Raw genomic sequence first — 144,179 nt, 5'->3', positions numbered from 1 at the left:
TGGCTGCTTTGCAGGCGGAGGGCAGCTAGCACTTTGGACAGAGCAGTGCTAGGCAGGATCAAGGGAGTGAGAGCGAGCTCCTGGCTGGAGCCCTGAGACAAGGGCAGAGAAGGTTCTGGGGCTGTGGGAAAGTGGTCCAGGGAAATAGACTGTGGAGTTGGAGGGGATGCAGCACATAGCTGCCATCTACAGGGACCCTGGGCCAGGACCTGGAGTAGTGGGTGAGCCCGGGTCCCCCCTCCTGCCCTCACTCGCCACCGAGGAAGTGGCTGGAGAGTGAACTAGGGTTCCCCTGGAAGGGGAAAGAACAGAGTGCGAAACAGCCAGAGGGCTGTGTCCTGAAGAGGACGCTGTGTTCTTTGGGACAGCTTGCTTCCTGGAGCAGAAGTGAGGCCGGCGAGACATCACCAGATGAGGGTGCACTGGCAAACTAAGCTAATTCCCAGGACAGCCAGCTGGAGATGCCACAGCGGTGAGTCGAACCCCGTCGCATAGGCGCTGTAAGAACACAGAGCGAAAAGATTGTCCCTGCTCCAAAGAATTTACAACCTAAGTATAACACAAGAGACAATAGGAGGATACAGACAGAGACAGGGCAGCACAAGGAAACGATGAGACCAACCCACTAATGTCAACAGGCCTGATTCTCTGTTGCCCTGTGCCTTGAAGTGGTCATCCATACCTAGGCAAAGTGAGCGTAAAATGCTGTCTCTCTGATTTGGCAGCTGCACCCTCACCCCTTGCACTGGTGTAAATGACTATTCTGCATGCAGGGAATCTGCCCCAGTGGGTGTAACAGATGGAGGTAGCTGAATAAGGGTATGTTTACACTACCCGCACTACAGCAGCAGCTGTGCTGCCATAGCACCATGGCATGGACACCTACTACAGCAACAGAAGAGGTTTTTCCATTGCTGTAGTAAATCCACCACCTTCACAGGCGGTAGCTAGGCTGATGGAAGAATTCTTCTCTCGACCACCTGCATCTACACTGGAGATTAGGTCAACCTAAGTACATTGCACAAGCATGAAACTTTTCACAGCCCAAAGCAATGTAGCTAAGTCAACCTAAAGTTTAGGTGTACAACAAGCCTTAGATTGCCTGTTATAATGTGCTCCTCCAGAGCATTCACAAATTGTGATATATAGTTTGTTGGAAGCAAGGAGAGAATAGAATTTTTTAAATAATATTTGGAACTGAGCACTAAGCATAACAGAGATGCTTGTTGCCTTCCCCATACAATTGAGGACACGAGGTGCCTTTTGGGTGTCTTGATTTTGCTTTCATTAACATGTTAGATCGATTTCCCAACTGGCTCAATTAAAAAGGAAAGTGATGGGAGGTTACAGTGAAATGAAAGTGCTCAAAAGCATATAGCAAACAGGTCATCATCTTTCCATTGCAAAATCAATATTGCATGCCCACTATCACTCTGTATACAATAATAAAAAGCCTTCTGTCATTATTGCCATGGAGTACATTGATTCCTTTTAAATATTTCCTGGGAACATTTTCAGCATTATGCATGTGAATCTATAATCATTGACCAGATACATGGAAAATCTCCAGGTCCCCTAGTTCTCTGAATGAGCTTTTCAGCTATCTCACTGAGATTGACACTTAGATCTGTAATGCTAGTGTGCAAAAGAAGAGGGTTGTCATTTTTATTATATTGACTTTTTGGCTTTTAGCACACCATAAAGTAACCATCTCACCTGCTCACTGTTTTTCTGCTTCTTCCTTTCATCATTTTTCCTTAGAATAAATAGATGCAGTCTATGGGGGAGGCAGAGAACCAAGACTGGGTAATTTCTGCTTTATGTACCATCTCAAACGGAACTGAGAGCAGGGTCAGAATCACAGTAACTTCATTCACTAGGGCTGCAAAGATACAGGATCATGGAAGGATGCCTGGAGCAAATGATGTTTCTGTGTCCCTTTCATCTGTGACCTGCTATAGGAGGAAGCTTGCAAACAGTATCATTTGTTGTGTTAGTCGAAGAGATGAGTCATATCCAAAGCTCAGATCTGAATGCCACTAACAATGGGAATTTGGATCAGGTTCCAAACTTCACAGCTGGCCTTTTAACAGCCAGCACAAAATTACCCAGATCTGAATGTCCTTGAACTTTGTGAAAGATCCAGATTCAGATACAAGCTTTGTAGCTCAGGCCCCTCTCTAGTTAGCAGCCTTAGACATAGGTCCCTCTTTGGATGCCTTTATACTTACTGGTGTCTGTATGTCCTTAGTCCATGGTCCTCAAGTCCATGTGGAGCCACAAGGCCACCTCCTCTCTGCCAGTGAGGACAGCAATTTGCTTGGCAGCTCCCTAGGGACACAAAGTGCCTTATCCTTGCCCCATTGAAATCAAGGGGAGTTTTTCGATTGATTTCAGTGGGCTTTGCATCAGGCCTACAGTGAGGAGAGGCTCTTTGCATGATCCCTGGCTGTATCCATCTGGGGGCTGGGCACAAACTAGCCCACTGTTAGTAGCAAGTCTCTTTTCCATAAAACCCACGAGTCTTGAAAAAGCCTTGATCCAAGCCTGACAGCACAAGTCTGTTCCAGTCATTAGTGGTCAGGGAAATAAGGGGAGTGGGATGGGGTAGAGTTACCCTCCCCAGTGGAGGGATTACAGAGCAAGAGAAACTCCTCATTTAGGGCCTGATTCTTTGTAAGATATTGAGCAACCTCAATATCCATTGGAGTCAATGGAAGACGAGATGCATCCTCAGAACCGGGAGCGATATCGAAAAATGTTTCTATCCCAACTTGGGATGAAAACTCAAAATCTCAAAAATGTTTGCAAAGAAAATGTTTTGTTTGGATCATCTCATTTGATGAAACCTTTCATTTCAATTTCAACCACTTTTTTTTTTTTTTTACAACAACTAGCTTAATCTTTTCAAAGAAACATTGTTTTGAACTGCAAAACTGGAATTTTTCATTTCAAAGATGCCAAAACAAACGGTTTAGGCCATGTTAGAAACCTTTTTCCAAATGTTTACGTAGAAAAAGTCATTGAAATCAACACTTTCCCCACAAAAAGTTTTGATAAATCAGCATTTTCTGGTGAGGGAAAAAAAGTTTTGTCAACAAATTGCCAACCAGCTCAAGTACTCAGCACCTTGCAGGATGAACTCTGCAGCTGGTATGTAAAGCAAGGGTCACCTTTTCACAGCAAGCTTCATAGAAATTAGATGACCACCCATCCATGCTACACTGCCTCATTTCATAGATTTGCCGGACCAAATTCAGAGGTGATGTATAGGGGGTGCTATGTAAACCATATGTTAGTCAGTGGGTGAGAGAAGAAGAAGAAATTGTAAGTGTCTAAGGGACTGAATACTGGATTGGAAGAAAAGGTGAGCTACATCAAATTAGGCCCCACTCCTGGATTGAGCTCTGTGCAAGTATGCTCTTTAGAATTACTTAGACTTACACCGTTCCTCATCACCTCTGAATTTGGCCCTAAGAAAGGACCTATTGGGATCTACAGTACTTGAATTTAGAGGGTCCTGTGCAGGCATATGGGTCCACAAGCATGGACAACATTGCAGGAACAGAGCCATTGACTCCCCAGACTTTCTTAAACTCACTTACATCCTCTCTGACATTGGCCAAATTCTACCACCCTGAGTAGTACCATACTTCACAAGTAGGTCCGTTGACATCAATGGAACTACTCATGGAGTAAATGAAGTGAGTAGTGGTAACCCAATCTAGCCCACTGTCATTACAAATGGAGAAGACCTGTCAGATTACCCAGCATACCTCTCTGCTAATGCAGGATTCTTCCCTTTCGTGCCAAACCTCAAGCTTTGTTTTCCTGGGGACATTTTAAAATTATATACACTTTTTGCTAATTCTTAAGTGCTGAACAGCTGCCATTTGGAAAAGCAAACTTCATCAGAGGTGTTATACTACAAATAATAATAATAATTAATAATGGAGGCAGAAGCGTTCAGTTCTCAGGGTAATATACTGCCTGTGTATCACTATACACAAGCCATTTTCTGTGGAAGAGACTTCGGATGGTCTCTAGTTCCTACAGAAGTTCCACATCCTAAGAACACCACCACCACCCCACCAGGCACTGATGGACCAGGGACACCTTTGTTGTCTGTCATAGCAGAGAGGCGCTCAGGAGGTAAATGAGCCTCCTGCCCCTGGAGATGGTTTTCTTGGTGAAAACTGAAACCTGAAAACAAAACTCTACCAAAACAAAACCCTCCACTGCCCACACAATTCTCCCCCTGGGGAGGAGATCAGAGAGAAAACAAACCACAAGTGACAGATGTTAGTCACGTCACTTAACACACTACTGGAAGGTAATCAGATAATACAGAGATCAAGGTGATATAAAAACCTTAATGAAACAGAATACAGGCACATTGGCAGGATAGTGTATAGAAGGCTGGTACTGCTGTTGCCTATGCTGTGGCTGTTCTGTGGCTAAAGAGAGGACTTCAGTCTACAAGACCATCAATTTGCCAGCAGTTTCAACATTAATGACCCAATCCTATGAGGTACTGAGCATCCTCCACTCCATCTGAAGCTCAGCACCTCATAGGATCTGGTGCTAAATTCCCTTGACTAATCTGTAATTGCATTGCAGCGAAATTGCAATGAATCTAATTTTTAAGGAGAATACATTGCCAGCTGAAGAACTGGGAACTCTGCGGAAGTTGGCAGGGTCTGTCCAGCTTTATTTTATACACTAATTAAACTAATACTGGTCCTGGAATACTGTTGTTTTTATTCATTCATAAAAAAGTCATTTTGTCTAGACTTGAGCTGCTGCAGTTTCATTCTCAAAAATACAGAGTCGATGCACAGTTTGCTTGTCAAAAACAGCTGCCCTCTTCTGTTTCCAAAGGGATATTACCAGTTTTTGAAACTATAGCATTTGTGGCATTGAAATAGAAATAAGATACCAGCACTTCGCCCACTCCACTAAAGCTAATCCATGTCAATATAACACCATCACCTCTTAACACCTCCTTTGATTTTGGAGCCTCAATATGGAGTTGGGGGTAAAATTTAAAAAAATATCTAAGTCATTTATGACCCTCAGTCTCACTGAAAGTCAATGAGACTTTGGCTCCTAAGTGATTTAGGCATTTTTGAAAATGTAGGCTTTTAAGTTACTTCGGTCCTTTTACTTTACCCTAGAAGCCTAATTTTAAGCACCTAGGTTTGAAAATTTTGATCTGTGTCTTTTACAAGTTTGAGACTGTCAGTGCTTAATGAATCCTACATAATGATAATTAGAAAGCAGAATCCAGAAATGTTTTACAGGTGTGCAAGAGAACAATTGGAGTCCACATGAGCTGCCATGTTTCTGTTGGCTAGAAACACCTGCGAATAGACAAAAGATTGTACACTATTGCAATTAATATTCTACAGTGTGCCATAGAATTCATCAATTCCAGGTCAGAAGGGACTATTGTGATCATCTAGTTCAGTGGTTCTCAAAGCTGGTCCGCCGCTTGTTCAGGGAAAGCCCCAGGCGTGCCGGTTCGCCGCTCCAGGCCAATGGGGGCTGCGGGAAGCGGCGTGGGCCAAGGGACGTGCTGGCCTCCCTTATCGCATCCCCCATTGGCCTGGAGCGGCGAACCGCGGACAGTGGGAGCCACGATCAGCCGAACCTGAGGACGCGGCAGGTAAACAAACCGGTCCGGCCCGCCGGGGGCTTTCCCTGAACAAGCAGTGGACCGGCTTTGAGAATCACTGATCTAGTTTGACCTCCTGTGTATCACAGACCACAGAACTTCCCCAGTGAGAAAGAGCAACTTGATAGCAGGCAGAGCAATGTGCTGGCTTTTTTAACAGGTTATACGTAAGGCTCTGTGTTTGTCACGGAGATCACAGATTTTGTGACTTTCCGTGACTTCTGCAGCGGCTGGTGTGCCTGGCCTGGGAGCCACCTGAGCAGCTCAGGCAGCCCCTGGGCCATTCACACCGGCTGCTGTGGGGCAGTCTCCCCCCCCGCCCCGCCAGCAGCAGGAGTTGGGGGGGGGGGTTAAGGCTGGGGGTTGGGAGATGGGGTGGTGCTTAGCTGGGGGGGGACCCCAGAAGGGCAACAGGAACTCCCCTCCCTCCGCTCCTAGCTCCACATGCTGCCTCTGCCCTCAGGCACCTGCCCCGCAGCTCCCCAGCCCATGCCCCCCCGAGCACCTGTGGCACCCCCCCAGGCCCTTTCTCCCTGAGCTGCCCCACCCCCCAAGTTTTAGTCAGGGGTATATATTACAAGTCCTGAACAGGTCACGGGCAGTAAACAAAAATTCATGGCCCGTGACCTGTCCATGACTTTTACTAAAAATGCCCGTGACTAAAACATAGCCTTAGTTATAGGACCTGATCACAGACCATTTGAGTCAATTGAAAGATTTCCCTGGGCTTCAATATGTTTTGGATCAGGCCATATTTTATTTTTAAACTGTTTTTATTGAAACTATTACAAGAATGTATGTGTGTGTAATGTTCTGTTTTCAATAACATCTTTAAATCTAGGTGAGGGCGGCACTAGATAATGTCAGCTGGATACAAATGATATGTTAGGGGTGAGTCTATATTTTTTTTATTTTGAAATAATTAATTGTTGATTCCCATTTCTTTTCAGAGTGGCCTAAGTTCTGTGCTGTTCTTGAACTCTCACTCCTTGGAACCTTTCCTACCAGGAATGCTGATTTGTTAAAAAGCTCCAGGTGATTGATTTGTGATCCTTCAAGGTGATGGTCAAATTGCTTCCCTCTCATAAAATCTATTTTAAAAAAATCAGCTTTACCAAGTAAATGTCTTTATAAGCAGTGTCAAGCATCCCTTCTCTTAACCCGAATCCTTGCACCAATAAGATTAACACTGATATTGCACCTTATGTATTCAAATTGCTGTAAATATTAACTAATCTATCTATCTGCCCATCACTCTCATTTTAGATAGGCAAGATTATTTCCATTGTACTGTCAGATAAACTGAGGCAAAGTAAAATTATTTGGCCAAGGTCAGCAAGAGACAGGGCTAGAAACAGACACTCATAGCTATTGTTCTTGCATTCATTTGTCTTGCGCAATTCACTTTCCTCCAGCTTGTAACCAGGATCAGTAATTTACTTTCACTGTCAAACACAGGTTTTATTAATGCCATAGATGGAATGATGATCATTAATGTTTTGGGGGCAGGGGACTGAGGGCCAAGTTCTATTAGCAAATTAAATTCTCAGCAAGGTTATGTCTCTTTCTGTGAGCGACATTCATTCAGACTGAAACCAAATTCTGCCAGTGTTCTCCATCCCCACTGCTGAAGGTGAACTGAGAAGGTTTTGAAAAATATTAAAAACTTGCTTGCAAGATCCCATAAGAGGATACGGGAAAGTATGTGTGTTTGAACATATTAGGTCCTCTGCAGCCTAAAGTTGACACGGCCTCTGCTACTTGCATGCACTACAGTTCTTCTCTTGTACCCAAAGTCTCAGCTTCTCTATGGTTTGTTCCTTTCCTGCTGAGTTGTTTAAAAATCTGGCCATAGGTGTCCCAATGGGAGCTGCTGGGAGCTGAACTCTTTTGAACTCCTGACCCCAATAGGGTTGCCAACTTATACTCGCACAAAACTGAATACCCTTGCTCCGCCTCTTCTCCAAGGCCCTGCCCCTGCTCACCCCATCCCTCCTCCCTCTGTCACTCACACTCCCCATCCTCACTCACTTATTTTCACCAGACTGGCTCTGGGGGTTGGGATGCAGGAGGGGGTGAGGGCTCTGGCTGAGGGTGCAGACTCCAGGCTGGGGATGAGGGGCTTAGGGTACAGAAGGGGGCTCCGGGCTGAGGTAGGGGGTTGCGGTGCGGGGATGTGAGGGCTCGAGCTGCGGGTGTGGGCTCTGGGTGAGGCTGGGGATGAAGGGTTTGGGGTGTAGGAGGGTGCTCTGGGCTGGGTTCAAGAGGTTTGTAGAGCGGGAGGGGGATCAGGGCTGGGCCAAGGAGTTGGGGTGCAGGCTCTGGGCCGCGCTTACCTCAGGCAGCTCCCGGAAGCAGCAGCATGTCCCGCCTCTGGGTCCTATGTGGAGGCACAGCCAGGAGGCTCTGCGCACTATCCCATCTGCAGGTGACATCCCTGAAGCTCCCAGTGGCCATGGGTCCCATTGTTTTGAGCTTTATATTCTGGAGATCTATGCTTTGGACTCATTGGTACAATTGTGATTTTTGTATGCCACTGACCATAAATGTTGGCTGGCATTTTATGCGACCCATGGCCAATGGGAGCTGCAAAGCGGGCGCTTGGAGCGGGGGCAGCGTGCGGAGCCCCCTGGCTGCCGCTATGCCTGAGAGCCAGAAGGGGGACATGCCACTGCTTCCGGGAGCCACGCGGAGCCAAGGCAGGCAGGGATCCTGCCTTAGCCCCACTGCACTTCTGACTGGACTTTTAACTGCCCATTCAGCGTTGTTGATCGGAGCCGCCTGGGTCCCTTTTCGACCTGATAGTGTAACACTTGCACTTTACAGCTTTCTAAGGCTTTTTCTTTCACCAAATTCTCTGTGAGGATAGAGTCATAGAAATTGAGGGCTGGAAGGGCCCTCAAGAGGTCACCAAGTCCAGCCCACTGCACTGAGGTAGGATCAAGTAAACCTAGACCATCCCTGACAGGTATTTGTCTGACCAGTCCTTTAAAAACCTCCAGTGATGGGGATTCAACCACCACCCTTGGAAGCCTATTCCAGAGCTTAACTCCCCTTACAGTTAGAAAGTTTTTTCCTAATATCTAAGCTAAATCTCCCTTGCTGCAGATAAGTCCCATTATGTCTCATCCTACCTTCAATGGACACTGAAGACAATTGATCACTGTCCTCTTTCTAACAGCCCTTAACATATTTAAAGATTGGGCATGTGTAGTCTTCAGAAACTGAGCTGCGACCTGATAACAATTTTTTTAACCTTTCCTCAGAGGTCATCGTTTTGTTGCTTGTCTTTGGACTCTCTTCAATTTATTCACATCTATCCTAAAATGTGACACCCAGAACTGGACACAGTCCTCCAGCTGAGGCCTCACCAGTGCCAAGTAGAATGGGACAATTACTTCCCATGCCTTATCTGTGACATTCCTCTTAATACTAGAATGATATTAGCCTTTTTCGCAACTGCATCAAAATTGTTGGCTCATATTCAGTTATTCAGTTTGTGATAGCTGGACTCTTTCAACATCTGTTTTGCAGTCTCAGAAATGGATTTAAACCCTTTGAGGGATGTGGAAAGGATACTACTTGGAAAGGGCCTCTTAGAGGAAAGGTAGATAAAAGGATAAACTAAGTTTAGTCCTTCAAAGGTTTGATTTCTTCAAGGAAACTGTTTACTTCAAGCATACAGCAAGTCCACAAATGAAAAAGGTAGCAGTTGTGATGCTTCTATGGTCCACTAGATGGCGCTGGTACTAGATATATTGGCCAAAGACAAGTCATTTCTAGGAAACAAGAATTGGAAGAGCCCCGGGCACCAGAAAAAGATTAAAGATTGAAGCCCAGTAGGAAAGACGTCCTGTACTTGTCTGGCAGAACTGCTGCCAGCGAGAAGAAATCTGAAGCTATAATTGTTTTATCACAAATGTCAAACATAAATGATGCCCATGTATGATACAGCCTCATAACTGGGGTAGGTCTAGAGTCTCTCCCTGGGACATGCTTCGATCAGCCACATCCCACATTCACTTAAACAGCAAGTGGGAAAGACCTTTTGAAAAGGAAGCACTGCCCCAGCTATTTACAATTTATGGCTCTGTCTTCTTTGCAAAAAAGGTATGTTTTTAGATTGAAATAGCTAATTCAATATATCTATCTTGATGTTAAATCGAAGTGGAGACAAGTGACTGCTGTTTTTATCTCTCTGTCACAAATCACGGTCAATCCCAGGTGGAGGTATAGGGTTGATATATAGGTATTGGTAAAAAAAATCACCTGTGCCCTGTCTGCACTGGAACCTTACATTGAGATAACCATCTCAAGTTAGCTATCTCACTGTAAAAACACATCTCTTTTTGCAGTGAAGTTATAGGGTAGAATTTTCAAAGGCAGCTAAGTCACTTAGAAGCCTAAGCCCCAAAGTGACTTAGGCACTTGGGGGGATTTACAAAGGTATTTAGGTGCCTAAAGATGCAGATAGGCGCCTGGTGAGATTTACAAAAGCACCTAAGCAAGCTAGGTGCCTAATTCCCATTGACTTCAAGTGTGCCATTGGCATCAAAGTGCCTAAATTAAGTCACTTTAATTAGGCTCCTTAGTCACATATCCTGTTAGATTTATAGACCTTAAGGCCAGATAGGACAATACATGATAATCTATTATGACCTCCTGCACATTACAGGCCTTAGAACTTCACCCACTCACTCCTATAATAGGCCCATAACCTCTGGCTGAGATACCGAAGTCCCCAAATCTTGATTTAAAGACTTCATATTACAGAGAATTTTACTCTAGTTCAAACCAGCAAGTGACCTATGCCCCACACTGCAGAGGAAGGTGAAAAAGCCCCAGGGTCTCTGCCAATCTGACATTTTGAAAATTTTACCCATGGTCTAGAAGAGCAATGCTGTGACATCCCTGGAGTTCAAATTGTGTTTCCTCCATTTTTATTATAAACCACACTGCCATTTTTATAATAAAGCCAGTCAAGTCCCAGCTATTTTAATATCTAGTATAGATATGTTGTTCCTGTCTGAAATGCCACTTCATACTGGACGTACCCAAATCTTGGGGAGAAAATATTTAATTGTTTGAGTTCTAATTTCCTAAACTATGCAGTGTACATTATTGTTTATATCCAAGGGAGAAATGGGGCTAGAGCAAGGCCCTGGAAATAGGAACATTTGGGCTGGATGCTCATCTCTGCCACTGACTCACACTGTAACCTTAGACAAGTCACTTGGCCTCTCTGTACCTCAGTTTACCCATGTGTAACGTGCACCATAATCATTCATACTTCAAGAGGTTAAGCTGGGTTGCTGCAGGGCTCCCTGCAGACACCATAAAATCAGTTGTTGCAAGACAACTGGGAGACTCTCCACTCTGGCATGGGGATGTGTAAGGACACAACCTCTGAAATGATCCATAAGAATCATTTCCAATTTACTTATTTTTTCCCTCCATTTTTTTTTTCTTTTTCTTTTGGCTCGGACTGAGTGAGCTTCCAGGGAGGGCACTGCAAAAAGGCTCGGGTTCATATAAAGGTGCAAGGAAACCTTTCTGAGGCTGTTGAGGAGAATGAGGCCTGTGGGTGATGGAGGAGGCTAAAGGAGGTGTCAGGTCCCTTCAAGCTGGCTCTTTTCTGTGTTAATCCTTTCCTTCTCCCACTCCTTGGTGTCTGTTTTTAGATGGTGTAAGCTTTCCAGGGTGGGGATCTGCCTTATTTTAGAAGCATGAAGCCTCTAGCACACTTTTGGGTTCAACAGAAATAATATGTTCCTGCAATGAGGCAGCAAAGCCTTTTGAGAAAAATGTATTATAGCTAAGATGTTAAAAGCAATTTAATAGAGACAGAGGGGCTAAAGAACCTGCCAATTTTACCTCTGAGACGTGTAGATTATTTTCTCTTTTAAGCGTTATGGCCTGCAATTCAGACCCAGGATCTCTCTTTGGGTCCCATTGTTTTGAGCTTTATATTCTGGAGATCTGTGCTTTGGACTCATTGGTACTATTGTGATTTTTGTATGCCACTGACAATAAATGTTGGCTGGCATTTTATGCGACCCATGGCCTCCCGTGAATTGTTTCTGTGAGCTTGGTCACTCATCCATTTCCCAGCCAGGTTGTTAAGTAGGCAGCCTGACAGCACCCTTGTAACACAGCTTCAGTTTTCAAAACAAACAGTTTGAGGACATGGTTTCCTAAATTAGGCTAAGGCCTGTGAATTTGGTGGGAGGCAGAAAACACAAAGCAAAGCTGGCTTGGTTGTTGCATTCAGAAGCTGGGGTTTGGGGCGTGCATGTGAAGTGTCAAAGGCATTACTGTATCATATATTTTTTTGCCACCTGTGCCCTGCACTCAGATTATAATGCATCTAAGGAGTTGCTGTGGTCTAACTGCATTTTAATAAGTGCCTGCCATGTACATATACATACCTGTTGCCTGATCCTGCAATGATGAGCTCCACTCAGGCAGCAGACCTCTGCCCATGTGGAGCTCAGTGCAAGATCTAAACATGTCAGATGGCTACTGGAGATATTACTGCTACAGCAAGTTAACAATGTGCCTTTAAAAGAAAAGGAGGACTAGTGGCACCTTAGAGACTAACGAATTTATTTGAGCATAAGCTTTCGTGAGCTACAGCTCACTTCATCGGATGCATTCAGTGGAAAATACAGTGGGGAGATTTATATACACAGAGAACATGAAATAATGGGTGTTACCATACACACTGTAAAGAGAGTGATCACTTAAGGTGAAAAGAAAAGGAGTACTTGTGGCACCTTAGAGACTAAGGTCTAAGACTAAGGTGAGCTATTACCAGCAGGACGGTGGGGGTTGGGGGAACCTTTTGTAGTGATAATCAAGGTGGGCCATTTCCAGCAGTTGACAAGAACGTCTGAGGAACAGTGGGGGTGGGGAATAAACAAGGGGAAATAGTTTTACTTTGTGTAATGACCCACCTACTCCCAGTCTTTATTCAAGCCTAAGTTAATTGTATCCAGTTTGCAAATTAATTCCAATTCAGCAGTCTCTCCTTGGAGTCTGTTTTTGAAGTTTTTTTGTTGAAGAATTGCCACTTTTAGGTCTGTAATCAAGTGACTAAAGAGATTGAAGTATTCTCCGACTGGTTTTTGAATGTTATAATTCTTGACATCTGATGTGTGTCCATTTATTCTTTTACGTAGAGACTGTCCAGTCTGACCAATGTACATGGCAGAGGGGCATTGCTGGCACATGATGGCATATATCACATTGGTAGATGTGCAGGTGAACGAGCCTCTGATAGTGTGGCTGATGTGATTAGGCCCTATGATGGTGTCCCTGAACAGATATGTGGACACAGTCGGCAATGGGCTTTGTTGCAAGGGTAGGTTCCTGGGTTAGTGGTTCTGTTGTGTGGTATGTGGTTGATGGTGAGTATTTGCTTCAGGTTGGGGGGCTGTCTGTAAACAAGGACTGGCCTGTCTCCCAAGATCTGTGAGGGTGGTGGGTCGTCCTTCAGGATAGGTTGTAGATCCTTGATGATGCGTTGGAGAGGTTTTAGATGGGGGCTGAAGGTGATGGCTAGTGGCGTTCTGTTATTTTCTTTGTTGAGCCTGTCCTGTAGTAGGTGACTTCTGGGTACTCTTCTGGCTCTGTCAATCTGTTTCTTCACTTCAGCAGGTGGGTATTGTAGTTGTAAGAATGCTTGATAGAGATCTTGTAGGTGTTTGTTTCTGTCTGACGGGTTGGAGCAAATGCGGTTGTATCGTAGAGCTTCGCTGTAGACAATGTGCCTTTAGAATCTCAAAATATGGGCCCAATCCTATACTCCTTGTGACACCAAAACTCCTATTGAAATCAATGGGAGTCTGGAATGTGCAAGGAATGCAGGATCAGGCCAGTTATGCTTACAGCACCCTTTCTGATAAATTATGTTTTATAGAATGTGCTGCCTTTTGCCTGCAGAGACCTTGCTGGAGGGATCCTAGTGGCAGAAAGCCCTCCCAGAGGGATAATGATGGCACAAGGACATGCTTCCTAGCCCCAGGATGCCCATTTCCAGCAGAGCAGCCCAAAAGGAGGGCAGTGCTGGCCAGTTGGAGAGTGTGCTCCAGGTAGCTGGGATATGTGCTGATTTAGCCAGGGTGGCATATATAGAACCCTGCATAGACGGTAAAGCTATCCTCTCCCACAAGAATATCATCCCCTGAACTAGATTCTCCCCTTGTCCCAGTGCAGTCATGATTTGCATTAACAGGGCAGAATCTGGTCCCTGTATAATAGACTTTTAAGAAAAGTGACTACAAAAAGGCCACATTCAGATTAATAATGTGATGGCAAGAAAATCAAAAATTAAGACTGATTTTTCAGAGTAAACTTTCAAAGTCTAGCTTGGGGATTGAGCCTTGGGATTCAAAATACCCACATAAGACTGGGTGAAACTTGCATTCTCTGTCATTTATTTATTTCTTCTCTCATTAGCTGGAACTAAGAAGGAAACAGCCTGACATCATCATCTTTTTTAAATGTTGGTCCTTCTTTCTCTCATAATTTTCAATAACATTCATTAGAAAGGATTTGTTTTTCAATGTAATAATAATCCATGTTTCTCCTAAGCAAATAGACTTTAAATCAATCAAATAAGACATTAAAACAAACATCATCAAAGCTGTCCTACTAATTACATTTAGCCGCGCGTCAGTGTGACCATTTCCAATCTTACTATAAAGCAAAAAAGAAATCCTTAGGCACAAGTAAAGTAACACCTTCAAAGGCCCATTCACGGGTTAGTCAAAGGAGCGTGTGAAGGTGAGATGCCCAGCTCCTGATGCCTAGATACCAAGGTGACAGGCATCAGATAGAATGCACAAGGGGTCAAACTCAAACCTGGCATAAATGGGTGCGGCATCATTGAGGTGAATGGTGTTGCAGCCTCTTACACTTGGACCATCATCAACCGGGGTTGATCCTGCAGGGTTCTGAGTGACATTCATTGCAACAGGAGTGGAGGGTGCTCAGCAATGTGCACTAGCACAGCTCACTTATCTTTTAGCCCCCAGCCCACCTGGAATTCAATACTTTTGCCATTTCCAAGTTACAGCCCAACATGTTGCTGACGGGATAATGAGACAGGCAATATAGATGCTTTTATTGTATAGCAACATAAAAAAAAATTGTTTTTAGGCTTTGCTGAAGTATTTGGTCCGTAAGTGTGTCGACACAGCAGAGTCAAAATGAGCCATACTCCTAATGAAATGTGTACAAGCTCTATATTATTATTATTTATTTTATTTTTATTAGCAGTGACCTCTCAGTCAGATCTAGCACCTATATATTCAAACTGTTTCAACTTCATAGTTTTTGTAGCCACCTCCAAAGACCAGCACTTAACACTTGCATTTTCATAGCAGGATGCCTGGGGATTTCGCCATGTGTCCTCCCCTGGATTCTAAATCCCTATGCATCACCTTTTCAAATCTAGGGGTAAAGACAGGCTAATGTAACATTTTTGGATACTGTTGGTCTGATTCATTTAGCTAAATCCATGGTCTGATTTGTTTACATTATTCCTGCATAAACTGATTCTGCAGAGGCAGCATGACCAGTTTATTACGCTGTCATCTTAGTTTTTCTTTAAAAAAAAAAAATCACCTTATCCAAACATCGATCTTGTTCTTCTGTTCAAAATATCCCTTTGTGAAAAATGAGACCCTGATCACGAGAAACAGAACTTAAATTAATACAGTACTCTTAGCACCCTTGTATGTACACCAAATACCTACCAAAGACAGTTTGTAGTCTCAGGTAATTTATTGGGGACAGTCCTCCCATCTCCCTTTATATTGGTGTAGGTCCATTTTAAGTAGATTTGTGCTTGCTTTACACCAGCACGGAAAGAGAATTGGGCCCAGTGGAGTTATGCTGTTGTAAAAGAGGTGTAATTCCAAGGATTAGGCCCATTGCATGATATTGTTAGAATAGTTTCATAACTACCATAAAATAGACAAGTAGCCAACCTAACACCTTGGAATAACTAAACTAATAATTTATATGAAGTGAACATAACCTAATACAGAAGCCCCTCCATAGCCTGTATTTTGCTAATCCGAAAATAAAAATTGGCAGTCTCTCTCCACTTTTCAGCTAAGATTTAATGGCAGAGACACTGCCAGGATGAGAGGTTTCAGAGTAGCAGCCGTGTTAGTTTGTAACACGAAAGCTTATGCTCAAATAAATTTGTTAGTCTCTAAGGTGCCACAAGTACTCCTGTTCTTTTTGCCGGGATGAGGTTTTACATTGCCAAGACCTCATTCTTTTTAAAACTCATGCTACAGTCCAGTTACTAAAACATTGTGAGGTAATATAAGTAATGAAAATTAAACATTTGTTAAAATAAATGAGCGTTCAATGAATTGGGAAGGGTAGCCCAGTGATTCGGGTGAAAACTTGGGAGCCATGGGTTCAGTTCCTGGCTCTGCCACAGACTTCCTATGTTAGGGGCCAATGGGAGCTTCGGGGGGCTGTGTTGCGGGTGCAGGCAGCGCACGGAGACATGCTGTCCCCATCCCCCCAGGGACCACAAAGATGTGCAAGCAGCCAGCCACTTCCGGGAGTGTCGTGGGGCCAAAGCATGCAGGCAGCCTGCCTGAGCCGTGCTGTGCCACCGGCCAGGAGCCACCTGTGGTAAGCACCTCCTGGCTAGAGCCTGCACCCCACACCCCCTCCCACACTCCAACTTCCTGTCCCAGGTCAGAATTCCCCTCCTGCACTCAAACTCCATCCCAGACCCCGCACTTCCTCCTGCACCCCAATCCCTTGCCCCAGCCCCCTCCTGCACCAATCTCTCTCCCAGGAAAAGACTTGTATACAGGAGCCCCACAAAATCTAATAGCCCCCGGCCCACAGGAGAGTTAATCCGGCCCTGATATCAGGGAATGAGGGCTTTCCACTCTTTGTAGAGCTTTGTCTTAAATGGTGCCTCGAATGAATCACGGTAGCACTTCCTGCCTCTGCTTAGGTCGCCGTAGGATTTGTGCTAACTCAATAACATAAATCTCTACTTGCAAGGTTTCATAACTTTATTAGCTTGGTAGCTTCTCTAATGAGAGGGTGATCTATGCATTAAGTCATAGCTTCCGGGCTCCAGAAGGGACAAATTGCCACAGCACCACCACAGTTCCACTGCCCACTGCAGGTGGAAAGCAGGAAGCCAAGAAGCCACTCAGGGGCATTCTGCAGTCACATGCATGCTACAGAGGTGGGCTTCATGGAAGCCCTCTTGGCAGGACCATGTGGGTTTGTTGTCAGGCCAGGGTCATGACTAATTGTTCCATACTAATCCACTGGCCACAAACCCCTTGTAAAGGAGAGGTGCACAGCAGACCGTGTCAAGTAAATTGCTCCTCATAGTCCCTGCCCCTCTTCATTGGTTCCCCATATAAAGCCCATTTACCCAAGCTTTGTTCAGAGGATGTTCATTTCACTCTTAGAATGGAAGAGTTGTATGTGAATTCTAAAGGTTATGGCCACTGGGAAATTTGTTCTTTAATATCTAGCAGTGATATGGAGACAATTGTCTGAATTAGAAGTCTTCTAGTCTAAAGACCAGATCCTGTAAAGAGCTTCCACAAAAGGCAGTGGGAGTTGAGGGCACTCAGCACCTCACAGGATCAAGTCCTTAGGCCATTAAGTGCAAAGCTTTATAAAGTGTATTGATTAAGACAGCTTGTCTCTCATTAACTGCATTATTTTTCTCCTTTTCTCAAGTGTAAGTAAAAGTAAGAGCTTCAGGACAATTTCAGAAAGGTCACTGGGAACAGGACTGAGAACAGCAACTCATATAGGCACTGAACAGCCATCATCATTTTAACAACTTAAAGGCCCCTACTCAGGCAATCTCTTAGGTCCATGCTTAAGTTTTAATAAGTGCTTTCCTGAATCAGGGCTGTAAAGTGATGTAAATGAGAGGGGAATCTGGCTCCCTGGAGTTATACCAGGGCATATTTGATAATCAGGCCTGGTATGCACCAGTCTCTTGAGCCTTTCAAAAACCTTTTATAAAGTTAAATGCCCAAATGATTTTTCACTCTACCTTTCTTCAATCTGAAGATGCAAGTGAGCTTGTGGTATCCATTCTGCAGGAAAACACAATGTGATGCAAAGCCCTTCACAGTGATTTCGGCTCCTATCCTGCAAGGTGTTGAGCATCCTCAACTCCTTGTGAAGCCAAGGAGTCTTGTGGGGAGATTCAAGACTAAAATGGACTTCATAGGAGTTGGAGGCAGTCAGCGCCGCACATGGACCCTTTACCTGTGCACTAATACATATTAGGCAGCTAGTCTCAAGCACCTGTAACTCTTCTGCTAAGCGGAAGCCTGTTTAGAGCCATGCACTCACCAGCAGGAATAAAGCCAAAACACTGAAGTTGTGGAATGGTGAGAGCAAGACGATTTATTGTAGAGTGGAGAAGAGGTTCATTTTCATCAACTCAACTATTCCCCTACAGAGTTCAATGCAATAAAAAGAGGGACAAGTGTACAAAACCAACCTGACAAGAAGGCTCTAGATGAAGTACATTCAAAGCATTTGCAAATGATGCTACCATACAGTTGCAGGATACAAATTAAATCAGTTCCTTCCAAAGTGGACTGAATCGATTCTGTATCCACATTCACGATTTTGTGTTTCGTTTCAGAAACATCCATAATCCTCCCTTTCGCTGCAGATGCCTTATTCATTTTTTATATAACTCCACTGGCCTCTCCTCATCACTGGGAAAAGGATTCCAGCTATTATTGTCTAACAATTGATTTAAAAGCAGATTTTTTTCTTACTTCCAATTTGATGCAGGTGGCAATCGATCCTGCTCCAGTGAAGTCAATGGGAGGTTTGCCATGACTTAAATGAAAGCAGGATCAGGTCCACGGTTGTTCAATCCTGCATGCTAAATTTATTCCTGGGAACACATGGACTTTGCCAGTTGTAATAATAGTTCCTTTTGGATCCATCTTGAAATTTGCTTTTCTTAAGGGGCAAAAGATTTCTTCCTCATCCAGAGCATCCTTGTGGATACAGACATAAAAACATGTACATGACAAGGCATCGGCACTACAAAGTTCCTGGAGTAGTTTAAGGCTTGATCCTGTTCCACTGAAATCAATGGGAGCTTCACTGCCAATTTCAGTGGGAGCAAGTTCATGCCCTTACAGAGCAAGAGAAATATTCTTTAAAAAGCCAAGCCAGCCTAGATTGTTGTAACAAAATCTACGATTGAGAGAACATTTAGCACCCTGCTTTGTTTTGGCATGGCCAACGCAAGTATACAGTGCAGCCATGTCATTCACTTTGTACTCAGGCAATAACCCCCCTGCTGTCAATGGGAGTCTTGCCTGAGTAATGTGATGACAGGATTTTTTGCTCATGTTATTAATAGCATATTAGTGAGCCAAAATATGAATCAATGCTTACAGATCGATTCTCTCTATAATGTTCATGTAGTAAGGAAAAAAAAATCTCCTGGACTAAATTTTGCTCTTGGTAACACTGGTGTAAATCCAGAGTAACTCCACTGAAGTTAGAAGGGTTACTTCAGATTTGCACCAGAATAACTATACACAGAACTGAGCCCCATGTTAGGTAATGATAGAACACATTTATTTGTTAATGCATAATGACATCTAATGCTTAATACAAAAAAAAAACAGTACCTCTTTCTTACTCCATATAAATTATATGGATCCCATGTATTGGTCTCATTGCCTTAAAATAAAAGCTACAGCTGGAATGAAATGCATACGTATTTAAAGTTAACATTAAGATGTGCTCAATTTACTGAGTACACCATGTAGACAAAGGTTGCAATTGTGACTTAAGAAAAAGCTGGAGGCAAATCCTGAATTTGTTTGCCTTGAAAACATAAAGGAACAGTTTTATTTTATGTGAAGAAAAAAATACATATACGTGGGGAGAGGGGGAAGAGCCACATTTTCACAAATAATAAATATCTAGTCTGATTCGAAATCAAAGTGCGCTGAAGATTTGTCTATTTAAACAAAAATAACCCATAGGATAAAGCCATAAATATTCACGAGACTGTTAGTGATCAGCATAATAAAATAAATATGAATGCAATGATTTTTTTTTATTTTTTTTTTTTAGCAGCAAAGATCATTAATCTACTGGCCAATGTGATAGCTTCACAAAAGTCCACTTCATTTTTTTTTTTCCAGTCAAGAAATAAACTATTCGGGGGGGGGGTCTCTAAAAAGGTGCCACACCTGTATTCTTACTCGGTATGGTGCCTCTCCTGCTGCCCGCCGCCGCCGCCACCCCCCCCCCCTTTCTGAATGTAGATATAGCAGAATACGTTTTCCCCAAGCATTCTGAATCCTTATGTACAGAATTACTTTAATTCGCATACAGTCAGGTTATGACCTTCTCCTCTTGCTGAAGGGCCTTTGGGGTTGGCTTTAACCCTTAAATCATAGGGGCATAGGACTGGAAGGGCTCTCCTGGGTCATTGAGTCCAGTCCCCTGCTATCGCAGCAACACTAATAAGGTCTAAGGTGTTTTTTCATACCTTCATGATTAGCCATTTTCTAGGTCAAGGAGAAACCACTGTGGGTGCTGTGATGGGAGGGGCAGTCTTTGGTTCCATTGTGCTCACATCAGGACTCCTGGACAGAGCAAGTCCCAGCATATCCCACATCCTTCTAGCCATGGATGCCTTTTCTCCTGCCTGGGAGACTTGTCACCAGGTGCTGTGGAGTCCCACTCCCTGCTTCACACCAGGGAACAGCAAGGGCAGAGGAGAGATGGAATTCTGGAGGTGACAACCCTCATCCCTGATGTTCCAACTGAGATTGGATGGCGGGGGAGATCTACCTGCCCGTTGGGCAGCCTCCCAAGAACAAACGTGGGAGCCCCATTGCTGGGGCATTTGAACTAGACACTGTTTTGTGAGGCAAAATGCCCCGTTGACTAGAACCTGAGCTAGACACTCTACGTATAACAGGGCTTTTCCCAGCTCTTGTTTTATTCAGTGTTGCACAAAACAATGGAAACACCATGCCATGGTTTATGGCAAATGGACATTTAAACATGGTGCAAAAATTGTTGTGGGGAAACACGACAGGGCAACTATCGTCCACCATCTTCCGTTCTTGCACGGGGTGTACAGCCAGGAAAACAGAGGAAAGGCCACAGTTCCACTGTGTGGAATGGGGAGCAGGTCATGCCAGAGGACTGCACTCTCTATGGCAGCACAGGGAGGTTGGGAATGGGGCAAGCCAGTGGGCATGGCCAGGGAGCCAGCCAGGGAGAGCACAGGGGAAGGGGCTTGTGTTTGTGCTCTGCAACCCAGGATTCTGTTCTCGCACCCATTCCACCCGATGAAGTTCCTCTGTGAAAAGCCTATTTACTCAGACTTTGCACAGAGGACCAGCATTAGGTGCTATAGACACTGGAGTCTGTTACCCTGCATATAAACATGGATCAGCAGGGAACATGTGATGATTGCTGTGACTTGCATTACAGTTTAACCTCATGGAGTATAGGAGTGCTATATAAAATACAGGGCAGTTGTGCAGCGCTCGCTGGAGGTGGCTGATGAGACAGATTACTCAAAGTCTGAAGAACAGTTTTTGAGCACGCAAGTGATACAAGCCTTTCTGTGGTGGACTGAGAAGATGAACAGAAACTCTGTTTTTTAAGGCTGAAAAAGGCTGGTGGAATGCAGGATACTAGGGAGCAGGGACCAGTGAAGGATGGCGAAAAACAGGGCTGTCTGCAACATGATACACACTAGGCCAAATTCATCCCTGCTGCAGCCCCACTGAAGTCACTGGGATTATACCTAGGGAAGAAGTTGACTCACTGCCTCCAGGAGGAGGGGATAAGCTACAGAGCACCTTTTCATTTCTAGTACCCTCCCACCCGAAAAACAAGGAGCTACACCAGCATAGAACCAGAACAGTAAAGCAGGCCTGGAAGGGAGATATCCACAGCACCTGCCTGGCTCTGACCCTACTTATTTTGGATATTAGAAAAAAGATAAGGATCATTAAATTCACCACAACTTGCGTGAATGATCAGAGGAGAGCACAGCAGCCCCACTGAGAGATCACCAGGGCACCAGCACGGCAGCTCAGCCCGAATATCACACACAGAGAGCGCGGCAATCTAGCCCAGAGAGAACACAAGGGAGAACACGGCAGCCCAGCCCGGAGATCACACGAGGGACAGCACAGCAGCCTCGCCTGGAGATAATACATGAGAGAACACAACAGCCCAACCTGGAGATAATGGGTGCCAGCACGGCCCTCAGCCCTAACATCACACAGGGAGAGCACGGCTGCCTCACCCAGAGATAGCACTGGGAAGAACACAGCAGCCCAGCCTGGAGATTGCACAAAAGATAGTACAGCAGCCCAGCCCAGAGATAAAAGAGGGGAGAACATGACAATCAGCCCAACCTGGAGATTACATTCACGCTCATTATCCCTTCCCTAAAACAAAAGACTGTAAAACGCTGCTGTTCAGAGGGAAGAAAGATAAAGGAAAGCTCAGTCTGAGAGTAAAGGGAAGAGAGGAAATATGCCCAACATGGGCAGCTCTTCTCCAAAGGTGAATTTCACTTTGCACATATAATGTCTGTCAGGCTTAGTGCAGCTGAATGGAGTGGAGGTTGCGGCAGTTGAAATCCAATAATCCCCAATTTCCAGGGAATTATACTACATCACAGACCCACCCCCTTTACAGTTACTACTACAGGCTGGAGAACAGCACCTGACCCCCCCCCTCAGCACCAATCTGATAGGGTGTTAGGACTCATGATTCCTCCCCAGCCCATCCTCATTGCACCATCCATGCTGTCCTATGGAGGGCCAAGGCTCAGTACAGAGCCCCCATCAGATTATATTAGCTTCTTTGCTCTCTGGGCCCTGCACAGGCCCTGCTCCCATGCTGCATAAAGATGCCTAGTGGCTCCAGTGTGGTAAAAATCCATTGCCAAGAGCAGACCAGAATCTATCCTCCTTGACAGAGGAGCATATCTGCTGATGTGGCAGATCAGCTACTCTCCTATTGCAGATGTTAGGTTGAAATCCTCCCCAGCCACTTGAAGTCCAAACACTGGTGGGTGGCCTAGATGAGGGTGAGTGAGATAGGATCCTCCCATAGGGTATGGGCACAGCCTCTGTGCCGTACCGACAGGAATGCAGGAGGCACCTACTGTAAGGTGTATTTGAGGCTATAGCCTCTTATGCTTCTGCTAGCAGGGATGCGTGGCCAACAATGCCATTCACACATCTGCTGGCTCTGTTCCCTCCTCTCCTCTAGCCTGCCCACAAAGTCCCCCTGCTGCGGAGTGATGCTGTGGAGCACAGCTCTAGGACACGCCAAAAAGGGTGATGCGTCTCCACATACCCTGCCTGCATGGCAGAACCGTGATAGTCCCCCCAGTGCTTCTTGGGCCTTGCACACTCATGCAACAGGGAGGACAGGGCTCCCCCAAAATGCAATGAAGAGCTTTAGATAATGAGCAAACAAACATTAAAACCACTTCACGTCCTGCAGAGCATATTCCTGCCAACAGTGATATAAAAAACCCCTAACCATACCATTAAGTTTGCAGGTATTACATGTATAGCTAGAGAGCATACTCCTATCAAATGGAGCACAAAGCAGGGCATGTGGCAAACAGCAGGCAAGACAAGCTGTTCTATCTGCAAACTACTACCAAGGGATAGCGTGTCATTGTACATAGCCAAGATTCTCCATCTCATTCCTATACCTCTGTTCAGACACCTTGCTTTTGTGCTGTTTGCTTTCTAAATGTTGTCGGAACTCCATCTCTTCGCTAGCCCCAGCATTGCACATGGAACAGTAGTACTGGCCACTTGGGGTGACACACATAGCGAGATCACGAGGAATTCGCTGGCGGGAGCGTGGATTGAAGTAGGGACCTGCAGAGAAAATAAAGGAGTCCATTTATCTGTAAGCAAGAGGAGCCCTGCAACGTTTCAAGCCTCACTTCACAATCACTAAGGACTATGAGTAAAATGTTCAAAAGCACCTAAGTGACTTGGAAGCCTAAATCCTACTTTCAAAAGTGACTTAAGCACAAAAGTGACTTAGGCCTAGATTTACAAAGGTATTTAGGCACCTACAGATACAGATAGACACCTCGTAGAATTTTCAAAGGCACCTAACTGGCTTTGATGCTTAACTCTCACTAAAGTCAACGGGACTTAGGTCAACTTTATTTTGTACTGCAGACTTGCCCTAAGTTATGTCGACGTACAGGCACCGCAGTAATTGAATCAATTTTGCATGGCCACACTGTGCTCCTTGTGTCGGTGGTACGCATCCTCACCAGAAGCGCTTGCTCTGATTTAACTGCCAATGTGGGGCATTGTGGGACAGTTTCTAAAAGGCAGCAACAGTCCATGTAAGCAATGCAGCATCTACACTGACACTGTGTTGCCCTAACTACATTGACTTAAGTGCTACGCCTCTTGTGGAGATGGAGTTATTAAGTTGGTGTAGTGGACACGTTACATCGACGGGACCTACATTTTACTGTTGACGCTTACAGCGTTAGGTCGATGTAAGTTGCCTAAAGCTGTATTGTACACCAGGCTTTAGGCTCCTAAGTGCCTTTTGAAAATGGGAGTTAGGCGTTTTTGAAAATTTGACCCTGTATCACTGCTCCCCCTATTTCAGAATTAGAATCAGCTTTCTGATCAGAGTAAGTTTACTGCCCGCTTAATTAAAAATAATTACGATAAGATCATATTTAATGCAATTTTAGAAGAACCGTTATATTAACTAACACCCTGCTGAAAACACAGAATTAAACTAACACTCATCAGAGGGCTGTCTGAGCTAACGAGCGCTCATTACAAGACCCGCAAAGAAAAAATAAAACCGCTGATCCAGACACTAATAAATATACTTCAAATTAAATGGTATAGAATTAAGGGCTGATTTTTCTCTCTCTTGGACAGGAAGCTGCAAATCAGGAATACCTGATGTGTGCGCTCTGTGGAGTTACACAGATATAAAATTGCAGCAAATGAGACCAAAATCAGGCCAGATTCATTCCTACACTAGGGCTAGTGCCGGCTCAGGAATAGAGAGGGAACTAACTTCACCTCTCCTCTTCTGCTGCTACTCAGGGCCAAGGCGCAAGCTGGAGCAGCCACAGGACTCCTTTTTTCTGCTGCTGTAGCCTGCTGAGTTTGTCTATACTGCAGCTAGGAGCAAGCCTGCCAGCGTGGACAGACAGACTCGCACTAGTGGTGCTTGAGCTAGTGTACTAAAAAAAGCAGAGCGGACGCTGTGGCTCATGCTGGAGCTGGGCTCTCAAACCCAGGGGGTTGGGTGGGCTTGAGAGCTCAGCTCCAGTCTGAGCCACAACATCCACATTGCTACATTTAGTGCACTAGCTCAAGCCCCACTAGCTTGAGGCTGTCTACCTGGGCTGGGAGGCTCACTCCTAGCTGCAGTGCAGACATAACCAATGGGACTGACTCCCCACTGCTGCCATCAGCCCTGAGCTCCACCCTAGCCACATCTCCTTCTGCTCCCGATCCACCTCTTCCCTCCTCCAGTCTGTCAACCTTCAACACCCTCCCCTCGTCATGTTCCAACCCACCACTCCTCCACGTCACTCTGTCCTGCCCTAGAATGCTCCCGGCTTCTGCTGAGGCAACGCATCACTGGCAGAGCTAGCCTTGCACTGGCCAGAGGCTCCTCTGAACTGGAGGAATTGTCTGGACACAGGGCTGGGCACAAGAGCAAAGTGACTGTCACTCAGGGGTGAATTTCCCCCATGCGCTTTTCTCTGCTTATTCCTAGATCAAAGTTCTTTTTAAAGGGTTTTGCAGTAAATCAAAGTGCTTTTCTCCCCCTCCCCACAGCCAAAATTAGAGAACAGAATCTGTCTTTCCCATATTGGGTTTGTTCAAAGGGTGGCAAAGTCAGAGTCTGAAACACCAGAGACACTGATTCTGGGAACAGATGGCCTTGGAAGATGGCAAACCTGCTTTATCATTCTGGCCAGCAAGAATGCGAGCATGGGTTGATGTGGTACAGTCGGAGTCAAAAGCTCAGGCCCCTTGCCAAGAAAACACCAGGAAATAGCCACCACTTAAAGCAGCAATAGAGAAAGGCAGATGGGAAATTAAGTTACGAGATGAGAAACCAACCAACCAAAAGAGGCTGACAAACTGAAGTAACTTAAACTGCTGAGAGGATCAAGACGGACAGATGGGTGGAGTCAGCGAGAGACAGACAAAGCCCTGGCACCACAAATAGCTTCTTTCTTTGCAAAGCTTCCTTTACTGAGGGGCTCACTCAGCATCTACACAGAGCTCAGGTAAACAGACTGTACGGGGACAAGGGAGTGGGGAATGGAATGCTCCCAGCTTGGGCATGGAGCACCCGTGCAACCTGCACAACCTCTGAGGTTGCAGCAATATGGGTGTGGTACCGCAGCTTGCTGTATCACTTCTAGACAGAGGCTTTGGCCAGGGGGACTGCATAATCATAGACCCACTGACTGTCTTCAAATGCCCCTTGTGAGGTAAACACACAGCCAGGGTCGGGCTGCTCACTCAGATGCCATCACTGACCACAACCCCCACCTCAGTGAAGACCTCCTGGATTACGACTGGGAGGACGGGGTGGATCCCCTGGCACTTGGTTGGTGCATGGGGCTCTCCACCCCTTGTGTCCCCCAGTGCGTACACCAGGAGGTGAGGGTAGCCTTATCGCCTGTCTCTCACGCCTTCCTCGAGCAGGCCCTGGTGGAGGGTGCTCCCTGCCCGTCCCTCACCTCTGATCCTCCAGACCTCGCCATCAGGCCCCTGCCCTGCAAGCCCCCCCTCCGCACCACCCAAGCCAGCTACATGACCTGCAATTGGTTTGTTTCTGTATCAAGCCTAGGAAGCAGCTGGACGTGTTCATATTCCATACCCTTCACTTCCTCACCCTCATGTCCCACCCCGACGCCAAGTAGCAAGACCTTCTACCACCTGTGGAGGGTGAGGAGCCCCGGTCGGCCAGTCTATATTCTACCCTGGACTCCGGCCTACCAGGGATATGAGCTGGCAACTCCTGGCATGGTTCACCCACTCCCCTTCCTGACACGTGCCATTTTTGCGGTGTCACATAGACCCTGGTACACATTTACATCGAGTGCACCAGGTTGCAGCCCCTTTTCCGGCTACTCCAGAACCTTCTCCTTTGGTTCTGGCTGTACTTTTTCTCGCACCTCCTGATCTACACTCACCCCATCTGTGGCCCCAAGAAGTGGCGAGACCTCCTCATCAGCCTCCTCCTAGCGCTGGCCAAGGCCTCATCATGCTAGGAGAAGGATGCTGGATGGGAGGCGCTCTGTGACTGTGGGGCCTATTTTCGCTCCTCCCTCCAGTCACGTATCTGGGCACAATTGCTCTGGGCTGCGTCCACTGGCTCCCTGGACACCTTTGAGGAGCAGGGGCACTGTCCAGGATTCTCTGCTGAGTGTCCCTCTCTGGCTCCCTGCTTTTACCCCTCACTCCCATCCCTACTTTTCATTCATTGTCCCCTGAATTTACCTGAGCCCTGGGCTCAGTGTCTACTCCCTTTAGGCTGGGGGAGGATCCTTTAGATGTGGGCTGGCGCAGATGTTCAACAGGTGCCCTGACTCGCCCCTCTAACAGAGTCTGCTGTGACTAAACCCTCAGGCAGGCTGCAGCAGACAATCCCTGGACAGGGCCCAGGTCAGCCTCTCCTTGGACCCCGGTTTCACAAGTAGCTTTGCCTCCCCAGATGGTGAAAATGAAGTTCATGTGACCCAATCAGTCCTCTGTCTTATCTAACCCTAGGTTTGGGAAGAAAGGGGAAGTGGTGGCGGCTGATGCTGCAGGAAGGCTGTGAGGAGCCAGAGGAGAGCACAAGGCTGGCAGAGACCTGTGGATGACTCCAGGTAGGAAGGCCAAGGAGTGCCTGCTTGGGAAAGACCAGGGAGCAACCCAAAGGAACCCAGAGGAGTGATGGAAAGGAACCTGGGAGGGGCTGAAAGCTGAGCCCAGAGGGTGAGCAGAAGAATTAGAGGACAGAAGAGAAGCCCCTTAGGAAGAAGGGGTTGGGCCTAGTTTGAGACTGGGGAAAAGGCTCTGTTTTGTTTGGCTTTAACATGGATGTGGAACTCTGTTTCCCTGGAGAGTTATACTTTTGTTAAGGGCTTAGCTGGAGGGCCAAGTCATAGCAGCAAGCCACTGCAGCAGCCAAATGAGGCTGTAGAGTTTTGAAGAGCTGTGAGAAGGGGGCAAAATGAGGCAGGCCTACTGCAGAGCCACCCCATGCCACCCTGGAGGTGGCCACCCTGTTACAGTCCCTCACGCTAGAGTCAGAACCAGTGCAGACCAGCCCGCGGAACAAGAGCTCCCTAACACACCCTTCTGTGTTAACCAGAGCTTGGACATGGAAGAGAATTGAACCCATTAAGAAATAGTCACTGTGCGACCTATGGAGCATGTAAGTGGTGACACAAGCATTCAAGTACCTGTACTGTTTTGAACCGCATACACATTTCTTCTATTCTGCATCATCTTATAGTCGTTCCCTTCTTTCCGTGCCCTCCGTTTGCCCAGTTCTGATGTATCCCTGAAGGTTAAATAAATACATACAGCTGTGTTTTAAAGCTCTCTGAGATACATTAATAGAGATTGCTGGAGTCATGGCTGCACACGTTCAGGCCAGCCTTAATGTAAAGGTTGAACAATACCTACGGGAATGAGTTGCTCTGTGCTTCTGCCAGACGTAGCCTCTTGGCATGATTCTTTCCTTGGTAGTGAGCCTGGGCCACAGCCGGGGAACTAAATGAGGCATCACAAAGCTTGCAGTAATCATTCTCTGTGGCCATGATCACTCGGCCTCCTGGTTTAGAGGCACCCATCTATCAGCAAAAGGGAGGGAAAGTTTCATATGCAAACATAGGAGACTTCATTCTTTGAAATAACTGAGCCAGGCTCAATGAAGTTGACCCCTCTCAGCAAGCTGGTGGAAGATTAGAACTTCAGGTTCATTGCACAGTGTTCCCCAAATTCTTTCCCTTGTGGGAGTAGGTTTTGCCTCTCCTTGGCTCCAGCTGGGAGTTTGGCCCCCTGAACCTGCACATCCCCTAAGATCCACACAGATCTCTGAGAATCAAATGGAGATTAAAACTATCTGTGCAGAGGCACTGTACCTCTGCATTGGCTCTGGCGCGTCCTGCTCCCACTTCCAGCTTCCTCACAGGCTTGACTCCTCTGCCTACCTCTGCCCCTGGGAGCTCCCTGAAAGGAGATTCCACAGCACTCAGAGCGGTCTGTGTCCAGACTACCTACCCCCTAACTGGATCTCCAGCCCAACAAAGAACCTTCCACGGGTTGCAGAGAAACAACTGACCCCTCCTCACACCTTGCCTATGGACAGTGGGAGTTCCATATGCAAATTTTAGAGGAATGATCCAGTCCCGAGTAAGCTCAGTCCTCAGGATTTCCCAGTGCATTATGGGGCGTGATCTTGTCTGTCTACTTAGAATGTAAGCTGATTGGGGCAGTAACTGAATCTTTTTGGTGTTTTGTACATCACCAAGGAAACAGTATTTCCCAAATAGTGTGGATAACAATGATTTACTCATTGACCTTGCCAGTGCTACACTTTCTAAGGTGCAGTTTCTTTGGCCCTCGTTTTGATACTTCATATGCTGCTAACTAGACCCTCCTCCCAAAAAAACTCTAGAATTCTGGCTTGCATCGTACAATATGAACATCTTCTACGCAGCTGGCTCAAACCTGGCTTTCTTTTTTTCTGAGAATTAGTTCCTCAAACAAGGCAGAGCAGCCACCCCAGCTGTTGGGAAGCAGCAAAGTACACTTGTAACATGCAAGGGCTTGGGGCAGGGCCTGCTCTAATGCCAACTGAAGCTAATGGAAAGACTCCCATTCACTTCAGTAAGCTTTGGATTAGGTTCTTTTTGTATGTCAACAGGTCTCCCCCAGCCTCAGTGGCTGGCCCCAGCAACCATATAACAACCTGCTACTTACTCACAGCTAAGGGATTCATTCTCCTTTAGTTTAAGTGGCAGAGGCCCATGCTTTTGGTGCTGAAGGCCCCAGCTTTGATCCCTGCTGCCCAACACGCAATGACATGCAAGTGTCAGGCGTGGAGAACATTTGATTTACCCCTTGAGCTAATGGGGCATGCCCTCTTGCTCTACATGTGCCTGCCATTGGGCAGTTCATGGGACAGCATTAATCTGGACCCCAGAGGGGGCCATTCACTCATGCTGCGATTGGAGAATGAGTGCCACAAAAGTAGCTATTTAGGGAGGGAAATGATGGCCCAGTGCAGTTGGTGCTAGAATCTAAGCACCTTTTCTACATAGGCACCGAGGTGCAGCCTCACTTCAATGCACAGGAGATGGCTAGGCAAGGGGAGGATATTCCACAAACACACACAAAGGAAGGACATGACGATGAGTGTTTTCCATGGCTTTAAACAGCCATAATCAGCACAGCATCTGATTCACACAGGTATCATAGGATTTGCCATACAGGATTAGATCAGTGGCTCAGTGAGTCAAGTCCCCTGTATCCAGGAGCGGTCAATACCTGATGCTTCAGAAGAATGTAAAGGCACACACCAGTCCAATTGCACCATGCTGGACATAGTGGGGAAGATTCCTCTGACCCCTGCAGCAATCCCACCCCAAAGCATGAGACCTAGTTACCCTTGTCATAGGGGGTACTGAACATGTAAGCAGCACAGCCTCGCTCATCTCTCCAGGCCTTACCTGAGCTGGATGGGAGACAATCTGAGGCACGGCAGGCTCCACTGAATTGCTCATTCTGGCAGGAGCTGGGCAACTATTTGCAGCATAGTAATTCCGAAGTTTCTTACTATGGTTTTTACCCTGGAAACAGAACTCAAATTAATCACTGTCCAGGTGCTAGCATGCCACCTGTATATAGCAGCTAGAGGACTCAGCTAAGAGGCTGAAATGTAAATGTAGTCATGACATTAGCAGCTCAGATACAGGCTCTGATCCTGAGAGGGGCTGAGCAATCTCAACTCCCATTGATTGCAATGGGAGATTAGAGTGCTTGAGATTCCTCATGAGATGCTCAGTACCTGGCAGGGCTGGGTCTCAGGATGAGGTGTGTACCTCCTGACACTAGCAGTGAAAGGGTGAAGGGGAGCCCAATTAGCCCATTCTGTTGCACCTGACGTGAAGACAGGTAATTGAGGATTAGACCCAGCTCTGAAGAACCAACCTGGGTGGCTTCTATAAAGAAAGGCTGCAAGGCAATATGGAGAGGAGACCTAGGAGAGAGGTAGTTGGGTGTTTCCTCTCTGGGAAAGAAAACACAGAGGGGCCTGCACCTTCAGACCATCCCTGAAGGCAGAAGGTAGCTGGGAAGGAGACTCCTGAAGCAGACCAGGGAAAAGAGAGGCTCCAGGGAGATAACATGGGACATGCTTTCCAGGCCAGCCAGCAAACCTAAGGGATGAACCTACAAAATTCTGCCTGCAAAAATTAGAAGCTGCTTTGAAAATCCATCCCAGTAATACAGAAAGACACTCAGGTCGCCCCATCTCATTAAAGCCCTTCCTGTTCAGTACACTCCTCTAGAAAAACCAAAGTGAAAATTATTGCAACGTACCCAAAGGTCAGCAAACTGGCACTCTGTTGGACTTGGGAAGGGGGAGTGAATTGAAGACTCTTAGACCACCCACCCCAAATGATCATAACTAGAAGTTGTCAGAAGTTGAGCGTCCAATATGATGGTGTTCTTACCAGGCAGAAGCACAAAGTGAGAGATGAGGAGTACTTGTGGCACCTTAGAGACTAACCAATTTATTTGAGCATAAGCTTTCGTGAGCTACAGCTTACTTCGTCGGATGCATACTGTGGAAACTGCAGAAGACGTTATATACACAGAGACCATGAAACAATACCTCCTCCCACCCCAGTCTCCTGCTGCTAATAGCTTATCTAAAGTGATTACTCTCCTTACAATGTGTATGATAATCAAGTTGGGCCATTTCCAGCACAAATCCAGGTTTTCTCACCCTCCGCCCCCCCCCCCCACAAACTCACTCTCCTGCTGGCAGTAGCTCATCCAAACTGACCACTCTCCTTACAATGTGTATGATAATCAAGGTGGGCCATTTCCAGCATAAATCCAAGTTTAACCAGAACGTCTGAGGGGGGAGGGTTAGGAAAAAACAAGGGGAAATAGGCTACCTTGCATAATGACTTAGCCACTCCCTGTCTCTATTTAAGCCTAAATTAATAGTATCCAATTTGCAAACGAATTCCAATTCAGCAGTTTCTCGCTGGAGTATGGATTTGAAGTTTTTTTGTTGTAAGATAGCGACCTTCATGTCTGTAATTGCGTGACCAGAGAGATTGAAGTGTTCTCCGACTGGTTTATGAACGTTATAATTCTTGACATCTTCTATCAAGCATTCTTACAACTACAATACCCACCTGCTGAAGTGAAGAAACAGATTGATAGAGCCAGAAGAGTTCCCAGAAGTCACCTACTACAGGACAGGCCTAACAAAGAAAATAACAGAACACCACTAGCCGTCACCTTCAGCCCCCAACTAAAACCCCTCCAACACATTATTAAGGATCTACAACCTATCCTGAAGGATGACGCAGCACTCTCACAAATCTTGGGAGACAGGCCGGTCCTTGCCTACAGACAGCCCCCAACCTGAAGCAAATACTCACCAACAACCACATACCACACAACAGAACCACTAACCCAGGAACCTATCCTTGCAACAAAGCCCGTTGCCAACTGTGCCCACATATCTATTCAGGGGACACCATCACAGGGCCTAATAACATCAGCCACACTATCAGAGGCTCGTTCACCTGCACATCTACCAATGTGATATATGCCATCATGTGCCAGCAATGCCCCTCTGCCATGTACATTGGTCAAACTGGACAGTCTCTACGCAAAAGAATAAATGGACACAAATCAGATGTCAAGAATTATAACATTCATAAACCAGTCGGAGAACACTTCAATCTCTCTGGTCATGCAATTACAGACATGAAGGTCACTATCTTACAACAAAAAAACTTCAAATCCAGACTCCAGCGAGAAACTGCTGAACTGGAATTCATTTGCAAATTGGATACTATTAATTTAGGCTTAAATAGAGACTGGGAGTGGCTAAGTCATTATGCAAGGTAGCCTATTTCCCCTTGTTTTTTCCTCCCCTCTCCCCCTCCCCCCTCAGACGTTCTGGTTAAACTTGGATTTGTGCTGGAAATGGCCCACCTTGATTATCATACACATTGTAAGGAGAGTGGTCAGTTTGGATGAGCTACTGCCAGCAGGAGAGTGAGTTTGGGGGTGGCTGAGGATGGGCTATTACCAGCAGGAGAGTGAGTTTGTTGGGGGGGGGGGGTGAGGGTGAGAAAACCTGGATTTGTGCTGGAAATGGCCCAACTTCATTATCATACACATTGTAAGGAGAGTGATCACTTTAGATAAACTATTACCAGCAGGAGAGTGGGGTGGGAGGAGGTATTGTTTCATGGTCTCTGTGTATATAATGTCTTCTGCACTTTCCACAGTATGCATCCGACGAAGTAAGCTGTAGCTCACGAAAGCTTATGCTCAAATAAATTGGTTAGTCTCTAAGGTGCCACAAGTACTCCTTTTCTTTTTGCGAATACAGACTAACACGGCTGTTACTCTGAAAAGTGAGAGATGATCTCTGGGGACCCATATCATGAATCATATCAAAAGAAATGTACATTGGGGTAGAGAAGCTGGCTACACCTCCATTTGTATAATGAAGCCCCACTCAGAGACAAGACCAGTTCAAGTGAACCATATGCATGGTGTTTGGTGTGAAGAGCAAGGTAGTGACCTCATTCTTAAAGCACCCTCTGCTGTCTGAGTTACAAAGAGCATACTCCCCAGTCTCAACAGAGCCTGTTCAATCAGTCTCCCGGGGGACATAAACCTGCTAAACTGGCATCCGCTGATAAAAGCAGCAAAGCTGGAAGAAAAGATGGGTAATCAACATTTTTAAAATATATTTTTAAATTAGAACTGGAAGGAAAATCAGAACTTTCTGTTGGCCTTAGTTGAACTGAAGAATCTGGTTAGATTCCTGCTGCCTTTCGCCCTTTATTCCCCAGATTCCCCACTTCCACTAAGGACCAAAGCGCACGGGGTTTTGCTTTCTCATTCTCCTGTGACGGGGGAGGAATGAAAAACTTTAACAAATACATTTTCCATTATTTTGGTTGAAAGGGCAACATTTTTCATTATGGAAAAAAAGTTTTGATGAAAAAATTGTGATGAGCTCCAGCCTAAAGCAAAAAGAGGACAAGCAACTCATTAGGGCCCCACTCTTAAACCCTGTATAACCTCAGTAACCCTCCTTCAGGCATGGGAGCAAAAAGAGGGGCTTCATCTGCCCACATGCCCCACCTGCCTCTGGCAGTGGGACCAGAAGGGGAGGAAGTCCTGGTACATGACTCCCTCACTTATGGCAGGTTGCGGCCCTACAATTCATAAGGCTTGCCCTACATCTCATATTGAAAGAGTGGTAGACACCTCACAGGAACAACTAATCTGAACATCTTTCTTCTTTTGCTTCTCCTTACCTGGTAATGCGCCTGGGCTTGCTGTGCTGAATTCAGAGTGACATTGCAAAGTTTACAACACAGAGGCTTACATAGTTCCTCCAGCACAGGATCCTTTGCCAGCTCCTCTTCTTGTGAGTGCTGCAAGGAAGGCCCTAGTCCAAAAGGTTTCTGTGGGGACAGTGGTGAGTTGGCTCTTGGCCTTGTGGCCACTGACATAGGAGGAGATGAAGGCTTCTCAGGACGAGGATGAGGAGGAAGTCCTGCCTGCTGCAAAAGAATCATTGGCTGGGAGGACTGCTGGCATGTTACTGTTGAAGGAGGAAGACTCTTCTTCAGCTCTGAAGCAGAAAAAAGACACAGGCTCAAATAAACAGCATCCTTTTCACAGTGTGAATGTTCAAGATTGGGGCCAACTTTGCCACTTTCACTCCAGCTGCTCTGTGTCCCTCCAACAATGCAAAGCAGCCATGAACCCAGTTTAACGAGAAGGTTAAGATGAGTTTATAGCTTCTGCTTCACTGGAGCAGGGCAAAGCTGCTGCAGTCAGCCTGTTAATCCAGCCTCAGATATTTTTTTTAGGCAAAACGACACAGATTAAAATCTGGGTTTAGCTATTAATAAAGGCAATGACATCCTCCTGGAAATTTAAGTGGACTACTAAAAACTTATAATATCTGAACAACAAACAAAATGAGAACTCACCAGGCATAAGCTTCCAGATGCAAGAAAATATCATTCTGCCATATTTGTGCTACCATGGGAGGCCCTGAGCCTACATTTGTTTGTGCAGTGACTCACTGCTGAGCTCATGCAGAGGCCCATTGAAGCATTGCTCCCAAGGGTAAACACGTGCAGTACTGGGGCCTTAGGCCCTTTCCCAAACCCAAGAAGGGGTGGGCTCTGTGCCAACGAGTTCACAATCTAAGAAATAAACTAATACCGCAATATGTGTTGTTGCTTGGTACCTTGTCAGTCATTTGGAAGTAGTTGTGTATGTTCTGAATAGTAAACCCCATACAAAGCCTTCATATATATCAACTTCAGGAAAATATGTCAAAATTGACTTTTTTCCAGTAAATAAAAACACTGAGGGAGACACCTTGTTCTAACCAGTAGACAACAGTATCAGGAGTCACTTCCTTTGGGTTCCATTCCACACTCTGCAACTGTCTTGTGGCATGACCTTGAGCAGTTTCTCCATGCCTTCACTTACTGAGTATCTGAATCCTTCTCACACTATCAAACATCGCTTAGAGCATGTATAAGACCCTGCCATCCCTGTCTGTCCTGGGCTGCTCTTTGCATGTCCTCTGTGTTAAGTCCCATAGTCGTCCCTCTCTCATGTTCAATGGAGGGATTCTTTCACTCCGCCTCTCTTGCGTGTTCCTCCAGTTGCCCAATGGTACGCCTGCCATGGCAGATGCTCTGGTTACATTCTTAATGCATCCCAGATATTTACATTGTCTTCTCTGGATAACTTTGGAGTTAAAAAGTTGTTGAACTTTGACAAATCTCCTCATTTGTTACAACTTCATTCAATTTAATACCTACCATTTTCCTGAGGCATTTGCTATTGAAAGCATTTGGATATCTGTCTCTTCTTCTGGCAGATTTTACTAAGTACAATGCAATATTAAAAACTACTTCATATTTTCTTAGGTTTGGAAGATTATCTCATATTAGCACTTATTCAGTTTATTTCTCAATCAGTTCAAGTTCTTAGGAACCCCCTTAAATTTCCAACAAGAAGCTTTGAAAGGCTTAATTAATTGATGTTTGCAAATTGTGTTGAAACCCTGTGATGAACATTGCTAGGTTAATGCAAAGTGGAAGTATTAGTGTGAATCAAGACAGAGCCACTTTCGTTAAGATTATGTTAGCTTCTCATCATAACCCCACTTACCAATAAACAGGATTTGATATCTTGGCCATTTCAAATCACATCAAGCTAAAATTGCGTTCCGGGATGCCATATTTGTACTATCTTTAAGCAAAAGTGATTTAAATACAGGGACCTACCCTTACTTTTCTAAATAGGCAGTCCTTAATTTAGATTGCAAGTAACATTTTCAGAAGTATCTTAGGTGCCTAAGACCCATTTTCAAAAGTGCCTGTGGTTCTTAGGCCCAGATCCTCAGAAGTATTTATGCCTGAGGGCCAGATTTCAAAGGTATTTAGGCACCTAAAGATGCACATAGGTGCCTACTGGGATTTCCAAAAGCACCTAACAGATTAGACACCTAACTCCCACTGAAATCAATATGAGGTTGGCATCTAACCTACTTAGGCACTTCTGAAAGTCTCATGAGGCACTTATCTACATCTTTAGATGCCTAAATACCTTTCAAATTCTGGCCTGTGAGAACCTATGTGAATGGGCCTTAGGTACTTGGACACCTCAGACACTTTTGAAAATGGGATTTAGGAGTCTAAGCCACTTAGGCACTTTTGAAAATGTTTGTGTTGTTGTTTTTGCACACACAGACCCCAGTTCTGCAATTGGCTCCTTGTAAGCAAATCCCTGGGCCTGTACAGGACAAGCTGCAGAACCGAAGCTCAAGTTCCAGTGAACAATATTGCTTTAAAGTTTTCTGAGTATTTCTAGGGTCTAAAGGGGGGAAAACCCACAAAAAATGAAGCACACATATACATGACTTTGGAAATGGGTGGACAATAAAGCCTTTCGAATGTTCTATTTCTGCAATGCACCTCCCTTGTCAAGGTGCTGTGCTCCCTACTAAAATCAATTTCTAAATATTAATTCAAATGCAATCCAAAAAACCCCCAAAGAACCTCACTAAAATTAACAACTGAAATAAATTTGAGGATGTTCAATGCAGAAGCTAAAGAGGAAAGAAGGGAATGGATGGAAAAGTTGCAATTAGAGGGAAGTGGTTGTTCTAAAAGACATCGAAGGAGGGGAGGTGTTTAATGGTGGGCTGAGAGATGGACTGCTGGGTTATATGGTGAAGTGAATTCCACACCCTAGGGCCCAGCATGACAAAGACACTAATTGCATATTCTAAGTATGTTGGTGGGGTTCCTAAAAGGATAATCATGTCATAGCAGAGATCCGCTTCAAGATGAAGTTCAAGGAAGACGTTTCAAATATAGTCAGGGAGCCTACCTTGTTGCAGCCTTTAAAAACCAACAGTACCAGCTAACAATTAGTGTCCCACTGCACGGGCAGCCAGAGCAAAGAATGCCGAGTGGACAGAATGTGAACGTGACTGTTAGACCAGTGAGAAAAGGGATGCTGGATTCCGAACAAGTGGCAAACAGTGGAGCAACTCTGCTGTTAGCCCTCACGAGAGGGAATTTCATCAGCTGAGCATATAAGACACAAAGGCAGGGTTTGCTGTTGTGAGGTTACCCTGAAATAAATCTCCTGTCCATCACCTGTGCAAACTGTGCAGTGCAAGTGCAAAAAAAGTTCCTATCACATGGAACACATGGAGGGTGGGGGTGGAACTTCCTAGAGAGGGCATGACTGACTCACTGCTTCTAATCACACCCTCTCAACTAGAATGAGCCTTCTTGTAGTAACTAACTCTATCCAGCAGCAAGACTTCATAACCAATCCTGGGAACACAGAAGTTTTAATGTGTCCAGAGAAGATAGTTCAAACAACCCTCCAGGCCAGAGACTTGAACTGTGCTGTCCACAGGGCAACAGATGTACAGCTGTGCCTACATCCCATAGTAAAGAATTATCTGGTTAAAAGAGCTCAGTATATACATGGAACAACAAGGGTGATAAAGGGACCTTTGAAGGACACAGCATTTCAAATCCCATATTATCACCATGGACTGACTCCTCTCTTCTAGGTAAGACTGCAGAGCAACTCCGGACACACTAGCTATGTTCCTTAGCTGTCAAGGCAGCAACCATGGTCACTCATATCAAAAGATGTTAAGAAATCCACCATGACCAAAATGACATGCTGATCCTGATTTAAAACCACTGGGAGATCATTCGTGAGCCTGACAAGTGTGATCTCAAATGCAAAAAATGCCAGTCGTAAAATGGGAACTATCCAGGATGCCACCAATGTCCAAGTGCTCCTGGACTGGAATAGCCACAGCCTTCTCAATCTTGTTCCCTGAAAGGGGGGGATTTGACAGCTGGCAAGCACTTCAGTGTCAAGAGATGGCTTCTTAAGGAGGGGGGTGGACATCTGCCTGTCTAAGGATAATTAACATTTTTCTCTTGTTAAGTGAAGCATTGGTGACATCTCTCAATGATGGTGGCAAAGTCACATCATTGTCAAGATGGACAGAAGTCAAAACTGCAGGCAGTATGCCACAGGGAATTCCAGAGGACAAGGAAATCAGAGATCAGGTGAGATAGTCTATTGGGAACCCATGGCTTTACCAGTCAAAAGATACAGAGACTAGAACCACATTGTCTCATCTGTGTAAAAAGGTAACTAACTCACCATTATAATCAGTTGAAGGAACTGCTAATTGAACAAGGCCATCTGAAGTAATCTGACTGCACACTATCCAAAAGAGTTCAGCTGGAATGTGCATTACAGAAGGTCTAAGCCTGAGGACAAGTAACATCTCCTAGCCTCACTGTCAGTGATTCTATATGCCTGCATAAAATCCTTTAACAGAAAAAGATCAGGCACCAGGTAATTATCCCAGTGACCTTATTGCCAACATATGCTCACCATTAAATAACCATTACATAACCGTGGTCTCCATATTTAGCAAACTGTGATGCTACAGCAAGGGGAAAGGGTGTCATGACCCAGCACCAATATGAAGGTCTCAGAAAAGCCACAGAATTCAATAGCCTCCAAGGCCATGAATCTGTAGCACTGGTATGGCGTCTGCATTGACATAGATAAGGTGATGATTGAACTACCCAACATAAAGCTGTAGTCTACCATCAGTGGGTGTTCTCTTTGACCTTCAGGGTAAAACCCACAAGGTGAAATCCTTGCCCCATTAAAGTCAAAGGCAAAACTTTCATTGATTTTAATTAGGCCAGCATTTCTCCCAGAGAGTCCTTTCACTTCCACTCAATAGAGCATTTGAAAGAAACTGACCAATTTTTTTATATTATCATATTGACACTGCAAGCCAATAATAATCAGATTATAAAGTTACAATGTGACTGGTAAAACAATAGGAGTACTTGTGGCACCTTAGAGACTAACCAATTTATTTGAGCATAAGCTTTCGTGAGCTACAGCTCACTTCATCGGACGCATACTGTGGAAAGTTTAGAAGATCTTATTATATACACACAAAGCATGAAAAAATACCTCCTCCCACCACACTCTCCTGCTGGTAATAGCTTATCTAAAGTGACCACTCTCCTTAAAATGTGTATGATAATCAAGCTGGGCCATTTCCAGCACAAATCCAGGTTTTCTCACCCACCCCCCCCACACACACACACAAACTCACTCTCCTGCTGGTAAAAGCTTATCCAAAGTGACCATTCTCCTTACATTTTTTCTTTTTGCAAGGAGAGTGGTCACTTTAGATAAGCTATTACCAGCAGGAGAGTGAGTTTGTGTGGTGGTGGTGGGGGGGGGGGGGGTGAGAAAACCTGGATTTGTGCTGGAAATGGCCCAACTTGATTATCATACACATTGTAAGGAGAGTGATCACTTTAGATAAGCTATTACGAGCAGGAGAGTGGGGTGGGAGGAGGTATTTTTTCGTATTTTTTCATGCTTTGTGTGTATATAATAAGATCTTCTAAACTTTCCACAGTATGCATCCGATGAAGTGAGTTGTAGCTCACGAAAGCTTATGCTCAAATAAATTGGTTAGTCCCTAAGGTGCCACAAGTACTCCTTTTCTTTTTGCGAATACAGACTAACTCGGCTGTTACTCTGAAACCTGGTAAAACAATGTCAGTACAAGTCTAGAACAATGCCTTAGAACAACATCAGATCATATTAAATGTCTGTAACAGCAATGACTTTAGGAAATGAAAGGAAATCATATCACTGGAAGCTAGTGAAAACCATAAATGCATCATGCTTTGAAGCCTCTGCTCAGGAATGCTTTTTCTCCAGGAATAAAGATTGCTCAAAGCTCACAGAGCTGAAGATTCATTAACATTTCTTCCCTTCTCAGCACAGTGTCTGGATTTTAATATAATTGCATCTAAAAGTCTGTTAAGAGAACAGTAAGCACTCAAAGCCGTGAAATGACATAGTTAAGGTTGCTCTCGCAGCCTTAACATTGCCCTTTGGCTTGTATCCTTTTACAGCACAATCTTTAATGACATGCTTTCGTAGTGTTTCTCAATACTATACAATTTTTCTGTATAATCTTAGGAGCAGATTGTGACCCCTTTATTCACAGTATTAAGCTGTCATTCACACGAGTAATCAATCGCATGTACAGGTGCCATTTCTTCTCATTTTTAAAATTTGTTAATACTTACTCTTTTCATTAACTCAGTGATGAGAACAATCTTTACTGTTTTAAGGTACAGTCCTGCAAAGTGTTGCACACTCTGGTTCTGATCCAGCAAAGAACTTAAGCCTGTGCTTCACTTTAAGCATGTGAGTTGTCCCATTGGGATAACGGTCCATGGGATAATGCTCTTTCACTTTTTATAAATAAATTCTCTTCTCTCTATAACTATCTTAATCATTGAGTCAACAACTATGTACTATATAATATTGTTTCTAACCACCAGTATAGTTTACCATGGGTTCAGCTCAGGACATAACTGTTAACTCTGAGACAGAGTCAGCCCCCCTTACTCACATTGAGTAGTATTGTACTCTGCAGGTAGTCCCATTAATTTCAATGGAATGACAGGTGGAACAAAGAGTTATTCATTTGTGATCATGGGTTACATAATTTGGACCTATAAAATTAATTTAGCTACACATTTAGATGACCTAGACATGCCAGCAAATTTGTATTATTACTCTATTATATATAATGAAGTGATTTTCATTTGCGGTAAAAGCAGTTTACACCGTTCCAGCAATGGAAAGTGGCCTTAAATTAGATGTAAATATAGTTTACTCTCAATTTAAGCCTACTTTACAAAGCAAGCACAGTCTAAAGTAGCTTTGGAGTAAATGAGAACCAGGCCCAATCTGCTGTATCTTGTATAAGAAGTGTCCACTATTAGTTTCATGAACTCTGGCTATCATACACAGTACAGTTCACAGCACTACAACATGTAGGGGAAAAAATTATGACATGACCTTATTTGAGAAATGGTATGTAATTAAAGACTTTTTGCAGTGGATTAAGTGGATTACGGGGCAGAATTAAGGTTACATATGCAATTTTAACATTACCATTTCCTGACTTTTGACAGGAATGTTGATTTTTCTTTAAAGGCGCAGTGCTAGGATGTTTTTAGTTGGTTGGTTTAGAGAAATATGTAAGAAAAAGAAGATCCATATCTAGAACTACTTGTCTAGGCCCTACTGTAACACCCCATCCACCTTACTAGGTCCACAATGTATTACATCTCCACACTGTAGGAAGTTAGCAGGAGAGATTCCCTCTCCCTTTAGAAGCCATGCCATTTTTAGCTTACGAGATGACCAATGACCCTGCATTATTCTCTGCCCAACTTCAGTAAAGGCTCAGTTGTGCCTTTAAGACACAACTGGAGCTGCAGTTCCCCAGGGTGAGTTCCAGGAGGCATTCTGCCACCGGAAGACAGGATGCCTCCTGGATCTCACTGTCATGCCCACTGCTACACATCGTTATGGGTTTCAGCATACTTCCTCCTGTGTGTTCCACAGGACAATGCAGAGGGATTCACCCAGGTAAGTCCACCTACTTCCTACCCCTTTAGAGTGCTGTGTGCCCTGGGAGAGTATGGAAGGAGCTGATTCTGCACTTCCCTGAACACAGAGATCACAATTGTACCTGGCCTTTGTGTGTGCCATACAAGAGGGGAGGAAGGTTCTATACGTTCACTACCCTCTGCAACCCCGAGAGAAATGTCAGGCACGATCTAGGCCCAAAAGCTTTTCACAGCACAGTTAAGTTCGTCAAGCACGTACACACGATACAGCCTTCCTTAGCGGCAGATTTTATTAATATAGTGGGAAAATTCCTTATGAAATGCACTCTACAAAGGCTGAGTGCAATTTTTTAAAAGCTCATAACTCAGTCAAATCAAATTTCTGTGCCAAGTTTTCCTGACTGTTTCCAGCTGTTTCAGTGATGGAGTTAATCAAACAGTCACTATTTATTTATTTATTTATTTATTAAATGAGAAAGTGTATTTTTTTTCTCCAGGCTTCTCGTACTCCAGAATGAATGTACTTGTTTTTACTGAAACTTTCCCAATACATTCACCCTTGGTCAGAGATCAAGCCTGACAAATTTCAGCCTGAAAGATGAAGGCTTCATACAGTACTAAGTGACTGAACACAGGGCATTAGAATGGAAACAACTTTCATGACAGTGGTCACTGACTCTAGACTTCTGTAGATGCAAAACAAGTAACACAAAGGGCAAGGAAACATTTTGTTACCTAATACATCATTATGGGACTATACATCATGATGTAAAAACTGACATTCTAGCAAATGTATTTATGCAAAATTGGAAGCTTTACAATCCCCATGACTTACATTCTAATTAAAATCGGATGCATCTGTTGTTATCTTGAAATGGTTGCAATTCAAGAGAGAATTCAAGATGCAATTTGGGAAACATACACGCAAAACATAGCATCCAAAAACTGATGCAATATGCAGACATTCAAAACATACATGCAACATAAATACCCACATGCAAAACAAACATGGAAAACCCCACAAATGAACAAGTGGAACATACACATAACACTGCTTGTGGTGAGATTTACCTCCCTATTATTGCCAATGTCCTGACTACTCTAATAAATGCATACACCCAAGTATAATGCACTTACTAGAATCCCCTGGTTCTGGGAGGAGGGACTCAGAGAAGCAATCTGCAGGCAATCCCCTGTACCTAGAGCTGGCCAGCCCTGCACATCCCCAGCTGAGATCTTCACCTCCTCCTTTCTTCCTTTTTCATGACAACTTAAGTCGGGTTGCTCCCCACTAGAGCTGAGGGGCCGGCAGTCAGAAAAGTCAGAACAACCGGACAGAGGGAAACAGCTGCAGGAAGTGACTGCAGATCAGGGGGAGGAATAGGGGAGGAGACTCGGGGAAACTGCCTCTAGTATCTCTGCCAGGGCGCATGAGCCTCGGAGCTCTGGAGAGGAGCAAATATTGCTGCTGATACTGTGTACAAAGCGATGCTGCCGCTAAACCCCCAGGCTCACTGGAAAGCCTAGGAAGGCAGATCGGTGACAGACGCTAAGGGATCGCTTCCTTGCCCTTTGCCGGGATTTGCACAGCTTGCCATGCCAGGAAAGTACTACGGATTGGAATGGAATTCGTAGGAGGGGAGTAACTAGAGAGAGGAGGGGCTGGGGAAATCATGAGTGAGAGGAGCCATCACCAAGGGGCGGGGATGAAAGGGAGGGTACGAGTGGGGAGTCACTAATGTGGGGGAGAGGACAGGGAGGGGAGGAGTCGTTAGTGCAGGGATGGAGAGAAGGAGGAGATGGAGAGGAGGGAGGTGGGTTAAGAGCCTTGAGCTGGAGGTTTCTGCCAAAATGACCAACGGTGAAATAGCAAATATATATAATATATAGCTATTTTAAATGCCACTTTCCGGTTTCAGAGTCCGCAACCCATTGAGCTGGACTGGGCCGTTTGCCTGTCTCAGAGCTATTGCTTCAGGATACCTGCGGAAGAAAACACAGACATGGTTTTCACGACATTTTAAAGCCTTCTCCACAGTCAGGGAAGACGGTATGGATTGGGGTGCACATATCATACGAGGGGTTACATTGTGCCCTACAGCCTTGTTTAATTCGTGTCATTTTATAGGATTCATTTTATTGTGTACGCCTCTTTTTTTTTCCCAAGTAAAATATAATTTTTAAAACCAAAAGAAGAAAATATGTGTTGATTTTCCAGGTGTTCACTTCTCCTCTGCAAATGGAGGATTCAAAGCATTCTTTTTCTCGTCCAGGCTGCAGTTATTATTTAACATTTTTAAGAACATACAAACAGCCATCCTGGGTCAGACCAATGGTCCAGCTAGCCCAGTATTCTGTCTTCCAGCAAGGGCCAGTGTCAGATGCCTCAGAGGGAGTGAACAGAACAGGGCAATTTATCACCTAATCCATCCCCTGTCATCCAGAGGTTTAAGGACACTCAGCACATGGGGTTGCATCCCTGACCATCTTCGTTAATAGTCACTGATAGATCTATCCTCCATGAACTTACCTAATTCTACTGTAGAAGCACTTATAGGCTGACCTGGTCGGGCTCCTATCTCTTTTCTTAGGTTGTACGCTTTTTGAGGCAGAGACTCTCTTTTCATTCTCTGTCTGTACAGCGCCTAGCACAATGGTTCATGACTGGGGCTCCTAGGCATTATGACAATAAGATCATTATTAATAATTGTGCCATGTGCTGTATAAACATATGGTAAATGACTGTTCCTGTCCCAAAGAGCTTACAAGCTAAAAAAAGCAAGATTATCAGGTGAATGAGACAAACCAGTGAGTCAGGGTGTGGTGCAATTATAGCATGTGTGCAATTCTTAGCCAGTCAGAAGTAGATAGAAGCTGGAGTTTACAAGAAGATAATTGTTCAGTACCATAAAAGAGAGATTTGTAGATTCTAAGCAACATACTGAAAGAGGATTAATTATCTGATCTCTTTTGCACCTTTTACAAACTGTGTAGAAAATCAGATTATGAGGGATCCATGTGGGGGAAGTGTTATGCCAGTTTTCTGGAATATTTTTATCTATTTAATATATGCTATTTTGCCTTCTGCTAGTTCTCTTGGTTCCTGCCCATATTCTTTGTAAAGTAACCCACAATGTCATCTTCCCGGTGTCTTCTTCTTTACCTTGCTGATAATTCACCATGTCTTTTCTCTAGAGATTGGGGAGTGAGTTTATTGTTCTCTTCCATGTATTTATAAGATGCCATAGGTCCAGAACCTCAGCTAGTGTAACCTGGCAGAGCTCCACTAAAGTTAACAGAGCTGTTTTGATTTCCACCAGTTGAGGATCTGTCCCCATATTGTTTCTTGTACAACCGCTGTTAAAACTAATCTATTCTTAGTTCACAGAGTACATATGCACCTATTCAATCATTGCCCTTGCCATTATCCCTTATCCGCTTCTTGTTTCCTTACATAGAAAAACTTCCCCGTAACTTTTCCTACCATGTCTTCTACTGCCCTTGTGCTCGCAGTTCTCCAACTCACATCTCAGTTTCTCTTGATTAGTCTTCTGTTTTTCTTTGGATTATTTGCCTAGTTAGATATTGGCTTATCTATCTAACAGATGTCTTCCTTTTTATCTTATCTTCTTCTATCAGAGCTTCAGATAGCTAAAGGCAAAATTAAATTATCAGTCATTGAACAGTTTTTTTTTAATTCCTGTTAATTATAGGAACATAGCGAAACAGGCCAATAGTCCATCTAGTGCACTCAGCTGTCTCTAATGCTACATTGCTTCAGAGGAAGGCATAAAATACCTATAGTACACCTAATTGTGCAATACTATGCCATAAGGGAAAATTTCTCTCCAACTCCAGTAGCTGATCACTTTACACTCTGTTTTTTGGATGTGCTTGCCAGAAATATTATTATTATTATTATTATTTATTATTAAAACATTACACTCAGCTTCTCTTTCTTTACTAACTCTTATTCTAAATTGACACTGATTCTTTTTACTTACCTGTTCATTCAGATCCTCAGTTGTGATGCTGAACTGGTAATTGCATCTGTTTTACCGTTGTTCCTCCTTTTTTCCAACAATAGAAATTATGAATATTTTGTCAGTGTAGAAATATACTTATCCACCATACCCAAACCACTTCAGAGCCAAGATGGCCTAATTTCCCTCAGAGCCTTTGGCGATGACAAAGCAGACTTCTGTCTGAGGACAGGACCCACAGCTCCAATGGATTTTTAGTGTGAATAGGGGAATAGATTTCCTCTCATTTCTGAGGTCCTCGAGGCAACGGAAAAGAAGTATTCATTTGGGGGCAGGAGGGAGGTTAGAATTTGTGCTATCCATGTAACCGTGGCTGGAACTCATTTGGCAATTCATTATCATGCACATTGTGTAAAGAGTTGTCACTTTGGATGGGCTATCACCAGCAGGAGGGTGAATTTGTGTGGGGGGGTGGAGGGTGAGAAAACCTGGATTTGTGCTGGAAATGGCCTAACCTGACGATTACTTTAGATAAGCTATTACCAGCAGGACAGTGGGGTGGGAGGAGGTATTGTTTCATATTCTCTGTGTATATATAAAGTCTGCTGCAGTTTCCGCGGTATGTATCTGATGAAGTGAGCTGTAGCTCACGAAAGCTCATGCTCAAATAAATTGGTTAGTCTCTAAGGTGCCACAAGGACTCCTTTTCTTTTTGTAGAGATTGTGCGTGCCTTCTTGATGGAATTCATCTTGTAGCACACTGATCACAGTGTTTATAAAACACCTAACTAACGAGCACTGAGGAAGGACCTTTACCAAGGAGAGAAAAAAAATTCTTTGATGGGAATTATCTCTATCACCACTATTCAAACCTCACTTAAAACCTTGCTTCTGCTAGCTTGCCTGTGAAGAGGAGGAAAGGTATCAACAACAACAAAAAGAAGTGACTCATCAAGATGTAAACTTACATACCTTATGCATTACCATGTGATATTTTTCTGTCAGCTTCATCCTACTCTTCTCAGTTTATGTCCCTCACTTCTTGTATCTTGTTGACAGTATTGCCAACCCCAGGCATTCAAAAGTCTTGAGATTGGCTTTAAAAGATGAGGGTTTTTTAACTAATACAATTTGGATTCTTTGTCTGCTGGTTTCTTGGCATTCAGGGTGCACTCGCTTCATATTTTCAAGTTTTCTTGGCAACCATTAAGGCTAGAAACGTTCTATTTTTAAAATTAAAGATGAGATGCTCATGAAATTGCTGGATTCCAGCAGCTAGAGCTATAAGAAAAACTCCAAATATTGTTAGACGTGTGACAAAATAATAATTGACAATAATGTTGAATTCGACACCTGTCAGGGCAGGGATCACCTCCTTCGATGTTTGATGAATTGTGCCTAGCGTAGCTGAGGCCTGGCCTGACATGAGAAATTAACACCTGGTGGGATGCCTCATTTCTTGGAAGATAGAATTAGGGAGGTGTGATGGGGTTTACAAATTTTATGCTGGAGAGAAAGGAGTAAAGAGCAGCTCTGGGCCCAGGCGTCCCACCCAGCCACACCTGCAGGGCTGGCACAAGTTGGAGGCAGGGCTTTAAAGGAGGAACAGAGCAACTCATTCGGAGGCGGGTATTCAAATGGAGCAGATGGCTGCTCTGAACTCTGAGGGGAAAGTACTGCTCAGGAGCTCCTTGCCTGAGGCCTCACTACACAGACTAGTGAAGAACCTACAAAAGAGAGAAAAGACACACAAATCCTGCATCTTGGCAGAGCTTACGTGAGATGACCCTTGCAGTTCCTCCTCGCCCTATGATTCTAAGTGACTGAGCATTGCAGATCAGAGACTTGAGAGAAGTGGCTTAATCTATGCAATTGAAAGAGATGGAGGTAGGAAGTGGCCCAGGGAGGGTGGTGACTTAGCACCCCAAGGGTCCTGAACCAGAGCTCAGTGAAGAGAGTGGGCCTGGGCTCCCCTATCCACTCCCAGAAAACAGTGCAACACCAAGAGCCTTCAGCTAAGTCAAGAGGCCTGTTGGAATAAGCCTTGACTACTCAAAGACCCAGCCCCTGCTACACCTGTGCAGGAGAGGAGGACTAGAGAACCTTTGGGCGGAGGACACGAAAGGGCAGGACTGAATTTCTAATGCAGGGGTGGCCAACCTGATCGTGAGATGGAGCCAGAATTTACCAATGTACATTGCCAAAGAGGCAGAGTAATAAGTCAGTAGCCCCCCATCTGCTCCCAGCGCCTCCCCATCACCAGCAGCCCCACCGATCAGCACCTCCCCCTCCCTCCCCACACCTCCGGATCAGCCGTTTTGTGGTGTGCAGGAGGCTCTGGGGAGGAGCGAGGGCACAGCAGGCTCAGGGGAGGGTGCTGGAAGGGGTGGAGTGGGGGCAGAGCCTGTGGCAGAGCCAGGGGTTGAGCAGTGAGCAGCCCCCGGCACACTGGAAAGTTGGCACCTGTAGCTCCAGCCCCGGAGTCGGTGCCTAGACAAGGAGCTGTATATTAATGCCTGAAGAGCCGCATGTGGCTCCGGAGTCACAGGTTGGCCACCCCGGTTATAATGGGATAGTGTCTTGCCTACCCCTGTGTAACCACTAGATGGCACTGTGGGTGATGGTGCACCTTCTGCAGGAGGTTGAAAAAGACCGTGTCTGAGTCAGCTAAGATAAGAAGGAGAACTTCCAGGAAACTATGTACTAGGGAGGAAAATGTCGACCATGGACAGAGCATGCTGCACAAGGATTGGTTCCTGCAAAGTGACCGAGCCAATCCAAAAATGTGTGATGTAATGTATAGTAAATGTAATGAGAATATGAAGGGAGAGGGTTTCTGTGTAACTTTGGATGTGTGGTACATCCTATGCTCACGCCCTGTGCTTGAGTCTGATCAATTCAGCGTAGCTTTGCTGTATGCCAAATAAAGGAAGCTGAGTGATGAAATCTGGAGTCCCACTGAGTTTTTTGGATCCCAGAGAATTGGGTGAAGTGTTCTTCCATAACTGGACAAGGTATTGTGGAGAAGCCGAATGGAAACGGTCTTGGAGGAAATCCAATAGTACAATATCTGGATTCTCAAAAGTGATACAAAAGTGAAAAATAATAACAATAAGTAATTGACCTTCCTATGATTCTATGACTCACTTGAGCAAGACTCTGCTTGGGCAGAGGCAGGAAATAGCAACAGTCATTCATCAGGCAGAAAATTCAAAAGTCTTTATTAATTCTTCATAAATGTTCTTATAAATAGTGCCTCAAAGAAATGTTGTCCTCTGTGGGCAAGGAGGATTTGCAGGCCCGAGTAGCAACTAGTGGATCAATTTTAGTAGGTATCCTTCCACTCCTTACTTACCCTGACTCTGCTTGCTATTGAGGCGAATGGTCATTTTAATGTGGGGAATGATTCTACTCTCATTTACACTGGCATACATCTGTCAACTCCACTGACTTCAGTGGAGTTCTTCTTGATGTAAATCAAGAAGAAAACTGAGCCCTGTCCAGGGGAGGAAACCTTGGAGTACAGGCTCCTTCAGTGGGAATCCATAAGTGCATCCACCACCAAGTGGACAGGAAGAACTTCTCACTCAGTGGCTACCTACAGAATCACAGCACTGAGAACCATTTTTTTTCTGTAACGTATTTAGCTTGAAAGCCCCGAATGAGATATCAACCTTAGCTATGCAGTGTTTCTTTCATGATTCACCATTGGTGGTAGCAACCAGGGAGATTACACTGTTGACAAGACTCAGGGTATTTTTTATCACTGTGTGGTCTAACCTATTCTGAGGTTGTAAAAACAATTGAATTCTGTGCATGCTACAGCCACTATTGAAGCTCTGACAGTGGTGGACTGGGGATCCTAATTACATCATGGGCCAAAGTCTGTCATGAATTAAAACATACCGTGTGACTTCAGTAACCGAATGATTGTTTGACTTCACTGGGATAGCATGCTGTATAAAACAAAACAACGGTATTCCGTGTAAATCATCATTAAGGCTGAGAGTTGGTCCCGGAGGTCACGGATTCCGTGACTTTCAGTGAGCTCCATGATTTCTGCAGCGGCCGGCACACCTGGCTAAGGGGCAGCTCAGGGGCAGCAGCAGACTTTGGGTGTAGGAGGGGGCAGGGGAGTTGGGGCAAAGGATGGGGTGAGGCAGGCTCTGGGCGGTGCTTACCTGGGGTGCTCCACGGAACTGGCGACATCCGCCTCGCTCAGCTGCTAGGCGGAGGTGTGGCCAGGCAGCTCTGCATGTTGCCTCCGCCCAGAGCGCTGGCTCCCATTGGCCCCCGCACACACACCCAAACTCTGCTGCTAGGTGCCTCCAGGACATTGCAGACCAGCAGCACGAAAGGGAAGAACGATGGCTGCTCAAAGGACCCCCTCCGAGATGCTGTTCCAGGAAGATCGTGCATCCTGAGGCCGGCCTGTCGGGACATCACAACCAGAAGGAACATCCCCTCCCGCTCCCCAGCAGCACCAGCCGCCGAGGGACGGCCCCCCTGCCTTACAGCAGCTGCCGACGGAGAGCCCCCCACTCTCCAGCAACACCAGCCGCCAATGGAGAGCCCCCCAACTCTACAGCTGCAAGATGCTCTGAGGCGACAACCTCCCACCCCTGCAGCTACCCAGGTCCCTGACGCTGGTGGTGCTCTCGCTGCTCTACACACCATCAAGAGAGGAATCTCCATAGACGGGACCAGCATCTCTCCAGAGACCACCCAGAGGGTCACCAGCACCTTGCCGGATGCCTGCCCAGCCTCAGAAACCACCCAGAGGGATCCCAGGACCTTGCCGGATGCCCGCCCAGCCGGACCTCTCAAGCCCACCTGCCCACACCAGGATGAACCAGCCAGCGATACCGTTGATGCTGCTGGAACTCCCCCGCTGCAAGGTAATGAGGACACCATCTACCTGCAGTACCCCCTTGCTGCAGACGTGCACATCTGCCCCATCTGCTCTCCGCCCCGAAGCTTCCACCTCCTCGGTGGTGTCACCAGGCACCTGAAGAGATGCCACAGCAAGCAGTCGCCTTCAGCTGTACCCTCTGCAGCCTGCCCTTCAAGCCACAGAAACAATGCAAGACGCACCAAGTTGCCTGCAGAAAACGCCTCAAGGGAACAACACAGTCTCCTGCCCTGGCTCCCAGCTCTCCTGCTGCATGCTGGCCCGCTGCTCCTGAGCCTCAACAAAGAAAAGCGACCTTGCAAGCTGCCGTCAAGAAGCCTGTCCCCATCGCCAGGCCAGCGGAACAGGATGCTGCGATCAAGAAGGTACCTGCTGCCTTGGGGAAGATCACCCAGGTCCTCGCCAGCAGGATGCCTGTCTCACCCTCTCATGTCGCCAAGCAAATCTCCATACTGAGACGACTCAGTGCTACCTTGCCACCTGTCCGGCACGTCCCCGTCCCCAAAAGGATCAGCACCACCCGCACATAGCTGCTCGAGATCCTGTCGCCGGAAGAGCCAGCGCCGCCCCTCAGACCGCCCTGCGAACTCCAGCTGCTGGAGGAGCCAGCGCCGCCCCTCAGACCGCCCTGCGAACTCCAGCTGCCGGAGGAGCCAGCGCCGCCCCTCAGACCATCCTGCGAGCTCCAGCCACTGGAGGAGCCAGCACCATGCCCCAGATCGCCCTACAAACTCCAGACGTTACTGGAGGAACCAGCCCCGCAGCCACAGCAAAGCACCGGGCCTTCATCGCCAGATGGCCCAGCACAGCCCCCAAGTCCATTCTGCGGGACACGGCCTACGGGAGATCTCACGCTCCAGCAGCAACCGCCCAGGCAGCAGCCACTCATAGAAGGACCAGTGGTGTCCCAGCAACCCCTGAGCCAGACCGCGTCTCTCCGACCACTAGCAACGCCAGCATCCCGCCGGAGATTCCACCCCAGCACCCAACCAAAGGGAATCCTGACCCACGAGATAGACAGCAAGCCGACCACTCAGGCTTTGAGCCTGCACCAGACGAGGTCGAGGACCATGAGGGCCAGCAGCCGATGGTGAGGGCTGCCACTCCGTGGTAGACTGCCTGGACCGAGGAGCTACAAGCGGCAGCTTCCTTTGACGGCTTCAACCTCCTCGTAGACAGGCTCACCCAAGAACTATCTGCGGAAATCGCTCCCAGGAGAAGTTCGAACCAGGAGAACGCCCCGGCTGCCCGCAGAACGCCTGCTCCAAACCACACCACCACCACCAGGGGAGCCAGAAGTAGAGACGCCAGCCGCCGCTACGATCCAGCAGCGGCTTCAAGGATCCAAAAGCTGTACCGGGCAAACAGCTCTAAGGCCATGAGGGAGATCCTCGACGGGCCCTCGCCCTACTGCACGATCCCATCTGAGCGTCTCCACAGCTACTTCAAGGATGTATTCGACCGCACAGCCCAGGATGGCGCGCTGCGCCCTGAGTGCCTCCACTCCCTGCCCCGTGTCAGCAAAGCAGGTGTCCTGGAAACTGACTTCACGCCCAAGGAAGTGATGGCCAGACTCTCAAAAACAAAAAACACAGCTCCTGGGAAAGACGGCGTCCCCTACAGCCTCCTGAAAAAGCGAGATCCCGGCTGCCTGGTCCTCGCCACACTCTTCAACCAGTGAAAGCGATTCTGCCGGACTCCCAACTCCTAGAAGAAGGCTATGACGGTACTGGTGTACAAGAAGGGTGAGCAGGATGATCCCAGCAACTGGAGGCCCATCTCCCTCTGCTCCACGGTGTACAAGCTCTATGTCAGCTGCCTGGCGTCAAGTGGTCGGTGAGCGGGGGAGCCATCAGCTCCATCCAGAAAGGCTTCATGTCCTGCGAGGGCTGCTATGAACACAACTTTGTCCTCCAAACCACCATCAAAATGGCCAGAAGGGCGCGGAGGCAGTGCATGGTAGTGTGGCTCGACCTGGCTAACGCCTTTGGGTCCATGCCCCACCACCACATCTTTGCCACGCTCCAGGAGTTTGGGATGCCAGAGAACTTCCTTTGTGTGATCCGAGAGGTATACGAGGGATGCAGCACCACCATTTGCTCGGTCGAAGGCGAGACCGCCGCGATCCTGATCCGGAGCGGAGTTAAGCAGGGCTGTCCCCTCAGCCCCATCATCTGTAACCTCACCATGGAGCCATTGCTGTGAGCGATCTCCAATGGCACAGATGGCTTCAACCTCCACGGTGAGAGAGTGAGCATCCTGGCTTACGCGGATGACATGGTCCTGACCGCAGACGACCCAGAGAACCTCCAATGTATGCTAGATGCCACCAGTCAAGCTGCCAATTGGATGGGGCTCCACTTCAATGCAAAGAAGTGCGCAACCCTCCACATCGACGGCAGCAAAAGGGACTCGGTGCAGACGACAGAGTTCCAGTTTCAGGGCGAGTCCGTCATCCCCCTGGCAGAGGGGCATGCATACCAGAACCTTGGCATGCCGACAGATTTCCATGTCCGGCAGACACCCGAGGACACCATCCAGGAGATCTTGCAGGATGCTGCCAGGATCGATGCCTCCCTGCTAGCACCATGGCAGCAGATAAACGCCCTGAACACCTTGCTGATCCCCTGCATCTCGTTCATCCTAAGGGGATCCGCCGTGGCGAAGGTACCCCTCAACAAGGCAGACAAGATCGTCCAGCAGCTGGTGAAGAAGTGGCTGTTCCTTCCTCAGAGAGCCAGCAACGAGCTGGTCTACATCACCAACAGGCATGGCGGTGCCAATGTCCCCCGCATGGGTGACCTCTGTGACATCGCGGTGATCACCCACGCCTTCCGCCTGTTGACATGTCCCGACTCCATGGTAAGGAACATCGCAGCAAACGCCCTCCATGATGCAACAAAGAAATAGATCGGCAGAACCCCCTCCAACCAAGACACCGCCACCTTCCTGAGCGGTTCCCTGGATGGCGAATTCGGACAGGACGGGCATGACATCGCTTCTGTGGTTCTGTGCTCGCAATGCCACGTGTCGCCTGGGGAAGCGCATCGGCTGCCGCTGGGAGTGGCGCAAGGAGCGCCAGGAGCTGGGACTCCTGGTGCCGCAGATCAGGTCTGAGGACAACACCATCATCACCCTGAGCGCCAGGGGCATGCTGGAGAGGACCCTGAAGGCAGCCATCCACTCACTGTACATGGAAACCCTGAAGCGTAAACCAGACCAGGGTAAAGCCTTCTAACTGACCAGCAAGTGGGACGCCAACAACCACTTCCTCGCCAGGGGTGGCTTCACCCGTTTTACCGACTGGCGGTTCATCCACCATGCCCAGCTCAACTGCATCCCACTCAACGGAGCTGTCCGCCATGGGAACCGAGACAAGCGTTGCAGGAAGTGTGGCTACTCCAACGAGACCCTGCCCCACATCCTGTGCAGCTGCAAGCCCCACTCCAGAGCCTGGCAGCTGCGCCACAACGCCATCCAGAACCGCCTGGTGAAAGCCATCGCACCATGCCTGGGGAAGGTCGCCGTGAACTGCGCCATCCCCGGTACTGACAGCCACTTGCGACCTGACGTGGTAGTCACCGGCGAGGCCCAGAAAAAGATCATCCTCGTCGACGTCACAGTCTCCTTTGAGAACAGGACCCCGGCCTTCCACGAAGCCCGAGCTCACAAGCTGGAAAAATACGCCCCCCTGGCCGACACCCTGAGAGAGAAGGGCTACGAGGTGCAGATGGATGCCCTGATCGTTGGAGCCCTGGGCGCTTGGGACCCCTGCAACGAGCGTGTGCTACAGACCTGTGGGATCAGTCGACGCTATGCATGGCTCATGCAGTGCCTCCTGGTCTCGGACACCATCCGATGGTCAAGGGACATCTACATCGAACATATCACCGGCCACCGACAGTACCAGGAGGTGTGAGCTGGTACGACATCATGCATCAACTATGGGAAAGGGACTGAGAGACTTTTTCCATTGGACCATATGAACTGGAACCATAAACTCACTGAACATTAAATCCCACCAAATGAGGGTAAATCCATCCTCATCACCGTATCCACTCATTATACTCCACACCTGAACATAGCCATCATATGAACAACACACCCCCATATCTCAATACTTTGACCCGTACTTTGACCCGTTAAACTTTTACCCCCAACTGGGGAGATTGCAGATTATGTATTCCTTACGCCACTCGCTCCTAAACCGAATTTCGTACCCCTTGATAATCTGTACCTTATTCCCTGATTACCAGAAACTTCTATGCTTAAACTCTGTACCGTTTTCTTTTTACTTCAACATCATCTTAATAAAATTATCATCGGCAAACTTTGCCACCTCACCGTTTACCTCTTTCTCCAGATCATTTATGAATAAATTGAACAGGATTGGTCCTAGGACTGACCCTTGGGGAACACCACTAGTTACCCCTCTCCATTCTGAAAATTTACCCTTTGTTCCCTGCCTTTTAACCAGTTCTCAGTCCATGAAAGGATCTTCCCTCTTATCCCATGACAACTTAATTTACATAAGACCCTTTGGTGAGGGACCTTGTCAAAAGCTTTCTGGAAATCAAAGTACACTATGTCCACTGGATCCCCATTGTCCACATGTTTGTTGACCCCCTCAAAGAACTCTAATAGATTAATAAGACATGATCTCCCTTTACAGAAACCATGTTGACTTTTGAGCAACAATTTATGTTCTTCTGTGTCTGACAATTTTATTCTTTACTGTGGTTTCAACTAATTTGCCAGGTACTGACGTTAGACTTACCAGTCTGTAATTGCCAGGATCACCTCTAGAGCCCTTCTTAAATATTGGTGTTACATTAGCTATCTTCCAGTCATTGGGTACAGTAGTTGATTTAAAGGACAGGTTACAAACCATAGTTAATAGTTCTGCAATTTCACATTTGAGTTCTTTCAGAACTCTTGGGTGAATGCCATCTGGTCCCGGTGACTTGTCACTGTTAAGTTTCTCAATTAATTCCAAAACCTCCTCTAGTGACACTTCAATCTGTGACAATTCCTCAGATTAGTCACTGATAAAAGATGGCTCAGGTTTGGGAATCTCCCTAACATCCTCCACTGTGAAGACTGAAGCAAAGGATTCATTTAGTTTCTCTGCGATGACTTTATCGTGTTTAAGTGCTCCTTTTGTATCTTGATCATCCAGGGGCGCCACTGGTTGTTTAGCAGGCTTTCTGCTTCTGATGTTCTTAAAAAACATTTTGTTATTACCTTTTGAGTTTTTGACTAGCTGTTCTTCAAACTCCTTTTTGGCTTTTCTTATTACATTTTTACATTTAATTTGGCAGTGTTTATGCTCCTTTTTATTTAGCTCACTAGGATTTGACTTACACTTTTTAAAAGATGTCTTTTTATCTCTCACTGCTTCTTTTACATGGTTGTTAAGCCATGGTGGCTCTTTTTTAGTTCGTTTACTGTGTTTTTTAATTTGGTTATACATTTAAGTTGAGCCTCTATTATGGTGTCTTTGAAAAGCGTTCATGCAGCTTGCAGGGATTTCACTCTCGTCACTGTATCTTTTAATTTCTGTTTAACTAACCTCCTCATTTTTGCATAGTTCCCCTTTCTGAAATTAAATGCCACAGTGTTGGGCTGTTGAGGTTGTTCTTCCCACCACAGGAATGTTAAATGTTATTATATTATGTTATTACATTATTATATAATTATTATTATTATTTATTAATTATATATATTATTAAGTTTTAGTCAGGGGTATATAGTAAAAGTCATGGACAGGTCACAGGCCATGAATTTTTGTTTACTGCCCGTGTCTTTTACTAAAAATACCCATCACTAAAATGTAGCCTTAATCATCGTTAATCTATTTTGTTCCTTCTGGTTTTCATTCTCCCAGTACCATTTCTTCTAAAGTTCACACTGAAAATATAAATGCCTATAATATCATGACAAAAATAAATATCATACAGTATAAGCAATTGTCAAAGTTTGACTCAGACTCACAATTTATCAGACCACTCTGTTTTATTAGCAAAGCTGCTCTGCTAATACATTTAGAAGTGAGCCCCCCGAGTGGGGCTTGTGTCTTTTAATTTATACAGTTTTTTGGAGAACAAGTTACAGAGAAGTTACAGACAAAAGAAGAAAAAGATTTTAGTCACCACCCTTCGAGATCCCTGAGACCAGTCACGTATCTTCAATTACCTTCCACCCTTAACAATCTCCTTTAACAGCTTCCAGTTAACTTAACTAATTGCTCTTCACACCTTCCATTCTGATGCCTGTTTCTTAGATGTGCTGGCTCTATCTTAATTGCTTCTCCATTCAAAAGCTAACTGTCCCTACGTGTGCTCCCTCAGATACTTTGTAACATGTTTTGGCATGCCCTCTCATATACAATGTATCCAGCATGTCCCCTTATACAACGTTATACTTATACAATGTTATACTTCCACAATCCCCCCTTTTGGTCAAGGCTACGCCCATGACCAATGACTTACTGGATTCCATACATCAATCGTTCTTTTTCATTACTTTCACTGGTGACATTTAACAACATTAGATTAGCACTCTGGTTAGGGGTAACCTGATGGATGGTGTGTCTTGTGCAGTTTTGGATACAACAAGAAATCAATTGAAAACACACAAAGATTATTAGAATTCCAAATAGGATAGTCAGGATTCCTTGAAACAACCAGTTCCCAGACTAGAGAAATTGAATAAGTTACTTATCCATTTCCACAAGGAACTTGGTTCTTCGTGGGGAAGGTATGCAATTTGCTCCAGATGGCTAGCACGATTTATTACCTCATTAGTATTATAAGGTATGTATACACAGCATTCTGTTCCAATTAGAGCACAGGTCCCTCCTTTGGCTGCCAGTATTATATCTAATGCCCGACGGTTTTGGAGGGCCACTTGTCGGACCTCTCCTGCTTCTTTGGCTAGAGCTTTTAAGCTCTCTCCTGTTTCATTGGCCATGATCTCAACCACCGCTTGTAACCTTAAAAGCCTTTTTGCATGGTGGATTACCCTCCCTACTGGGACTAAAGAAATGCCAACAGCTTCTTCCCAAGTTAGGGGGCTTATGTTATCCACATACTATTTAGCATCTGGCAAGTCCCTCCTTTTTCGCCTGAAATTATGGATTTTGTGGGAGGGATTGAAGCACCCGGAATTGTGGGAAAAGCTGAGCAGGATAACAGATACCTGACCAATTTGCTGGTAACACAGTGTAAGCATTTTCCCCACAAACCCAATGGTGTCCCATTAAAGCTGGGAAGGGTTGACTGCAACCCTTTGACATGTAAGAATTTACGAAGGAGGAATAGTATCCCCCAAAGGGCACAGGATGATTTTCGCTGGGAGAAAAGGTAGCATTCACATGACATTTGTAGAAGGTGCTGTTTTTCTCAGGGAGGCTGTAGGGGGAGCAAGAGATTGAATCTTTGGTTTGATCCCAGGTTGAGAGGAAGTTTATCTTTCCATACCCGGTCCGCCATTCTCCAACCTTGTTTGAATAGTCCCATACACCATGGGACACGATGTATTGGAGACAGCTGCTCCTCCCTAGATTCAGCCCTGTCCCATTACACACCCAGCACCAGTGGCCCTTTCTTTTCACCACATTTATAAGTTTAAGAACATATGTTTTTCCCAGCCCCCAAGTGTCATTTTCCTTCCATGTCCTTTTAAGTGGATAGGGTTCTCCAGCAAGCTCTGAGAAATTCAAAGGGATTGCCATGGTGGGGATACTAGCTTGTGAGTGAGCTGGGATGTGGCTGCAGACCCAGCAATTAGAAATATTCAGGATCTGGGCTATCTGCACCTGTTGTTGGATGAAAGAATTGTCACTGTCACTCTGGATTCCCCAGACCCTCAGGACACAGTAGCTGAGGATTAAGCTTCTCAAAGGACACATGTTGGAAGCAGGACCCTTTCTGGTTCCGACAACCCCTTTCGAGGGAACCGCAGTCACGGTTTTACGGCCACCAGGCAGCAGGCGCTAGGCTCACTACTGCTCCTTGTTTGTTGGGTCCTGCTGTCTGCTTACCCTCTGCTTCTGGCAACCCTTACGAGAGCGCAGATTGTAAGGTATTGCAGGCTGTTCCTCTTTGTCTTCTGGGGTTGAAGCTGGTTCTGCGTGGTCTTGCAGAGGTGCTTGGTCCCCTTGAGGTGGCGCTGGCTTACACTGTGAGGCGTGGATCCGTGCAGCGATGCCAGATAATTTCACTAAGGCAGGGGCAGAGGCTAAATTCTGCTTAAGGGAGATGAAAGCAGCATTTGCTTCAAGTGGCCACGGCATGGGGTTAGGTACAGAGGATCGAGTGAGTTCTTGGAGTGGTTTAGCCAGAGAAGCATATTGGGGAATCCATTGCCTACAGAACCCTGTCATGCCTAAGAATTTTCTGACCTGGCGTGGAGAGCAAGGCTGGGGAAAGCTAAGGATGGCTTGTACCCGGGCTGGATAGAGTGTACGGGAGCCCTGGGAGAGAAGGAAGCCTAGGTATGTGACAGAGGTTTGGCAGAGCTGCAATTTTGTGCGAGAAGCCTTATGACCCTTGTTTGCTAAAGCTGTGAGAAGTGTTAGTGAATCAGTTTCTGAGGCAGACAGAGAGGGGGAGCACAGGAGTAAGTCATCCACATATTGGATCAGTGTGGATCCTGATGGGAAAACCAGATCAGCGAGATCCCTGGCTAGGGCTTGAGAAAAATAGGATGGACTCTCTGTATACCCCTGGGGAAGGGTAGTCTATGTATATTGCTGACCCTTGTAGGAGAAGGCAAAGAGATACTGGGATTCAGAGTGAACTGGGACAGAGAAGAAAGCGGAGCACAAATCTACAACAGTAAAGTGGGTTGCATTTGGAGGAATAGACGCTAGTATTGTAGCAGGGTTAGGAACCACTGGAAAAGAAGGTATGACAATACGGTTAATAGCTCGAAGGTCTTGAACAAATCACCACGATTTGCCATCAGCCTTTTGAACTGGGAGGATAGGGGTGTTACAGGGGCTGGAACAAGGAACAATAATTCCTTGTTCTTTTAATGCAGATATAACTGGAGCAATCCCAGCCTCTGCCTCAGGATTCAAAGGATACCGAGACAGGCGAGACAGAGGTTTGGAATTGTCTACAGTAATCCGAACTGGGTCAGTATTTAATCGGCCCACTTCAGATGGGTGAGATGGCTATAGGGAGGAAGGAACCTGAGAGATTAGGTGCTTTAGGGACGGAGTTAAGGGACAGCAAGGGACCGGAGTGGAGAGGGAAGTTTCAGACAGCAGGGAGGCTACAGAATCACATAAGGAAGACTGAGGGATTTGCAGATAGACACCATCTGGGGAGCAGTAAATAGAACAGCCAAGTTTGCATAGCAAGTCCCGTCCCAGAAGGTTTGCAGGGGTGGAATCAGAGAGGAGGAATGCATGCTCCTCAGAGAGGGGACCGTCCTGAACAGACAAAGGTTTTGAGAGGGGAAAAGAGGTAGGGATCCCTGTAATGTCAACAGCAGACACAGATTTTCCACTCAGGCAAGTCAGTGGTGCGGATTGTAGAAAGAGAAGCTCCAGTATCAACAAGAAAAGGGAGAGAGAGATCATTTACAGTCAGGACACATTCTCCAGAAGGGGACAGAGGTAATAAGGGAGCTAAAACTTTGTGAGGTTCCCCAGCATCCCGTCATTGTTGGGGTGAAAAATAGGGTTGGGGATCAGCTGGAGGAACCAGCGGGGGGTTCACTTGATTTCTCATACAATTATTAGGTCGTCTTGGACACACTTTTTTCCAGTATCCAGGCTGTTTACAGTAGTTACAAACCCCAGTTAATCCAGCCCCCGGCCCCCTTCCGCAACCCCGTCCCTGTCCCCGGTGTGGTCTGCTTCGTCCTGAATAATGCTGTATCTGTAGAGCCATGAACTTTTGGGAGGACTGTTCCTCCTTTCCTTTTAAAGTGCGGTGGCAATGCTCTGCTACTGCCAGCAATTTGTCCATGGTTTCAGTCTCCCATCCCACACTTATTCGTTTTAACATGCTGCCTGTGGCAGGGAGAAGACCATCAACAAATGCATGTGCCAAGGCCCCCTGCCCATTTACATCGGGCTCTTGTATTCCTGAATGTTGTAGGAAAATATCAGTTAGCCAGGACCTATAGTCACCTGGGCTTTCTCCTTGCCCTTGCTTACAGCAACATATTGCTGTCCAGTTTGTTTTAGGAGACCACACTTTGGGAATGGCTTGATGCAGGCGCTTCCAAAGAGCCATACACCGGTCTCTGTATGCCGAATCTGGGCCAGTACTTTTTATGGTTGAGTGGCGTGCCTCAGCTGGCCAGTCTGTGTCAGCCAACCATTTTTCATAATAACTGGCAGGAGCTAACAATTTACACAGTTGGAGGAGATCTGTCTCAGAGGATTCATAGGTTTCACAGATTAACAGAAACTCCTCAGCAAATTTGACAGAGTTTTCCTGTGGTTTGGGGAAACTTTTAAATATAGATAAAAGTTCCGTACGAGTCCAGGACTTATAATCCCATATGGACTCACTTTCTCCCATCTTAAGGACTCGTAAGGGTGCCACAACAGTTTGATCAGAGTCTCTCATTAACCTCCCATCAGGTTCTCTTTTCCAAAAAGAGATGTCAAGAGAATCTTTGCAGTCTGCTTTGGATTTCTTCTTCATAATATTTTGCAGAGCTGCGAGGCCAATGAGGGTATCTTCTTCACTTTTATTATCTGTAGTCACTGAAGATTTTTCCTTTTCTGATTTCTTATTTGCGCAGGAGTATGGTGGGGGTCGGGTTTGATCCGGATCATTGCACAGGACTGGGCAAAGGGGAGCGCTCGGACTAGTGGTGGGAGAGACTGCATCCAATTGAACTGTTAGTTTTTTGATAGAATTTTTAAGAGAGGTGAGTTTTGACTCAGTCCATCTACGATTTGCCTCTTCCCACCACTGCATGAAGCAGTCTACTTCTCCTCTCTCCAATTTGGTTTTTGGGAGGATGAGTTTGCTTTTTAAAGCGTCCACTCGATCCTTGTCCCAAGAACCTAACAGTGGCCACTGTAATTTGGGGTTCTCTAGAGCTAATTTGGACCATTTTTCAAGAAACCTACAAGAGTCCGGACCCCTCCTAAAATACATAAAATAAGCTGGAGTTCCCTTAGGGAACTGTTCTACCTTAGACTTCTGATTACCCATCCAGGAGGACTTCACACAGCACTCACACAAGAAGGAAATTCGGACTCAGCAGAGCGGTACCCGGTGCAACACACAGAAAGGAGCCCACAGGCTACTGCCTCAACTGCCCTTGCTTTCACACCAGGGGTTATACCCAAGGCGTGGTGCGGCTGCAGCTGTGCAGATCGCACTTATTCAGACCATGGGGACGGGGACCCCTTGGTCAGCCAGTCTCCGGACAGAGATGGCTCCCAGGTTCACACACACACCACGGGGAAGACGGATAGACACAAAGACAAGACAGTCCTCAAACCGGTTAAAGCACAAAAATAATAATTACCTGAGACGTCTGATTCCAGAAGCTGGATCCAAAGACCCCTACCTGAACAGAGTGGGAACCAACAAGTTCAATGGCGTAGACTGCGCTGCTGCTGTGTACCTTTCTGTCTTATGGAGGATAGCTTGGACTAAGCGTCCAGGCGCCGGCTGCCACAATCATAATGTAAGGCAATCAGGGATCACACAGCCTCAGTGAAGCCGCTTGCCATCTCGGTGGAATCTCCAAATTGTCAAAGTTTGACTCAGACTCACAATTTATCAGACCACTCTGTTTTATTAGCAAAGCTGCTCTGCTAATACATTTAGAAGTGAGCCCCCCGAGTGGGGCTTGTGTCTTTTAATTTATACAGTTTTTTGGAGAACAAGTTACAGAGAAGTTACAGACAAAAGAAGAAAAAGATTTTAGTCACCACCCTTCGAGATCCCTGAGACCAGTCACGTATCTTCAATTACCTGCCACCCTTAACAATCTCCTTTAACAGCTTCCAGTTAACTTAACTAATTGCCCTTCACACCTTCCATTCTGATGCCTGTTTCTTAGACGTGCTGGCTCTATCTTAATTGCTTCTCCATTCAAAAGCTAACTGTCCCTACGTGTGCTCCCTCAGATACTTTGTAACATGTTTTGGCATGCCCTCTCATATACAATGTATCCAGCATGTCCCCTTATACAACATTATGCTTATACAATGTTATACTTCCACACATGATTGCACTAGATGGCAGCAAGCAATCAGAACCACAAAAGAAGAAGAAACTTCAAAATATCAAAACAATTTCAAAGCATTTCTTTCCAAGTGCAGAAAAGATACTTGGGTTGACATTATTAGCAAAGTACACACAGTTTTTGTTAGTTAATAAATCAAAACGCAAAATACAAGTGAAATGTTATAAATTACTAAAGAGAGAGAGATGACTTTTAAGCAGTGAGGACCTTGTGATTTTACCACAAACGTTTTATAAATGAACAAGATAGCAAATGACAGGTTTCACAGTGGTAGCCATGTTAGTCTGTATCAGCAAAAAAAAATGAAGAGTACTTATGGCACCTTAGAGACGAACAAATTTATTTGGGCATAAGCTTTCGTGGGCTAAAACCCACTTCATCGGATGCATGCAGTGGAAAATACAGTAGGAAGATATGTATACACAGAGAACATAAAAAAATGGGTGTTGCCGTACCAACTGTAATGAGACCAATCAATTAAGGTGGGCTATTATCAGCAGGAGGGAAAAAAAACTTTTGTAGTAATAATCAGGATGACCCATTTCAAACAGTTGACAAGAAGGTGTGAGTAACAGTAGGGGGGAAATTAGCATACTTTTTACTTTGTGTAATGACCCATGCACTCCCAGTCTTTATTCAAGCCTAATTTAATGGTGTCCAGTTTGCAAATTAATTCCAATTCTGCAGTTTCTCATTGGAGTCTGTTTTTGAAGTTTTTTTGTTGGAGTATTGCGACTTTTAGGTCTGAAATTGAGTGACCAGGGAGGCTAAAGTGTTCTCCGACTGGTTTTGGAAATGTTATAATTCTTGATGTCTGATTTGTGTCCATTTATTCTTTTGCGTTGAGATTGTCCGGTTTGGCCAATGTACATGGCAGAGGGGCATTGTTGGCACATGATGGCATGTATCACATTGGTAGATGTGCAGGTGAATGAGCCTCTTATGGTGTGGCTGATGTGATTAAGTCCTATAATGGTGTCCCTTGAATAGATATGTGGACAGAGTTGGCAACGGGTTTTGTTGCAAGGATAGGTTTTTCTTGTGTGGTGTATGGTTGCTGGTGAGTATTTGCTTCAGGTAAGATAGCAAATGGTGATGAGGTCACCACTACTTTGAAGTGGCCAGGACTATACATCTCAGAGATAGTGAAGATTCTATCACATAGATCAGAGGCTAAAAAGACCTGTCAGATCAATCAGTTTATCATGTGGCAAATGCATACAAATGTGGCATTCACTATGACAGAGTCAGCAGGGGCGAAGCCCCTCCCAGCTATGATGTCCATCTACAGCACAGCCATGTGAGCAAATCCCATTTCCTCTGCTGACCATGGTATCATCGGGCTATGAGATCACTGGGAGCACTGATGATGCAGTGAGGCCTGACTGTATTTTTTACTTTGTGTACCGTGTTGATGCCCTCCCGCCAGGATTTAGACCGGGATTCTCAAACTGGGGATCAGGACCCCTCAGGGAGTCGCAAGGTTATTACACAGGGGGGTCGTGAGCTGTCAACCTCCACCCCAAATCTCGCTTTGCCGCCCGCATTTGTAATGGTGTTAAATATGTAAAAAAGTGTTTTTTAATTTATAAGGGGGGGGTGTCGCACTCAGAGGCTTGTTATGTGAAAGGGGTCGCTAGTAAATATGTTTGAGAGCCACTGATTTAGACAAAGAAGATGCGGGCACCAAGTCAATACAAGGGGAGTGTTTTGCATCCTCCAGGTGCGTGCCCGCCCCTTGACTGGAGACCAGCAGGAGAAGACCCGCAGCACCAGGCCCCTGCCCCTTCCGCGCATGCGCACTGAACGTTCCTGTCTCGCTCGCTCCCCCCCCCCCTTTCTAATCACTTCCGGTGAGGCCGTGCGCGCCCGGGGTCACCCCCGCTCCCTTCCTGTTATTCCCTGTGAGGGGAAGCGGCTCTCCTAGGGGCTGAGGGGCTCAGCGAGCCCGGGGAAGCGCTGGGGCCGGCGGCTCGCTGTCCGCTGCTCTGAGGGCGCACCGGGCCCCGGAGACCCGAGGACGGGCTTTGGTGGCTTGAAGGGGCGGCGGGGGTGCGGGTCCCGCTGGGCGCTGCCCGCTGCCCGTCGGGGAGGCGGAGGCTCCGGGCGGGGGAGCTTCAGGGCTGGGGGCGGGGGGCCGAGTTGTTTGTCCCCCCCCCTCGGCTCCCGGTCGTGGCCGCCGCCTCCCCCGGTGCGGGGCTGCCTCTCCCGCCCCCCTCCGAGTTGGCCCCGCCTCGGCGCTGGAACCGAACGCACCGGGGAGCCAGAGGTGAGTCACCCGGGGAGAGGGGCTGGGCGGGGGGAAAGGCACCCCGAGCCGTGCGGGAGCCGCCGCAGCTTCCCCAGGGCGAGGCAGGGCTGCTGCCCTCTCCCCCACCCCACCGCTAAACCCACAGGGTGGGATCGATCTGCCTCCTCGCTCAGGGGCTAGGAAATGTGTCCGGCTCCTGCGCTAGGAAATGAAGAAACTGAGGCTTAATTGGTCGCTAATTTTGTGTGCTCCTAATAACGCTGTTTTTTTCTTGTCACCACGCCATGCTGCTTGATTTTCTGATGACTGCTCCTGTGGTGCCGGTATTAACGCCATGGTGCCCAGAGCTTTCAGTCGGCATCGGACTCTGTTGTGCAAACACAGACCCGGTCCCTGCTCTGAAGAGTTTACAAGCTAACTTTAAAAAAAATGCCAGTGTGAAAATATTGCCTTCTGCATAATAGGCGAATAGAGAAATAAAACCTCATCACCGGCTGATGCTACACTGGGTGGTACTTCAGTCTGATGAACTCAGGTCACTGATCTTTGAAAAGTGTTTGTGTGTTGTTTCTAAGTTACTCACAAATTCAATCAACTTTCTCAGTTTAAATCTTATGCCTTTCCACAGGACCTGAACAATAAATAGCGCAACTGCTGAGTTAATAGTCCGCTTTAGATATTTCCTTAATACACTGACTAATGTGTAGTGTTTTTATGTACCTTTATGGCAATGGTTGGTGGCTAACAAGATGGTAATGGCTCTTCTCCAACAGTGAAGAAAAAAAACCAGTAAAAAAAACAGATTTTATTAAATGAAATTCAAAGTCCATAGTGTGTTGTTTGCTTTTTAAAATGTATTTATTTTTAAAACATAAAAATGCATACATCATCCACAATGATGTGCTTCTATTTCTGTTGGTAGAGTGCAACTGAATTCTCAGTCTGTTGACTAGATAAGCCTAATCAGGGCAGGAAACACCTTTCAGTTACGCATGATGTATAGCACTGGGCTCTTGGTCTGTAACAGGGCTCCTAGGTGCTACTACCATGCAAGTAATGGTGCCTCCGTTTCCTACTTGTAAAATTGGGGTAATAATACTTACCTCATTTGTAATGTGCTTTGACGTCTACTGATGAAAAGCATTATATAAGAGCTAGATATTACTGTTAATAACACTCTTGTGTCTGCTTTTAGAAACCAACCTACTTAGTTTTTCAGCATCTACTCTGTTATGAAACTTAGACCAAACCAGTCCAAATGAGCTTAAAAACGTTTTGAACTGTCTAAATGAGAATGCAGATCTCTTAAAAACAGACAACAGTAGATTAACAACCCTGGCTGTGGTTAGTTCCACATTTTTCCCACCGTTTTGATACAATATGCTCCTTTGTAAACAGATTTGGGTACAAATCTGGATTTCTTAGTGTTTAAAAGTCAAAGAGAATGAACTCATGTTCTGTTAGCTGCTTGTCAGCTTTCTTTTCTGGGTTCAACCAATAGCCTTGGGGTTCTGGATGGAGACACTGAGCAAAGAACCTTGGACAGTCCCAGAGCTCTTCAAAGGAGTCGGTGGATGCTGCCCAGAGGAACTCTGCCTGGAGACATGAAGCAACAAGGGAGCGAAAACAGGCTCCGCAGTCAGAGCACCCCTGTTGAGCTTCCTTCTCCATGTCTGGCAGATAGCAATCATGGCTGGTGCCAGGAGGAAGTCTTGCAACTTTATGGGGCCCACAGATGGGGCGTGCAAATATGAGTAGGGGGTGGAGGGAATACAGCCTGATCCTCAGCAGGAGGCCCTGGAGGAGCCAGAAAAAGGGCTGCAGCGTGATGCATTCCACTTAAATGTGTACAAGGGCCTTGCTCTTGCTGCAGAAGGAGCCATCCTGGCCAAATAATGGGAAAATTCTGTGTGTGTGTGTGTGTGTGTGTGTGTGTGTGCGCGTGTGTGTGAAAACAACCAGGAGTCCTTGTGGCACCTTAGAGACTGACAGATTTATTTGGGCATAAGCTTTCGTGGGCTAGAACCCACTTCATCAGATGCATGGAGTGGGAAAAAAAGGAGGCAGGTATAAATATACAGCACATGAAAAGATTCTATGCAAAAGAATAAATGGACTCAAGTCCGACATCAAGAGTTGTGACATTCAAAAACCAGTAGGGGAGCACTTCAATCTCTTTGGACACTCAATAACCGACTTAAAAGTGGCCATTGTTCAACAAAAAGACTTCAAAAACAGACTTCAACGAGAAACTGCAGAACCAGAATTAATTTGCAAACTTGGCACCATCAAATTAGGCCTGAATAAAGACTGGGAGTGGCTGGGTCATGACAAAAAATAATTTTCCCTCTGAAACTCACCCCTTCTTGTCAACTGTTGGAAATGGGCCACATCCACCCTAATTGAATTCGCTTCGTTAGCACTGACCCCCCCACTTGGTAGGGCAACTCCTATCTTTTCATGTGCTATATATTTATACCTGCCTACTTTTTTTCACTCCATGCATCTGATGAAGTGGGTTAAAGCCCACGAAAGCTTATGCCGAAATAAATTTGTTAGTCTCTAAGGTGCCACAAGGACTCATTGTTTTTGCTGATACAGACTAACACGGCTACCCCTCTGAAACTAGTGTGTGTGTTGTATGGTTCTAGTTTGTTCATTAGATCAAGCTAAATTTCCATTGAGACTGTCAGTGTCACTAGCCTCTGATCTGAAACTCCTTCAGTTGCTTTTGTAAACTTAGTGTGTCCTTTTAGAATCTTTGCATGTAATGTGGTGTTTTGATCAAAGTCCTCTAGCTCAGTGCAGATTTCATCAATTGGATGTAGACTTCCTCAGAGTACACAGTCTGTCTCTGGGAAGATGAGTTTATCTACATGGAGAAATTGACCAGAATAAAATCACTTTATTGTGGAATAATTAGGATGCTTCCAAACTGGAGTAATTTATTCTGAAATAAAAGTTATTTTTATTTGGGAATAGTGCCCAAATGGGGAGCTGGTGTGGCATAGCTTATTTTGCAATATGTATTGTGGTCAATGTCTCCATGTGAACAAGCCCTAATACAACCAACTGTGAAGTTGATTGTGGCTATGGAAGAATTTTTGAAATTATGCAATATGTCTTAGGACTGTTAAGTATTTTGCTTTCTCAGTAAGGTTTGGCACACTATTTAAGCACTATATGGCAAGTTCAAGATGAATGGACCTGAGATGTTCTCTAGTCTTTATTTTAATTGTCTGTGCAATTAGCAAAGATCTGCTTACCTCTGCATTCTTAGCAACTTACATTCAGCATTTCATACTTTTTCTTTTCAGATTAGAATCAGTAGCATTAAGCACAATACATTTGTCCCTTTGGATGCTTCTAGTCATTGTCAGTTCTCTTGTTTAATTCAGAATAGTGGATTAGTGTCAATGTCATTTCATTTAAATTTTCCTGTTCTTCACTTCTGTATCTAATAGTGGACCTGTGAATTTGAATCTGTCCAGAAGAGCATATCTAGGAGAAAGCTGTATCTGCTTCTTAAATTGCTTAGTTGTGCTATATTGAAGGTGATGCTAACATTTTTAAAAATCTCATCTTAAATTATGGTTGTTTCCATGGTTTAGGCCTAGATTAATCATTGCCATTTTTTGCATGTTGAAGAGAAACAAACTCTTCTTGGATGAAGATGATGCTGAAAGTTGCTGGAAGGCCTAACGTAGGAATATAAATCACTCCGGCTATGTTTTAATGTTGACAGTGGTGTCCAATGTGTCTCTTGCAGGGTCATCCAACTCATCAGCTTTTTGTTGTTCCACTTAACTGAAGAAAATCACCTTGGTGGGGTGGGGGGATTGGACTTCTTTCCTGATGTTAACTCCTCCACAAACTCAAATGTGTAGTCTTATGAAGTCTGTGCTATAATACAGTTTCTAATACTACTGTTGTAGTTGTCAGTGTTTCTGTTTCAAACACTATTTTCAAAGGTTTTATACATCTGTCAGACAACTTGCTTCATTTTTTCATTAATTAAGCTGGTACTTTGCATACAAGACTCACATTTTTCCAAAACAATTCACAGAAATAATCAGTTCAGCTTCTTCCAGTTTTCAGCCTGATACTTATAGGACCTGCGCTATAGTAATAATTTAAACATCTTACAAACATCAATAAATTTATCTTCATAACACAGCTGAAAGGAAGGGAAAATTACCACAACTTTATGGATGAAGATCCGAGGCACAAAAAGATGAAGTAACTAGCCCAGGGTCACACAAGAAGTCTGTGGGAAAGCTGGAATGAAATGTAGATTTGCTCTAATGCATACCTTAACTGTAAGGCTTTCCTTCATTCCTAACAACTAATAGGCTTTCTATCTGTGTCCTAAGTATTGACTACATAGTTCTAGGAAAAAAGGGCTGGTAAAAACTAAATTTCATAATTAATACATGCTCCTGAACTTGTTGGGGAAGAAAAACACTTCAAAGGCATAAGTTAAAGACATCAGCAGCTTTAAACAGAAATCTTCTCACTTTTGTCTTATTATTATTTAATTTGAAAGTACTGCTTAAATTGTAACTTTGAACATTTGAGAAGTAAAAAGTCAAAGTTCAGACTTATAGTACTATGAATGCATTTTGAGATTCAGGAGGTTTGTCTTCCCTTTGATACAACGATGTGCATAGCTCACAAACTTTTATTGTGGTGGAGGGTTTGGCTGTGTTCAATGGTTGGTAGAAGAGAGCTAGTATGGTGTATAAGGTCAGTTGTGTTGAACGTGTATTTTGTATAAGCAATATGAGTCCTTGACAAGAATAAAATAAATGTAGTATTGGACATAACAATGTCCATACCTGTAGAAGTCAAATCTAGTGTAGCTACAGACAATACAAATGCACCAGGCAATGTTGCAGGTTGAAGCTTTGGTAATGCCCAGAAGAGATGATAGGAATACTTTCTCTGGAGAAGGAGAAAAAAAACTGGCGGGAGATTACTTTTCTTCTCCCCTGTCCCTCAAGTTGTGAGTAAGTAAGGCCAAAAAAACCCCAGCTTCACAAAAAAGCATAAGAAGACAGTGTCATATTTTAAAAATTGGGGAAAAACAGACTAGTGCCTCTGCTTCCTCCAGTATGTTTTCTGGGATAGAAGATAGTGACGTGTGCACTCTATTCTAAAGTATGTGAAGTACTCCTGAATGTTATGAAATGTTAAATGAACTGAGAATATAGCTTTCTAACATTTTGTTTGTATTTGTTTTTAATCTCTTTATGATGCCTTACAAAGAGCCTAAAACTGCTACTGTAAATCTATTGTGTTAAATTTTGAACAGCTTCTATAAAATCAAAATTGCTAGTAAAATGGGAGTTAATAGATAAATAGGAGCAATCAAAACATACAGATTCAGGGTATTTGAGGATATAGTAAAATCCATATAAACTCTCATTTTAAAAAAAAAACCTTCTGTCATGCTGATTACAAAGAGCTTTCATTACTTGCAGTGATGCGTGGTTTCTTGTGGGCAGAGCACATGTTAATCTAGAAGATTATTGGTCTGGTCTCTTGTTTTTAACATTGACACTTTCAGAAAACTTGTTCCCCCACAGCCCCGCTGCATCTTTTTTTCTTCCCCTTCTATGTGCTTTCTCATTTTCCTAGTCCAGGAAGGAGCAAAAGCACTTGACAGGTAAACTTGCATTAAGTGTATTTGCTGGAAATGTTTATATTCAGTACCAAGATCCTAGAAGAGTGTTCAAATGATATTATTCAAAATGGGGCATGATGGGTATCTTTGTAGGTAACCTTCCCTAGGAAGCTCTTTGAAAATACCTTAATTTGGCATAACCCCATCTCTTCAAAACTTGCTCCTGTCTCATTTGCCACAGAGATGATTTAGCAGCTGGAGAGAAAGGGAACCTCTACCAAAGACATTCAGATTAAGAACAGATGGATCAAGCATTGATTATGGATTCATCCAGTTTTTTCATGTCCACCTTCCTTACGCCACCACAAAGTTGAAGCCAGCTCAGTGAAGTCAGGCAGAAATATACACACATTTTGTACTTCTTAATCTCTTTTTGAGATACAACAGGAATACACTGTGTCAAAGCAAGCACTTACACAGGAAAAACAGACACTTGTACAAAACATGTCTAAAGACAACTAATATGCAGAAGAAAACATACTCTGGCATTTTTCCTTTTCTGTGTGTGAAGGCGTTCTTTTAATGAAGGGCTATAATTATCACTGGTTACTTTGTAAAATCACAACTCTTTTATTAACACTTCTTTCAAATACAGATGGCTTGATTAATTGATTAAGACTTAGGCTGTGTTTACACTACGCACCTTTTAGTGACACAGCTGTGCTGCTACAGCCGTGCCACTAAAAGGCGCACAGTGTAGCTGCTGTTTGTCGGCAGGAGAGAGCTCTCCTGCCGACAACTTCCACCCCTAACGAGCAGTGGTAGCTTTGTCAGCAGGAGAGCTCTCCTGCTGACAAAGTGCTGTTCACACTGGCACTTTTCGTCAGCAAAACTTTTGTAGTTCAGGGTGATTTTTTTTTCCAGACCTCTGAACTACAAAACTTTTGTCGTTCAGGTTCCAGTTTAGACAAAGCCTTACTGTAAAACGCCCTGGAACGTTGAGCCAATTGGTCGTAATATTTAGCCAGTAGAATGACTCCTTTTGCAGGGAGAAGAACGATTTCTTTTACAGAGTAATGTCCAATGGATGTTTCCATTGTCACTCTCCAGAATGGAGAAATATTGAGTGTTTTATGTGTTCTAACGTTTACACCTCTTAAAACTTGACTTTTTTTCATAATTGTTCCTAATAGTGTCCCTTATATTATAGTGTTAGTTTGGACAAGACAAGCCAGTCTGCTTTATCTCTTAGTGCTCAAATAATGTACTTGCAACAGTTGCAGCATTAAGATGCTTTAGAAGTCTTCATGAATTTAATGCTCAAAATTAGCCCGTAATAGCTCTGGGCTGCTCCCTCCACACAGGAGACATTGAGAGGAAACACTTATCTAATTTAGACTTCCTTTCAGAGAGAATTGTCTTTCTCCATGCAGAGGCTTTTCAAAATCAGCTTTACTACAAATGTCAAGGTATTGATAAAGATTGGTGCTAAAATTAGTTTATACTTTTCTCCCTAGAATGGATGGAAAGCCTGAACTATGTCAGCTCAATCTATTTAGCTAGTTTTCCTAACTTCCATTTTTCCTGAGACTAGTAGTCCTGTAGTGCAGGGTATCATAAATTAGAATTATGGATCCATAAAACACAGATACCTGCACAGTGTAAGAACTTGTTCTTTATAATAAATGGGAAGTTCTGTGCCAGTGTTTATAACCATGGTGAATGCCTTAATTGATTGATCATGTGTGCCTTGGTCCAAGCAGCTGAGGATCTTCTTTGCCAACTGCTGAAAGAGGGAATCAAGTTCAGACTGAATTCACTTTTGCTCCTGGTGTGCAATCAGTAGACTGTGCACAACATCAAGAAGCATCTAGCAGTGTTGAGAGAAGATGGAAGCAATGAAGGTTTGGCATGATAGTCTGAGGGTAACTGTGATCATGGGTGGAAAGGCCTGTCATGTCTATGATGAATTTAATCTAATGTTGGCATGTCAAAACACTGAAGTTTCTGATGCTTTTTGAAAGCAATTCACCTTCACCTTGCTACAAGAATGAGGCCAGCTACTCCAAAGATGAAAATGAACAAAAGACTGAGGACATGAAGCTTCAGGCACAAGGAGAGCAACAATAAGTAGTGGATAAATGTTGATTATCAAACAGATGATTGGAGATGAGGAGCCTTCTTTGTAAGGTATTAAACAGCACTGTTTGTTCTTCTGAAAATTATTACATAGGCTTTTATGGTGAGGTAAATCAGCATTTAACTTAAAGCCTATACAGTTGTTAGTGTATTTGTGATTTTTGGTTGTCATTAAATAATGTTAAGTTTGCAAAGCACTAACCCCACTCTTGACCACAAACTTTTTTATAACCGATTTCTGTTTGTGCCACTGTTGCTGAATGTGGAAATTCCCTGATGCTGAAATAGTCAGGGGAGGATGAAAATATGATTTTAAAATCTGCTTTGCCTGATCATTAAATTGTTATAATGCAAAACACACAACCCTATATCTGATCTACAAACTGTTTCTATAAGCAAATTGTCAGTTCGGTTGGGAACCTCAAAGCCAGGTGCCACAACTGTAGTCCTCATGAAAGCGTGAATGGTTGCTAGCAGGGTTGGAAGTTTCTCTCTGAATCTGTCAAGCTTTTAAATGAGATACTAAAAAAAAATACTTAAACTGAGTAATAGGTTTCACTGACATCTATGCATGGCCCAGGCACTAATAAAACTAATCAGTGTATTGAGGAAGTTCCCATTAATAGGGTAGTCAAAAACAAATTCTTAAAATGGTTGATCTCTCTTGTATTTCATCTTTTTGCAGTCACTTGCTGTCACCTTAATAAAATCTCTTCCAGTTTTGCCACCAAATAGGAAATGCTCTTCCATTCTATTTGTACCAAGAGAACATACCAACCTTTTCCACTGAATGAGAGTATCAATCAAATAATCACAGCTATTGGATAGGCCTTCGGCTTCCTCATAAATTAATTCTGGAGCTCAGAGGGGGCATATGTTCAAGTGAAATATCTGCTAGAGCTCTGATGCCACTTGTAATGGCATAGTTACAAAGATTAGTGTGTAATGTTTGAGTACATATTGGTATAAAAGTAATATTTAGAATTGAGGTGTTACGCATATTTGTACTGGTCAAAGAACCCAGTGATACATGTTTGCAAATGCCTAAAACTAAGCTCCTAGGGGAATTTGTTTTTAAGAGAATAGATTTGGCTTTCTTAAAATAGTTCCACTTCAGTGTTTCAAAAAACAAAACAACAACTCTAAATGAAAAGTCATAGCTTGCATAGAAGTTTAGTTTGTCTTGTGATGCAGCTTCTTCTTAGCCTATGTGCAATGTGCCTCAGGTGTCACGTGACCAGGATTCATCACTGAATTTGGTCCGCTGGCTGGATCATTAGTTCCCCAGGCCAGATATTGATGGGGGAGTGCAACTTGAATGCTGATCTATGCCTCTCTGTGATGCAGCTGCTCAGTCCTAATGTAGTAAAATTATTCTAACAACATTTTTGTTTTTCTCTTAAACATGGATTGAAATGGTGGATAAAGTACTGGTGTAGCTATCCTCTCTCATCAAGCCTTTGTCCAGGTAAATCTAGAGGTCGACCTTGGAGCACGTTGACCTACAAAGACAGACAGCATAACTTCCAGCAGGAGACAAGGAAGGATGAAAATGAGAACTAGTGGAAAATGAGATTCTCGTTTTCCTCATGAATGAGCTATGCAAACTATTCCTAACTCTGGAGTGTTTCTCTGCTGCTATCTAAAGAAGCTACTGTTAGATAGGAATGCCTTACCAGCAGATACCTGCTTGAATGTATTGACAAATGATTTGGTACAACTGATTCAGCTCATCTTTCACCACATGTACTTTGCATGCCCTTCTTATACTCTTATCTCATGTATTACTAAAGTACAACTGAAAGTTGTTAGTGTGGATCTCCTCCATTACACAATCTTAATCTTTCCTCCCTTCCTTGCTGTTCTAGTATGTGCATGTGGGGTTTTTTTAAACAGCTCTCGGTGAGACTTGGTCACAGTGGGAATCTTCCATAAGCAGTATTCCAACTCACTTAAGTCCACAGAACTAGTAGAATTAGATTATCATAGTTTTCTTAGGCACTCTGTGTGTTAAATTTCACCCAGTTGGGAATTGTCAGTGGTTTCTTATATTACCTTTAGTCTTCTATCTGTTTTTTTTTAAAGATTTTTGTAACAAACTGCTGGCAAAGGATGTCCTACATTGAAGCTTCCTTCTGATTGGAGACTTGTAAAAGTCCCTTAATAGCAATGGTTTCCTACTGAAAGGCATTCTTGGTGATTAATTTTTTGTAGTGCCCATATTTTCTGTGAAAAGACAAATTTATGGGGGCAGCATCTTTAATAATAGAGCCCTAGTTATTCTTCTGTGGAACATGATACTAGATTATGTAGCACTGCCTAAGAATTTTATCCATTATGATTGTGAATCATGCCTTCCAGACATGGAAGCTTACATTCACCTAAACCAGTGTAAAGTTGGTGTGTAGCTCTAAATGACAATCACCCTTTCCCTGGCTCCCAATTTCTTTTCACTAGGAAGCCTACTGCCACTTGAAATTTGAATGCTACCTGTACTAATCTGAACTTTTGTTGGATACAGTGGAGCATTATGATTTTAAGCTCCTATCCCATATTAAGTTTCCCCTCTTTAAGGTGTGGAAAGAAGATGTACCTGTCCTGCTTACATGCTAAAAGCCCCTAATCCTAAGGCAGAAAACACTACGACCCTTCTTTAGCTAGCTGCCCAGATGTGTAGCTTTTGCTGAAAACTCCTACACTGATAGTTACATGTTATCATAAGAATGGCCACACGGGGTCAGACCAAAGGTCCATTTTGCCTAGTATCCTGTCTTCTGACAGAGACAAATGCCGGTGCCCTAGAGGGAATGAAAAGAATAGGTAATCATTAAGGCTGTGAGTCTGTCACAGAGGTCATGGAAGGCGTGGATTCCATGATTTTTCTGGAACCTCCGCGACTTCTGCAGCTTGCAGGTGTGACTGACCCCAGGGCTGCCGGAGCAGCTCGGGCAGCCCTAAGATCAACAGCATCACTGTGCCCCACCCCACACCAGCAGTCCCAGGCTGCCTTCCACCCCATGAGCAGCGGCAGTCCAGGGCTGTCCCCCCACCCCACCCCCCAGAGCACAACTGCAGTCACAACTGCATTTTGACAGGTGTGGGCAGCATTAAACTGAACAACATATAAAATACTTTTCAGTGACTTATTAGTTAGGTTTTTAAAAAAACAACAACAAAACTTATGATACTGAAGAACGCTAAGGCAGTCTGTGACAGAGGAATGGAATTTAAGTCCTACTTGCTACAGACTTCAGAGGCCTTCATATTAATCAGCTCTCTTGTGCAAGTGCCATCTCCAATTTTCCCTTTCAATGGCACATTCTACCATCTTCTGACTCGTTTTGAGGTAATAGCTAAAGCACAGCTTGTTTCTCAGTGCTTGTGTGTGAAGGAAAAGTAGTTCTATTATGCAGGGCCCCTGCTGATCATCTGCTTTGACAGAGCAGAAGTACAATTCAATTATTTTGGCATATGGGGATGACTCTGACGTTCTGGCCTTTGTATGCAAATCTGACTACTGTCATGACTTCTGCCCAGCCAACAGCCTTTGACACCAGGAAACTGGCTTTGGGTGATCAATACTGTCTGTATTGCAGAATAGCAGCATCACAAGGTGGACATGTTAGGTCTGTAGCTTGACCACAGTTGTTAAATCCCCATTCGTGCTTCTTCCATTATCTCTGGGACCCTAATACCAATGACCTCTTCTAATCAGATTTTTTTAAGTGCCAGCTGTTGATTTAACCACACCAACCACATGTTCCAATGAGTAATGCTCTGTTTTTAGCCAGTGTCCACAAAGCAGTAGCGCTTGTCCATAGTGATTGCAGTTCACATACGCGTAGGCAATTACTGTAATAATGGGCCAAGCTCTTCACAAAGAAAAGTAGTCTTGTTCATTTACTATCCCATTTCACAAATGTAAAGTAAAATTGGTTCAAAACTCTGAACTTCATCTGGTCATAGGTCTTGTTTGTATATAGGGGAGTCTCAACATTTAGATCCTGCTGGTTAAATAGGTAGCTGTATGTGCCATCTATGATAGATAACCTCTGCTGCTTCACTCTCGAGCACTCTTCTTTCAAAGTATTGGTATAAATTAGGGTACATGGCTCATCTATAGAAGCATCGACATTGAAAGTAGCATATAGTGTGATTGATGTCCAAACTGCTAAACATCTGTTAGCATGCTATTGGCTATGTTGAAAGCTTCTAAAAATGAGTGCTTCAGCATCTATTACTGAGGCACTACGATGCCCAGGAATGCACATGCGCAAACAAGGTTGTGTGGAGTTGCATGGGATCATACCTCCAGTCTTATGCCAGTAAATAACATTTGTGGACCCACTGAACTCTATTAGGGGTAGCCAGCTAGTCCTCAACTTTTACGAATGGTGTTTGATGCTTCCGGAAAGCAGTGTTGGAGGGGTGTGTGGAAGGTTATTAGCTATAATTGGACTAAAGGGCAGAATATTAACTGCACCTTCCAGTACTGTTCTGTCAAGGTTCTTGTTTTTATACATGGTTGTAAATAAATGTCCCTCTCCACCCCCAAATATTTTAAACAATTTGCATATGTCAATTTAGAAGACAACATCCCCTTATAATGGATCCAGAACCTTGGGGAGCACTCTTCCTATGGGGAAAATACGTTTATCCTGTTTAATGTTTGTCTCAAACTTAATTTTATGAAGTGTAGGGCAGGGAGGTAGATAAAGTCCAATTCAAGAAGTCTCAAATATTGGTTAGCTTTTTAGGTTTGGTTATGTAGTGAGAGGGAAGATTTCTCAGGATTTATCATCCATGCAGAGTTAATATAGGCTCTTATGCAGGTGTTGCGCCTTAACCCTCTCTGAGGCTTTGTCTACACTGGCAACTGAATGACAAGTTCAGAGGTATTAAACACACACACACACACACACACACACACACGAAAGACAAAAGTTTTGTCAAGGAAAAGCACCAGTGTGAACAGCACGTTGTCGGCAGGAGAGCTCTCCTACCGCCGCTCATTGGGGGTGGAAGTTCTTTGTCGGCGGGAGAGCTCTCTCCTGCTGACAAACAGCAGCTATTGCACACCTTTTAGCGGCACACATACAACTCTCTCATCTGAGTTTAGTGGTTTTTTCAACCAGGGCTAGCTGGCTTATCTGGGGCTGTAGGCTAACGCCCAAGTGAGGCTTCCATTTAGAACGGTAACTTCCTTACTTTGCAGTGACTTGACTACTGGTAGTCCTCCAATGCCTTCCTACAATTCCTCCTATGTTCCCAGGATAGCCAGTTCACCAGGAAACAATCAGAGTGGCTCAGCTTACTCAAGAATTTTTCATCTCGTTTGACCTCTTGTGTAGCACAAGCAATAGAATTTCACCCAGTAATCTGTATATCAAGTCCGTATCTTCTGGTTAAGCTAGAGCATATTTTTTAGCAAGACAACCAGTTTTGATTTTAAAGTGATAGAGAATCCACCACAGCTGTTGGTAAATTATTGCAATAGTTAATTACACTTAGGCTACAGATAAGGTGAAAAATTACCTAGCTTCAACTTCTAGCCATTGGATCATGTTATGCCTTTAATTTATAAAAAGAATCATTTACTGTCTGAAATCTTCTCCCCTTTTAGGATTCTGTTTAGTTTAGCTCACTGCTTGCCTGTCTCTTCCCTTTTGGGGACTGCTACTCAAAACTCCCTGCCACTGTTCTGATGACCTAGTCACAGGAAGGCTGTTACTTCAGAATATGAATTCCTTGAGGGCCTGGAGATCCCCTCACACTATAGGAACTATTTGACTCTTTGAGTGCAGAACATGTTTTGTAATTTGCTAGAACTGCTTGAGAGCACTTCTGAAAATGCTGGTTAATTCTTGTCATCTTTTGTTTCTGGTTATAGCAAAGGACAGTCCCTCAGCAGAACCTACAGTACCATGAAGAAACTGAAAGCACATAAGAAGAAATAACTGCTTGGTGCTTCAGTTTCTATGGCCCTTCACTTATTGCAGAGCACCCTTGTTGTGAGAGGGTACAAGAAGTCCCACCCTTTCTCTTTCTCCAGTTACAAGTAGTTGGAGATGCAACATATGCACAAATATAAATGTCTGCACTTTATTCGTTAGTTCTTGCATTCAGGCTATGTCTTATATTCCTTAATCTTTTTGCATAGTATCTAAGACAGCCTTTGCTATTCATCCACACAACTAAAACTCTTGTCCAGGCTCTGATCTCGTGTCTCTATTACTGCAATATCCTTTTCTCTGACCTTGACATGTGCAGCCTTGCCCTGCTCATGTCCATTCATGTGCTGCTGTAAAGATGATTTTCTGAGCCCATTGATTTGACCGTGATACCACTCATAAACTCCTAGAATATCAGGGTTGGAAGGGACCTCAAGAGGTCATCTAGTCCAACCCCTGCTCAAAGCTGGACCAATCCCCAATTTTTGGCCCAGATCCCTAAATGGCCCCCTCAAGGATTGAACTCGCAACTCTGGGTTTTCAAACCACTGAGCTATCCCTCCTCTCCACTCTCATTGCGTCCCTCCATAGCCACCGCCTTCTCTATTGCATCAAATATAAGCTGCTTATCTTCATTTCCAAGGCCTTTACAGTCTATCCCCACCCTACCGATCCTCTCAAATTCACTGTCAGCTCATGTTGCCAGCCTTCATCATCCACTTGTTAAGTTTTTCAAACAAGCACTTATGCTTTTCTCCTGTGCTGCCTCTCATACTTTGGAAGAGCTCCTCATAAACAGTCTTAGAGCTACCTTATCATTCTTCGAATCCCTTCTTTAAACTCTCCTCTTTTCTGTGATGCTGACAGAAAAAAAACTTGACAACTGTTGTTTTTCGCCATTGTGCTGATATCACTGCCTATAACGTTGACCAGTGTCTGTCTATCTGTCTGTCTTGTACTCCCATGTTTGTAACCATCTGTTGTCTTTTGTTTTATACTTAGATTGCGAGCTTTTTGGATCAGGGACCTTCTTGTTCTGTGTTTGTACAGAACCTAGCACAATGGGGTTTTGCTCCATGGCAGGGTCTCTGACATGCTACAGTAATACTACCATTAATAAAAATAATCAGGATACAGATTGCTCTTTATTCAGTGATTACAGTACCTCCCAGTGAAGACTTGTGAGGGTTGTGCACCAGTGGGAAGTCAGTATGTGGGGAAAGCCACAACACTGCTAGTTTAGCTTTGCTACTTTTATTACCCCTTCCCCTTCTCATAGCTTTTCATCCATCTTCTACTATTGTAATTAAGGTTGGGGACTGGATCTTAGTTCTGTCAGTGCCTGGGGCAGCCATTTCATGAGAAGTCACCAAGCTCAGGTTGTGAGGGCTTTAGACTGGGTATGCAGCTACCAATCATCTGTTCGGTGTCTTCATCAATGATTTAGATAATGGCATAAAGAGTACACTTATAAAGTTTGTGCACAATACCAAACGGAGGGGATAGGATTAAAATTTAAAATGATCTGGATAAACTGGAGAAATGATCTGAAGTAAACAGGATGAAATTCAATAATGACAAACACAAAGTACTTCACTTAGGAAGGAACAATCAGTTGCACTCATACAAAATGGGAAATAACTGCCTAGGAAGGAGTACTGTGGAAAGGGATCGGGGGTTAGAGTGGATTACTAGCTAACTATGAGTGAACAGTGTAGCACTGTTGCAAAAAAAGCAAACCTCGTTCTAGGATGTATTAGCAGGAGAAGTAGTTCTTCCACTCTACTCTGTGCTGATTAGGCCTTAACTGAATATTATGTCCAGTTCTGAGTGCCACAATTTCAGGAAAGTTGTGGACAAATTGGAGAAAGTCCGGAGAAGAGCAACAAAAATGATTAAAGGTCTAGAAACATGACCTATGAGGGAAGATTGAAAAAATTGTGTTTGTTTAATCTGGAGAAGAGAAGACTGAGAGGCGACATAACAGTTTTCAAGCACATAAAAGGTTGTTAAGAGGAGGAGGGAGAAAAATTGTTTTCCTTAACCTCTGAGGATAGGACAAGAAGGCCATTGCAGCAAGGTTGGACATTAGGAAAAACTTCCTAATTGGCAGTTAAGCACTGGAATAAATTGCCTAGGAAGGGAGATTACACAACATCATTAGAGTTTTTAAGAGCAGGTTAGACAAACGCCTGTCAGGGATGGTCTAGACAATACTTAGTCCAACCTTGAGTGCAGGGGACTGGACTAGATGACCTCTTGAAGTCTCTTCTAATTCTATGAGTCTCAAGAGCAGGGGCCTGCTGAGAGCTTCTGTCTCTGAACTCCCCATAACACGGAAACCAGCTGTAGTGAGTAGGTAAAATTGGCAGTAGCTACTAACACTCTGCTGAGGAGAAAGGTCAGCCAGCACTCCCATTCCGCTGCAGCACAAGGAATCGAGGACTGCACCCCTAAATGTCCTGAGGACACAAGAATTTGACTTTGCAGCATAGCTACTCACACCCAGGCTAAGTTAACCTGGATACTGACCACAAAGCTAACCACAATTCATGCGTACCCTCCCAGTGCATACACATGGGACAAAAATTCCTGGGTTAGTGTTTTTCCCCTAACTTAATTTTGGAGTACTCCTGTTTATAGATACTGCGTAAAGGTGCAGAATGGAATAAAATCCACAACACCTATATCTGAACTTTCTTTCTACTGTTTTTTTTCTTGCCACTGTGTATGTGTGCCAGCATTTCCTGTTTTGAAAGATTCTGTTTACTGTCTGGGTTCCAAAATCTCAGGAAGAGTAGAGAATTGGAAAGAAATTTAGAAGGAAAAATATAAGCAAACAACTTAATCATAGCCGGAGTTTATATTTTAGTTACATTTTTGGCTACCAATCCAATTAGTTTTATACAAAAGAAACTCAAAAATAAACCCTCATTCCCATCACACTGCCTTACTCTTTCAAAAAGGGCAGAAGATTCCTTTTTTTCTGTATACAAAAATGAAATTAAAGCTCTCTGCTTTATCACTGAGTTCTCTTCTGTGCTCTCTTATTAAATGTTCACGTCACCAATATAAAATTCACTTAGTGTAAAAACTCTGAGACCCATAAGCAGGCAGGAAACCTGACCATTTTATTTTTACATGTGCAAAGGTGGTTGCTATTGTTTCCCCTGCGTTTCTTCAGCACGGCAGGCTTGCCTTAACAGCTTGAAAAAACTCCAGTGTTTGCTCACCCCACTTCACAACATGCTTGTAGATGTAGCAGAACACCTTCAGCCAATGTAGAGCCACTATGGAGCAGGGCTCTTGAACTGTGAGTGGGAAACTTTTTCCATATAGAGGCCAGAATTCCTGACTGGAATAATAGGATTTAGCAGATGTATGGAAGTTCAAGGAAGGAAGGCACACTGGCCTTCCGAGGCGTCAAAATGCAATTTTAGTGTTTAACAGTGTGTCACTGATTAAAAACAGAATATGTTGGGGTTTTTTTATCTCCTCTGAAGAGGCTACTAGTTGAAAAACACTACATCACTGTGGAATTCTCCCCCCTTGTATTATGCATGCACACAGCATGGTGGAAAGGAGATCAAAATTGTAAACTAGAAGAAAATGTCCAAGTTAAAAAGAACAGGCATTCCCACCTTCTCCATGTTCTTACTCCTTAGGGTCCTTTAAGGAAAAGCATGGTTACAGAGGTGGTGGTGGAGGTCATTTAAAATTCCAAGTGCCTCTCTTTCCCAGGATCCTCCTTCTGTCCTTGAAACACTGAGTGCATAGTGACAAAAATTTAAGCGCCTTTAAAACAACAACCACCACCACCCCAAAACACTTGAGCAGGCCACACTGCCCTAGAGCCACAGACTTCCATACCTTACTGTCTGTGTTTTACCTTTTTTCACAGTTTCAGGCTCTTGGTACACTGGACTTCAAGCAGAATTGAGGAACAGTGTTGACTCTATTTAAGCATGTCTTCAGCTTATCTGACTTGTATTGTGCTTTGACAGCCAGGCTGCATATGGATTGGCAAAAAAGGAACTTGTAATTGTCCATTGTTGCAGCTCTACCACTGGTATCAATATTGGAAGGCTTGGGGGTTTGTGTTTAGTCCTGCTCTGAGCAGTGTTTAAATAAAAACAAAACAAGACTACACAGTGGCAAAAACAGTTAAGCCCTGCTACAGGGCTATTTTTGTGGCCAGGCCCCTCTGAAGAAAAAGCTTTACAAAAATGCTGTGTTAGAACTTATAATACGAATTTTAGAACATGGTTCTATCATATCCTAATCACAAAATGGGTTTAAATGCAGATATTTAATTTTGGACAGTATCTTACACTGGGTCTGATGCCAGTGCTGATGCCAGTGCAGTGATAATTGTTATAATATTCACTTAAGATTTCATCCTGGAGAAAGAGCTCTCTAAAGCCGTGTCTAAATTACAAAATTTACCCATCACTGGTAGTGGGTGCGGCTAAACGAGTGCTGAGATCGCTGTTTCAGAAACTTATTTAAACATATTGGTTCAACTACAGCAATTGTCAGCAATGGGTACATTTTGTAGTGTAGACAAGGGGGCATTTTGTAAAACAAACAAAAACCTTAGCGATACAAGGTTTCAAAAAGGGCTATATTCCTCCTAATCCTTTCCTTTTACTATGCTGTTTGCAGCCATACAAGAATTTGTGTGAAAACTGTATTTGCATAATTTGTTAAATGGATGAAATAAGATAGAAAAATACAAAGACACAAGGAAGCTCTACATACAGTGCAACAAAAAATAATTTTATCAGCAATGTTATAGCAGAGGACAATTTCAAGTCTTTGTATTAGATGCTTGGTCTGTATCTGTACTCTAGAAAAATGCCTGAAGGCAGGCCAGAAGAACAAAGGAGTATCACTGAAAATATCTAGACTGAAGGCAGTTTTACTGTCCCTACGCAGCAGATTTGGACAGCAGAAAAAGCAAACCCACTGACAACCCTGCCAACTCTCCTTGTGCTGGGTTTTGGAGTGAGTGATGTGCCTTAAGAGGGAAAAAAACATTTGTTCTCTAGTCCATGGAGTCTGAAATTTCTAGGCTGACATATTGGCACCAGTGGATAAAAGTTTTACATTCTGAAGAGAGAGAGATTAATGTTTTTCCCCTGGGAAAGTGACTCCTGTTCCTCCCAGAATTTTGCTTTTGGGGAATCGATTGAAGTCATAACAGTCTTACGTTGGAAAAATTCAGTTGGTGTTGAGATTGGGATAATGAGAAATAAAGTCAATATGGTGGTCTAAACCTGAACAGTGTAAACGTTTTTGGAGTTTGTTTCATGTGAGGCGTGAGGAGTCAGTCAGTTATGAATCTAGGAGGTTTTTAGTGTGGATTGTGGAGTGAATTTCTAACTGGGAAGACTAATCAAATCTGTACAAAAGTCATAGTGGAATGCATATAAAACAGAATAATTGTTACAGGAAACTGTTATATCCTGTCTGTCAAAGCAATTTAATGAGATTTTTCTTGCAATAAGAGAAGCTAACTGATTTTGAATATTTGGAAATAAAATGTATCATGTTTATTGAATGGCTCATTCAGTTGTAAGGGTAAGCTAATGGTAGTGAAATGAGTGATTACAGTTTATGCATTGAATTGCAGAGGATTAGGAAACTTTACTTTTCAATGATGTTGCAGATTTATTCAGTTTGATTTATAATTATTAAGGTGTATACATTAAAATACTGTTTGTTTAAATTAGTTGTTCAATACATCAACAGTTAATGTATGGAGCTGCTTTGTCTTTCCTGGTTAGTTCCTACTGCTTGCTTGCTTTTGCAAGAGAGAAAATCCTAAAGGAAGGATGTTAGCTGAACTTTTGTGCCTACAAGGTAGTATGCTAGTCAGTGAATAGTAGTGAACATTGCAGGACTTCACAGGAGTGGAGCTTTTTTTTTTTTTTTTTTTTTTTTGCACTGATGACAAGCGACCCTCAGGATAAAGGAAGGCTGAGCGGGAGGATGCAGTTCTCCCCTCTCCCTCCCCCAAAGCTGGTCACTGGGTCTTCATACTGCTTTTGGGGAGACACTAATATATTGATTCTAGATGCAAGTTTAGCTCCTGCCAATAAAGCATCCGCTACTCTGATAACATCCAGAGTTGGAAAAATTCCAGTTAATATAACTGCTAACAGTAATTATATTCCTTGATTACCAACACTACAACTTTATACTACAGATCATGCAGACAAGAGAATTTTCATTAGTAATCTTGATGTAGGGTGGGTTGCATCTGTGGATCTGCTGCATCTGCAAAAGGAAATACGCCATTGAGAACAAGCATGCTCCTCCCTCAGGCAGATTCATGAAAGAGCATGTTTATCTTTGGGATTAAGGCTGTATCCATTCTTTAGAATCATTTGGTCTTAGTGGCACAGTCAAAATACGGATTAATAGATAGTGGTCTCTGGTGAAGCTGCCCCAGAGCTGCAAACCCCTGGGAACTGGTCCAAGGATTCAGATTCTCAACTCCATAACTGAGAGCCCTGGTTTGAGCTGGAGTTCTCAGGACTTCTAGGGTCCCTGCTGCAGATCTGAGAGCCAAACTATGGCTGGAGCCAGGGCACCTGGGTCTTTCAGGCTTCTGCCTAGAAGTCCTTAAGTGGCGTGGCTGCTCCAGAGCCCCAGCAGGAGCCTGGGCTCTGAGTTTTAGGCACCCTGCTCTGTGGCAGGGAGGATGGTAGCACTGCAGCGTAGTGGAGAGCCTAGCAGTAAGAGCCCCAGCAGGTTCTGTACCATGGTGCTATGGATCCTGGAACACTGGCCTCTTGGCATGTTTCCATTGGCAAAAGTTAGGTCAAATCTGTAATAGGTTCACCAAAACATCTTTCTTCAAATCAGTATTTTCTGATGAAACAATGTTTAGTTGGACAGCATTTGTCTAGCTCCACTATTGATCTTTTTCCCCATTGCTTGTTTAAATGTTCTATGGCAATCAGGTAGCCGTTATATTATCTGCATTTTATGTTTTGGCAGAGATTCCTGCAAGTTTCAGAAAGTTGTTATAGCTTCTTCTGATCAGATGATCACTTCTCCTGGATGATGACCGTTCGAGTGGGTTGCTACAGGAATTCTCACTTTCAGGAAAGAAGTGGTTGAGGAAGAAATAACATTAAACTTTGTAAAGGCCTCAGATGAATGTTCATGACAAAAGTGTGCCCAGTAGTCGTGGATAATTGTACACAGCAATTTGACTAAAGCCAGGCAAATAACTGATTTTTCTATTGGCTGACAATTCTGACAAGTTAAAAAAAAAAATTTTCTAGTCTGATGAAATGTTTCATTTTAGATGTTGAGCATTTTTTAATGTTTACTGTTTATAAGAAGACTGAAGTATATTTCTAAATGAAAGGTTGTTCAGAATAAAAAAAATCAAATATCTAAATGAAATGTTTAGGCGGGTGGGAGGTTAGGTCTCCCCCCTTCCCCCCCCCCCAAAAAAAAACCCCTCCCCCAATAAAAACAATTCAGCAAAATTGACAGGAATTAACAAAATGTTTTGGTGTTGCCAAATCTGCAAATTCTCCACAAAAAAAAGTTTCAACTGAAAAATTTCATCCAGCGCTGCTTATAATGAAACGTTCTATTGCATGGAAATTCAGTTAAGGTAGCCAAACTACCTCAATTCTGCCCTCATTGCAATGGCATGAGAAAATGAGACTACCTTATCTATCCAGAACAGGGTTAGTCTTGTACAGTAGAACCTTAGAGTTATGAAAGCCTCGGGAATGGAGGTTTTCATAACGCTGAACAAAACGCTATGATTTTTCTTTCAAAAGTTTACAACTGAACAGTGACTTAATACAGTTTTGAAACTTTACTATGCAGAAGAAAAATGCTTTTAACCATCTTAATTTAAATGAAACAAGCACAGAAAGCTTCCTTACCTTGTCAAATCTTTTTTTAAACTTTCTCTTTTTACTTTTTTAGTAGTTTACATTTAACACAATACTGTATTGTATATGCTTTTTTGTCTCTGCTGCTGCCCGATTACGTGCTTCCAGTTCCAAATGAGGTATGTGGTTGACCAGTCAGTTTGTAACTCTGAGGTTCTACTGTGTGACAGCAAAAGCTAGAACGCTTCGCTCTTTATCTTGGTCCTTCTTTATGGTCATTTCTCGTTCACCGGAAAGAGGATGATACAGATGACTGATTTAGACAAATATTGTGTGTCTTCGGACAGCATAGCTCTTAGTACTGGAAAAATGCATGTACCAAACCAAATAGGAAAGTGGTCTACGAAGCTTTTTTTTTTTTAACTACTCAATATGTAGAGGAATGAAGATAAAAGTTAAATATGTTACATGCATACTCAAACTACTTTAATAATTTTGGGCACAATCTAAAATATAGGTGTGCATTATCAATAATTGCAACAGGTGGTTAGTGGGGTTGAGAAAGGAGAATCAATAACACGGTGGTTCAGGAAGATGCTGTAACCAGCCCAGAGAGTTGGTAGTTTGATCAGTGAGGGGCCTGTGAGTTTGGTCTTGCTGGCTACTTGTGGTGGTTCAGAATTCTGGTGGTCTGGAGGGGTGATTAACCATGATTTGGAAGTGCTCATCGCTGCCCCTAATTGTGTCTATGTAATATCTATTCCAAAATAATTTGTTACAGTAATATTCCTTGAGCTGTTTTAAGAACAGAATTGATTCCCTTTATTCCAGGCAGCCTTCCAGTTTTCTCAAAACAAGACAAAAACGCAATCTGCTAATTATACTTCGAAAATGTAAACCGAAATTCTTTTACTCTCCAAATACAAACCACGATGGTATCCTTACATGCACAAGTGGAGTGAATGTGCACATAGGATTAATGTGCGCACGGTTTCTAGCCCCTACTCTGTCAGAAGAAAAATAAGCTGCTGTTTTAGTGTGATTGTTCTAAAATGGTGACTTGCCCATTGGCCTACTTGCAGCCCACACTCTCTTTTAGAAAACAAACACATTGACTATTTTAAGATTTGTACTTCATAAACATAATTTTATTTTGAAAAATTATTTTGGGTCTGCTAAGACTTGCTGAATTGTTTGATATTGTAATCTAAAATTAAATAGTTTTTAAAAAATGCCTACACTTTTCAGCAGCCTAATGTTACAGAACTAGGCCACAGTCTGCACTACAAAAATTAACATGCTTAAACATGGGGGTTAGGATGATTTGGACACAGCCATGTTTATCACTTGTTTTGCATATGTGGACAGAAAACATGTTCTGAACAGGACACCCAAATTTTAACACTGGTAGATATCTAGGTTTGTAACATGGTTCCCCTATATCTCTCTCCTGACCATACTGGTAATATATAAATTTAAAAAAAAAAAACCCACACCACACAACACTTTTTTTTTGTAATATGATTTAACTATAAGTATGCTAGACAACCATAATTTTGGTAGTGTAGACTGGAGTCTTGTTCTTGTCTTGGTTGACTCGGAACAAAAACAGTATAGGGGAAAATATTGCCAGCCTGTCATCTCTTCATGACAAACTCTTTCAAAAACGATTGGCTTGTATACTAATATACTTGTATATTAATAAGTACAACTACTTTTTTTTTGGCTTGACACTTTCCTCATGATATATTTTTCCACCATCCTTTTGGGACATCAGAATTTCTTCATCATTATCTCTTGTCATAAGAGACTGAAATATATTCTATAAAATGGCTTTTGTCATTGAAGAATGGGAGAGGGGGAGACTTGGATATAATAAATGCAGTGATGATGTGTATGTAAAAAATAAAATATATAGAAAATAAACTAGAAATATGAGGAAACTTGATTTCTGCATATGATTTATAGAAAATTGCAAGATCAGGCTTGTTTAAATAGATTTATACTAATTCTGTGTTAATAAATGGATTTGTTAACATAGTAATACAAACAATGGTGGGTTATTTTCCTTGCCTCATTTAGTTTTGTTTTAATAATGGGTAGAATGGGGGTGCTAATGTAAACAATAAAGAAAGCAATAGATGCTATATAGTCAGTAAAGGACTGACTGAGTCATTGAGTCTCTCTCTCCACCAAACACCAGTTTTGATATCTTTGGCAAGTTATTTAACCTAGTGCACCTTATTTCCCCATGTGTAAAATGGGGATTCTTACCTACTTTAGACCTTTGAAATACTCCCATTAAAGGATTATATAATTTCAGAGTTTCACTCCTACTCTTTTGTAATTAACACCATATGCAGAAGATGGTTTTCATTTAAATCTCAAATTAAACTCTTATTTATGATCTAGTTGAGCAGTCAATAGGTGTGAGTGTATGTACGTAGAACTTAAAATATCCAAATCTACATTGCCTTCCTCTGGGTCAAATAGAGAGAGACATTTCTTTAACTTCTGCAGAATCTAAGCTTTCATTTAAAAAAACAAACAAAAAACCTAGCCTTTATGGTGACAAAGAACCTTCTAATCACGAATAAAGTATAAATCAATGTAGCATTTTACTAAAACTGTAATGGAGAGTTCCGTTGCCTATGTTGCTATTTGTAGAATTTCCAAAGCTGCAGCAGAGAAGGCTGATCACAATCTGACTGCTATTCAGAATTTTGTGGACTGCAGTGAAACTGAAAATAATTGTCACTTTCATTCTGCTGCTCCTTGAGAAAACTGAACAGTGGCTGAAGTAGATCTTGACCTATTCAACATAAAAAAAGAGGGCAGAGTAGTGGAAATGTGCTCCTTATAGCAGCTGGAAAGCTGAGAAAGATATAGGAAAGCAGAAACTTCCTAACCAACCCTCATAGCAGACAGGAGGCTTTGGGTTGGAAGGGAAGAGGTCTGAGTAGAAAGAGAATGTATCTTCTCCCTTCTGGCAACCATGGGAAATTCTGTGGTGGAGGAGTTATCAGACATATATTAGCCAAAGACTGACATCAAGCAGAATGGAGGGAGGGCACCCTGACAGGCATCCCAGCTCATTACTTTCAGAACATTTGGGATGGGGACAATTGACTTAATTGAGTGTTGCATGTGGACATTGAAGATCCTATCTTTCATATTGGTCTTTCTCTAGCAGAGGACAAAACCTAGCTTTTAGCTGTTAGGTAGAAGAACTTCAAAGCCTTGTCTGTCAGTGATTGGAGATGGATAGATGCATATGTGGGTTGGCAGGACACTAATGAGAATATGGGAAATGTTTTAGTAGCAATGTACTGTAGAGATTCAGTGGGTAGACCTGAAAGTGATTATTTAGCACAATTGCATACCTTCCAAGTTACTATTTTTAATACAAATTGAAACTGTAAAGCATAGTCATCTGTGACGTTCATATGTAAGTTAAAAATAGGTTAATGGTTAATTATTGGCGGTAATGTAGTGGGGAATGAAGAGAATTATTTAAATGTGTTTCAAACATAAGTATGTAAATCATTTTTAATGGAAAAAAATTAATCCACTTTATTTTTTTTTTTGCAAATCACTAAATGCATATTGTTTAAAAGTTCGCAACAAGGATGAATAACATCTGTGTTGCTATTAATTGTACCATTTGAGGGATTTAATTCGTATTAAAAATGTGGCTTTTCCCCAGAACTTCCTTTGACATCAGACTTTGGGTTGTCTCCCCTACACCCTCCTTGGTAAAATGCAATAATTTGTATGTCCTGCCCCAATTTAATGTCATAAGTGCTCAGATACTGTGTCAGTTGGGGTTATAGAAGAGTCTAAATAAAGCTGCTCTCAATTCTAATTTGTGAGGTTTATATTTTTTCATTCTAATATGTTTTAATGTTTTACATTTATTTAGGTCTCTCCTGTAGGAATCTGTGCTTAAACCTGTTTCTGTTGTAAGTTTACCAAAAGATTAAGAAAATGCCTCCAAGACCATCATCTGGTGAACTATGGGGCATCCATTTGATGCCACCAAGGATCCTTGTAGAGTGTCTTCTACCTAATGGAATGATAGTGACTCTAGAATGCCTCCGTGAGGCCACACTATTGACTATCAAGCATGAACTCTTCAAAGAAGCAAGAAAATACCCTCTTTATCAGCTCCTTCAAGATGAATCTTCTTACATTTTCGTAAGTGTTACACAAGAAGCAGAAAGAGAAGAATTTTTTGATGAAACACGGAGACTTTGCGACCTGCGGCTCTTTCAGCCTTTTTTAAAAGTCATTGAACCAGTAGGCAACAGAGAAGAAAAGATTCTTAATCGGGAAATTGGTAAGATGTTCTATGTTTTAAAGCTTCCTGATTTAACTAGTTAGTAAACTTAATCATCTTGTCCTCTTCAAAATACTAAAAGAGGTGTTAAAATGGGAATGTGATTCTTATCAATTGTAATTTGCTGCCACCTTGCAAAAACTGCAGCAGTCTGGCAGAGTTTTAAGGGTGGTCTTATGAGCTATATAGTGAAGACCATGATCACAGTAAAACCAGCACTCTTTTATTGTGTTGTGCAAATAAAAAGTTGGGATTTTAACTGCTGCAATTCTAATTTTGGAGCGTGAGTAGGTTTTCACTAGCAGTGGAGGGGGAGAGTTTTTTTTTTTTTTAAGCAAAATGTCAGTGGAAAGTGGTTGTTTTTTAAATATTTTGAAAGTGTTGGTGGGGTTTTTTGGGGTTTTGTTTTGTTTTGCCTTTTTCCAGTCTCCCAGAAATGGTTGTGGAATATTATTTATTACTAATTTTAAAACCGTAGGAATTCTGTCCTCTTAAAATGCGTAAAATATTGTACAAATTGGTTCTGAATCCTGAAGTCATTCCTATTGTTGTTTGTCTTGATTGTTTCAGGGAGTAGAATGTAGGGAGGTAGGGAGTTTTTGGTGTAGCCATGTCAAAATATAAAACTGATATTTCCTACTGTGGGGTGGAGAAGGGGCTTGAAAAATCCACTTAACTATGCTGAATGTGAAGTTGAGTCATCAACTTTTGCAGTCTCAAAACTTTTGTTTAAAAGGAAAAGTATGTAGCCATTTATGCTAGAAGATAAATTTCCAGCCATGAACAAAGTATAAGTCAGTATCTTTCTAGGTCTGTAAACAGATAGGCAAAAGGAAAGATATTGCATCTGGTTTATATGCAGTTTTTGTACTGGTATAACTATTTTTGTTAGGGATGTTTATTTTTTTAAAGTGAAATAGTTATATCAATACGATCCCTAGTATGGACACAATTATAAATGTACTTTGTACAAGTATGGTTTCTTCACCTTCCTGTATGGGTATAAGCCATACCAATGTAACTGTGACGCACTTGTGGGATTGTACAGTTTTTTCTCTCTCTCAATATAGTGAAAGCTGTACAGCTTTTGTGTGTAGACACAGATTTAGTTGCTTTGGAAAATTCAACCCTGGTTCCTTTCAGTTGCTTTCCATGGTAATTTTGCCATATAGTCCTAAGCGTGAGCAATGACATCCTTGTGCTGAATGCCAAGGAAGAGCATACTGTAACTGGATACGCCTTGTGTTTAATTTATTACCTTACAGCCAGAAACAATTTGAGATCTTCAATGAAACAGTAATGATTGAAGAGCTAATGGATGTTAGGGATTGTACATTGTATTTTGGAATAGGTAAAACGGTACAGCTTTTGTGTGTAAACAAGCCTGCAGGCTACTTAAAGCCTTCCCAATCTGCAGCAGAGTAATAGGGAATCCTGTAAGCAACAGTGAAGTTGACCAAGAATCTGGTCAATTTCACTTTGTTGCTTATGACCTTTTCTAGGTGGCAGCACAGAGCTAGGCACTGGAGGTATACACTAGAGAGGAGGACCCCAAATGGAGGCTGGGAAAGGATTGATCAGTGCAGACAACTGCTATTATTACAGCAGTTAGGAGAATCAGGGTGCAGTGCAAAGAGAGAGTGCCTCCATCCAGTGTGTTTGGGGAATACACGTTTTAGGCGGTTGATAGCTGATGGTTACAAAAGATGGAGGCCCTGGGTGTAGAGTCTGTGGACAGCACCCTGTTAGGAATCCAGAACCTTCCTCTTCATCCTAAAACGAGTCTGGAGGGGAAAATAAATGGTAATTTTCCCAGGCTCTGCCCACATGTGATAGAAGTATAAAATTAAACTCATTGTAACTACTTTTGAATTCTTAAAGATTAGAGACTGATTAGAGATTTAAAAAATCTTAAATTCTGGAGCACTTAAATTCTGATGCAGCCACTGGGGAAAAATACTAATGTGCAAGTAGTTGTGATCCGGTCCGAGTTTACTCCACTCTTTCCTAACAAATTGTTCAAAGAGGGTGGAAGGGCCTTCGGTTCTTAACAAAGCATTGTCTCTGTGGCTCCATATCTTTGGTGCTGTTTGTTTACTTTGCTGGCCGTTAGGGCTTGAAAAGTGTATGAAGGGGTGGGTATAAGTAGGTAGGGTGAGTTTGTGGGTGTGAATGAGAGAGTGGAAGGAAAGGAAAGTGGAGGAAACAAGACAGAGTGGATAAAAAATGATTTTAAAATATCAAGTAATATTTATAATTCAAATCAGATTTTTTTTATTTATATGTTGCTAATTCTTTCTCTCCCTATTTTATATTCTTCCATGGCTAAAGTGGCTATTTTCTACTTGTTTGTTTAATTAGTTTCCTGCTCGTTAGTAGAATTTCAGATTATTAGAGGTTTTATTCTGCTAAGAAGTTTCACACTTAAAATGAAAAAGACAAGTCCAGGATTTCATTAACATCCATACTGTGTGGCTTGGGAGCCTAACTTTTCGGTTCCTGCTTCTGAAAACTTTGGTTTGAGTGATTTTTTGTGTTTTTGTTTTTTAAATAAAGTTTGCAATAACTTTGTTTAATGTATTGAAATAATTTTCTTTAACACTGAAGCAGTTTTGTTTTGAAATGACAAAGAATTTGTGCTACTGAGAGAAGTTTTTAATAAAATACAATTTTAGCCCCCAGTGCTGCAAACGCTTAGCTTGTAGCAAATGAGTAATCCCATTGAAGTTAGTGGCAGTATTCCTGTGAGCAGAGTTATGTACCTGCTTATGTGTTTACAAGATCAGAGCCTTCATTTTTGATATTTTTTTTCTTTTGCCCATATATAGCTGTTTTGGAAAATTCAAATAGGCTAGTTCATTATAAGTTTTAATGTAATGTGTTAACACAGAGTGCTAATTGGTTTTACAAAGCCTCAATCTGATTTGAATGAATAGTTAAAAAAAAAATTAAATAATTTTAAATAGTCTTGATTTTTTTTTTTAAATGCATGCTTAGAAAAGAAGACTTCACAGAGAGAATGAGATGGGGGAGGAGCAGGGGGAAGAAGTGGGAAAGGTAGAATGAACATCAAAAACAATCCCTAATAAAGGAAAGAGAGAGATCAATGGTAGCTGAAGGAAAGAGAGAAAAGGAAAAACAGAGTGCAAATACCACAGAAAATGATTAATTATTAAAAAGGACAGAGAGAGAAGAGGAAAAGTAAAGAGAAGCCAGTGGGTGTAAGAAGTTAATAACACACTTTTTACAAATGTGTTAAATAACAAGTGGACAATGTGTTGCAGTTAATGTTCTCGATAAACAACACATAATCTTTACACAGCAGGAGCTGCTGCTTTAGGAGGCTTGTATCACAAGTCGCTTTCCCCTCCTCCCGTCCACTTGGCATTTAGATGTCTGGTAGACTTTTTCAAACCAGGGTGGGAATGTTTGGTTTAATAATGCAAATTATGGTAGTATGCTTTTGTATTTATCTATCCTGCATTGATCACCAATGTGTTTTACAATTATAACCGCATCACAGTACAAAACCAGTTGGCTAACCCTTCTTTTCTTTTATAATGTTGAGTGAGTTTTCTCACTACTTGGTGTATTTGATTGACTAAGAACTGTTTGGAATAATCACTAGAGCAAACCAGTTTTATATAAATGCTTTCTTCTTATCCTGTTCCAGTCTGTCAGTCTGAAAAATCAGATAACTATATTTTGTAAAATAAAATCTTGTAGATAAAACATGGTGATAAAAATCTTCACTTTTTTCATTGAGTTTTGCAACATTACTGCTCACTTGAATGTGGTACTACAGTAAATATTCATGCTAAAAATAAGTTGTATGAGCCGATCTTAAAGTCTCTAACAGATGCATATTAAATTTGTTGTTGTAGGGACATCTCAGGTTAGAGAACTTATTTTTTCCCCCAGAGTGCCCCAAAATGTTTCTTAGGATAAACCAGGTGGTTAGTATAGACCAGTGGTTCTCAAACTTTTGTATTGGTGACCCCTTTCACACAGCAAGCCTCTGAGTGCAAACCCCCTTATAAATTAAAAACAAAATTTTAAAAATATTTAATGCAGTTATAAATGCTGGAGGTGAAGTGGGGTTTGGGGGTAGAAACTGACAGCTTACGACCCCCACATCATAACCCTGTGACCCTCTAAGGGGTCATAACCCCCAGTTTGAGAACCCCTGGTATAGATTCTTTTCCAAGTTCAGGAAAGTTTAAAAATACAATAGTGGTCCTGAATAGGTTCTCTTAATCACTTATCAGTACAATCTGAGCAGAGGCGTCATTTGCTATGTGATGGGGGGCAGTTGGTTTGGCCCTCTGCCCAGACTTGCCATAGCTCCTCACCAACTAGCACTATGGTGTCTCCCCTGGACCTGCGGGGGCATTGGGTCAGGCTGGGGCTTCTACTGACCGCATTGTCAGCACTGCTTCTCAGGTGGCAACCTGTGCCAAAGCTGAGTCTGGAGCAAATCAGGCTCAATACCTGCCCTCAGCCAGCTGTCAGTGAGGACACCCTCCCCATCTCCTCCCCCGCCCCTTGGATGGGACTGGCCGAATAACCCCTCACAAGCAACTGTGGCCTCAGCAGGAAGTGGAAATGGGGATGCTGATACAACTTTGCATGCTGCCTCAATCCCCACAGAATTTTTCTGAACTGATGCCCAGAATCTGAGGGTTCCAGCCTGTAAACATTTACTTCTGTGGGTAGTCCAGCTGAGGTAAATGGGACTACATGCTTGAGTAAAAAATTTGCAGGATTGGTCCCTTGCTGAATCTTCAAGAGCTAAGTTAAGTGCCTAATGTGACAGTCAAAGCTTAAATCTTGTAGCTATTCTAGAATATTGAAAAGTTGGCGTTCAGTAAAGTAGATCTGGAAGTTATAGAGGAAAGCTGATGAGGGCTCTGAGCACTCTGTGTGAAACCCAGTCAAGGTCTGGGGAGAGTCATGTAACAGCAACTGACTTCAGAGGAAGTCTCATTAGTCCTATTCCTGTTGGAGGATGTTGGCTGTGATGGGGGCAGGGGGAGGCATCCAATAGTGACCCAGAAGCTCCCCAGGTTACTTCAGTGAGTGTATCCCTTTCTAACCTTTTCATGTGCTCCTGGGTTTACTACTGCCAGATTTACCAGGTACACGGTTACATTATAAGGTTGATTTCATTATTCAGCATAACTGCAGGAGTGGAGGACTAGTAGCTAATATAAAGTGTGAACAAGTATTTAGAATTGCTTTTATAAGCTGTTTAAATACAAGATGTTTGTTCTGTCAGCAGTAGAAAAATAGTATTTCTATGAAAAATATACTGCGATATATTTATTAGTCACTGACAATTAAGTATTTTTTCAATATCTTAGGTTTTGCTATTGGCATGCCTGTCTGTGAATTTGATATGGTTAAGGATCCAGAAGTACAGGACTTCAGAAGAAATATTCTTAATGTTTGTAAAGAAGCAGTGGATCTTCGAGATGTGAATGCACCCCATAGTAGAGCATTATATGTCTGTCCACCAAATGTTGAATCTTCACCTGAACTGCCCAAGCACATATACAGTAAACTAGATAAAGGTATAACAAATGTTTGCTCTAACAACTTAATGGTACTTATTTCTATTAACAAAAATTTCAGTTAGTACAATTCATGATGGCAGACAAGTGAATCATTATTTATGTAGTATATTTAATACACTGCGGCAACATCTTACAGTTTGGTTACACGCTTTTTCTTCAGTCAGGATAACCTGTGCAGTAGGAGTTGAACTAAAAAAAAAAAAAAGTGTCACATAGTTCAATTTTCTATATTCTAGGAAAACTGTTTTACAGCTTGAGTTATCCAGTTATTGCACTGATTGATGCAACTGTTTCAGTGATTATGTGACAGCGTGGACTGATTTGCCAGCTGCTGTTAGCATTTTTGTCTGAGTTCAGAAGTGTCTCTAATAATATTTAGAACATGTAGAATTAAATGATTTTGGAAACATAAAACTATCTTTTAGTCCTTAGTTACAGAATAGTCATATTGTTGGTGGAAAAAGATTGGCTGAATAAGTACTAGTTGTTTAGAAATAGTTTTGTGATTAAATGACAGTTTGAATGTACATGGACAGTAAGACTAGAATGGCTTTTTCGGAAGTCAATGTAAGTAGAGTCCACTGAGCACCTTTTGTAGAAGGTTCTCTGCACTTTGGGCTGTGAATTGCGCCTGCATGTTCTTTCAGTAGGGGTTATGACAAGCAATTCCAAGTCTGACCAGTTTCTTTAGAAGACTGTGTATGGACAATAATAGAATCTGATGTTGTTTCACATTATTCCAGGGCAAATAATAGTGGTGATATGGGTAATAGTGTCCCCGAACAATGACAAGCAGAAATATACCTTAAAAATCAACCATGACTGTGTTCCTGAGCAAGTTATTGCTGAAGCAATCAGGAAAAAAACACGAAGTATGTTGCTGTCATCTGAACAACTAAAACTCTGCGTTTTAGAGTACCAGGGCAAGTATATTTTAAAAGTGTGCGGTTGTGATGAATACTTGCTCGAAAAATATCCTCTGAGCCAGTATAAGGTGAGTTACTTGTTGTAAATTAATGGATTTATTTAAAAATACACTAGAAGAATTGAAATTGGGAGTGCAGTAAGAGAATGATGTATTAAGATTCTGTGACGGACTCTTGTTTCGTTTCTTAAACTAATTCAGAAGGCGGAAAATGAAAATTCATAACATTAGCCAACTAGCTTAAATTTTTGTGCAGTTGAGTTTACTGTGTACAGATAATTGCAGTATAAATAAAAATGCAACAGAAGTGCTCAGCTTTGGCCTACCCAGGCTCCCATTGAAGTCAGTGGGAATTTATTCTAATCAAGTAAAGGTCAGCCCTGACCACTTTTGGAAATACCACCCTAAATTTCTGAGAGAAAGTGCTAAATTACAAAATAGACATTACTACTTTAAATGACATTTTTATTTAGAAATAGATATTTGAACTCCTGTTTGCTTTGTGGTAATTGAAATAGCAATAAGGAGTATCGCGCCACTGCAGAAATTATAGCTAAGTCGTTTTTAATTTTTCTTTGTCCCTGAGTTTTTTGTTTTTTTTTTTTTCCCCCTCCCAGCCTTGTGGTTTTTTGTCTTAAGTAATATTCATCACTTTGACAGGGAACTACTGGATGGAAGAGTGGGTGAACAGCTCCGTCTGGAGCAACATCAGTGTTACTCAATAGACCTGGTGACAGAGACTGAGTTGTGTTGCTTTCTCTTTAGAGACTGTACCGCTATTGTATCAAGACACCTCCAGCCCTTTACCGCTAGCTGGAAACATGGAATTCAGATAGAATGTGCTACTGCTGCAAACAATGATTATTTTTTTCTTAAAATTTGTATATACTGCTGCCTGTTTGGTCATGTGCAACAAGCTAGTTAAAAACATTGGTGTTGTAACTGAAAACAATGTAAAGGGATGCTATAAAGATAAATGCTACAAGAGCTCATTAAATGTAATTTTCTTAGCCTTTTGGATTTTATATATGCTTTCCTTTAATATTTTTAAGCATTAATTACAAAGAAAATACAGCAAAACAATCTTTTTATTTTTTTTCCTTCTTCTTCTTCCAACTATTGCAGTACATAAGAAGTTGTATAATGCTTGGCCGAATGCCCAACCTGATGCTGATGGCTAAGGAAAGCCTTTATACCCAGCTGCCACTGGATACCTTTACAATGCCATCTTATTCCAGACGGATCTCTACAGCTACACCATACATGAATGGCGAAGCTTCAGCCAAATCTCTCTGGGCCATAAACAGTGCTCTCAGGATAAGAATTCTTTGTGCCACCTATGTAAATGTAAACATTCGAGACATTGACAAGGTGAGTGAAATTCTGAATGCATGGATGTTAAAATATTGCCTAGAATCAGAATGAAAACACTGAGCCACACTCACTGCAATAGGCCTCTCTAACAAAATTAGGGAATCAGCTGGTCAACAGTATATGTTGATACCAGCTACTAGTGTTAATTAGGGGCCTAATTCACACTTAAGTCAATGGAAGGACTCCCACTGACCAGTGAGTGTTGGACAGGGCCTTGGAGCATACGGAGCACACACAAAACTAGCAAAGTTTATATTTTCAAAGCAAATTTTCTAACTAAAATTACATGATAGACTAGGGGGTGAGCAAACTACGGCCCACGGGCCGGTTCCGGCCCACCAGCCGTTTTAAGCCAGCCCTCGAGCTCCCGCTGGAGAGCGGGGCCTGGAGCTTGCCCTGCTCCGGCACTCCATCTGGAGCACAGGGTTGGGGGCTGCTCCACGCGGCTTCCAGAAGCAGCGGCGTGGCCCCTCTCCGGTGCTCCAGCTGGGGAGCAGGGTCAGGGGCCACTCCACGCAGCTCCCAGAAGCAGAGGCGTGCCCCCCCCCCCCCACACGCTGCCATGGCCCCTCCAGCGCTCCAGTGGGAGCTGCAGGAGCAGTGCCTGTGCATGGAGCAGCATGCAGAGCCGTCTGGCTACGCCTCAGCATAGGAGCTGGAGGAGGGACATGCCACTGCTTCCGGGTGCCGCTTGAGGTAACTCCCGCCTGGAGTCTGCACCCCTGAGCCTCTCTCCATGCCCCAACCCCCTACCTCGGCCCTGATCCCCCTCCCAACCTCCAAACCCCTCATTCCCAGCCCAGAGCACCCTCCTGAACCCCAAACTCCTCATCCCCAGTTCCACTCCAAAGCCCTCACCCCCAGCAGGAGCTCTCATCCCCCCTGCACCCCTCAGTCCCAGCGCAGAGCACCCTCCTACACCCGAAACTCCACACCCCCAGCCGAAGCCCTAACACCCTTACGCTACTCACCCCATGCCCCAGTCCGGAGCCACCTCCCACACCCTGCACTCCTCATTTCTGGTCCCACCCCGGAGCCCTCACCCCCAACAGAGCCCTCACCCCAACCCCAATTTTGTGAGCATTCGTGGCCCGCCATACAATTTCTATTCACAGATGTGGTCCTCGGGCCAAAAAGTTTGCCCACCCCTGTGATAGGCCATCATAATTTTTTCCTTGTTTGGTTAAGCTGCAGTGTATTTGAAAAGGCCATATAAACTCTTCTTTAAAAAACAAAACAAAATTGAAAGTATCTTCCAGAAGTTGAAAATGGTGTGCACACACACGGCTCCCAATGCCATCTTTTTTTCTTTTGACGAACATAGAAGTCAGTATATAAATTCAGGCCCATGCTTTCAAACTTGGCTGCCTAAAATACCTAAATCTTTCTTTGTGTATCCAAATACGTTACCTGATTTTTTCAGAGTTATTTAGCACCTTCAGCTGACATTGATTTCAGTGGGTACTAGCGATTACATGACATAGTAGAAAATTAGGCCAATTGTTTTAGACACCCAAATCTGAGAATTTTGGTCTTATTCATTTAATAAGAAGCATGATAAAACTTCTGAATTTTTCCCTTTTACATATTACTGTAACTTACAATCTGTGAAACCCAAAGCACTGAGGTTCTGAGTTGAATGCTGAGCAATTTGTAGTATCAGGTCTTAATTTGGTGATTCATCTAAAATGAACTGGGGGAGAAGCAGGAAAAATGTAAGTAAGGATTATTCTTGTGTATCTTAAAATAACAAATACTATGCTTAAAGAGCCATTACTGTAAGAACTGGGACAAGTTTTTGTTTGAACAGTGCTGTGGACAAGTTTGCTACCCTTACTTGAAAGAAAGAGAGAAAAAACAAGGGGGATAATTGCATTCAGCATAAACTGTTACCATCCTAGCTCTTTTCTGTGCTTGGAAGTTGCCCAGTTTATCCTTCCATCTCCATGGCTTGCCCTGGTAATCAAGGATAAATTCCAGTTGTGTTGTTACTTAAAGTTATTATTTGAAATGCAGTCATAATTAACTTTGAAATGGTGATGCAGAGGTAGTGAACTAAAATTTTGTACTAGAAGCACAGTAAAAATACTTTATGCCATATAGCTTTTTCTCAAATTGATAGAAATTAGTGTGTGACATATGGTTCTAATCAGCATCTAATAGCGATGGTGTTTACAGTAATACTTTTGTTCAGACCTGGGTCTAGTATTCAAATGGGCTATAACAGGTGCTAATGCTTAAACATGTTATTTTCAGATCTATGTCCGAACTGGTATCTACCATGGAGGAGAACCATTATGTGACAATGTGAATACTCAAAGGGTACCTTGTTCCAATCCCAGGTAAATAATGCTACTGTAACAATTTGGGGAAATCTGATTTCCAGAGCTTTGTAAAGCAGAATTAGATTCTGTCCGTACCAATTTTTACCATCAAGCAGTTTCCCTAGCTGGGAAGCAGATAAGATAGTAGGCACCACTGAGAGAAAAAAGCAGCCTTATTTTCTAAAAGGATGTACTGAAAATAATTTATCCTAAACAAAAAACATTCTTATTTAACATATATATAGCTGTCTAAGAATTATAAATAATCATTGGAGTTTTCCTTTTAAATTGATCACTCCTTTCCATTTACAGATTTGTTTAATTGGATTAATTTAGGATTTGCAGATCTTCATTTTGGCTTGTAAAATGTTATGTAAAAGCAGCAACCTTTTACTCAACAGGTCTGTTCTCTATGTGTATTAAGAGTTTTGTCTGTGACCCAAAAATTTGCTACATTTCCCCTTTTTGTTTTACAATACAGAACCAGCGTAGCTACTAGAAATTGAACTAGATTCCGTTCTGGCTTGTGACTTGTTAGCAAAGCTCCAACTGCAAGTTCAAATTCTGCTTGTAACATGCAACAGTTCTGTTCAACAGGGTTGCACAAGTATTTGCCCTGCAGAATCTATCACAATGACAAAAAGACAAACATAGCTTGACTTTCAGATCCTAAGATGTGTTTGCAGAGCTGGCTGCTTCACATATTGTCTTCTACCACTTGTTCTGTTGATCTCACAGTAGAATCTGGGTACATGACTGAGGTTCCTAGGCAATATCACAACACAAACAATCTGGGCAATTTTTTTTTTAGTGAGTGAGGCATGATAAATAGGGAACCTCAGAATGCAGTTTTATAGAATCACTTTTCAAAATAAAACCACACTTTAAGTGGCCACCTTTTTCACTATCATCATGTTGGATTGTGATTAATCGGATTTGTTAATATCATCAACGTCCACCAACCCAACACAAGCCACTAGGGAGGGGAAAATGCTGTTAGGGCTTCAGGGCAACTGGAAGTCTGGAATTAGGATGCTCCTGAAATATGGCAGGACAGGGAATAGAAAGAGCTTTAAAAAAATCTAGGAATAGATACTGTTAGAGAAAAGAGTTTTGTAAGCAAGAAGAGAAGTGCATAAATAAAAATACATAGGAAAAGGTGGAATTGACATACAGTATGGCCCATGTAAAGAAGAGCTACTTGGCAAAGAGAAGATCGGAGAGCAGTTTGCTAGAATGGAAGTTAATTAATTTGACAACCTAAATAGATTGGATCTACCTTGATTTGTGTCTAAAAATGAAACGTGGAAATTCAAATGATGGTGATGTAAATACAAAATGTGTGTGGTACAAATGTATGCCAGTGAATTTAAAACAAAGGTCTTAATCTCCAAAAAGTGCTCTGCAGTTTCTCCTATGCTCGCTCTCTGGCTCTAATGATAGTTGTGGGGCCTCAGTATCTGCCTGGATCAGACCCAGAGCGTATTCAAAAATAATTCCAAATTCACATTTTCTGTCTGATTGACCTTGCATGTCTTTAGAAAAGTTTATTAGTTGGGACTTAAATTTTGCTTGCAAACACTACTGCTCTCCAAGGGAATGAATAGATATTATATAATTAACAAGTCTAACAGAATATATGGTTATTGAAAAATAATTTCTCTCTTCCAGTAGCTGTGGTTCAGTTTATCTGCAGTGTTAATATGTTAAGATGTATCTGATGAAGTGAGCTGTAGCTCACGAAAGCTCATGCTCAAATAAACTGGTTAGTCTCTAAGGTGCCACAAGTACTCCTTTTCTTTTTGCGAATACAGACTAACACGGCTGTTACTCTGAAACCAGTGTTAATATAGTGTAGGGATGTTTGGGGAGGAAGTCTCTTTAGGGAAAGAATGATGAAAGGTGTTAGTCCAGAACATTATCATATTCATTAAAGTTTCTCCGTTCTTTGACTTCGGCCACTGACTCTTCTCCAAAGCTCTTGAGGCTGCAAGATAGCCATTTCCACCCTGTATTGTAACTTCAGGGGAAGGAACTTTCAGGAAAAGTTGCCCCTCCATATCCGTAGTCTTCTGGTAGCAGGTACTAGTAGCCAACAACAGGGATTGCGGCTGTATCAGGGTTATGAGTTCTGTAGTGACTGCAGCATGAATTCACTTAAAAGGAATCTTTTCAATCATGCTGTACTTTAGCTCCCTACTATGTAAGAGGCTGTGTGCACTTTTGTGTTTCTATCCCTGAGAAGATCATGTGGATGGAAATGAAGGTGGCGCATACTGGCATCCACCGCCTCTGAAGTTTATGCTTACCATAAGCTTCACGACAGGCCACCCTTTTCTCTTGGTGGAGGGTTATATTACTTGATATAGCTCATTTGTATTCCAGAATCTGCATCCATATCCCTTTTGCATTAGTCTCTTGCAGGGGAGCTTCATCCACCCAAGACAAGAAACCAAACATAGCAGCAAACTGGTTCAGGAGAACCAGACAGTGAATTGACTATAAACAGACTGGCCTAGTTTCACTATCCATACTGAATAAACAATACAAATGGTAAAAAATAATCTAATGTGTCCTACATATTGTTAATAGGAAAATGAATTATCTTGTTAGCCTTGGTTCAACTCTCCCATTCACCAAAAGAGCTGTTGATGTGGAAATTCACCAAGCACTGTTCTCTCTGATCTCTCTGTTGCTGAGTTCCCCCTCTCAGATCATCACTTGGTCTTTTTCAGTAGTGCTTATTGGCACACTCCCCCTCGTACATGCGTGCCTGTCACTTGACCTTTCCATATTTTGAATGGAAAGACTCTATTAGAATTCTTTTGAGGGGGTCAACAAGCATGTGGGCAAGCGTGATCCAGTGCATATAGTGTACTTGAACTTTCAGAAAGCCTTTGACAAGGTCCCTCACCAAAGGCTCTTAAGCAAAGTAAACAGTCATGGGATAAGAGGGAAGGTTCTCTCATGGATCAGTAACTGGTAAAAAGATAGGAAACAAAGGGTCAGTTTTCACAATGCAGAGAGGTAAATGGTGGTGTCCCTCAAGAGTTTATCCGGGGGCTAGTGCTGTTCAACATATTCATCAATGATCTGGAAAAAAGGGTAAACAGTGAAGTAGAAAAGTTTGCAGACGATACAAAATTACTCAAGATAGTTATGTCCAAAGCAGACGTTGAAGAATTACAAAAGGATTTCACAAAACTGGGTAACTGGGCAGCAAAATGGCAGATGATATTCAGTGTTGATAGATGCAAAGTAATACAATGCTGGAAAACATAATCCCAACTCTACATACAAACTGATGGGGTCTAAATTAGCTGTTATCACTCAAGAAAGAGATCTTGGAGTCGTGGATAGTTCTCTGCAAACATCTGCTTAATGTGCAGCTGCAGTCAAAAAAGCTAACAATGTTAGGAACAATTAGGAAAGGGTTAGATAATAAGACAGAAAATATCATAATGCCACTATATAAAGTCATGGTACGCCCACACTTTAAATACTGCATGCAGTTTTGGTTGCCCCATCTCAAAAAAAGATATATTAGAAATGGAGAATGTACAGAGAAGGGCAACAAAAATGATTAGGGGTATGTGAAAGCTTCCATATGAGGAGAGAAAAAGACTGGGACTGTTCAGCTTGGAAAAAGAGACGACCGAGTGGGGATAGGCGAGACGTCTATAAAATCATGAATGGTGTGGAGGACATGAATAAGGGGGTGTTATTTGTCCCGTTAAGTAACACAAGAACCAGGGGTTGCGTGATGAAATTAAAAGGTAGCAAGTTTAAAACAAAGAAAAGGAAGCACTTCTTCACACAGTGCACTTTGGAACTTGTTGCCAGAAGATGTTATGAAGGCCAAACTAGGTTCAAAAAGGAATAGATAAGTTCATGGAGGATAGGTCTATCAATGGCTATTAACCAAAATGATCAGGGATGCAATCCCATGCTCTTAGTGTCCCTAAGCCTCTGGCTTCCAGGAGCTGGGACTGGATGACAGGGGATGGATCACTCAATAATTGACCTGTTCTATTCATGCCTGCTGAAGCATCTGGCACCAGCTTCTGTCAGAAGACAGAATACTGGCCTAGATGGACCCTTGGTATGCCCCAGTATGGCCATTCTGGCATTCTTATTTCCAATCCAATGCTAACAACTTGTGTGCTTTCAGCCCTCTCTTCTGCTGTTATGGTGGTTGATTCTCTGTTTCTCACTCTCCTCTGCCCTTACTTTTTTGCTCCACCCTACCACCCTCCTCAGTCCTGGCTCACTCTCAATAGCTGCTTCCTCTGTTCCTGCTCTCATGCCATGGAGCATCTCTGGCAGAAATTCTGTGACCAGGCTGATCTTCCTCCACTACAGATTTGTTCTTTCCTTTCTGAGTTCTGCCATCTTCCTAGCTAAATAACTCTACTTCTCCAACTTATTTGCATCTCAGCTACTACCTTATCTCCATTTTCCCTTTTATTTCTAAGGTTATTGAACACATTGTTTACAATTGCTGTCTGGAGTTCCTCTCTTCAGTCCAGCTTCTGCTTCTTGCTCTCAATTGAAACTGCTCTTGCCAATGGCCTCTTCTGAGCCATATCTCAGAATTAGTACTCCCTCCTCCTCCTCCTCCTCCTCCTTGGCCTGATAGTTGACCATTCTCTTTTTCTTGAAATCTTATCCTCCCTTAGCTTCAATAACTGTTCTCTCCCTCTCCTAGTTCTCCTCCTAACTCTCTCATTGTTCCTTCAGCATGTCCTTTGGAGGATCTTCATCATGCCATCTCCTAATTTTTGGAGGGATTCTGCAGGGCTCTGTCCCTGGTCCCCTCTCATCTCCCTCTGCACCTCTTTCTCTGGGTAGTCTCCACAAACACAAATTCTACTCTATGGGGTCAACTCACAGATCTACCTCTCTACTCCAGTCTCCTTCTGTCCAAACTAATATCTTAGCGTATCTCTCTGAAATCTCATTGTGGCTGTCTTGCTTCAGCTCAGGTGCAACATGGCTAGAAGAGAGCTTTTTACCTTTCCCTTGAAGGCCTCCTAGCTGCCTCCTTTCTCTTTCCCGTGGACAACCCCACTTGCCTGCCTGTTGCTCATGCTCATAATCTGGTGTTATCTTTGACTTGGACCTCTCTCTAGATCCTCACATCCAACCTACATCAAAGTCTTGTTGATTCTTTCTGCATGACAATTCCAAGATATGACTTTTCCCATCCATTCACACAACTAAAACTCTTGTCCAGCCTTTCATCAACACATGTCTCAAATACTGCAATATCCTTTTCTTTGGCCTTGGTTAATTCAGTCTTCCTGTTCAGAATGCTGCTGCAAAAATCATTTTCATAGCCTGTCGCTTTGACCATGTCACCCCTTTCTTTATGGCCCTCCACTGACTTCCTCCTTCTCTCTTGTATCAAACCTGTTACTTGTCTTCACTTTCAGGGCCCCTTGCAGCCTGCGCTACTATCATCTCTCATTCACTACCAAGATGTCGACTCTTGCCTCTGATTGATCAATGATGACAGCATCCATCCTCTACTTGTTAAGTTTTCAAACACCTTTGTGCTTTCTCCAGTGCTGCCCCTCACACATTAGAGGAGTTCCCAGTAAATAGTTGCAAAGCTACATCAATATCCTCCTTCAAACTCTCTCCTTCTCTGTGATGGCTCCAAAAAAACTGGACAAAAACTAGGCCACTGGTGCACAGAGGCCACAGCCTGGCATTCTGACCACTGTTGTCTCATTCTGTCCTTATATTCCCCCATCTATCTGTAGCCATCTGTTTTGTCTTGTTTTATACTTAGATTACAAGCTGTTTGTGGAAGGAACTGTCCTTTTGTTCTGTTTGTACAGCACTTGGCACAGTGGGTTCTTGACCCAGGACTAAGGCTCCTAGGCGCTATGATAATACAGGTAACACAAGAATGAGGAGCCACCAAATGAAATTAATAGGCAGCAGATTTAAAACAAAAGGAAGTATTTTTTCACACAACGCGCAGTCAAGCTGCGGAACTCCTTGCCAGAGGATGTTTTGAAGGCAAAGACTATAACAGGGTTCAGAAAAGAACTAGATAAATTTATGGAGGTTAGGTCTGTCAATGGCTATTAGCCAGGATGGGCAAGGATGATGTCCCTAGCCTCTGTTTCCCAGTAGCTGGGTATGGGTGACGGGATGGATCACTTGATGATTACCTGTTCTTTTCATTCCCTTGGGGCACCTGGCATTGGCCACTGTCAGAAGACAGGATACTGGACTAAATGGACCTTTGGTCTGACCCAGTTTGACCATTCTTATGTTCTTAAATAATCAATATCGGTCTCCCTTTAAGCAGAATCCAAAGAGTAAGGTCTATGTAGGGCTAAGGAAGCACTATTGATACATTTGCAATTTTTAAGCCCTTAATGTTTGCTTTTAAAATGCTGCTTTTTAGCATTTTGTGTTAGCTTTTCAGTTCTTCCATGAGCATAGTCCATTTTTAAAGGCTGGTGCCCTCTTCCAACAGAGGAAATCTAACTAGGCAACCCAACAAAGAAAATATAATTATGCATCTTTGCTTTTGTAGGATAATAGCCAGACATATCAGTTGATATATTCAACATGTTTTAAGAAGTCTATAACAATAATAATGACAGTACTTGGTAGTCCTGTAGAGCCAAATTTTGCTCTTTGGCACCCAAGTGTAAATTTGAAGCAACTCCATTAACTTCAGTGGAGTAACCCCAGAATTAGCAGAGAGCAGGGTTTTTAGCAGAAAGCGGATTATGTGCCCATTTATTATTATATGGAGGTTAAAAGGTGATGAAACTCCAGAAATTGCCTTCATGTGCAGTGTGTGTAATGCTGGGGAGCTATTGAGATGAAAACCCCGACGGTCACTTACGGAAGACTGTGTAAAATTTCAATTCCACTGCTCTGTAAAATGGAGTATTTGAAGAAAACTTTTCTCTTTCGTAAACTATCTTTATCTTTACAGCCTTATTTTATTAGTTACAATGCAGTAATTGAAACAGGTTGCACTCACTGTGCTTCAGGCTTCTCTATGACTTTCATTACCTGACACATATCCTGTACTAAATTCAAGTATTCTTCTCCAGTGTTAATTGTTTCCTGTGAGGTTTACTAGTGTACAATTCAACAGAACCATAATTAATACAGCTATGTAAATATTTGGAAAGTATCCATTAGCTAGCTAAGAAATTATTCTTTCTTAGTACACTGTTGTACAGGAAGTATTGCTCTAGATCAGTGATTTTCAACCTTTTTTCATTTGCGGATCCTCAAAAAATTTCAAATGGAGAGGCATAGTCTTAGACATAGTCTGCAGCCTCCCAAGGATCCACAGACCACAGGTTGAAAACCACTGCTGTAGATTGTTGGCATTTAGTAAATACAAATACCAAATTTGTAGCAAAACTTATCTTTAAGAAAGAAACACAGTATTTTATCATACCTGGGGAAAAGGAAGTGTACATCAGGGAGAAGAGAGATGAGACACTGGTTTTTACTAAATGTAAAACTGACTAGTGGTGTGTAACAGTTTTTCATTCAATTACTTCCTCTTAGGATTTATATCCTCAGAATTTAATTTTTTTTTCTTCCACTTGTCTGTGGCAGTACTTCCTCTACACCTTTCAGGGGGTTTTCTTCAGAGAGCGTCTGTTTACATATTAGTAAGGCTACGTTTTAGTCATGGGTATTTTCAATAAAAGTCACAGACAGGTCACAGGCAGTAAACGAAAATTCACGGCCTGTGACTTGTCCATGACTTTTACTAAAATACCAGTGAATAAAACTTGCGGGGGGTTGCTGCCTGGGGGCCCTGCAGGTGCTGGGGGAGGGCAGCCTGGCTGCTTGGGGGGGGGTCCAAGACCCCCCCCGGTGTTGGGCGGGCGTAGGTGGCGGTGTACAGCTCGGGACCCCCGCTATTGTTGGGGGCAGGGGGAGGTTGGCAGGGCCGCAGGCTCCCTACCTAGCTGCATGCCTTTCCCCCCACTCCCCAGCAGCAGCAGTAGTAGCAGAAGAGTTTGGGCGTGGGAGGGGACAGGGGGTTGAGGCACGAGACGGGATGAGGTGGGCTCTGGGTGGCGTTTACCTGGGGGGCTCCCTGGAAGTGGGCAACGTCCCCCTTGCTCAGCTGCTAGGCGGAGGCGTGGCCAGGCAGGTCTGCAGGCATGGCTCCCGCAGCTCCCATTGGCCGCAGTTCCTGGCCAACGGGAGCTGCGAAGCCAGTGCTCTGGGTGGAGGCAGCATGCAGAGCTCCCAAGCCAGGCCTCTGCCTAGCAGCTGAGCAAGGGGGATGTCACCGCTTCCGAGGGGCCCCCCACGTAAGCACCCCTGCCCGCTCCCAGACCCAAACTCTGCTGCTGGCAGGGGCCCGAGACTGTCTCAGCAGTGGCCAGTGCACCTGGCGCAAAAGCTGCTTGAGCTGTCCCTGAGCCAGGCACACTGGCCGCTGCAGAAGTCACGGAGGTCATAGAAAGTCACGGAATCCGTGACCTCCATGACAAACCCGCAGCCTTAAATATTAGTTACATCATGTTCTGACGTGCTTAAATTTTTTTGCTCCACTTAAGCCTACTAAAGTGCTTAAAAGTGCGTGGCTCTATATTGTAATGTAACTATAAATATGGTATGGTTTGTCTCCCAATGATCCCAATACTGAGTTTACAAGTAGAAACATGCATTTTCTACTAACTAGCTCTTGCAACTCAAACTGCGCTCTGAGAGTCAAGCCAACTTCTTTACTTTGTACGCATCTTCATGAATAGTTAAAGATTTGCAGGCCAGATTAAACCCTCAATAACAGCCATGCAAACCCATGTTGTCAGACTAGGCCTACATTGACAATTACAGTCAGGGAGTCTGCGCAAATGTTGATTGAATGTGGTAAACAATTCTGTTGATGGTGCCCAAAAAGGAATAAAAATCCATCTCACTTTCTCTGAATGACATTGGTTCTGCAGGGCTAATCAGAGTAAAAAGCAGTAAGGACTTTGGTGACTAAAAGCAGTAGATGTGGATGAATACATGCAGGTAGCTGATCTGCTCAGTCAGAAAGTGCTATTTTGATGATGTTGCTTTTCTAGAGTAGAAATATGTATTTAATATCCTTGGAAGAGGAACACTCTGATTTTTCCATATCATTTTGTGTCTATTTACTAACTAAAGTGTACTGAGTTTTATTTGCTTTAACCTGGTTTTTATTTTACTTTTAAAATCCCACAGATGGAATGAATGGCTGTCATATGACATGTACATTCCTGATCTCCCACGTGCTGCTCGGCTTTGCCTTTCCATCTGCTCTGTTAAGGGTAGAAAGGGTGCTAAGGAGGTAAAATATTTAATAATTTTAATAGTTCTAACTTGTTGTAAGAGAAAACTCCAGGCAGCCAAGTTTGGGAAGAACAGTTGGCCAAAACTTGAATAGAAGTTGGTCTTACCAAAATCTTCTATTTTCTTGAATTTTTATTTGATTAAAATATCTAAGATGTATAGAAACTTCTCTTAACTTTATTGATTGACTACAAATTAATTTTTTTGTTACCTGATATATTTGTTGTATATTATCCATGCAGCACTAGTTGTGGTCTGTATAGCTGAACAGAAAGGGACAGGCCAAAATTTTCAAATGTGGGTGCCTAAAGTTAGGTTCCTGAAGCCATTCTTAGGCACCTAAAAAACAGTGTGTGTGAAGGTGCTGAGCACTTGCATTTCCTTTTGACCTAAATGGGAGTTGGGGTTGCTAAGCAATTAAAAAAAAATCAGCAAGCTTTACTGATGTGCCTAAAATGTGGGTTTTGGATCCTAACTTTAAGGCGAAGGTTTCTAACCATCAGAGGAGTGACGTTCTGGAACAGCCTTCCAAGGGAAGCAGTGGGGGCAAAAGACATATCTGGCTTCAAGACTAAGCTTGATAAGTTAATGGAGGGGAAGGTATGATGGGATAGCCTAATTTTGGCAATTAATTGATCTTTGACTATTAGCGGTAAATATGCCCAATGGCCTGTGATGGGATGTTATATTGGGTGGGATCTGAGTTACTACAGAGAATTCTTTCCTGGGTGTCTGGCTGGTGAGTCTTGCCCACATGCTCAGGGTTTAGCTGATCGCCATATTTGGGGTCGGGAAGGAATTTTCCTCCAGGGCAGATTGGCAGAGGCCCTGGGGGTTTTTCGCCTTTGTAGCGTGGGGCATGTGTCACTTGCTGGAGGATTATCTGCACCTTGAAGTCTTTAAACCATGATTTGAGGACTTCGATAGCTCAGACACAGGTTAGGGGTTTGTTACAGGAGTGGGTGGGTGAGATTCTGTGGCCTGCATTGTGCCGGCGGTCAGACTAGACGATCATAATGGTCCCTTCTGACCTTAAAGTCCATGATTCTGATACATCCAGGCTCAAAAACTTTGGTCATGTGTGTGTTCTGATGTACTATCCAATTTTTATTTGTTAGTTTGTTTGTGAGTGTGTAAGACTTACTTACTTGAGGAAAAAATCCTAGCAGGTAGCTTTAACTCTTTAGATTGTGTTCTTTGAAATGGTTATCCCAGCAGCTGACAAGACAGAGGTTTGAAGTCTCACAGGGAAAATATGCTACAACTTTCATAATTTGCTCTCTGCTAACCTACATATTTGTTAATCCATGCTTTCACACAGACTGTCTCTCCCCATTTGACAGTAAGGGTTTAATAGCAGAGACATAGTGCTGTAATGATGTCTCATGACAAATCTTGTAATATGTTCTGTAATATATTGTGTAAATTAAGTATTATCAAAAATTAAAACTAGATTTGAGAAAATGAAAAGAGTACAACTTGCAGTGTAATTCTTGTCTTTTAATTATTTGCTTCGCTCTTTTTGCTAACTTAAAAAATTAATTATGGTAATACATTATTTATTCTTAATAGCAAGGTTCTACTATGCTATTTTCCTGAATCCAGCTGAAACCTGATATCCATACAAGATTGCCTGAAAAAAGTATTGTGAAATATGATTCAACATGCATACACATGACTTTCATGCGCATGTATTGTTGTTTTCTTGGTTAGAAAACTTAGAAATCAAGAAACCAAGCTAGTCAAAATGTAGGAAAAATAGTGGCTATTAACTATACTGGCTTTCATTTTGATAAATTGTATTATTTCTGGCTTCCCATAGTGTCAATGCACTACAATACAAATAGATTCAATATGTGTAATGACCCAAAACACTATTTCCCTAAGGGTATGTCTACACTACGGAATAAGGTCGAATTTATAGAAGTCGTTATTTTAGAAATCGGTTTTATATATTCGAGTGTGTGTGTCCCCACAGAAAATGCTCTAAGTGCATTAACTTGGCGGAGTGCTTCCACAGTACCAAGGCTAGAGTCGACTTCTGGAGCGTTGCACTGTGGATAGCTATCCCACAGTTCCCGCAGTCTCCGCTGCCCATTGGAATTCTGGGTTGAGATCCCAGTGCCTGATGGGGCTAAAACATTGTCGCGGGTGGTTCTGGGTACATATTATCAGGCCTCCCTCCCTCCGTGAAAGCAAGGGCAGACAATCGTTTTGTGCCTTTTTTCCTGAGTTACCTGTGCAGACGCCATACCACGGCAAGCATGGAGCCCGCTCAGGTAACCGTCACCCTATGTCTCCTGGGTGCTGGCAGACGCGGTATGGCATTGCTACACAGTAGCAGCAACCCATTGCCTTCTGGCAGCAGACGGTGCAGTACGACTGGTAGCCATTCTCGTCGTGTCCGAGGTGCTCCTGGCCACGTCGGCTGGGAGCGCTTGGGCAGACATGGGCGCAGGGACTAAATTTGGAGTGACTTGACCAGGTCATTCTCTTTAGTCCTGCAGTCAGTCCTATTGAACCATCTTACGGTGAGCAGGCAGGCGATACGGATTGCTAGCAGTCATACTGTACCATCTTCTGCTGGGCAGGCAAGAGATGAGGATGGCTAGCAGTCGTACTGTACCATCTTCTGCCGAGCAGCCATGAGATGTGGATGGCATGCAGTCCTTCTGCACCGTCTGCTGCCAGCCAAAGATGTAAAAGATAGATGGAGTGGATCAAAACAAGAAATAGACCAGATTTGTTTTGTATTCATTTGCTTCCCTCCCTCCCCCGTCTAGGGGACTCATTCCTCTAGGTCACACTGCAGTCACTCACAGAGAAGGTGCAGCGAGGTAAATCTAGCCATGTATCAATCAGAGGCCAGGCTAACCTCCTTGTTCCAATAAGAACAATAACTTAGGTGCACCATTTCTTATTGGAACCCTCCGTGAAGTCCTGCCTGAAATACTCCTTGATGTAAAGACACCCCCTTTGTTGATTTTAGCTCCCTGAAGCCAACCCTGTAAGCGTGTCGTCAGTCGCCCCTCCTTCCGTCAGAGCAACGGCAGACAATCGTTCCGCGCCTTTTTTCTGTGCGGACGCCATACCAAGGCAAGCATGGAGGCCGCTCAGCTCACTTTGGCAATTAGGAGCACATTAAACACCACACGCATTATCCAGCAGTATATGCAGCACCAGAACCTGGCAAAGCGATACCGGGCGAGGAGGCGACGTCAGCGCGATCACGTGAGTGATCAGGACATGGACACAGATTTCTCTGAAAGCATGGGCCCTGCCAATGCATGCATCATGGTGCTAATGGGGCAGGTTCATGCTGTGGAACGCTGATTCTGGGCTCGGGAAACAAGCACAGACTGGTGGGACCGCATAGTGTTGCAGGTCTGGGACGATTCCCAGTGGCTGCAAAACTTTCGCATGCATAAGGGCACTTTCATGGAACTTTGTGACTTGCTTTCCCCTGCCCTGAGGCGCATGAATATCAAGATGAGAGCAGCCCTCACAGTTGAGAAGCGAGTGGCGATAGCACTGTGGAAGCTTGCAACGCCAGACAGCTACCGGTCAGTTGGGAATCAATTTGGAGTGGGCAAATCTACTGTTGGGGCTGCTGTGATGCAAGTTGCCCACGCAATCAAAGATCTGCTGATATCAAGGGTAGTGACCCTGGGAAATGTGCAGGTCATAGTGGATGGCTTTGCTGCAATGGGATTCCCTAACTGTGGTGGGGCCATAGATGGAACCCATATCCCTATCTTGGCACCGGAGCATCAAGCCGCCGAGTACATAAACCGCAAGGGGTACTTTTCAATAGTGCTGCAAGCTCTGGTGGATCACAAGGGACGTTTCACCAACATCAACGTGGGATGGCCGGGAAAGGTACATGACGCTCGCATCTTCAGGAACTCTGGTCTGTTTCAAAAGCTGCAGGAAGGGACTTTATTCCCAGACCAGAAAATAACTGTTGGGGATGTTGAAATGCCTATATGTATCCTTGGGGACCCAGCCTACCCCTTAATGCCATGGCTCATGAAGCCGTACACAGGCAGCCTGGACAGTAGTCAGGAGCTGTTCAACTACAGGCTGAGCAAGTGCAGAATGGTAGTAGAGTGCGCATTTGGATGTTTAAAGGCGCGCTGGCGCAGTTTACTGACTCGCTTAGACCTCAGCGAAACCAATATTCCCACTGTTATTACTGCTTGCTGTGTGCTCCACAATATCTGTGAGAGTAAGGGGGAGACGTTTATGGCGGGGTGGGAGGTTGAGGCAAATCGCCTGGCTGCTGGTTACGCGCAGCCAGACACCAGGGCGGTTAGAAGAGCACAGGAGGGCGCGGTACGCATCAGAGAAGCTTTGAAAACCAGTTTCATGATTGGCCAGGCTACGGTGTGAAAGTTCTGTTTGTTTCTCCTTGATGAAACCCCCCGCCCCTTGGTTCACTCTACTTCCCTGTAAGCTAGCCACCCTCCTCTCCTCCCTTCGATCACCACTTGCAGAGGCAATAAAGTCATTGTTGCTTCACATTCATGCATTCTTTATTCATTCATCACACAAATAGGGGGATGACTACCAAGGTAGCCCAGGAGGGGTGGTGGAGGAGGGAAGGAAAATGCCACACAGCACTTTAAAAGTTTACAACTTTAAAATTTATTGAATGCCAGCCTTCTTTTTTTTGGGCAATCCTCTGTGGCGGAGTGGCTGGTTGGCCGGTGGCCCTCCCACCGTGTTCTTGGGCGTCTGGGTGTGGAGGCTATGGAACTTGGGGAGGAGGGCGGTTGGTTACACAGGGGCTGTAGTGGCAGTCTGTGCTCCAGCTGCCTTTGCTGCAGCTCAACCATACACTGGAGCATACTGGTTTGGTCCTCCAGCAGCCTCAGCATTGAATCCTGCCTCCTCTCATCACGCTGCCTCCACATTTGAGCTTCAGCCCTGTCTTCAGCCCCCCACCTCTCCTCCCGGTCATTTTGTGCTTTCCTGCACTCTGACATTATTTGCCTTCACGCATTCGTCTGTGCTCTGTCAGTGTGGGAGGACAGCATGAGCTCGGAGAACATTTTATCGCGAGTGTGTTTTTTTTCTTTCTAAGCTTCACTAGCCTTTGGGAAGGAGAAGATCCTGTGATCATTGAAACACATGCAGCTGGTGGAGAAAAAAAAGGGACAGCGGTATTTAAAAAGACACATTTTATAAAACATGGCTACACTCTTTCAGGGTAAACCTTGCTGTTAACATTACATACATAGCACATGTGCTTTCGTTACAAGGTCGCATTTTGCCTCCCCCCACCGCGTGGCTACCCCCTCAATCTTCCCCCCTCCCTGTAGCTAACAGCGGGGAACATTTCTGTTTAGCCACAGGCAAACAGCCCAGCAGGAATGGCCTCCTCTGAGTGTCCCCTGAAGAAAAGCACTCTATTTCAACCAGGTGACCATGAATGATATGTCACTCTCCTGAGGATAACACAGAGAGATAAAGAACGGATGTTGTTTGAACGCCAGCAAACATACACTGCAATGCTTTGTTGTACAATGATTCTCGAGTACGTGTTACTGGCCTGGAGTGGTAAAGTGTCCTACCAGGAAGGACGCAATAAGGCTGCCCTCCCCAGAAACCTTTTGCAAAGGCTTTGGGAGTACATCCAGGAGAGCCGCAAATGCCAGGGCAAAGTAATCCTTTCACATGCTTGCTTTTAAACCATGTATAGTATTTTAAAAGGTACACTCACCAGAGGTCCCTTCTCTGCCTGCTGGGTCCAGGAGGCAGCCTTGGGTGGGTTCGGGGGGTACTGGCTCCAGGTCCAGGGTGAGAAACAGTTCCTGACTGTCGGGAAAACCAGTTTCTCCGCTTGCTTGCTGTGAGCTATCTACAACCTCATCATCATCTTCTTCTTCTTCGTCCCCAAAACCTGCTTCCGTATTGCCTCCATCTCCGTTGAAGGAGTCAAACAACACGGCTGGGGTAGTGGTGGCTGAACCCCCTAAAATGGCATGCAGCTCATCATAGAAGCGGCATGTTTGGGGCTCTGACCCGGAGCGGCCGTTCGTCTCTCTGGTTTTCTGGTAGGCTTGCCTCAGCTCCTTAAGTTTCACACGGCACTGCTTCGGGTCCTGTTGTGGCCTCTGTCCTTCATGCCCAGGGAGATTTTGACAAAGGTTTGGCTTTTCGAAAACTGGAACGGAGTTCTGATAGCATGGATTCCTCTCCCCATACAGCGATGAGATCCTGTACCTCCCGTTCGGTCCATGCTGGAGCTCTTTTGCGATTCTGGGACTCCATCATGGTCACCTCTGCTGATGAGCTCTGCATGGTCACCTGCAGCTTGCCATGCTGGCCAAACACGAAATGAGATTCAAAAGTTCGCGGTTCTTTTCCTGTCTACCTGGCCAGTGCATCTGAGTTGAGAGTGCTGTCCAGAACGGTCACAATGGAGCACTCCGGGATAGCTCCCGGAGGCCAGTACCGTCGAATTGTGTCCACAGTACTCCAAATTCGAGCCGGCAAGGCCGATTTAAGCGCTAATCCCCTTGTCGGGGGTGGAGTAAGGAAATCGATTTTTAAGAGCCCTTTAAGTCGAAATAAAGGGCTTCATCGTGTGGACAGGTGCAGGTTTACATCGATTTAATGCTGCTAAATTCGACCTAAAGTCCTAGTGTAGACCAGGGCTAAGTTAAGTATCCTCACGCCTTATTGTCAGCTGTCTAAATGGGCATCTTGATTATCACTACAGAAGTTTTTTTTTCTCCTGCTGATAATAGCTCATCTTAATTAATTAGCCTCTTACAGTTTGTATGGCAACTTCCACCTTCTCTCTGTGTGTGTGTATACATATATATATATCTTCTTACTATATGTTCCATTCTATGCATCTGATGAAGTGGGCTGTAGCTCACAAAAGCTTATGCTGTAATAAATTTTAGTCTCTAAGGTGCCACAGGTATTCCTGTTCTTTTTATAATTGTGTGATTCCATAGTTCAGTTTTTCAAAAATCTTTTTCCTCCTCCCTTTATTTCTTGAAATCCAATATTGTACTATAACTTGATCACTCTTCACTCTCATTTATTAATGATCATTTGATCTTTTAAAGGAACACTGCCCATTGGCTTGGGGAAATATAAACATGTTTGATTATACAGACACTCTTGTATCTGGGAAAATGGCTTTGAATCTGTGGCCTGTGCCGCATGGGCTGGAAGATCTGCTAAATCCTATTGGCGTTACTGGGTCAAATCCGAATAAGGTAAATTGATGCTTATATGCTAATTTCAGCCTTAGTAACACACATCGACTTGTTTAGATTATAATGATTTCTAATTTATAATTTTGTTTCAGAACAATCATGAAAATTCTTTTTTCCTCAGGAAACTCCATGTTTAGAGCTGGAATTTGATTGGTTTAGCAGCCCTGTAAAGTTTCCAGACATGACAGTGACTGAAGAACATGCCAATTGGACTATATCTCGAGAACTAGGGTTTAACTACAGCCATGCGGGGCTGGTAAGGGGAATTTACTTTCCAGGATTAGTTACTAAAACTTTAAAATATATGCACATTTTGAAGTGCTTTATTTGTGGGGGGAAATATTTTATATCAAAATACATGGAGCCAAATTCATTTTTGATAAACCCCAGACAAAAAATGGCCAACAGGTTCTGTCTCTTGCAGTAAAACATATTGATGCTTCACTGATCAACCAAAATCTTTTAAGGGTATAACTGTGTCTTACTGTACAAACAGTTCTGGACTTTTTTCCAGCTTATATAAGCAATTTGTCTGGTTGTCTGAACGTTAAGTTGATTTTGCAAAAAATGTAACAGGGTTAGATTCTCCATCAGTGGCACTATTTCTTTTAATTTTTTGCTCCCTCTTCTCCCTCCCTCCCTCCCACAATTTCTTGTCTGTTGTATATAGGTTTTATCTTTGAAAAATCTTTCTTTTATAGTCTGTAATATGCTTGTAACTTCTTCGGCAATGCTGATATCTAAGTTTTATGTTCTAGCAAACTGCCACAAGTTAACTTTTTATTAGCAGTCAGAGATACTGTCTCTTGAGCTGAACCCCATGCATTCTGAGATTCGGTGGCCTTGAAATTTACCACCAAATCGATCCCTTGCTTCAAATGCTGAGCTTCCTTTTTTTTTTATTAAATTACATTTTTAGCCCTGGTGATTAAATAGAAAACCTCAAAAATGTGAATGAAAACCAATTCAATGTTTTCTTCCTGAAACAATAGCTCTTAGATGTAAACTCACTCACATAAAAAGACTGTTGGCACTGAAACCTAAAAATGGTAGTTTAGGTCCAGTTTACTTCAGAATCCCATGGAGGCCGTGAGTATATGGTGTAACCTTAAAAGACTGATGCTAAGTGCTTTTCCGAACCATTCAGACTGTTTCATTTTGTAAATCTGTTTTGTTCTGGCTGGGACAAATATGAGTGGCGCTGCCATCCCAAGAGCCACGTCGCAGTGCCACTCAGTCATGTTTGGCCTGGCTGCCTCCACAAATCTCCCTGAAATTAATCTGAAAATGTTGGTCAGTGTGGACTGCACTATGTCTGCAAAGTCTTCAAAATGCTTTCCCCTGCCCACAAGCGCAACCTCAGTCTTGCTTGGGTTCAGTTTCAGCCAGCTGTTCTTTGTCCTTGAGCTGAGCTTATCCAGGCACTGGGCCACCCTGGTGGTAGCGGCATGGCCATGTGTGGTGAATGTGTTGTCTACATATTGCAGGGTGAATAGAAATCAATGATTTATTTTGAAAAACTAAAACACAGTTTTTATTTAAATCAGATATTTTTTATTTTATTTAAATTGTTTTTTAAAAATAACTCTTTAAAATGAAATGTGAATGTAATACAAAATATGTTAAATCCTAAACTTTTTATAATCTCAAAACATTTTAAATGAAAAATAAATATGTTGAATCCATGAGCCCTCTATCAAAAACTGAGTTAAAGGCTGCTTTTTTATGAAGAATGTAAATGGGAAAATATCTAACTTTTTGCGATCAAGGTTTATGAATATGGCACAGTAGATCATGTACTGTATTAAGGGCTTGTTTTGTTTAATAAACACACAACAGCATATAAAATTTATTTTTAATTAAATTCTAGTTGCTATCCTAATGCAGCTTGACACAAATCATGAGCAAAAAGTTAATTATCTAGTAAATAGGCAATATACGAGTCACCATTTTCTAACATGCTAAACATGTACAATTAATAAGAATCTGAAAATATTAAGCTATATATTTGCTTAAATAAAAGTATTAATGTACCAAATCTATTTAGTTGTAAATCAGCATGTTTTAATGGTTATATCAACCAATGAGAATGCACCTTTCTTTAGAAAATAGTTGAAGTACAAATGGAAAAGTTGATTAAAATTGATTATTTAAATTGCCGTGATTTAAGTCATTCCACCCTGATCAGGTGTCAGCGAAGCACAATATCTCCTCTGAGCCACAGTGTCTCCTTTCCTTCTCTGGAGGAGGAGTAAGTTGTGATACCCCTTTATGTGAGACAGCATATATGCACCCCAGTTTGGCTTGTAGCCCTATTGAGGCCTCACGGAGTAGGTTGGAAGCCGCCTCTGTACCCCCCCCTCGCCCATCCCTACCACCCTAATTCCTTTGTGCGGACATGTTGGTGCTAGGCATGATCTAACCCTACGTCGTCTGATTTTTGGAGCGGTTGAGACGTTTGAATCTGATTCGAGTAGTGGGTGCTCAGTACCTCCAAGTCAGTTCATTTATTTCATTGGCTAATGTAGTGCCAATCTTTAAAAAAGGGAAGAAGGAGGATCCTGGGAACTACAGGCCAGTCAGCCTCACCTCAGTCCCTGGAAAAATCATGGAGCAGGTCCTCAAAGAATCAGTCTTGAAGTACTTGCATGAGAGGAAAGTGATCAGGAACAGCCAGCATGGATTCACCAAGGGAAGGTCATGCCTGACTAATCTAATCGCCTTTTATCATGAGATTACTGGTTCTGTGGATGAAGGGAAAGCAGTGGATGTATTGTTTCTTGACTTTAGCAAAGCTTTTGACACGGTCTCCCACAGTATTCTTGTCAGCAAGTTAAGGAAGTATGGGCTGGATGAATGCACTATAAGGTGGGTAGAAAGCTGGCTAGATTGTCGGGCTCAACGGGTAGTGATCAATGGCTCCATGTCTAGTTGGCAGCCGGTGTCAAGTGGAGTGCCCCAGGGGTCGGTCCTGGGGCCGGTTTTGTTCAATATCTTCATAAATGATCTGGAGGATGGTGTGGATTGCACTCTCAGCAAATTTGCGGACGATACTAAACTGGGAGGAGTGGTAGATACGCTGGAGGGGAGGGATAGGATACAGAAGGACCTAGACAAATTGGAGGATTGGGCCAAAAGAAATCTGATGAGGTTCAATAAGGATAAGTGCAGGGTCCTGCACTTAGGACGGAAGAATCTAATGCACCGCTGCAGACTAGGGACCGAATGGCTAGGCAGCAGTTCTGCGGAAAAGGACCTAGGGGTGACAGTGGATGAGAAGCTGGATATGAGGCAGCAGTGTGCCCTTGTTGCCAAGAAGGCCAATGGCATTTTGGGATGTATAAGTAGGGGCATAGCGAGCAGATCGAGGGACGTGATCGTCCCCCTCTATTCGACATTGGTGAGGCCTCATCTGGAGTACTGTGTCCAGTTTTGGGCCCCACACTACAAGAAGGATGTGGATAAATTGGAGAGAGTCCAGCGAAGGGCAACAAAAATGATTAGGGGTCTAGAACACATGACTTATGAGGAGAGGCTGAGGGAGCTGGGATTGTTTAGCCTGCAGAAGAGAAGAATGAGGGGGGATTTGATAGCTGCTTTCAACTACCTGAAAGGGGGTTCCAAAGAGGATGGCTCTAGACTGTTCTCAATGGTAGCAGATGACAGAACGAGGAGTAATGGTCTCAAGTTGCAGTGGGGGAGGTTTAGATTGGATATTAGGAAAAACTTTTTCACTAAGAGGGTGGTGAAACACTGGAATGCGTTGCCTAGGGAGGTGGTGGAATCTCCTTCCTTGGAAGTTTTTAAGGTCAGGCTTGACAAAGCCCTGGCTGGGATGATTTAACTGGGAATTGGTCCTGCTTCGAGCAGGGGGTTGGACTAGATGACCTTCAGGAGTCCCTTCCAACCCTGATATTCTATGATTCTATGATTTTATTAGGTGCCTAACTATACAATATTGGCTAACATCACCACCACCATCATCATTACTGTTGTAACTTACATGATCAAAAGTGTGAAAGAAATAAGTAGACACAGAAATAAAGACACAGCTTTATTGAAGAGCTTCCTGTTTTTTTTAAATTGTGATCAGAAAGAGGAAAGGAAAAGGGGGGACAAAGTTGACAAAAAATTAAGGTAACCTGATTAATGTTACTTTATGAACCAAAGGTGGTAACGTAGGAAGAGATGTGACAAGGGTTGATAAGGACCTGCATGTGAAAGAAGAAGGAAAGGGACAACTTTAAGAGAATACCAGAGTTGTGAGCTTGAGTACCTGAGGGACAGTGGAGTTGTCTGAAACTGGGGAAGAAAGGGGGAAAAGAGAAAAGACAAAGTTTACATGTTTGACAGTCAAGGATTGAGGAAGCAGAAGAAGATACTGAAGAAACAGGAAGAGATGCAATCCTTGATAGATGAGGGGTAGATCTGAGAGTCACTGGCATAGAGGTCATCCTTAAGTGTGAGGTCGTACAAGGAAAAGAGAAGGGGGGCTGAGGCAGACATCTGAAAAACACCAACAAAGTTGAAGTGTGATGATAAATCAAAGGCAACACTGAAGGAGATTACATGCAGGTAAAGAACCAGGAAAGAAAGGGCTGTAAATCCACATAAGATGATAGTTTTGAGAGCTGGGTGGTCAACAGCATAAAAGTAGCAAAGACTGAAGAGAATGAGTATGGTCCTTAGGATTGGCAAGGGAGAGATTAGTAGTGACTATAGTGAGGGTTTGTAAATTTAGTGGTTTCTAAAATATTCATCTCTACAGTAGCTGAAACCTGTCTAGGTTCTTACTTTGAGCCCATCACTGTGGTACCTTTAAAAATTACAAAGCACTCTCCTGAATGTCCCCATTTCTCTTTCTTCAACGTGAAAGTAACAGTATGCATTAGGTGAGAGTTATGCTTTCAGAATGCTGTAGTTTTCTCCCACCTATAGAACAGATTAATAGCGGGGGTCCTCTGCTTATCACAGATGGACACAAAATTCTGATAATTAATTACCAGTCCAAGTCATCTCAACTGCAGAAGCTGCTTTAAAGTAGGAACGAGGCAGACTTGCAGGATGGTCATGTGAGAATCTAGAAGTTGGGGTTGCATATCTGATGCATATTTGTATCTTCTTGATTGACTGTAAATCTTGAAAGGACAGATACTTTTTAATTTTTTAGAGGCTTTCTGGTTTCTTTAAGGCTCAAATATAGCCATCTCAGTACTGTTTCTTCTATCCTTAGCTGAAACTAGAAAGTGCAGAGAAGTATACATTCTAATAGTTTTTAAAGGCACAACAAAGACGATGTGATACATTTTGAACTTCAAAAATATTCAGGGTTTGTTTTTGAAGGTTAGGGTGATGGGTGGGCGTTTATTTCCTATTGAACCAGCTTGCTTGTCCCTATAATACTCAGGAGCGAGATCATAGCAGTTAGAGGAGGAGAAAGGTGTATTAGCATCCATTTCCATGTCAAACCAGTAATGCATAATGCTACTCATACTCTCTCCTTTTTCTCCTTTTGTGTTTTTTTCACATTGCTCCCTACTAAAACTCTAATAATCTACTTCGTGTCTGCCAAGTATCCTCTTGCTGCTCCTTCTAATCCCTCTTTTAAAACATTTCTCATAAAATCTTCCTAAATTTGTCTCATCACTATTGATATCTCCACAGCATACCTGTTGTTCCTTTTATTGTCTTACCTGTTTTTATCTTGTAAACTCTTTGGGGCAGGAGCTGTGTGTTCTGTAAAGTACTGCGTGTTTTTATGGCTGTATAATAGTAATGACGCCAAGTAACTTGAAAATAAAACTTTGGACAAGACAATGCATGCTACACATTCAAGATCTGACACTGGCTTAGAGCTTACCAATTACCAATATACTTGTTTAAAATTTTTGACAAGTTAGTCCCAAATGCTGTGGAAACCACCAGGCCAAGTTACCATAGTGGTGTTCTATAAAACATCTTCTGTTAACATACAAAACAATAGACATGTATTTTTGTTTAATTTTGAAATGCACTATGTTGCACTTTTAACCAATAAATTAGTAGAAATATTTAAGATCCGGTATAGATACTGTTATAATGGAGCATTTATAGATCCATTGTTACTTCAGATATTTCAGACGCTTTCTCAAATATTAAATTTATATATTATCTACTTTACTGTCCCACACTTCATAGAATTTCAAGTTTTTGATGTTGACCTCAACAGGATAAATGCATTTTCCCACTGGGCTTGACCTAAACCATGAACTTTCTGACCTAATATACAGGTACATTTTGTCTTATGATCCAACATGTGCAAATAGTTTTAAATCTTATTTTACAGTGGTATTAATTGAAGGTCAAGAAAATGTAGTGATTTTTTCAAATTTATAGTGAATTAAAAGCAAAACTAGATTTGAACTGAGCTTCCTAATTCCTAGTCACTTTCTGTCAACTTGAAATCTAGTCAGTTTTGAAAAATGAGTTTCCAGTGCTACCCATGTCCCCTAAATCCACTTGCCAATGTGTATAATATGCAAACAGATTTCCTTCCCCCCCCACCCTTTTTTCTTTTTTTTTCCTGCCTGGTTGCTTTTCAACAAATACTCACACAAACAAGAAGGAAAACTGAATGACTTGTATAGGAAAAAGAGTGAACTAAAGAAACAAACTGAAAAATCATTTTGCTGTAATCAATTTAAGTTACAGTAATCTTCATTGTGTATAACAGCTGCAGCCATAAAAGGAATTTCAGAAGTGTGGTTTGTTTGTCCTTGAGTTGATGCTTTAACTCTAAACAGTAGCACATGGGCTAGTTCTGTTTCCTTATTTTTATTTGGCTTTGTTCTACTTACGATGAGCCTCTACCAGAAGCTAGATAAATACGTGCTTTTAAAAAGCTTTTAATAATTTTTTTATAAATATGACTTTTTATAGGATTGAATATATAGCTTCCCCACTCCTGGCATGAATCTTTCATCCACTGACTTACCTCCCATAATTCTCTTTTGTCTTAAGTTTTTTTGTTTTTGTTGTTTTGTTTTTTGTTTTTTTCCATAGCATCTCTTGCTATAACATCAAGTGTATATCCCAGTTTTTGATGACTCCATGACATTTGGAATAGACATTATTGTGCCATATCTACTATATGTTCTTTTAAAAAACATTTCCACTGGTGGCAGTTCTAAAGTGTTTGCCTCTTCTCTTTTCTGACTCCAATTCACTTGCTTCAGAAGCTGCACTCATTAAAGTGGACAGGCAAGAGTGGCTGGATTACTAATCAGGTGGGAGATGGGTGGGGAACAAGTCGAGGGATTTTCAGTAGATATGTGCTGCAAGGGAGTGTGATATGTTCATTCCCTTTGGAAATGCTCATGACCTAATTTAAGCCATTTTAAATGTCCCCATATAACACCGTGAACCATGCCTTGTGTGAGTAACTATAATAATACAGTTTAAAAAAAAAAATGACCTAACTAAAACTGAAGGCAAAGCATAGTACTTCCAGTCTTAAGTATAGGTTATGTACCTTTTTTTACCCGGCAGTAGGCTATAATCTGTCAGTTCCTTCTACATTAAAATATTTTATGTACATTTTAATGCATAATACTCTTTAAAAGACCAAACAATATGTCTCTCTGTCTCTGGGTGATTCTGGTTTGCCTTGTTTCTCAAATGAGAACCAGCCACATTTACAAAAAAAATCTTCTTACCAAGATGTTCTAGGTAGTTCCACAATGATGTTACCCAGTAATCTAGCTCTGAAAGAGGGTTTCTGCGAACAAAATGGGAATTTCGGACAAAATTTAGTTTTTAATGCACGTTTCACATGGCAAAGGGGCTTACTCTTCACTTTTCCTTTTGCCATATTTTATAACAACATATAACATATATTTTATATGCATCCTGAAGAGCTCAAAATGTGAATTCAGATTTAAAGATGTGTGCAGTTGAATAGAATTAGATGTTTCTGCAGCATTTCAGCTTCTGACAAATAAATTGCAAAAATGATAGCACTTAAAAATAGAGCTGGATGAATAACTGATTTTTCAGTTTGCTGGCCGTACCAAAAAAATGGGAGAAATTTTGTTTTGAGTTGACCCAAAACAAAAAACTTTTGACTTTTTTTAGACAAAGTTCAAAATAAAAAAAAATTGGCTTTGTTTATTGTGTTTTTGTTTTTTGCTTCTTTCTGTTAAACTTCATTCAGGTTTATTTAATCAGTTGTTTTGAATCCAAAAATCAAGCAATCAAAAATCTTTTTTTTTTTAAATGTCATAATAAAACATTTTGGATTTTTTTATCTGAAACAATTCGACAAGTTTAACACAAATTCACAAAATGTCTCGATCGAGCCAAATCTGTGGTTTTTGATGGAAACAAGTTTAAGATGAAAAATTTCACCATGCTCTGTGAATTGTGGCTTATGCTAAAGAGCATACCAAAGCCCTATATCACTGAAACCCCTTAGGAATTCAGTCTTTGTACAGTGCAAACCATTCCACAAACAAAATATCAGAAACTCCATTACCCTGGCATCATGCTGTAAAATGAAGAAGTTTTACACCAACCATAGACTAAAAGTTACTAAATTATTGGAGAAAGAAAGAAGGTGCAGAGGAGTCATGGGTGACCGAGCTGGTTTATTTGATTTTGTATCTATAAAATGCATCTATGTAACAGGTTCTGAACACATGAAATGACGCTTAATGAACTCAATCGCAGGATGCACCTAGCTCCCCTGAGGGTTACTTTGAGTGTCCCTACTCCTTTGGGGAATCTGTTCAGCATTAACGAACACTGGCTTTACAGTCACATTGGAAATCAATTTGAAACTCTCCCCCTGATTTTCCAAGTTTCCTGGACATGTTCCACACTTCCTCTCAGACCTCATATTCACGTATTTTTTTCCCCACACTCTGCTTCTCCATTCTTGGCTTTTTCTCTGCCCCCTTCCAGCAGATATCCTGAATAGTTTGCTAAATGGGGATGGGGTTGTCACTTTCATCTTGTGGTTTATGGGGCTCTTGCTAGAATCTCATTTGATGGTAGTGTGCCAACTGCTATTGTCCCTCCATCCAACTAATTTCTTTGGAATGATATCTCTGCCCGTGGTCGTAAGCAATTACAAAAATCAAAACACTATAAAGCTAGCACTGTTTAATCTTTTTTAAAATATAATACAGAGCTGCACTCGGATTGAAAGAAACAACCAACAGATTTTTAATAATAGAGTATAAATGATGCTACACTATATAAAAATACTATGTTTACATCAAGTATGTAGCTTGCGTGAGAGCAGAAGTGTGTGGAAGGATAATGTACCATTTTCTTTTACAGAGTAACAGGCTAGCTAGAGATAATGAATTAAGAGAAAGTGACAAAGAGCAACTCCGTGCAATTTGTACACGAGACCCTCTGTCTGAAATTACTGAGCAAGAGAAGGACTTCCTTTGGAGCCACAGGTATACAGAATCATAAAGATGGGGTTCAGGAATTCTCTAATTTCATAAAACCCATAATTGACTTGAATTCTGGCCTGTTGTTCAATATGTTCCTCCATGCTGTGGTTAGCATTTTAGGAAAGCATATATTAGTTTTATTCGCCTGTGGAGGAAAGCTGGTGATAGAAGTAATCCATTATGTGCCTCAGTTCTGCAAACTTACCTGTGTGGACAGATACCTGTGCCTATGCAGAGCCCTGCTGACTTCAGTGGGACTCTGCAGGCATAAAGGTAGATAATAAGTCAGGATTGAAGGCCATAGTCTGCTGTGATCAAAGTAAAGCTACTTACTGTTTACCTCTAGTTTGTATGTGCAAGTAACATTTTTTTCTCTTTTACAGACATTATTGTGTAAATACCCCAGAAATTCTACCCAAACTACTTTTGTCTGTTAAATGGAACTCTAGAGATGAAGTAGCCCAGGTAATATACTACGTTCAAGAAACTTCACTAAAAGACATTTTTAAACACAGTTTATCTTTGATTTTTAAAAATGATTTTCTTCAACTTGCATGAAAGTGAGCAATCATTAGTTAGAATATGTTCTGCTCATGCAACCCATTGGTTGGTGTGTGTTCTGTCCTGCTCTGTGCCTGATCCGCAGATGATGGTTCCAGAGCCTGACTGTTTAGTTCAAGAGCCTTATGCTTTTACCTCTAGAGGTCCCTGGTTCAATCCCTGATGTCTTGCTGACCAGTGAGTTACACTGGGTTGACATTACTAACTATGGAATGACTGAGGTTGTAGTTCTTATTATAGCTTTTTTTATATAGTGGATAAAATATTTAGCAGGTTGTAGTTTCCATCAAGTTAGTCATTTGTGAGATCAAAGAGTAAATTCAGTTTATAAACAGGAAAATGATTGCTGGTCCTACATGGGTCTATTTCATAATTATTGTTTTGTCCATGCAACTGCTTAAAATGTCTGGATTATGTTAGGTTGCTGTTTTTGTTCCACACAGATGTACTGCTTGGTAAAAGACTGGCCTCCAATCAAGCCAGAACAGGCAATGGAGCTTTTGGACTGTAATTATCCTGACCCAATGGTGCGGGCATTTGCAGTTCGGTGTCTGGAGAAGTATTTGACAGATGACAAACTGTCTCAGTACTTAATCCAGCTAGTACAGGTACCCTAGCTTGTTCTGTTAAATTAGAGGTTATGTATATTTGTTGTTGACAGTTGTTTTTAATTGTTGCTTCCTAAATCTGATGTAGCAAGAAGAAAGAGAAGAAATCTTGACAACAGTAATTCCCAAATGATTCTGGGGAATAGATAATAAATATAGTAGTTGCAATCTTGAAATATCAAACCTGGTTTATTTTACTGTAAATAGGATGAGAGATGTTAAGACCCTGCAAGGAGATACAGAGCTGTTCTGCTGATTCACACTGGCAGTCAGACCATTTATCTTTCTGTAGCGTGGACTGGGCAGGCTCCCTGAAGAGGCAATTCTAGAAATCTTAGCAAAATGACCCTAAAATTTGGTTGGTGTCAGTTAAGTTAACAATAAAGGAAATGTCAGATAGGTGGTAAGTTTGGACCTTTATCCAGTGTGTGTACTGTTAAGCAGGGTTGGAACAATGCCTGCTAACATTTACAAACCCTAAAGTATGAGGGCCAGACATTCTTGAGTTATAAAATCCTTTTCCAGAATGTGGCTCTTCTTTTATGTAGTATGTGTCTGGATGTGTATTATCCATGGGAATATTTGCAAAATGAAAGCTACAGTTCCAAATTCTCATTTCTTCTTACCCATAAATAGGTTCTGAAATATGAGCAATATTTGGATAATCTGCTGGTGAGATTTTTACTCAAGAAGGCACTGACCAATCAAAGGATAGGACACTTTTTCTTTTGGCACTTAAAGTAAGTTTGTTTGGGAAGTTTTTTGGGTAATGGTGGGTTTCCACCAAGCTGTACCACAGTAGTTAGGGGTATGAAATGTCAGAAATGTTCTTTTTTCTTAAGTTATTACTACTATAAGGTTTTTTTGTTTTTTGTTTTCTATATAAGCAGCATGACTCCCCAGACAAAATTAGTTCTCAAATCTGTAGTCAGTTTTGGTGTCTAGAAGTTTGGAAAGATACAGAAGATAATGAACTACCTATTTTTGATATAGATGTTTTTTTGTAGTAGCCAGCATTGTATCTAAGGTAGGAATGTCATGCTCAGTCACTGAAGAGAGCTGAATTCCTTCTCTGATGGGCTGAGGGTATAAATTTAGGGCCCCATACTCCCTCAATCCACAATAGATCTACTATTCTCGGTAGAAGGTTTATACAAAGATCAATAACTTTTAATTATTATTTATTTGTTCAGTACCTCGTTATTGCATTTAGTATCACTAAGTAAGAAAGTATGCTCCCCTTTAAGACCACCATTCTTCATTTGTCTTCCTCCTTTAGCCTCTTCTGTTTCTTTCAATCTTTCCTGCCCTCTAGTTAATGTTTACTGAAGCAGTCACTCTGGCTTTACTGTGTACTTATTCTGTTCCTATGATTAGACCTTTGTTGTTGCATTATATCATATGTAATCCCCACCATGGGTGCAGGGGACTGGACTAGATGACTGTCAAGGTCCCTTCTAGTCCTGTGATGCTATGTCATGATCATTGTTCCACTTTCTTTTCTATTTAAATCACTGCTGAAAGTGTAATGAAAAGTTTAAAAAATAGGTGGTGCATGATGTTGAAATTTAAATTAAGATTGCTGAGTAGTTAGTAACTGGGTGTGTACAGTGTGATTATCGGCAAATTCCACGTGAACTGTAGATAATTAGCTCATCTCCATTGCTTGCTTTCTAAATTTAAGATATTTCAAATTACTTTTATATGCAAGAGCCTTTTAAAATTGCCTGTTGTGAAGAATGTGGGAATTATATGTATTTTATGAATATTTTTATATACACACACACCCACACACACACACACCCACCCCCTGTGGGTTCTGAAGTTACTGTGCTGCTGGCTAAAGGGCAACTAAGTTAAATCAGCCATTGTTAACTTACTTCTCTAGGAACCAAAAGTGAATGGCTGAATGTAGACAATCCCTATGGACAGTGGAGCTGATAATTCCTTGGAGGTGTACCTTCACTAATGTGGAAATGGGCTCACAGACCCCATTGCAGGGGAGTGCAAGAGCTCCACTTGACACCTTTAGGGTTTCGATGCAGGAACTTTCAAACAGAGAGATTGAATATAGTTGAAAAGCTGAGCTTCTGAGTCATAGGGATAGAGCAGGGGTGGGCAAACTTTTTGGCCCGAGGGCCACATTGGGGTTGCAAAACTGTATGGATGGCGGGGTAGGGAAGGCTGTGCCTCCCCTAACAGCCTGGCCCCTGAACAATCCAACCCCCCCGCTCCCCACCCCCTTACCATGCCACTCAGAGCAGTAGAAGCTCGTGACCACGCTGCTGCGCTCCCCGGCAGGAGCGACAGACCAGAACGCTGGCAGTGCGGTGATCTGAGGCTGTGCGGGAGGGGGACAGTAGGGGAGAGGCTGGGAGCTCAGAGGCCATGCAGGACGGTCCCACGGGCCATAGTTTTTCCACCTCTGGGATTGAGGGTCTGCAGAGAAGCAGGCAGTAACTTGGTCCCTGGGAAAACAGGAAGGGTGTCAAGGCTAAATTGGGCCTACCTAGTTGCATGAGGTAAATGCTACATTTGGGCAAGGCTGTATGCTTTAGTTATTTTTAAACCTTTTCTCTCTGCTTATGATGTTCCTGAGGATGGATAAATCATACTGTTTTGAACAAGCTGTTCTGTCCCTGTGTTTACCAGGGGATCACAGCTCCCAGAGTGGGATCTACAGCAGAGACCAAAACCAGTTGGACCTGCTGAGGTAATATAGGTGATAAGCAGGAGGTGCTGTAGCCTGGTCTGTTGTCTAAAAGTGGGCTGAATTGTAGAATTCCATTCTGAGAGAAGTGCAACTGAGAAATGATGCCAACTGAAAAAAGGGCTTAGGGACAGCATCAGTCCTGAACAGTAATACCTGTAAACGTTCTTCTTTTACCTGTAAATGTTCTCTTTTGATAGGTCTGAAATGCACAATAAGAATGTAAGCCAGAGATTTGGTTTACTTTTGGAGTCCTACTGTCGAGCATGTGGGATGTACCTGAAACATTTGAGCAGGCAGGTGGAGGCTATGGAGAAACTGATAAACCTCACAGATATTCTCAAGCAGGAGAAGAAGGATGAGACACAAAAGGTATTAGTGTTATCAGAATACAAGAATTAAGTATGTTTAAAAGTAGTTTAATAAGAATTGGGTCTTTACTTGGTTAGTTAAAATAGTGTGATATTGTTTACTTCAGTAGGTAATAAAATTCCTTACCAGGTGTTGGAGATATTTTTACTGTACCCACTGTTGTTGGCCAGTTGAGTAGGTCATTTGAATAGAAGTTATGTCATACAACTATTTTCAGGTAATATGAAAATAATGCTTCAGTTCTGGTGATATGTGACGAATGTGGGATTGTTTGTTTTTTGACACTTGCATTACACAAAATTACATCTTAAATCAAAATTAAAACCCAGCATGTATGTACATCTTTCTCATATCATCAAAAAGCTCTCAAATTAAATGTGATTACCCTTCAGGTACAGATGAAGTTTCTTGTTGAACAAATGAGGCGGCCAGATTTCATGGATGCTTTACAAGGCTTTATTTCGCCTCTTAACCCTGCTCATCAGCTGGGAAATCTCAGGTATGTTCTTCCCTTTTGGAATTTATCAAAATATTTAAGTAGACCATTTTTCTGAAATTAGTGCATCTTGGAAAAGATTTTAAAATTTGCAAATGTACTAAGAAAATTGTATAGTGGATACCTTTTTTTGACCTTCAGCCGGTAGCATCAGTAGAAGAACTTTAAATGACCACAGAATAATGCTTGTAATTTTTGTGAGGAACCTTATTATTTGGCCAGAAGTGATGCTGCCTAAAGATTATATACACCCAGTTCCCTTGTCAGGCAGCACAAGCTAGTGCACTTCTTGCTTTAAGTTTAAGGCTCAAGAATGAAAATTTGTTGTTAACTGTCCATCTCGGCCCATCATAGTGTTATATCAGCCATAAATGTTGGGGGAAGGAAAGGTGAAGAGAGCAGGAATACTACAAAAGCACCATTCACTGATGTCAACAATACACTTATTTAGAAGAAATCTTATCTTTTTGTAGGCTTGAGGAGTGCAGGATTATGTCCTCTGCAAAAAGGCCACTGTGGTTGAACTGGGAAAACCCAGATATTATGTCTGAACTGTTGTTTCAAAACAATGAAATCATCTTTAAAAATGGAGATGGTAAGGGCACAAAATATATGCATATCCTGGTTAACATATTTTGTGTGTTTATACATAAGCTTCTCTTCTCATACCTTGCTTGTTGACTTAAAGTTTTTTTTATAAATAATTTATAGAATACATGTTAAAGAAATACACATACCTTGTTTGGCTTTGCTAATCTAAGTTTCTAAAGAAATAGGTATGTAAAAAATGAACAGACAAACACATGCACAGTATTTTTGTAGCTGTGCTCCTAGGCTATGCTTTTTCAAACACTCATTCTCTTTTATAACAGTATTTTGAACTGTTTTTTCCTCTTAGAACATGACTCGTGTATGCACTGTACTTTCCGTAGTATTGAAATTGATTTGCCTAATATTTTCGTAGGGTCACTCTGTGCTTATCATAACATTATTTAACTGTAATACTATTCAAATGTTAAAATGCTTTAGAATATTTGCTCTCATTTGTAAAGCCATGTTTGATGTCTGTCTCATTAATCCACGCAGATTTTAAAGTTGTATATTACTAATCTGTCTTGAAACTACCTTAACTCTTTTACATTAATCCTTAAACATTAAAGGTTGCTTTTGACTTCTGCATAATGATAATACATTTTAGAGAACGTAACTTTAGTGAAATACACAACCTACTCTCCCACTCTAAAATATATTGGGGGGAAAATAATAAAATGGCATGTTACAAAAAGCTTTCATGCTAATCTTATAAAATCCACCACATCTGTATGTACTTGAATATTTCAGATTTACGTCAGGACATGCTGACACTTCAGATCATTCGGATTATGGAAAACATCTGGCAAAATCAGGGTCTTGATCTTCGGTGAGCAACAGAAAGTATTCTCAAGTGCCATTCTTAATGTTTTCTGTTTAACGTAATTACTACATATGGTTCCTTTCCTTTTCCATGAAAAACAAATTTAATACTTAAAATGATTTGTAAGCATGTTTCTGTATGTTATACTGTAACTTTTTTATAGCTTCAAGATATCCAAAATATTGGGGTCTATAAACTGATCTGTGCCTTATGTGCAAATTTATTTTGGTGGCCTCAGTCTAGTTCCAGGGAATGGCCATCAGTAAGACTAGCATTGTTGCGGTACATGGGTTTCCATTACCATTTTATAATATTGACAGGTAATAGAACTGGAAATGTATTTTTAAAATTTCATGTGGGGTTTTCGTAAAGCAGGCTTTACTTAAGCTTTATTCTGTATTATGCGTTTCTGGTAGCACTCAGGTTGTGCTGAATGTTCCCTTTTTTAAAGTCCAGAGACTGTCCTGCCCTTAGTATTAAAGTCTGAAGATGTGTACAGAAATATATCTTGATAAATCTACCTACATTTTGAAAGTTCCGTTAATGATTATTTATAATATTCAGAGGTATTGCGGAAACCACTAGTAATTTTCAGCTTAAATCTTTTCCCAGTATAAAACTAGGAAATAAATTGCCAGATACAGTGGCCGCATTGTCAGGCACATTATTGAACTCTAGTGTTCTTGCACACTTTTTTTCTCAACACTTCTGATAATACAGCTGTAGGGTTTTCAAACGTATTTTCAGCAGAACCCTATGAAGTAAATCCAGTAATAGATAGTATTGATCTGAATAAGGTTACTAACCAGAACGTGCATATTTTGTACTGTTTAAAATGCTTTGTCTGAAAACTTGCTCTTTATAAATTTTTTTTTTCTTCCAGGATGTTGCCTTATGGCTGTTTGTCTATTGGTGATTGTGTGGGACTTATTGAGGTGGTGAGAAGCTCTCACACAATTATGCAGATTCAGTGTAAAGGTGGTCTAAAGGGCGCATTGCAGTTCAATAGCCACACATTACATCAGTGGCTCAAGGACAAAAACAAAGGAGAAATGTGAGTTTTTACTTTTCATTTACTTACTCTCCTTCTTAATTCACCTGTTTTGTTTTTTTGATGGAGGCCTCAAAACAGAAATATTTCATGCCCCCCTTCTTGAAGTGGGAAACTAAGTCATACAACGATACTCCACGCCTGGTATTTTTGCTATCCGTAGCTCTCCTCTTGAGGTTAAGGCATTGTGTGATATCGTTGTGACAATGCAGCAGTTGGCAAAAAATTGGCAATTTAAGATATACACTTGCACAAATACATGGTTTAAATCTGAATTTGCATTAGTAGCTTATCAGAGTGAAAATTTCTTTTCTGTGTCTTTAAGAAAGTTGCTTTAACGGTGAGTTTATTATTATTTTTTTATCTTATTCCAGATATTGTTGTATTCCAAGAATGCTGAATCTCTACCTAGCTTTTTGATTCAGTTCAATGATAAAATCCAAGTAGTCTTGATTTGCGTGTTTTCCATAAGCTAGTATACACATATCTTTCATTACATGCATGTTATTTCTGCACTTCTGTGGTGTTAGAACTTCAGAAGAATAATGCCTCCAGTGTTTGTTTTCAACAGGTATGATGCAGCTATTGATTTGTTTACACGGTCTTGCGCTGGCTATTGTGTTGCTACCTTCATATTGGGAATTGGTGATCGTCACAATAGTAACATCATGGTGAAAGATGACGGACAAGTAAGATACTATTTTGCAAAAACATCTCTCTCTCCAAATATTTGTGTATGTAATATGTCATCTTCCATCTGTCTGATGTATAGACACTAATTGTATGGCATATTGGTGTTTGGATCACAAAATCCAAGCAAAAATTAAATGAACTGATATTACTATGAAAGCTGTTTAAATATGCAGAATAATTTTAAAATATGTAACCATTTTCTTCCTTTTTAAAGCTGTTTCACATTGATTTTGGACACTTCCTTGATCACAAAAAGAAAAAATTTGGTTACAAACGAGAGCGTGTGCCATTTGTCTTAACGCAAGATTTCTTAATAGTGATTAGTAAAGGAGCCCAAGAATGTACCAAAACAAGGGAATTTGAAAGGTAAGCCATTTTTTAATTGAGCAGTTATTTCACATAAATGAAAATATACAAAAACTGATTAAATATATTTGGGTATATCTTGTAGCAAAATCTCTGTCCTAGATGTAATAAAGAACCAATGATCTTTAATACTCTGGCCTTTGACTTGAATCAAGCTATGTGCTGTAAGACCCTGTATAGGTACCTGTAGAGCTTAATGTAACAAAGAAACATACTGCAGGCATACAATGTTACATTAATTCAGTTGTGGGGGGACACATCTCTTTCAAATCGTCCACCCAGGATAGATCTTTTATGGTTCTCGGCACTCAAGGCCTGTGGGCCTGATCCTTCAAGGTGCTGATCCACTACTCCTACTGACTTTGCTGGATCAGGCACATACATAACCACTTAGGGTTACTGGATTAAAAATGTAATTTTACTCAAGTGTTAGAACTACAGCTAACCTTGATTAATTTTACTGGTCATGAGCAATTTTGTTTCAATGCTTAAAACGTATTCTTTTTAGACTTGCATAATTCAAATGTCTCAGTGAATTTCCTTAAACGTTCCTAAATAATTCACCTTTTGAGAAAGCTTATGAACTGAAAATAGGGATTTAGAAGCGAAGGCCTGTCTCTAATTTACGTGGTATCAATTAGTCACTGAAAAATGACTTGAACCTAATCTAAGGGAAAATCTACACTACAGCACTATATTGGCTCAGCTGCACCGATATAGACACACCACCATAGCGTGTCTGGTGAAGACACGCTCTGCCTCTCTCCTTCTGTTGCCTCCAAAAAATAAAAGTTGTGGATCCAGTATCTTGAACCAACCAACTCTTGTCTTTCTTTTCAAGGTTTCAGGAGATGTGTTATAAGGCTTACTTAGCAATTCGGCAGCATGCCAATCTCTTCATAAATCTCTTCTCCATGATGCTTGGCTCAGGAATGCCAGAATTACAGTCTTTTGATGATATTGCGTACATTCGAAAGACGCTTGCACTGGACAAAAGTGAACAAGAAGCTCTAGAATATTTCATGAAGCAGATGAATGATGCTCATCATGGTGGCTGGACAACGAAAATGGACTGGATCTTCCACACAATAAAGCAACATGCCTTGAACTGAAATGAAAGTGAAGAATTTAAAAAACTCATCGCCCGCTTATGGGTGCTACACTGCACTGTTAATACTTGTCAGCAGCAAAGACTGGTTGCATAGGAATTGCACAAACCACAGACGATGGCATTAGAATTTACAGCAAGAGCAGAGATGAAATATTCAGACATTTTTCAAAAATAATGTAAAAAAACCGGGGTTTCAGATAGCACTAAACTCTACACTTCAAAATTAAGCTTTCGTGTGATGTGCAATTTCATATTATGCCTTAAGCCCAAAAAGGTAAACTTGAAAGATTGGCAGGGGTTTTTTGTTTGCTTTTAATTTGGATAATTTGGGAAAAGGAAAACATGCTATCATCAAAAATAGTCCATTACATATTACAGTAGGTCTAGTATCACTTTAAAGATTATGTAGGGTTTCAAAGAGTTGAAAAGGAAGAAAAATTAGTGTTTTCATGGCTATTTAAATAGTAGGTATAGTGTTGAAAACTCCTTCAGTTTCAACTCAAAGATCTAAAAGATTAAAGTGAGGGGACAGTTCCTTTAAATTTAGTCATAGGCATAATATATTTTGGTTTTAATTGAACCTTTGACTTCTGGGTCTGTCATCATCTGCACCATTTTGAAAGAAGTAGGAAATAAGCCTACTATATGGTATTCTCCTGGACAGTATTTGTAGGGATGCGATTTATAGCTTCATGAAGAAACTCTGGTCCCCACCATCCCAAATGACTGGCTTAGAAATTGAATGGGCAGGATAGGGTTTAGTGCAACAAAACATTGTAGTGTTCACTTTGGGATTTGATTTAATCTAATCTGAACACAATAGATTTTTTCACACATGTTTTCCAGAGCCTAGCAAAAGGTTAGTTATTAAAATTATTGAAAGATTATTTTTATAAAGGCTATTTATATAATAGGAACTATTAATATATTTTCTTTATTTACATGATTTGTCCCATATTCACTCATTTAATTTTGCAACCCAGTTCTCTCTGTCCAAGACTCTCATTGTCCATCATGTCACTGATGGTGTTCAGTTGTAATCACAGGACCAAATTCAACCCTGGTGAAAGAGTATACAAGTACCACTGAAATCAGTGGGAGATATACCCACTTGTGCCACAGGTGAACTTGGCCCAAGTTTCTTCAAAGAATCTCAGGCAATATTCTTAACATTACTTTGGGCTGGTCTACAATACCATAGTAAATTGACATATGTTATGCTACTTTAGTTATGTGAATAACATAACTGAAGTTGACATAGCTTAGGTCGACTTACCACGGTGTCTACACCATGCTGTGTTGATGGGAGATGCCCTCCCGCCGACTTACTTTGCTCTTCTCAGGGAGCTGGAATACAGGAGTCGATGGGAGAGCGCTCTGCCATCGACTTCATGGGTCTTCACCAGACCCACTAAATCAGCACCGCTGTATCAATCGCAGCATTGCCAATCTACTGGTAAGTGTCAACAGGGCCTAAGTGATACGCTGGCTGTTCAAGGAATGTATGGTTAAACTCTCAGCCTCTAGGTCCACCTTTTCTCTCTCTTTCTGTTCTTTCCTGCTCCTTTGAAAGCAGCTGCTTAATCCCTATAACCAACACATGAGAAATAAGTTTGGATTTTCAAAATGATCACCAGCTACTTATAGCAAACACTTTGGAAAGCTCACAGCATATAGAGCTGCCAAACAAACGTTTTATAGCATGCATGCTCTTGCACATGCACTCTGGCTTTCTCGTATGCTCTGTGTGAGAATGTAAGTGAGAGAAAAATCTAATTGTTGGGCACCAGTTTTTGCAAGTATCAAGACTACCAGAGGTTCTTAGATTGTCCTTATGCACAGCTGCAGGCAGAACTTGCTACTCTGAAACACTTTTTTATAAACTCTTAAATATTTTTGACAATAACTTGCTAAACCCAGGATTCTGAGGATGATATTTACTCCAGTGTTTTAAACTTGTTAGATTTACAGCATCTAAAGTGAATTCCAAAAGTCCAGGAGTTTGAGGCGGATGGGTTTATTCACATGCATGCACACAGACAGACACGTATGTGTCGGTGCCACTCAAAAAAAGTGCAATACCAGATGTAATATAAATGTGCTGACAGTTGGTATTAGAATATAACTTTATAAATAAACTGTACTTTGTACAGGCTGTATTTATGAAGTATTGAGTGGTTGGATTCATTTAGCAAATTGTAATACTTTAAAAATGTGCAATCATTATATTATAGAAGACATGGATAGCAGTGAATTGGGGATTATAAAGCCAAGGCTTTTATTTGGTCTTTTAAGACAATTTTGTAGTCATTTGATTCCTACAGTTAGTTATTGAACACACAGGTACTAAATCATGTGGTAAAACACTTCATGAAAAATACAAAGAAATACTAAGATTTGAGTGGGGAAATATGGCTAGTTTTATCTCTACTGAACATTTTAGAGCAATCCAGCAGAATTCATATGTCCCTTTGCTCAGATGTGAATGTTTTCACTCAGTTGTAGTTACTAAACATAACTGCCCTTATTGTATTTATTATTAGTCTACAGTCAACCCCCTCTAATGTTCTAGAGTTTTTAAAATTGGGAATTAGTTACAGAAAGAAATTCAGTTAAATGATACAAATCTGAAACCCTGAGCGCTGTAATTCATGGTCTAACAGAGATGTGTGTTACTCAAGTGCCACATTAAGTGCTACATTAATTATCCTTATGATTCCTCTTATATTGAGACAACATATTGCCCTGTAGAGAGATGCCTTTTAGGACCTGAATTAAAAGGTCCTCAAACTTATTGGATCTTATGGGCCTGATTCTCCATATTTTGCACCTTGTGTTAAATGCTGCCATATTAGAATGGTAGTGTTTGTACCCACTGTGCACCTGTTGCAGGGCTGTGAAGAATCAGGCCCAATATCTTCAAGAGTTACTGCAACCAACCACTGCACAAGCTATAAAAGAGTTCTTATGTGCATGCTAGAAGAAAGCAAATTGAGTAGCCAACCCAGGTATAATAGGGCTTGGGGTAACTTTAGAATTAAACAAAGAAAATGGAAGCATGGGAAGATAATGGATGGAGGTGTGGGGCTTGAAACAGTTGTTCATAGTAACAAAAGAGTATATTTAAAGAAAAAAAGTTGACCCTAAATATACTAAGTGGTATTCTCCAGTTTTATACAGATATGAGTCCATTGACTTTAATGGGGTTACTCCTAACTTAGACTGGTGTGTGTGAGAGAATTAAACCCACTCTCTCAGCTACAGAAAAAGGATCATGAATGCATTGGTGACTGAGCTGTAGACTTTGTTAGAGACTGTTTGGAATTTGATTTTTTTTAAATAGTCTTTTTTACAGTTGACATTTAACCTGAATAGAGGTCTGAAAATGTTCCCTTTGTTCTGAATACCAGCTGTGCAAACACTAAAGTAGTTGATTTTGTGCTTGGACTGAATATAAGCATCTTGCTCCAGCAAAACTCCCATAGAAGCCAATAGTAGTAGGAGTCTGATCAGAGCCAGGAGCCCAGGATTTGTCCTTACACTTTATTACAGAGCCATTAGAAAAAAGTGACTTAGGGAATATGTATTGAATTGTAAAACAATGTAACTAATTTCTTTTCCAACTGTGAAACTATACATTTGTTTTAATGACAAAACAGGCTGCTGCTTTTTTTTTCTTGAAATATATTTGTTTTCCAAAAAGTTGCAGAAGAAACTCCTGTACTGACTTACATATGCATACTTTTCTGTTCTTAAGGAGTGCATCAGTAGTTTCTTCATGGGTAAAATACCATCTATCGGTATAATTTAATTTCATAAAAAGCATTTAAACAAAACCTAAACTGTAAGTGGTTTGGCATCTTGTGGAAAAAAAATAAAAAGCCTAGATATTAAGGGCACTGTCAGAATTATGCAGCATGTAAAGAACTTTGTATACGATGACCTCTGGTTATTTTATTTTATTTTTTTTAATGTAAAGCCATCTAAGCCCCATAGTGGTCAGTAGCCCGTGTTTGTTAATTTTGGGGACATTTTATTTGCTTTGTCATTTTATAACTGACATGCTCAATATTTGCGCTGAACAATAATTGTGATTTCCTCCTGTTTTTCATGTCTGTACAGGTTACAGACCTGGGCTGGACCAGTTTAAAACAAAAAAGCCACTTGAAATTATGATGTATTTTGAGGTCAGACATCTTTAGAATGCTTCAATTTAAAGAAAATTCTATGGTATTGGAGAGGATTGTGATATGCTGCTTCTAAGGTTTTTTGTTTAAAAATACAACTTCCATATTTCATTTTTTTTAAGGGTTTACTTGAATGAAGAACCACACTTTTTATACAAATACTATACAGCTGTGGACACTGTGTGGCAGATGATTGAAGCCCAATAACTGTTGCAATATATTTCATACCAATAGTGAATTTGTATTTATTTTTTCTTTGGTCAAAGTTGTCTCCATTTATATAAGGCTCTATCTGTCCAAAATGTGTTGCACTCTGCAGATGTCATGTTTTTAGGTCTCCACTGATCAGACAAACTAATCAGAAATTGAGCCTAGGTGTAGAAACCTTTTGTTTGTGTGCAAGAGTCAGACCTAGTAGAGACTTTGGGCTTCCAGTAATTCTGATGTCACTTTACACTGGTATAACTCTGATTTCAGTGGAGTTACTCTTAATTCACAGCAGCATATGAGCTATCAGAATTAGGCCCTTCATTGGAAAAAGGTTCTCCAGTCTTTGTTTGCCTGTCCATGTGACACATGAAAATTAATTTATTCTCTTGCTAAGGCCTGGTCTACACTAGAAAATTGAGTCATCTTAACCATTTCATTCAGGGATGTGAAAAATCCACACCCCTGAGCAGCATAGTTAAGCCAACTTAACCTCAGCATAGACAGCACGAGGTCGAGGGAAGAATTCTTTTGTTGACGTAGGCACCATCTCTCAGGGAGATGGAGTACATACACTGACAGGAGAATCCCTGCTGTCAGCATAGGTAATGTCTACACTGACGCTCTATAGTGGCCCAACTGTGCCTCTATAGAATACCAAGTGTAGACAAGCCCTGTGAAAGTTGCTGATTGCAAGCTGGTGACACTAATTGGCTGGTAAAACACCTATAATTCTAAATACTTGTTTTCTATTAACCAGCTTCATTCAGTTCTCAATTTCAGGAGTGCTATGGTCTTGCTTATCTTTTTTTGCTTCTGTTTTTAAGACTTCAAGGATCTCTGCAGCTCACTAGTTTAAAGAAAGCTCTGTCCTCTTAAGAAGAGTTTCTCTCCCTACTCTATGATGACAGTTGGGTGCTTTAAGAAATCTGATCTCGGAAAAGATGGCTGTGCTCTTGACATAGCATTGGGAGTAGAACATTCATCTGAATTCTGAGTATCCTGGGGCACAGAATTCTAAAGGCATGAGATATGTCAGTTAGCCCTTGTGGCCAAAAATAAGAGTATATACAAAACAAAGAACTTTTTTTAAAAAACAAAACAAAACCTAGTTTACAAATTTAAACCATTTGTTCAGGAATTAGGCAAAATAGAGGTGCCTCCAGGGGAATGTTACTTGGGATTGTTCATTTTGTTTTCATAACACAACCACTTGTGCCAGTGCTCACAAAACTTGATGCTGAAACATGCTTCAAAACACATCTTACATTTTAAGTGCCCTTATTTTCACCCTAATGTGTTCGTTAGAGGTAATAAGTTTAAAAAAAAATAATAATAATTCACATGTCATATGGATCCTATTAAATAATCTGGCCCAAATCCCCATCTGATGTAAATTATGGTAGCACCGTATTTCAGTGGAGCTATGCTGATTTACAGTATCTGAGAATCTTGCCCACTATCTGAAATTATCCAATCCATGGTCATACCCAGTAGCCCTGTTTTATTGAATAGCTCAGGCTGTGGAGAGACAAGTTGGGCAAGACTTGATCTTTAATAATCATTATATGCCTGTACTGCTCTCCTAGCTCATGAGGGCCCAAACCTGATTCTTCATAGCTGCAAATACATGCAATCCATCTCTAGGCTTGATTTTAATTTTCTTGGATTCCTCAAGATTATCAACTGGCCAAAATTGTCTTAATGTTGTATTTTTAGTGGAAAAGGTCTAATCTTTTTCTGCCTTAAGGCCACCATGGTCTCAAAACTGCTTTAATTTCTTGTAAAGTTTCCCCTTCCTACTAGTGATAACTCAATATCCAGAGCACGACTGTCAAAGTCCACTGACTTAAGAGGTCGATATTTCCTATGTGCTCATCAACAGGGGGAGGAATTCTGTGCCTCCATATTTGGTGAAGAATGGAACACTTAACCACAAACTGACTTCCAAGACTCTTGTGCTTGGAATTTTGAAAGTAGATTTCATGTTGTCCTCATAACTGGTACTCACAGCTGCAAGAATTTTGGATGAATAGAGCCCAAGAGAGTGTATTCTGCTCTTGGTGCCCACATGTTATTCCCTTAAAACTAATGGAAATTGTGCCTGCATCAAGAGGAGAACATGGATACCCCCAAGTATTTACTTGAAATCTCTTAAAATGGAGACAATTCTTATCCTTTGACATAACTATTAGCTAGAGAAAAAATATTGCCCTGTAATTAGTTTGTCATTCTATGGATAAAGGTTCTGTGGTATAATACATTGTTCAACTTGGGGGGGTAAGGGGGGGTTTTAGTATTGGGCCAAAAGAGTATTTAAGACACAGCAAGATGCATGTGTTGTTGTATTGAGAATATAGTCTTGCAGTATCATTTTAAAATGTTCATTTTTTTTTCCTTTTTTGCTGTGCTATTCAAATAGCAAATATTTGGCCTATGCACTTATTGTAGTTTATGTTCATCAGAAACTGTAAAAAGTCTGCTTTTTATTTAACTTTGCAGTCTGTATCTCATCATGATGTGTATTTGTGTTTCATCACATTTTTGAGTGTTAATGTATATACTAAAAAGTAAATTTAAAATAATATGGTTGGTACAGTTTTGTATTCTGAAACATGCATATTCGTGGAAGAGTTAGTGCTCTAGAACTGAAGGAATTTCTGTGGATTTAGAGCACATTTTGGGTTTCATCTGATGCATTCCAAACAGTAAGGAGAAAGGAGCTACAGAGAAAATGTGTACACCTGTTCATCCAAAAAAAAAATTTTTTTTTTAGAAATAAGAATTGCATTGTGCTTGGATTTAGGAAGAGGCAATAGCCG

At 42.6% G+C, this 144,179-nt stretch overlaps 2 protein-coding genes across 6 annotated transcripts; one reads left to right on the top strand and one right to left on the bottom strand.

Moving 5' to 3' along the window:
- Window positions 1–23,229: 23,229 nt before the first annotated feature.
- On the bottom strand, window positions 23,230–43,313 carry ZMAT3 (zinc finger matrin-type 3). Its single transcript, XM_077826948.1, has 6 exons — window positions 43,209–43,313; window positions 34,338–34,657; window positions 30,483–30,602; window positions 28,435–28,601; window positions 28,209–28,309; window positions 23,230–23,619 (listed from the first exon to the last, which is right to left on the bottom strand). Exons 2-6 carry the CDS (start codon window positions 34,599–34,601, stop codon window positions 23,408–23,410), a joined length of 864 nt encoding a protein of 287 aa, XP_077683074.1. The 5' UTR covers window positions 34,602–34,657; window positions 43,209–43,313; the 3' UTR covers window positions 23,230–23,407.
- Window positions 43,314–65,076: 21,763 nt separating this feature from the next.
- PIK3CA (phosphatidylinositol-4,5-bisphosphate 3-kinase catalytic subunit alpha) lies at window positions 65,077–143,942 on the top strand. Of its 5 annotated transcripts, none has more exons than XM_077827041.1 (22): window positions 65,077–65,469; window positions 73,102–73,267; window positions 90,958–91,374; window positions 96,738–96,947; window positions 97,694–97,944; window positions 99,001–99,246; window positions 101,506–101,591; window positions 110,793–110,898; window positions 117,986–118,138; window positions 118,260–118,394; window positions 127,460–127,584; window positions 127,965–128,046; window positions 128,586–128,750; window positions 129,387–129,490; window positions 131,661–131,832; window positions 132,225–132,331; window positions 132,802–132,923; window positions 133,670–133,748; window positions 134,626–134,796; window positions 135,365–135,482; window positions 135,701–135,852; window positions 136,694–143,942. In XM_077827041.1, exons 3-22 carry the CDS (start codon window positions 91,023–91,025, stop codon window positions 136,962–136,964), a joined length of 3,207 nt encoding a protein of 1,068 aa, XP_077683167.1. In that variant the 5' UTR covers window positions 65,077–65,469; window positions 73,102–73,267; window positions 90,958–91,022; the 3' UTR covers window positions 136,965–143,942. The 5 variants fall into 5 exon arrangements, with proteins under 5 accessions (XP_077683167.1, XP_077683165.1, XP_077683168.1 ...); XM_077827039.1 differs by having other exon boundaries at window positions 72,841–73,267; XM_077827042.1 differs by lacking the exon at window positions 73,102–73,267.
- Window positions 143,943–144,179: the final 237 nt, after the last annotated feature.

This window comes from Eretmochelys imbricata, chromosome 9 (assembly GCF_965152235.1).
Source record: "Eretmochelys imbricata isolate rEreImb1 chromosome 9, rEreImb1.hap1, whole genome shotgun sequence".
Taxonomy (NCBI): Eukaryota; Metazoa; Chordata; order Testudines; family Cheloniidae; genus Eretmochelys; species Eretmochelys imbricata.
Note: the sequence above shows the minus strand (reverse complement) of the source record. Positions and strands in the feature narration are given on the sequence as shown.

Excerpts from the sequence above, each read along its gene's own strand:
- ZMAT3 (XM_077826948.1), bottom strand. The coding sequence starts at position 34,601 with ATGATTCTTTTGCAGCAGGCAGGACTTCCTCCTCATCCTCGTCCTGAG. Across the intron at positions 28,602-30,482 it reads TTGTCTCCCATCCAGCTCAG|ATGGGTGCCTCTAAACCAGG; the intron begins GTAAGGCCTGGA and ends TTTTGCTGATAG. Across the intron at positions 23,620-28,208 it reads TGCGGTTCAAAACAGTACAG|GTCCCTACTTCAATCCACGC; the intron begins GTACTTGAATGC and ends TTTTCTCTGCAG.
- PIK3CA (XM_077827042.1), top strand. The coding sequence starts at position 91,023 with ATGCCTCCAAGACCATCATCTGGTGAACTATGGGGCATCCATTTGATG. Across the intron at positions 96,948-97,693 it reads ATACAGTAAACTAGATAAAG|GGCAAATAATAGTGGTGATA; the intron begins GTATAACAAATG and ends ACATTATTCCAG. Across the intron at positions 127,585-127,964 it reads GACTTCCTTTGGAGCCACAG|ACATTATTGTGTAAATACCC; the intron begins GTATACAGAATC and ends TCTCTTTTACAG.